A 144,179-nucleotide genomic window follows, 5' to 3' on the forward strand; every position below is an offset into this window, starting at 1 on the left:
TCTCACGAACCTTCACCACCTACTCGGTCGGCCAAGACAGATACCTCAAAGAAAATCTGCACAGCCAACACCATCTGCAGTTGGACCCTCTTCATCTACAGCACCTCCTCCCTTCAACACTAAAGCCTTATTCACCTATCTTGAGAGGCTTAGTGATGATGTATATTTTGTGGATAGGAAGCTTGAATCTGGTCTTGATACCCTTAAGGATCGTCATGATCAACTCTTTGATCTTGTTATGGAAACCAGATATAAGCAGAAAGAGTTAAAAGAGATGATGAAGCAGCTCATGGCTTTTCTGGGTATGCCACCTCCACCTCCATCACCTCCTCCAGAACCACCCCTTCAGCAACAGCCAGCTCCATCCAGTCCTCTAGCAGCACCTTTAGACAAGGGCAAATCATAGAATTAGATTAGTTTTTATTTTGCTTTTGTTCAACTTCTAGGAGTTTTTCTTTTTAGATGTGTTGAAAAAATTTTAGTTTGTTTTAAATTCTATTTTCTTGAAGTTCAATTCTATTTTCTTGAAGTTCAATTGGATGGCTATTCCATTAGTTTTTCATTGCTTCTCATTGCCTTTGCTGCCCTTTTGTGCGTACTTGTCAATACACTGTATATATTTACATACCTCTGCTGGTGTTTGCAAGTTTTTTCTTGACATATCATTATGCTGCAGCTTTTCAATATACTGCACGGGCTGTGAAACTCCTTATGCAAATGTTCGCATAACCTGTACAGTCCCTTATGCAACTCATGCCATACTGCACAGCTTATGCACTCTCCTTATGCACCTGTTCTGCAAAGCATTTATTCTACATAACTTGTGCAGCTTTCTTATGCATCACCATTATCTCTTGAATTCACATTTTAGATGCTAAAACACTGCTCTATACCAGGTAACTCTTTCTTTTTGCTCTTAAATTTAACTATTCCTGGTTTTTCCTCTTTGATTTGAATTTTCATGCTGCATTGCCTTAGACGTTGAGGACAATGTCCAATTTTGAGTTTGGGGGTGTGCATTTTGATTTTTGCTACATTTTTATCATTTTAAGTGTAGGAACATCTCATCCCATTCCATTTATATATATATTGTAAATATTTTACATACACATCCATACATACATATACATAACACATTCACATACACATTATACATCACTTAGAAGTTGTACACATTACACACAAATAGATTTTCTCCATTTAGTTAATGCATTGCTCATTTTTAAGAATCATGCATCATGAAATAAAATCTTTTGCCAAATCTCTTGAGTATTGAAAAGTTGCCTATGAGAGTGATTTGACTTACCTTAAGTTGGGTTTGTGGATTGAAAGTTTCCTAAGAGGTGCAAAGTTTTAAAGTGTTTATCCCTTGCCTATATCTTCTTAGCCAAAAAGCCACCCAACTAGTCCTTTAGAGATTGGAGTGTTTAGAGGGAGTTATTGGATATAAGATAGTCAAGTAATGTCTCACCAATCCTAGAATAAATTTTCTAAACCTTTTAAGGTGAAATACCAGCTTGTACTTGAAAAGAGAGATGATTAGGCATTCTTTGATTTAAACCTTTGGCCTTTTTCCTAATTAAAATTAACCCTTGCAAACCCCTTTGAGCCTTTATATTCCTAATTTTTCTTGAAACCCTTATCGTTACCTAGCCAATGAACCAAACACTCCAATCCTTTTCATGAGAATAATTATTTATAATATTAGGTACACTTTATACTCATTAAAACAAAAAAGAAAAAAGAAAAAAAGAAAAAAAAATATATATATAATAATGAAAGGGAGAAGAAATGCTTGTCATCTTGTAAAAGTGCTAGTATACATGCTTTTCACTATTGTCATTCAAATTGAAAGAAATCCACCCAAAGTAATTAAAAGAAATGAGTTTGGGGGTGGCATTTTTAGGGACAATTATCAAGAGAAAATACAAGATACAAGTTTAAAGTATCAAGGTATCCCTCCATTTTATGTATTTTGTAAAATATGCTAGCACTTAAAAATTATCATTGTATATTTCTCTCCTCTTTATATATATATAAAAAAAAGAGAAAAAATAATAAGAAGTGTATCCTATGTTTTCAAGATTGAGAATATTCTCATGCTTTGAATCCTTTTTACCCTTATTCTTCTTAACCTCATTTTGAACTCCATGGCTCCATTACATCCCTAAAAAGACCTTTGATCTCTTGATAGTACTTGCTACATTAGTGGAGATAGGAGTAGGGAATTTGCCTGTGGGATTGGAAAATTATCCATTCACTCATTAAATTTCATCAATCTATATAGAGACACTTTGGCTATTGATTGTTCTAGAATTCCTTTTAAGCATGACTTTCTCTTTTGATTGGTTGGTTTGGGAATTTTATATGATAATTGACTTGATGGCTAAGCGGTGAAAGCTTGGATAAGCATTAAATTCTTTGCATCTTGAAGGATGGGTATATGGATTGTTGTTATGGCTAAAGGTATGTTAAGTTACTTTAATAAGTGATTTTCATAGCTCTTTGGACAAGGTACCCCTAAAAATTGCATTATGTTTTAAAGTTTGCTTGAGGACAAGCAAAGACTTAAGTTTGGGGGTATTTGATACATGCATTTTGCATAGTCATTTAGGTTTAATTTCATGGCCATTTTTTTTTATTGTTAGTCACTTTTAGCTAATTTTATTAGTTATTTAGATAGTTTTTCATGATTGCTAATTTTTGGATTAATTTATAATTTTACTTTGTTTTGTAGGAAAAATGGTGTTTTTAAGGGACTAAAAAGAAATTATGCCAGTGAGGAGTGATTTCTACAGCCAAAGATATCAAAAACAAGTTTGAAAGTTGAATTATGCAGTGGCCAAATTGCGCATAACTTGCCGCATAAGTTGTACAGTTCTGCACAGGGAGAAGAAGCAATTTTTCCATTCCTGCCAAAATCTGCATAAGTCACCGCATGACTTATGCAGACTTACTCCTTGCTTATTCAGCTTCACACAGAGGGCCCAGAAAACTGCATAAGGGACTGCATAACTTATACAGTCCACTTATGCAGTTTTATAGAGTCTTCATAATGAGCTGGCAGAAGATTCTCACATGAAAACACACCTCAAACACACCATTTTAGGACTATTTGTTAGAAAAAGATATAAATAGGCCCTTATCTCATTTTAGAAGGGGGGAGGAAACATAAAAGGAAGCAGCAGCAGGGGAAGAGTCAAAAAGAGGGAGCAAAACGTCACCTCTCCATTTCTAGACCAGATTTGGAGTTTTCTTTCATTTCTTGCATATTTCCTACCTTTCTTGTTTTGGGTTTCTTAGTTCTTAGCTTAGATTAAAGATTTATTTCCATATTAACTCAGAATTTCTTGTAAATATTATGGATAGTGAGTAGTTTTCATTAGATTCTGGAGTTAGGATGTGATATTTGAGATATTTTGTGGATTTTGATTGAGTAATCCATATTTTATGATTTTAATGAGTTTTATTCATTTTTTGTGTGCTCAATGACATGCTTAGTGTAGGATCCCATTAAGTGTTGTTCTTAATCCATGGTTGAAATACCGAAAGGAGAAAACCTTGTGATAGATAATCAAGAGATTGGACTTAATTAACCTAGATCTAAAAATAGACTAAGGATTAAGAGAATTTACAGATTAATTAAGGAACTTAATAGGTCTTGATTAATTTTAACTCCACGAAAGTAGGATTAGATTGATTAAGGCACTATTTGTCTCACTCGAAAGGGTATTCAAAAGATTTAAGAATTAATCTCCTTAAAACCCGTAAATTCCATAAGATTGGGTAACCAAATTAAAAATCCCAAAATAGCTTGAATATGAACTCCCAAACTCTGGAATCGCCTCTTTTATCATTGTTAATTTCTAATCGAATTTAATTACATGCCATTTTAAATCTTGCCATATTTCAATTTGCTTATTTTAATTTGATGCAAATTTAGTTAAATCATTACATTGTTTAATAGATTATTAAATTTTACACATATAGATTTCACACTTCAATATCTATCAATTTATTGCTTTAATTTCAAAAATAGTTCAAATTAGTCAATTTTCATATAAAAAATTTGATCATTAACACAACTACTCGTGAGAAAGATATCTTTTATATATTACTTGTACGATCCATGCACTTACAGTTGGGCCACATCAGTAGGATGCAGCATTTAGTTTCTTTTAATTTGGTGTTTCTTTGTTTTTATTGGGCCCCTTATTTAAATTTTTCTTTTCTTTGCTCTCAACTCTCCATGTAGAGTTCATACATTTTTTTTCCTTATAATAAAATTCTTCTTTCCTCATAGAAAAAAAAAAAAAAAAGAAAAGAAAGACTTCTCTTTGCCCAAGTCTATGCCGTGTGGACCCAGACGGTGAAAAATTAATCATATTCTCTTTCATCTCTACATCTATATTCTTAACATAATAGTTGATAAAAAAAAAAAATCTAAATGTCTCTTAAGAAAGATTTTTAAATTCGTCCCAGTTAATGAATCACTGAACACAGAAGATTAAGAATTTAAAATTTAATTAGAATTGAATTAAAATTTAATTGATATAATACTAAATATATTATAAATTATTAATTTATTTCGAGATCTGGTAATATAGATTTATAATGATTTTAAATTTGTATAGCGTCTAATTTTTGCTATTAGAATTTAATAAAATTATTTTTTAATAGTAATTTTACTTGTATTTATTCATTATTGTAAACTTGTGATTATGGCTTTTATATACTACTATTATGTTCATTAATTATTTTTCATTTTACTTGTCATTAGCCTATTTATCTTTCCATTATAAATCAATTTTATATTATGACTTTATTTCATGAGAATATGTCAAATGACACACTTAAACTTTTAATATATATTATTTTCATATTTTAGTTATTTTTTTTATCATTAATAATAATTAATATGTATATATTAAATAAAATTCATTAACATTATTATTAACATTAATTAATATATGTCTTTTAATTTTCTAATACATATAACATAACATGTTAATAATAGATTTTTTTAAACTATATTCTTATCATTAATAATAATTAATATGTATCTTAAATAAAATTGATTGGTTTTAATATTATCACTTACTAATATATCTCATTTTTTTCTTTTATATGTGACTTTTTGATTTCCTAATATTGAACATAACAGATTAATAAAAATTAAAAAAAAAAGTGCTAAATGTCTCTAATGTGCATGCCCATCTGTTACGTAAATGCCCATTCATTTAATTTGTGCATCTTCTGGACAAGCATTGATAATGAAAATTATATAAAAAAAATTTAATATCAAATTAAATTGTTATTCATTATTTAGATCATTTTTTCAAACCACGGTTAATACTAACCAATGCTTTTTTTTTTTTTCATTTTTTTCATATGTTAATAATCATAAAAAATAAAGTAATATTTCATATTTTATATAATCATATTATGAAAATTTAAAAACTAGCACAATATGTAAGCAAATGATATATAATATAAAAAGGAAATCAAACAAATAATAATAATAATAAATCAATTTAAAAAAATAAAAGAGTTAATTAGGGATAATGACAATCATTTAATTAAAAGATAAATAGCAAAGATTTAGATAATATATATTAACTAAATATGACTTTTATTAATGACAAGAAGATATGGTTTTGATTTGTTTGATTAAAGGTTGGAAGCAATTATATGAATGACTCATCCAAAGTATATTAGTGGGTGACTTTGATAGTGGAAGACACTTAAGTGTCTTTTGTAAAAGGTAGAAGGACATTCATATTTCGATATGCCAACACTTTACTCATAATGGACTCTCTTTTTAATAAACAAGTTTCATTTATTTAATCAAAATGTTATACTTTTTTTCCCCTCTTTTTGTTAAAGCAACTTGATGTTAATGAATATATAGGTTTATTAGGCCTTAAATTATTTGTTTAATTTATTAAAGTTAGTGGGTGATTTCTAATTAACTTAAGGCCGGAGTAAATAAGATAAATTAATCTAAAATAACTAAAAGTTTATCTAATATAAAATTAAATATAGCTAGGCTATCATAGATACGGTTGAAAAAAATAATTCAAGACTAAAAAAATAATTAAAATAAAATATTTTTTAACTTAAAAATTATTAAATATGTTAATCACTATTTTATTCAATTTGGATTTGTAAATTAAATTTATGTTCTTTAATTTCAATCATTTTTGTAGGACATACCGACCATCAAATATTGTCTAATTGAGAAACACTAATTTTTTCTATATATTTTGGGCCTTATTTCATTAGGCATGGTAAAATCCGTGTCGTTGTGAAATACAGTATATTGCCTATATTGAGCTATTTTTGAATTTTTCCTCTGGATTTGGAGAAAACACCAATGGGCAAGCCAATTTCTCCTGTGCTTAAGTCATGGATATTGAGCAATTATATAATTGACTAGAGATAATAGTATACCTGATTATGGAGGTTTGAGCTTCTCATATAAATATTGGGTAAGATTTAATATTAAGATGCTTATCCTTAATAGATAATATTTGTATCTTAAAGTTATACTGTATCAGTTATTATTCTTCAAGTTTTAACAACTCTTTTCTTTTATGAGTGTTTTCAATAAATTTTAAGATAGGATGATAATTTAAAAATAATTTATAGATATTAAATTTACTTAACTCAACTCAACTAAACTAAGCCTTTATCTCAAAAATTTGGGGTCGGCTATATAAATTCTCTTTCTCCACTCTAAATGATTTTGGGTTAAATTCTCGAAAATGTGTAATACTTCTAAGTCATGTTGTTCTACTCTCCTCCAAGTCAGTTTAGGTCTACCCCTTTTCTTTCTATCCTCTAACCTAATGTGTTCTACTTGTCTAACTGGAGCCTACGTATGTCTACGCTTCACATGACCAAACCACCTCAATCTCCCTTCTCTCAACTTATCCTCAATTGGCACCACTCTTACCTTTTCTCTAATATTCTCATTATGAACTTTATCTAATCTAGTATGGTCACTCATTCACCTTAACATTCTCGTCTCTACAACTCTTTGCTTAGACACATACAACTCCTTCAGTGCCCAACACTCACTATCATATAACATGGCCGGTTGTATGGCAGTAAGATAAAATTTTCCTTTCAACTTATTGGGAATCTTACGATCACATAAAACTACCGCGACATATCTCCACTTCAACCATCCGGCTTTAATTCTATGACTAACATCCTCCTCACATTCTCCATCTACATGAAGGACTGAGTCAAGATATTTAAAGTGATTACTTTGGGACAGTACCACTCCATCCAAACTAACTCATTCTCTATCACCAGTTTGACCTTCACTGAACTTGCAATGTATGCGTTCTGTTTTCATTTTACTTAACTTAAATCACAAATTAAATTTACTATAAAAGCAAAAAATTAATTAAATAATATTAAATCTTAACTATATATAAAGAGATTTAAAACTCATAAAAACATTAAAAATGAAAACAAGACAAGTGAATTTTGTTGTTATATTAGAAAATAATTATTTATTTTCTTGTTATTTTATATTCTATTAATTTATTATTATTATTATTCTGAATGTAAATTAATGCATTAAATTTTATTATGAAATAATTTTTTTTGAGCTAAGTCAATAGTGACTCCAGTGAATGTGAGAAGCTCAAATAATTATGGGCTTAGAAGCCCAAGTGTACAATGAATTCATATAATAATGAATTTAGTGGGTATATTTTCGTTTTAAATGTAAGTGATTCAATCTAGTACTAAAATCTCCTTTCAATTCATGTTCTATATCATCAAAATTTCCTCTTTTGATGAGATTTGTAGGTAATTAATAATAAAAGGTTTTTCTTTTTTCTAATAAAAATTTTTATTTGATTGGTGTAAAAAAAGAGTCCTCATGAAATTATGGTTGACAATGACTTGCCAATTTGATGCCTAAAAGCTTTGTCTTTTGGCCAAAAAGTAAGAGTATTTGATAATTGAGTCTTCTTTTGATAAAGAAGATTTCAGATGCAATAATTCCAGGATTTGATGTACCCAACTTCTTGATTTATTATTATTTACATAAAGTAGTGGATGATCCACCATTTTAAGATTACATTTATCACACACATATGTACTAGTTTTTGCCAATGTATATATATTCATAAATTTTTTAAAAATATTAAATGTATGAAATAAAATAATTCGACAAAATATAAAAATTATTAAAATAAATTAAGTAAAATTTCAATTTTTTTTCTTAAATTTGAAAAAGTTATTAGGTGGTTAATTACCATCCTTTTGATTTGGAGTCACCAATCAATTTTTTTATTCTCAATCTAAACCTTTTTTATAAAATATGTTGATCATTAAACAATAGTGAGAGGAGATTAGTAATATATCTTAATCATGAAGAAAGAGAGTCTTCATTCGTCTAAATTTAATATATATATATATATATATATATATATATATATATATATATATATATATATATATATATATGAAATAACAATATATATGTAAACAGTTTTCTTTTCATTCTCCATTTAACATCTCCCTCCTTTTCTGTTACTAATCCGTAAAATACCCTTCACTCTTCTCTTTGCCCTCAGTCTTGAGTGTCAAATCCACATTGACTACCTTTGTTCTGCGTGCTGTGTTTTTAAAGTAGACAAATAGCTTTGTGCTGTTGCCAATTAAGATTCATCTGGCCTTCTCATTTGTTCCTTTTATTTTGCACTTTGTTGTTTCCAGTTTTCTTTCTGTTTGCATCTGTTACCTCCAAACAAAGGAAATGGCTTTGGAAACCATTCTTGCCATTGTGCCAACCGTTATTGAGTGCACTTTTGGCCCTGTCAAACGACACCTCAGTTATGCTTTCAACTACAAAAGCAAAGTGGAAAAGCTCAAGAATCAGATCAAAAAGTTGACGAGTCAAAGAGATGGTTTGCAGCAGTCTGTTGATCAAGCGACAAGGCAAGGGGACAGGATCAATGACAATGTTCAAGAGTGGCTGACTAGCGTGAACAAAGCCATCGAAGAAGCTGAGGAAGCCGTCATCGGTGAAGAACAGGCAAAGGAGAGGTGTTTTTTCGGAGTGATTCCTAATTTGAAGAAGCGCTACCAGCTTAGCAAAAAAGCAGAGAAGGAAGCTTTAGCAGTTGTTGAGCTCCAGGGGGAAGGCAGATTTGATCGGATTTCCTACCGTCCCCTTCTAGAGCCAATAGTGACTCCATCTGTCTATGATAACGAGGCCTTGCATTCAAGAGTATCTATTTTGAAGAAAGTAATGGATGCGCTGATGGATCCTGATGTCAACATGATAGGGGTGTATGGAATGGGTGGTATCGGAAAAACCACTCTAGCGAACGAAATCCACAGGAAAGCAATAGAAGACAAGTTATTTGATGTTGTAGTTATGGCTACAGTGTCTGAGACACCAGAGCTTAGAAAAATTCAAGGGACTATTGCTGATATGCTGGGCATGAAATTAGAAGAGGAGACTGAAGAAGGAAGGGCATGTCGACTGCGTCAACGGTTAATAAATGAGAAGAAGATCCTTATAATTTTGGATGACATTTGGGAACAACTTGAACCAGAGAAAGTAGGAATTCCTTTCGGAAGTGATCACAAAGGATGTAAATTATTGCTGACGTCAAGAAGAGAAGATTTGTTGTCTCGAGAGATGGGTACCCAAGCGAGTTTTGAGCTTCGAGTTCTGTCAGTAGCAGAGGCATGGAGTTTATTTGAGACAATGGTGGGTGACATTGCAAATCAGGCCTTGCGTTCTATAGCTGCTGAAGTTAGCAAAAAAATGTGCTGGCTTGCCCGTTTTAATTGTTACAGTTGCAAGAGCTTTGAAGAATAAGGACTTACACGAATGGAAGGATGCCTTGAAGGAACTATCTAGGGTTGATAATGAAGGAATTCAGGCAAAAGTGTACTCAGCGCTGGAGTTGAGCTACAATCATCTAGCCAGTGATGAAGTCAAGTCATTTTTCCTGCTTTGTGCTCTATTTGCTCAGAGTGATATTCGAGTCAGAGACTTGTTGTTGTACGGTATCGGTTTGGATTTGCTTAGAAGCAAAAATACAGTGGAGGACGCAAGAAACAGAGTAGATAAATTGATAAGTGGCCTCAAAGCCTCTTGCTTGCTACTAGACGGTGAAAAGAATGGGTCGGTGAAAATGCATGACGTTGTTAGAGATGCTGCTCTCTCAATCGCATCTAAATCTCAACTTCTGTTTACATTCAGAGATATAATTGAATTGAAGGAATGGCCAACCAGGGATCTCAGAAACTGCTCCAAAATTTCTTTACCTTACTGTGAAATACATGAGCTTCCTGAACAGTTGGAGTGCCCAGAATTAGAGTTGCTTGTCCTCGGCAAGGGATATATTCATTCGAAAGGCCCTGATTTGAAAATCTCTGATTTATTTTTTGAGAGGATTACAAAGCTCAAAGTACTGCATTTCACCGGGATGTGTTTATGGTCCCTGCCTCCATCTCTTGGTTACTTAACAAACATTCTTACCTTGTGTTTAGAACAATGCGCATTGCGGGATGCATCTGTCATAGGTGACCTGAAGAGATTAGAGATCCTTAGCTTTCGTGGATCTAAGATAGAACAGCTACCGAGAGAAATAGCGCATTTGACTAGGCTAAAATTGTTAGATTTGAGCTGCTGTGGCAACCTCAAAATCATTCCAGCAAATGTCATATCAAGGTTATCCTTGTTAGAGGAATTGTACATGCAATCTAGTTTTTGTCAATGGGAGCTTGAAGGTCTCAGCAATTCAAGCAACGCAAGCCTTGCTGAGTTGAAATACCTGTCTCACTTGACAACATTGGAAATAGATATTCCAGATGCCAAGATGTTACCGAAAGACTTGTTCTCCAATAAGTTGGAAAGGTATAGGATTGTCATCGGAAAAGAGTGGTATTGTGGTGATAAGTATGAATCCTCTAGGATGCTAAAGCTTAAGCTAAATACAAGCATTCACTTGAAGCATGGAGTTAATACGTTTTTGAAGGAAACAGACGATCTATCGTTGGATGAAGTGAAGGGGATCAAGAGCATTTTGTATGACCTGAATTGGGAAGGTTTTCCACAATTGAAATATCTCCAGATCCGGAAAGGTTACGACATTCAGTATGTTGTTAACTCAACAAAGCGGGTCCCTTGTAATGCCTTTCCCATCTTAGAGTCTTTGTCTTTGTGGAATTTGGCGAGCTTGGAGAAGATTTGTCATTGCCAGCTCACAACAGGGTCTTTCACCAGATTAAGAATCTTAAAAGTCAGAGAATGCAATAGATTGAAGAATCTCTTCTCAATCTCCATGGTTAGAAACCTTTCTCAACTTCAAGAAATGGAAGTAAGTTATTGCGAGAACATGGAAGAAATTGTGGTTGATGAGAGTGAAGTTGGTGATGACAAAATTGAAGTGGCTGAGTTCACTCAATTACGCTCCTTGGAACTACGCCGTCTTCCGGTACTTAAAAGCTTTTGCTTCAAAGTGAAGGAACTGCCCATATTGCAAACGCAGTCGACAAGTGATGGAGGATTCAAAGGAATTGCGTTGCAGGATGAGATCCATACTCCATTGCCACTTTTTGACAAAATGGTATTTTCATGTGCCCTCGGACTTTACTTTTTTATTTGTTTAGTTATTTATTTATTATATTGTTCTATTTAAAAAAATAAATCAATGGAATAACATTCTCAATTACCAAATCCTTTGCCTTTTTTTTTTTTTAACTTTTATCTTGCTGTTGTTTTCCTTCTATCTTCTTGTCTGTATTGGGTATAAATTTACAGTAACTGAGCTTTAAGGATAATATAGTACAATCACTAAATTTTGAATTTTTTTTTTCTTTTAAAAAGTAATTGAATGTCAATTTGGTAAATAAAAAATCACTCCTTAATTTTTCTTTCTTTAAAATCAGTAAAAGTAATTTTGTTATTCACCAAATTGGATTGAAATTCAATTATTTTTAAGAAAAAAAATCAAAATTAAGTGATTATATTATAATTACCTGTAAAGTTCAGCGATTATGAGTAAAATTTATCTCATAAACTTGTTATCATGTTTTCACACGTGACTTTTATTAATAGTTGGTAAAAAATTAATAAGAGATTATTAAGTGCACCTGATGCATTTGCATACTCTATTTGAATACAGAAGTTCTCATTTTCTAAGATCATTGAAAAGGCGACTTTTTGTCAAGGAATTACTATTTTTTAACATTTTCGATAAATTAACATGCTAAAATTCTTTGAAATTTTACTTTTTTTTAATGTCAGTAATATTAAATTAGAGTTATTATTATTTTTGATTATGTTGTGAATTTTATGAATGGGAATGAATGCCCGTATTTTTTTATTTTTTCTTGTCATTATGCTGTTTTTTTACAAATGTTTCTTAAAACATTTTTTAAGTACTCTCTTAAAATATTTTAAATATATTAAATATAAATATGGGAAACACTAATCAAATTTTCATTCAATTAAATAATATTTTTGGTAATGATTATACAAAAATCTAGTATTTATGTAAATATAATAAAGTTGAACTCTAAAATAGGTTAATATATTGTTGACAAGTGTTCTCTTTATTTTTTTGTCAAGTGGCATTTTACAGATAAGGTTTTTCTACCCATTTGTGTTCTAAGCCCCACCACCTTCTCTCCATCATTCCTCTCATTCAATTCTTACTGTGAAATCCGACTTTTGCTTTGTCTCCCCTATTTTTTGGCTTCAGTATCAATGATTTTTTTGTCTCCCCTTAATAATCCTTCATGTATAAAACCCCATCCCTTTTGCTGCTAGCATCATCAAAGTGCAAATCATCGTGATGCTTACAGTAGAAGGTGGCATTTCTCAAGTGTATAAAAAAAGATTTGAACCTGAAGAAATGCCTTGATAAAGGTTATAAAGTCACTCACTATGTCTTTGGTAAGCTATCTAATATTTGTGTTATTTTTGCTTTTTTTGTCTTCCAGATTATGCATCTCATCTTGTATCAATAATGTTATATATTTTAATTGTATGGTGTCTAATATAAACTTTGCATTTTTTTGTTTGATTGGGCTAAGGAAACATTGTATTACATTGTGTCTTATTTTTTTTTTTTTTCTTAAAAAAAAATTGAAGTATTCTATGTAATTTCACTGCACAACGCGTGGTGATTGGCTAGTTGTGCATATTGCTGAGCTTTCTTGTTGGTGCGTCTAGAGCAGGTAGTTTTCAGAACCATTTACTGGTTGGTTTTACACGATTGTTACATAGCAATTCTCAATTTTGTCTATGTTGAATATAGTCCATGTAATGTAATGTAATGATTGCATTGGAGTTAGCCAGCAGATTTCTTGTAATTCTTACAATTAATTTCATGTTAAATACGATGAACTCAATTTGGAATGAAACATTTTATCTGCAGGTTTCCTTCCCCAACTTGGAGAAGTTGGGTGTATACTCAGTAGGCTGTGAAAACAAGCAGCATGATGAACTCTTTGGAGTTTCTTCAAACCCAATGAGGTCATCTGTCTTGGCCTGCCCGGATTTGAAGTTTTTATTTACAACTTCGTTTGTCAAAAGCCTTTTGAAACTCCAGAAACTTTACATACAAGACTGTGAGTTCATGGAAGGGATAGTACTTACAGAAGAATTTGTAGAAGAAAGGATGAATAAGATACTCTTCCCTAATCTAGATAAGCTGAATCTCAAGAATCTTTCAAATCTCACAAGATTCTGTGATGGGTATTTAATTGACTTTTGCTCTTTGACCGATCTATCAATAGATAAGTGCCCTGCATTTAGGACTTTTGTCTCCAATCCTCTTTGTGCAGACATTAAGGTCAGCAAAAAACCCAAAGAAGTGGACTTGGAGAGAAACCAAGACACCACATTTCCGCCTCTTTTTGATGAAAAGGTGAATCCCTCATTTTTCTTTTCTTATAAAACAATCTACGTCATTGTTAGTATTCAATTATCCTCTTGATCAGATGGAAAAGAGTAGAAGGAAAGATTCCACCTGCCTAAATGCTGAAGTTTCCCCAATAAACGTAATATGTTCTATATTTTTTACCCGTAACTACTCATTATTAACAATTTGAATAGCATTGCAGGTTTCATTTCCTAGCTTGAAGCTAATGTGCATTATTAGCATGAGTAACTTGGAAAGGACATGGCACAGCCAACTCGCTGAAGGTTCCTTTTACAAACTAAATTCAATTTATATTCGGGATTGTAAAAACATAGAGACTCTTTTTCCATCAAATGACTTGGGAAGATTCCGAAAATTGGAGGGGTTGCAGTTAGTTGATTGTCATTCACTGCAAGAGATATATCAACTGGAAGGGTTCAATGCTGAAGAAACAAGTTCAGTCATGTCATTTGATTTGAATCATCTTTGTATATCTGGCCTCGAAGGATTGAAACACATATGGAGTAAAGATCCACAAGGAATTTTCACCTTCCAAAATCTGAATTACATAGAGGTTCTAAACTGTAAGATTCTTAACAATTTGTTTCCCTCCTCCATAGCTAAAGATCTTTTGCAACTTAAAAAGCTTGAATTGGTCAATTGTGGGATAGAAGAGATTGTTACAAAGGCAGAAGGTGTAGAAGAAGTCCCATCTTTTGTGTTCCGTCAGCTAGTCTCCTTGAGACTTGATGGCCTACCGAAAATTAGGAATTTTTATCCAGGTACATGTAGTTTGGAATTCCCAAAATTAAAATATTTGACAGTGCATCGATGTGGAAAAGGAAAAGAATTTGCTTCGGAATTCTTTAATCTCCAAGAAAAATATGGAGAGAAGCAATGCAACAACCCGATTCAACAACCCATGTCCTTGGTGGAAAAGGTATACAAGTCCTTATGTTCTTTGAAACTTTGCAATTTGAATCTTTCATCCTAACTAGTTTTTTTTTTTATTAAATTGCGTAATTAGACTTCAACCTGAAATTATCAGAGGTATATATATATATATACACACACACATGTTTTTTCTATGGTGGCAACACATAATACTGGTATAAAATTATGGATATATGTCAAGTGTGTATTAAAATTCCTTTTTTTTATTTTTTTATTTTTTTATTTCTATCTATCTATACGGGGTATGCATATTTTTTTAGGGTGATTAACGCATGGCACACTCTCTATGACAAGATTGTTACATAGGATTATGAACATATGTCAATTGTGTATTAAATTTTTTTTCTTTTTCTCTTTTATTTTAAATAGATTGTCACATAAAAGTATTTAATAATTACTCTCTTAATAATATAATAAGTAGTCATTTTTTAATAAGTTACAATATCTTAACATATTTTTATTATTTATAAAAAAATATATTTATTCTATGTATCTATAATTTTATATTACATACATATAGTTTTTTTTTTCTTTTTACACTATTTTATTTTTCATATTATTAATGTTATTTTTAGAATATCATTAAAATTACTAAATAAAAATAATATTTGAATATATTACATTTCTTTAATATATTTAAAGGATATAAAAAATTTTAACATTAAAAAATGATGAAAATATCCTATGATTTAACCAAACTAAAATTATTTCATATCTTTAATCAAAATTTCTATTATATTACTATATTTTTATTATGAACTTTTTATTAAAAAATTAAGAGATACAAAAGTTTAATTTACGCAAAAAGTAATAAAAATAAAATATGGAGTAACTAATAGCAAATTTAAAATATTATTTTATTTTTATAAAATTGAAAAATACATAAATTAAATTTATTTTTAGCAATTACCTTAGAAATGTATATTATTTTGCTTATAAAGATTTTTTTTAATGTTTTCTAGGTTTTCTTCAGTTTGGAGAGGTTGTCTCTAGACGGTAAGATGATTGAGACGATATTGCAATGCCAATTGCCAAAAGGTTTCCTTTCCAAAGTAAAATCTGTTCGCCTGTACCACATTCATGAGAAATCAACTGTTTCTCTTTTTGGATTCCTGCAAAGATTACCCGATCTGGAAAGTCTATTTGTGCAAGAATCTTCCCTCAAAGAGTTATTACGAAATGGACTTGATGATGGTGAAAAAGAAGATGATGGCACCACACTACCACTGATAAGAAACTTAAATCTTTATCACCTTCAAAATCTGGAGCATATCTGGAAGCCACACCCTCGGCTGGACATTGTTCTTGAATATGTAGAAACTATGACAGTACGGGGTTGCGCTAATTTGATCAATATAACACCATCCTCTACATCTTTCCGAAATCTAACAACTTTAGAAGTTGGTTTTTGCAAAGCATTGAAACATCTGGTAACATCAGCTACAGCCAAAAGTATGGTGCAACTCATGAAGATGAAGATTCTAACTTGCAAGATATTGACAGAAATAGTAACAGATGAAAGAGATGGAAGAACAGAAGAGATTGTATTCAGCAGATTGAAAATTTTGGAACTCATTCATTTAAAAAGCCTTGAAGGATTCTGCTTGGGTAGTTTAACCTTCAAATTCCCATGTTTGGAAGTAGTAACCGTGAGTGGATGCCCCAATATGAGGACCTTTTCTGATGGAGTCTTAAGCACACCAAAGCTGCAGTGCGTACATCTGCAAGAAATTCATTTTCAGAGTTGGCGTTGGGAGGGCAACCTTAATGCCACCGCACAGAAGTCCTATTTGGAAATGGTATGTATCCATGAAATTTTCTTAACAATTCACTTGGTGATGCTTGTTTGGGTAATGTTATTTCTTCTTTAACTAATGCAACGTTTCGTTTTTTGTAGGAAGGATTTTACGAAATTTGGAATATGAAACTCTCTAAATTTCCCCATCTAAAGGAAAAATGGCAGAGTCAACTTCCGTTAAATTTTTTAGTGAATATTAGCAAATTGACAGTGGACAAGTGTGAATTTTTGTCAAAAGCCTTGTCATCAAATCAAATGCCGTTCTTGAAAAGGTTGAAGGTGCTGATTGTAGAACAATGTGATTCAATAGAAGAAATATTTGATTTGGGTGGTATGAATGCAGATGAAGGGCATGTTGGGCTGATGCCATGGTTACAGGAATTGCATTTAATTGATCTACCTCAGTTGAGGCATATATGGAACAAGGATCCTCAAGGAATTTTGAGTTTTGAAAACCTAAAACTACTGAAGGTTTATAACTGTAGCAGCTTGACAAATATATTAACTCTTCCCATGGCTTTGGGGCTTGTGCGACTAGAGCGTATGGAAGTAAAGAGATGCAGTTTGTTGGAGCAGATTATCAACGAAGAAGGGGAAAAGGAAGATGAAGGAGAGTGGGATAAGACCATATTCCCTTCATTACACACCATCAATCTTGAGAGTTTGCCTAGTTTAACAAGTTTTTATTCTGGAAGTGACGTTTTGAGATGTCGATCCTTGAATAAAGTTGATATAGTTGACTGCCCCAAGATGTTGAATCCGTTTCCACAGTTTCGGTGAAATATGACTGGAGCATGATTGTTAAGGGACACAAAGAAGCTCCTTTCAAGGTCAGTTTAAGAAGTTATATATTAATCTTTATGCTCTTGTGATCATCCTTGTTTCTTAAAATTAACAAGGTGCTTCTTTCCTAACATTCTCACTTTCACCAACAATGTATTCTTCCTGACAGCGCAAATGACAAGAGTGACAATTGATGAAGAAAATTGAAGTCATCCTTCATTTGCATATATGAACAAAGCTGGAATAAGGCAGATGTTCATTGTAATTTGTGGCACATGTCAAACACAGGTCCAAGGTGTTCACTCGTGGCAGGTGTGGCTTTGTTGAATGTATCTACTTTGTAACCTTCTGAAATGGCGATCATTGCATTCTTAGTGTTAATTTTCTGGGGCTGATCACCTCTATTTTGAATTTCTGTCACAGCAATATCATGTGTATTACCTTTTCTTTTTAATGACATGAGATGAGAGAATCAGAGAATGAAATTATGGTGATTGTACTTACAGTAACTTCAATTCAGTGACGAGCTTTAATTTTATGCTTCTTTTATAGAATTTTGGGTTAATGGTGGATTACATCCACCATGAACAGAAAATTTAATGCTTGCTTGGGCCAAAGCCCAAAGGATCCAAAGTTAGAGTCCAGTTCAATAGCCCACTTGCCACGCCCTACCACATTTACAAAATGCCGGCTTTGCTCTTTCTAGTCAAAAGAGCTCACCAAGACGCCTATGGCCACCGGTATCAAACGCAATTTTTCCGGTTTATCGTCCCTGATTTCCCCTTTTCGTCTCGAGTTCTTTCCTCTCTCTTTGAACCGGGTTAGTTTGCCCAAAATCATCTTTGAAAGTGAAGTTTTTATCTCATAATTTTTAAGTTATGCGCTTGTTATCCACGCATGTTATGTTTTCTTTCCAATTTTTCTAAGTATGTTTGTATTTTATTATGAACTGTGAACAGAGTGGTTTTAGTTGCTCTTGGATTTTATTGGGTTTTTATTTGTTTGTAGATATAAAATTGTGAAGCAGTGTATTGATGATCTTTGAATAGGATAAGCGAAACCCTAGGATTTTGATCCTTTACTTGTGTTATTTGCTTACGCTCACGTAAGTGAAATATTCTTTTTTTTTTTTTTTCTCACTGTAAGTTAATGTTCAGAAAGCCTAATTCAATACTACTTTGCTTAGCTTACATTTTTTTTTTTTTTTTTCTAAACAAGGGAAAGGTAGAAAATTGAAATGATTTATTTTGAAACAGGGATCTTGAAATTTTGATTTGAAATTCAAATGTGTGAAAATTTGTTGATACTATTAATAATCTTTCTGTGATTCATAATATTTGTATGAATCATGGAAATGAATTTGTCGTGTGTCAATGCTATTAATAATTGTTATGCTAACTAGTGCCCATTATGTTACCCATAACTGTTATTAGTTATGTTTATTTATGGCATGGGAAGATAGTCAAAAGGTTCCTTGTTGAATTTTCATGTGATTTTTGCTTTATTTTTTTACTTTTCCTTTCATTTTCATGGTCTAAGTTCATGTTGCTCATGTTGGTGCTTTTGCATATAACTTGATCAGTGATGAATATAGTTATCCTTGTTGAAAGCAGATGCATTACTGTTCAATTTTCTTTCAGACTGATGTGATGAAGTTGTTCTTTCTCCTAATTTTTAAATGCAAGAGGGCTAATTTGATGTTTGTTTTGTATTACCAGGCTTTGAAGGATTTATGAGCCATGGATGATGCTGTTGATTTGACTGGGGATGGAGGTGTCATCAAGACAATCATAAGGCAGGCAAAAGCTGGTGCACTTGCACCATCGGAGGATCTTCCTCTTGTTGATGGTATACTCTTCTTGGTATATCAAGTGAATAGTCTTAAGGGCCTATTTGACATTATTGTTATAATTGTTGTTAAGAAAAACATCATTTTGAATATGTTAACTAAAGGCAATTAAATTTTGTTTTTAATATAGAATTGATATTTTCTATACTTCTAGTCATAAAAATTTCAAAGCGACTAAACAACAACTTCATACTGTTTTGTTCTTATTAATGAATATGAATAATTTTCAACTTGCAACTCGTATTGCATGAATGTGAATAATTTTCTGTTTTCTTCTTATTGATGGAACTATGCTTATTAGTAAAAAGTACTGTTTTCAGAAGCCTCTATTTGAAAAAGTTAGTTTTATTTTGATTTTTTTTTTCTTTATGTGGTTAGTCCTTTATTGTCAAGTATAATGATCAGCACTCATCATAAGAACCCTGTCATTAATACATGATGCTTGTGTTTGAGCAATTCATTATGAGGGCACACTTGCTGAAAATGGTGAAGTTTTTGATACTACACATGACGATAATACTGTGTTCTCATTTGAGCTTGGAAAGGGTTCGGTAATCCAAGCTTGGGACATTTCTCTGAGAACCATGAAGGTCAAATTACACTTCTTGATGCAAGAAGCTCTTTAATCTTTTCATCGCATGTTTGTAATATTTGTTGGTTGGTTGTACCAGGTTGGGGAGGTTGCAAAAATTACTTGCAAGCCAAAATATGCCTATGGCAGTACTGGGTCCCCACCAGATATCCCACCTGAGTAATGCCATTATGAATTTTAATTTCAATTTTTTTTTTATTCAGAAACAAATGCTAGAATCTGGTAATAGCCAAGAAAGATAAAAATTAAGATCAGCAATCAAGAATGAATGCAATTTAGAGATGCACTGGCACAGCTAGACTGACCTTATTGATCATAGAATCTAAATAAACCTGATGCTTTGGGCTGAAGACTTTGAATTTTCAGAAGGAGAAACTGTGCAAGGTTGGATGGATAATTACATAGGTCATTTGTGCATTGAAGCCAATGGCCTTTTTTTTTCTCTTCTTTTTCTCTTTTAATTGGAGAACGTAGCATTATTGGCCATTTTCTTAGTGCTTTAAAATTTTAGCAGAGTATGATAGCTTTAAAATTCTTAGTGCTTTAAAATTGCCTGGGTTTATCATTAGAAATGGATAGTCTGGATGCTTCTGTTGATCATTATGTTTATTTGATGCAGTGCAACCCTTATTTTTGAGGTGGAGTTAGTAGCCTGCAAGCCCCGGAAAGGCTCTAGCATGAGTAGTGTTTCAGAGGAGAGGGCTAGGCTAGAGTACGTAAGACATACCATATCTCTTTTTTATTCTTGAAATCTGAAGTAGTGTTATCAACTCTATTCTCTCTCTCTCTCTCTCTCTCTCTCTCTCTCTCTCTCTCTCTCTCTCTCTCAAGTTCACCTATTTTGAATACAATATAATTGTTTATGATGCTAAAAATTGTTATCAGGGAGCTGAAGAAGCAAAGGGAGCTTGCTGTTGCTGCAAAAGAGGAAGAGAAGAAGAGGAGAGAAGAAGCCAAAGCTGCTGCAGCTGCCCGCATGCAAGCCAAGTTAGAATCAAAGAAAGGAAAGGGAAAGGGAAAATCCAAATAAGTTTATATCACAGTTATGTTTATGGTAATATTAGATCTTATAAAGGAGTAAGATACATGAAACTCACATGCTATCATGTGAAATTAACATGTATATTGTGGTGATTGCACCAATTTTAGATTGAAGGGATAAGTAAAAACCCAAACATTTGTACCATACAATTAGTGCCAACTTACCCCAAGTTGTACGGGGCATTTTAAGAACTCATGGCATGATAATGGCAATTTCGTGGGCATCTCATTCTCAGATTGTTCTCAATTTCACAAGATTGTTGCTGGCCTTCCATTGCTGGCAGCAGCCTTCCCCAGCTGCTCTTACCTCATTTTCAATATCAGATATTAGTGCTTTCCTCTAAAATTTGGAGGCTCTTACCTCTGAAGACAATTTCTTGGTCTCGAGTTTTTATTGGGCTTTTTGATCTCTTTTGATGCGTCTCCTCCCTTCAGCATTCTCTGCTCTCTTAATGGAGTTTATCTGTTCTCGTTGGATTAATGATTCTTACATTAGCGACTAGTGATCAACTTTCTTCACTGTCTTGGCTATGATGAATGTGTGCGGGAGACATGGTATCCACAGTTGAAATTTTCGTGTTTTTTATGCTTGAGATTTCTAATAATATTTTCTTATGCGAACGAGATATACCCACACGTTAAAACACATTTCAATTAGCATAATTTTCTTGGCAAGCTTGTAGACTGCAACTAACTTGTATTGATGTCGTAATTATTTTTTCTCTATTTTTTCTTCTTTGATATTTGATCATACGGCAACTGCTTTTTTTCTCTTTGTAGGCTAGTGCCTGTTGTTGATCCATGTAAGAAACATCAACACCATCTTGTACTTTTTTTATTTTTTTTCACGCCACCCAGATCCTGCCCTGAAATTGCAAACAGTGCAAATTCCTTGTTGCCGCAGCCGTGGGTCAATGCAATTAGCATGGAACTGCAAAAGATTTTCCATGAGCTCACAAATATTGCACTGATAATACATAAAGCCATTCAAGATAATCATCTTGCATAAACATAAGCTTTATTGGTTTCATTAATGGAGGATTATTTCACTTTTAACTAAATTTAACTAGTTTCTTCTCATCGCGGGCTTTAAAAACAACAGAGAGCCTGCTGGGCAAAAAAATGCAGCCTAAGTTTATGCCCTTTTCTGTTCAATTAATAAACTAATTTGTGTTCTCAAATAGGATCTACCATCCAATATCAATACTTCATATGTTGTTGTTTTGGTTGATGATGGTCTATATGGTTGACACCATTAGAACTGAACTTGTTCATGTATTTCAGCAGATGTAATGCCATTAACTTCAAAATTTTACCACACTATGCATAACTGGTCTCTAGATGGTTAGTAACTGAACATTCCCATCACTAGTCATTTAAATTCTTATTTAGTAGTTCCTGCTCCAAACCTCTGATGTTCTAAATTTTGAAGGATGGAGACGTCTCTCAAGCTGATATCCAGGAAAGCAATGGAAAGCCAACTCTGTCAAGACCTTGCATTCACCATGCAGATAGACTCTCACAGTTACAGGCAAACATAATCGAAGATGCCTGTTGAGCAAGAAAGACTATTTGGAGGCTAATCCTTAATCCTCAGGATCAAGAACAGTATTAATTATTCTTTTTTCTGATTTCTATCGACAAATAATCCACTAAAGTAAGAAGCTTTGGCACAAATGGACATGTTCATAGTCCTAGACCTAACATGGATTCAACCTAAATTATAATGCACCGGCAGCGTTGCTCTTGGTTTCTGTTCGACATTTGTCAGGTCTTTCGTTTGGGTCTTGTACCATTTTAGCCTGAGGTTCTTGATTGTTGGCTTTGAGCCTTAGTTCGTATTCATTAACAATTTTTAAGATTAATGACAATTAGTAAAATATTTAATAAAACTAGAACAATTAATGTTTTTGAATATGACTTTAATGGGCAGAGACTTTAACTAGATTTTTTTTTTTTTATAATTGGGTCATGGGGTTTATACATGATATGGTTATTAATGGAATTTATCTTTCAATAAATAAATAAATAAATAAACCTCAATCATCAACATCAGTTGCCTTCTTGAAACTCTCTCATTAGGGAAAAAAAATCCAACAAGTTGAAAATTTAAAATTTATCCATTGAGGATTTTGGTGAGATTTATCAATCTATGGGTATTAATGTATTGTCCATCAAACAGAGCATCTGCAGACTGCTGCTGGTAACCTTTTATCCATGCAAATAGCATGGGCTGGTCTCCCATCTTACCTACCCTAAATATTAAACCAAAAAAGGAGACCATATTTCCATTCTCTGGCCTCAACTTCACCAACTCCAGCAGAGATTCAAACTACCAACTCGAAAATTATTTTCATTTTCATAAAAAAAAAAAGCAACCATTTATGCTAGAAATAAACATTCAAATCAAAGCTATTTATTTAATGACACAAGTTAATTTATAAGATAATTCCAAACTTATTTTAATTTTATTAAACGAATTAAATTATTGATTTTAATAAAAAAAAAGTCATATTATATGTCAGCTTTCATGCGACAGTCTCTATTGTGACAATGGCTTAGAACAAATTCAAATTTCAATATCAAAATACCTAGACCATTAATATTTTTAACTAGAAAAATTGTCCATGAGTCTCATCTCACGTATGTACAATTGTCCCCATCATTTTTTTTTTTTTATTTACTTGTACAAGCCAAGCTTTTGACCAGCAACATCACACCTAATCTCAGCAAGTCCAATCCTAGATTTTTCAAGATCAAACTCCATCCACACATCTTGTTGATGATGATTTCCAATCACAAATGCCTCAATTCCCAACAAGTCTGAGTTCCCAAATGTAAAGCACCACACTGAATCCTTCCCTCTTATCTCTCCTGGTGCTCGATACAACAACCTCTCTCCCGATACGCTCATCTCCGCACCCTGAAATATCAAGCTTACAACCGGCAATACTGGCAATCTCGGCCGAGACGATTCTATTAAATAACACAAGTCCATTGCCCCTTGGAATACGAAATTTGGATCATTTAAAACTCTCAAAATCCCTCTGGTTTGTGCTGAAAATTCATTTTTTAAAGCTGTGTAAACCGGACCCAGTAAGAATGTGAACTGGGTGCCTGAGTCAACCATGGTTTGTCCTGCTCCGGTGTGGTCTGGTACAAAAACGGATTTCGGCAGCGATAGAATTTTGTTGTTAACCTTTATGCCTTCGAGTTGGACTGAGTAAGCGACCCGATCGAAGTACGGTAATGGGGTTGAGATTTGAACTAAAGGAGTGTAGCTTAGCGGTTTAAGCCAGGGCAAACTTGCATCTCCGAGAAGCAAAACACCGGACGAGTCGAGACCCGATATGCAATATGAAAATTTTCGATATCCCATTTGGTTAATGAATGATAATGACCCACGGTTCATGCCCATTAACCCGGTTGTTTTGGCGTCTTCCTCTGCATTTGAACTGAAACCCGTGTCCATGCACCCGAAGATTGTGGCGGGCCGACTGGAAGACCCGATTCTGAATGTTTCAAACGCGAGATTGCCTTCAGTGGATGAAGCATCGGCGTAGGAGATGATAACATGGCAGAGCTTAGCAGCGTCACAAGACACGGGAATGGTAAGATCACGGGTTCGGGTCCTGCAGGTAGGAGCAGAGCAGGGGACTTTAACATAAGTTTTAGAGGCGAAAGGGCTGAAGATGGAGTTCAAGCCTTGCGCTTTCTTGCAGTGAAGCCAAGAGAGCTCGCTGCCTGTGTCAAGGACCATGGTAACATTCTGCGGAGGAGAACCAACCGTGAGAGAAACAGTGAGGGAGACATTATGATGGAACAAGAGCTTGTTGGTGGAGGAGGAGGCGGTGGCGAAGCGTCTTGCAATGGGGAAATGAGGATGTTTCTGGGTTTTGAGAGGCAATATTAAAGATTCTTGCTTTGAAGAAAAACAACGATTGGCTTGCAAGATAAAGAAAAAGAGAAGTACTTTAACAAGAAAATGATGGAGAGAGGCCATGAAGGCTTACTGGGTGTTCCCACCTGTGAGAGAGGAGGAAGAAGACGTATATTGATATTATTTGATTGAGTAGAGTGATTAGGTTTGCTTAAATACAAGGCTGAAGATGATTAAGGAATGCATTGAAATTAAGGGTTTCTAATTTTTGAGACAATTAGAAAATCTCATTGGTAATTAACAAAGGATAATTAATTTGGTGTGAGACAGTGATTTAGGGGTTGTTTCTTGGCTGGAGAAATGTTGCTCTCTTCGCATAAAAATGACAAATTCATATATGTTAAATTCAATCACGGCACTCATGAGATTAATTAAGATAATGATGGCTATGATCAATCCACATTATTGACAGCCTAGTTATGATAAGTTTGTGTCTGGTCAATTAGTTAGACAATTAGATTTTGGAGGGTAGCTATTACTAGATTAAAAAAAAAAATCCTTTGAATCCAAAGAAACAGTTTAAACAAAAAAATTCACAAAATGATCATTTTTACTTTTAATTATATTAATTTCAAAAAGTTCAAAAAAAATATTTATTTTTTATTATATAAATGGATATATAAATAATCTATCATATACTCGATAGAGAATATTACGCCTTTTATACTCACATAAATTGAAAGTAACCTTGTCAAATTTATGTCGATGCTAATGTTTAGAATACTTCTGTTGATAAGATTTTTTTTTTATATAAATAAAATATATATGTATATACGGAGTTAATGATAAAAATAAATTATTGTTAAAATCATAATAATTTTAATTAAACTTAGATATACCGTCACATCAAAAAGCTAATATCGGAGTTTTAATATAAGATATCATAGGTTGGATAAATATTTTTTTACCACTTCAACCAACCCACCAAGAGTAAAAAACGCTTTACATTGAATGTATGGCACTAAATTAATAGAAAAATACTAAATATATTAAGCATTTAATATTAATTTAATACAATATACCTTTAAATTTCTCATAAAAATATGAAAAATTGAGAATTTTATATTTAAATTTCTCATTTATTAATATGATAAGAGTTTTTATATTTATGAAGTTACTAGAAAAACTTGACTCTTTTATTGTTCTTATAAAAATAAAAGAAATTAAACTTTCAATTATTTACTAATCATGTTCTACTACAAAGATATTCCATGACATGTAGTTAGCATATTCAATTTTATCCCAAGTCCCCTTCCTAATACAAGGTCAATTTCTTGTTCCCCCTTCAAGTTAGCTCTTCGTTGATGCTTACATTTGCTTGGATTAATGTCCACTATTTGTTCATAGTGTTTTGTGTATGATTGTGACGTTTGCTTGTATAGAGAATCTATGTGCTCGTGAAAGTAAAAGTACTTTCAAGGAATTTCTTTATGGATAAAACATGACAACCCAAGAAGAAGAAGCAGAAATAACTTTTGCAAGTTCAACTTGGCAAGTAAATTTTCTATTCCCCTTGGAAAACGTAAGAACTTTCCATCATGTGGAGGCGTCGCTGAAGGACAAACCCCAACTGGGTTTTCAAAGATTTGCCCTTCCAAGCGGGTAATTTTTATAATTCTCTCTAAACTTTTTCTCGTCTCTTACCACTAATTTATTATTAAAAATTTTTTAAATCTTAATTTTATTTTCTAAAAATTCAGGTAACCTACGATAGCAAGTTTTTCTATAAAAAATTTTATTTAAATAAATTTATTTAAATTATAGTGTGTTATTTATAAATATAATTTTAATATTTTTTAATTAAAGATAATTTAGATAATAATTAAAATTATTAATATTTTTTTAGTGTAAGATAAAATAAAGTATAAAATGTAATTTTATTTCTTTTAACTTGAATATATTAGAGAATTTTTTATAAAATTAAATTAAAGTTTAAAATTTTTTTAATAATAAATTAAAATTAATGGATATAAATAAAATATAAGACAAAGAGACAAGGTGTAAAAATTATCCTCTTCCAAGCACTTTCTTCTTGGTAAACGGAGACCTATATTATACACGTGGTCTTGTAATTACCAACAAGACCCTTTAAATTTCAGCCTGAATTTTTTTTCCATGTCCAAACAAATTCATTTTTAAGTTTTTTTTTTTTTTATCTTAAGTAATCTAATTTTTTGATAAAAAAAATAAAAATAATTATTATTTTAATTAATTTTATATTATTAATAATAATTTTTAATGACAAATAAATAATATTTTAATATTAAAAAATATTATTTTATTTACTTTTGCAAAACAAATTGAACGTATTTAAACTTAAAAAAAATTAAGTTAATTATAACAAAATTTTAAAATAAATTTATTTGACACATGAAAAAAAAAATTCAAAAGAAACCTTTCCTCCACCCTTTAAAGGTGCCTCCATAGAAGCTGCAACTGGGGACAAAAAGTGGACAACTCTATCAAAACCAGGAAAAGAACCCAACAACTACCAGAAACTCATTTGCTTGGATATGGGAAATTCTTAATTTAAAACTTGACTCTAGCAATTATAAATAGCTAATTAATTATTTATTAGCCAAATTAATTGCCTGTTATATTGGTGTTGTTATGTCAAAGGAAAGAAATTATCGATGATTGTGACACATAATTAAATAAAAGTTTGAAACTTTAGGTATAGATAGGATAATTAATTGAGACTTTGGTCTTCGGAGGCAGCCAAGCCAACTCTAATGTTCCAATCAATCAATTTTTATCCCAATTTCAAGCATTTTTTAATTTTAGGCTTGATTTAATCGATAATATATTCTATCATGCATTACAAGTTTGAAATAACAACTGTATATTGACCGTTTGGCATTGAAGGTAAGGGTCAAAATTATTTTTTACAAAGAAAATATTATTTTAAATGTTGTTAAAAAAATAATTTATTAATTTATTTTTTTTAATTAAAACTTATAATTTTAATTTTAAATTATTTTTTAAGATTATATAAGTAGTATATTTTAAAAAATGCTTTTGTTAATAGCAGTTGTAACATTAACATCACACACAGGTCTTAAGTTATTTAATTAATTACAAATATCTACCCATAAAAAAATTTTACTATTTACGATTTTCAAATAGTATTTTTATTTTCAATTAAATGTCAAAAAGTTAATGCCCAACCTTGATTTATTATTTTTATTATCTATTTTGTTTCATACATAAATAATTTTTAAAATGAAAAAAGTTATCTTAATTAAAACCATTTACTTACCTTATGTATTGTTTATGATAGATAATGGACTACTAAATTATTATTATTATTTTTTATTTTTAAAGTTAAAAATATAATTTAATCTTTATCTTAAAATTAAATATATATATATATGTATATATATAATTATTTTAAAATAGAGAAAACTTTAACAATTTCTTATTATATAGTTTGATAATAGGGAATGATTGATTTTAAATTGAACTCTAAATTGGTGTATCAAAGAGTTTAATATAACTTATACATAGAATTTTCTAAATATTATAATGCAATATTAGTTGCATTATAATTATAAATTCATAACAAAAATATATAAATCAATCACATGAAATTTAATTAGCATCTTATTAATTAATCTCACACAAAATGCCACCCAATATTTTATCACCGTTAAATATTTTATCCCGCACATTACTTATAAAACAAGCGCATGTGAGATTTATATAAAGATAAAAATTCTATTAAAATTATCATAATTTTAACAATAATATAATCCCATCACTAAATTTTGTATGCGTATATTTTATTTTTTTAATAAAAAAATAAAAGATTAATTCAATAGGTAAAAATTCAATTAACACTCCTATTAAATTAAGAATTTGAGTCTTGTTTATAAATATTCTTTTATAAATTATCTGTAAATTCTATTATAATTTCTCATTCCCCTTCACTTAAACTTTTAATTAAAAAATAATTCCTAGTGTTTATAAATCTCTACCAACTATTCTATATATGCATTAATTATCTTCTTTAATAATTTTTTTTTGTTGAATTATTGAAGATAATATTGCTTAATTAAAACAATAGACTAATAATATGCTATGGAAGCTGAGTCACGTACCTTTCATTCTCAATCACAAATCAAGTAATTACGACTAGTGGCTTTTCTCTAATTTATTTAACACGTAGGACATTCAATTTGACGGCAAAAGCATATAATATGTTCAAATATCCTTTGAAATTTTTAGAATCTTACAATACATAATTAATTTCAATATTGTCCATTGCTTGCATCATTTGTTCTTGTATATGTTAAGCACACGTGTCTTCTTTCAATCCATTGACTCATTAGCTCTAATTGTCTATTGCTGTAGATTACGATAGAGACTGGCTGAATTTTCATAACCAAGTAAATAATTCCATATTTCGACTCTCAACTTTTAATTTTTTTATATATTTAAATAATGAATTGTTATTAGAATTTAAATTTAAAATTTTATGGTTTTAAAAATAATTTTAATATTATTAAATTAAAATTTTATTAAAAGTAAATAATTAAATTTTTATGGATAAAAAGTATTAATTTTAGTGTTCTTGTATATTATAAATTTATATTGAATTCGAGGTTGTGCAACTGAATATTAAGGTATTGATTACCATGGCCTAATTAACTTAAATTAAATTCAACTCTCTGGTTTCCACAAAGGCTGCCATGATAGCAAGCTTCCATTCCAAACAATTATGGCTAATTATGGTCCCCAAGGCATTATTTCCTCAAAGTGACCAATCTTTCAACCTTCCAGCAAAGAAATGTTTTTAATTGCATGCTTTCGCTTTTACAGTTCCTCATTAGGACATGAAGGAAAAGAACCCTTTTGAAGCTATGAGACAATCACACCTCTCGCCCCATATCACTTTCAAGGGTATATACATACTTGGAAGATTTTCTTAGGCAATTATTTAAAAGAAACCAAAGAAAATATTGAATTCTATGGGGACCATCTAATTTTCTTGCTTTATATCAATCCTCTAGCCCCTTCTCAATAATGCCTTCTAATAAGATTGAATATTTATTTTAAAATTTATTATATTTATATTGAGAAATTAAAAAACCTACCTGTCATTATATGTTCTGCTAATTTTAAAAAGGATTTACATTCAAACCCATTGATACTTTGGTTTATCAATAAAGGCTCTCAAGGGTCTTTTATTTATTCTTTTAAGTATATATGCATGATTAAAGGTATTTTCAGATTAGTTTCTTCATATCAAGATCAATTTTTTTTTGGACAATTTTAAGGATTCTCTCTATATTCACCTCATACATTTAGAATAAATAATTTTAAAGTGTTTCTTAACAAAGTCTAATAATTTTAGTTAGTAAAGAATGAATGAAAACTTTCATTTTTTACCGATTAGATTAACCCTATTGAGTTAAAAAAATCTTTTATTTAAAACGTGGGATTTTGCCTTTTGCTAAACTCTCCTGTATACAACATAAGAGGAAGCATCAAATTAGGCAAATGCAAGTGGTTGGTTCGGCCCATGCATAAGTTGTCCATGCAGAGGAATAAAAAACAGGAAAAAAAAAATTCAAGACATGCTCATAGCTAACATTATCCATATTTATCCATCTATAATTTATATTAGATTCTATATTATCCTTCACTCAATCCTTTATAAAAAAAACAAAAAAGACAAAAAAAAATTGGGTATTCGTCTAATCAACATGATCTTTTTAATTAAACAAATAAAATAGGGAAAAATAAAGAAGTCAAACAGAAGGAAACAATGAAATTTGGTGAGATTTCACCATCTAAGACACCAATGAATATGAATGAGGACAACTGGTGTCATGATTCATGAGGTCCATGCAAAGTTTGATGGGAACTTGTTTCTCATTTACCCACTTCCATACATTAGATTTTGGGGAGGCTAATAATGCCTTCTTTTCTTTGTTTTTCTTTTTGGTTGATTGATCTAATCAATATCAAGACTTCCCCAAATCTGTCCAAACTTGGTACCTATTTATTGTTGACCTTGGGCAACATATATGCTCCAAGTTTGGTGTACCACTTATAGCACAAATTTTTATTTTCCTTTAACATAATTTGGCCTGACTGAAATTTAAACCAACAATTTCATAACCTTAAAGATTACTTCAATATTACTGAATTGAAACTCATTAGTAGTACAAATTTTTATTTTTCTGTTGGTATAATTGGATCTAATTAGAATTTCAAGTAGAGGCATCACAATCCTATAGATTATTTTAATGTTATTAAATTAAAATTTATTAGTATTATGAATTTTTATTTTCTTTTGATATAATTGGGTTTAATTAGAATTTTAATTAGAGGCATCACAATCCTGTAGATTATTTCAATGTTACTGAATTAAAATTTATTGGAAACACTAATTTTTATTTTAATCTCATTAAAACTTTCTTTAATTTTTGCTTTTTGGTATGATAATTCAAAAATCCCCTTCATACAGCAATACCTAGAAGCTTAATTTGGTGGTATGTGAATCTCAAGTTGAAGCTCTTCTTTTCAAACTAAGAATATATATATATATATATATATATTAACTTTTAAATTATTAAGAAAAATTACATTGCATTCATGATCTTTTATTTTGACATGTTACATTTAAGAGTTTTATTTTTACCTATTACAATATTTGATTTTTTTATTTTATAATGGATGAATGTAATTTGTTGGTAAAAATAATTAAATATATTTCTCGATTTAGTTATTTATTTTCAAATTGAGTAAGTTATGTTCATCGATTATAAAAATAAATATTTAAGAATGTAAATATAACACCATAAGTCTTACTAATTTCAATAATTTTCAAGCTAGAAGCACTTGAATGAAAATGATTAATCCAAGTTATTTTTTTTTAAGAAATTAATCTAAGTTATTTTTAAGAATCCCACGAATTTTATCCAAACATTAATATGGAATCTCATAATCAAGCCAACTTAAAACTAAGACATTTTCGTTACAATCTGTGTTTATATTACGCTTAGTATGCTAAGTCAAAATTGAGCTTTTGGTTATTGTGATTCACTGATGTCTCAAGTGGGATTCTCTCATCTCCAATTATGGATAGCTTTTTTTTAATAAATATATCAGCTTTCTAAAATTTTTTAAATCTAAGGTGATTCTAATATAGTTTGATGTATAGCCTATAAACGTAGGATATCATAACAAAAGTTTAAAAAAAGTACAAAAGAATAGGAATATAGTAATTTAGAATCAAAGATTATCGTATAATAGATATATATATTTTTTAATAACTTAAAAGATTAATGCAAGTATTAAGAAAGAAATCCCTCCCTACATGAGTAGGTTGTAAATGGATAAAAGGGCAAATTATAAATGGATCAAGTTAATCTCTTCGGTTTATTTAAAAAGTAGATGAAAAAATAATACATTTGTTAAACACATGTTGGACTTTCTATTTTGGCTTAAATAACCAAAAAATTAAAAAAAAAAAAAGAAAAAAAGAAAAGAGAAAGAAGTTGGCATGTCTTGCTCTTGATACTCGACTACCAGGGAAGGAAGGGGTTTGCTTAAATGTAGTTGGGCTTGGATATCATTTTTATTTTGTTGGATTAGGCTCAGATTGGTGAAACCAAAAGCCTCTTGAAAAAGCCCATACGACCGCAACAACGCCAAAACTGTTATAGTTTAAAAAAAAAAATGTTTGAGGATATTGCTTCTGCTTCGATCTGTTTATAGGATCAAGTCCTAAAGGTCTTCATTATCTCTGCTTCTGCTTAATTTGCTTTTGTGTTCAAAGTGTTTGATGAATGTTTCTGGCTTACATTGCTTGATGTCAAATATATGATTTCTTTATTCTTTATGCGTTTCATAATCTAACTGATTCAATGCAATTGGTAGTTTTCTGCGCAGGAATACATCCACTTTTAACTCTATTTTGTCTGCAGACATCCCTTTCAGCTGATGCTTCCAAGTTTATGGTTCAACTCCTGATGAAATTCCTCATTCTTGAAACCAAGGTAATAGACCACAATCTTGTCCTCACTTATCACAAGGACTGCCATTTTCAGTAACTTATCTCTATATAAAGTCTTGTACCAATTCAACTTCTCCACACCAAACCACAACAAAAAATTTGAAGCAAGAAATATGAAGAAGCAAATTTGTTCAAACATTATTCTCTTTTGCACTTTCTTTCTCGTCGTGAGTATTTTATCTGTTGGGGCTCAGACTTGCAAGCCCAGTGGCAAGATTAGAGGCAAAAATCCTCCTCCAGGAGGATGCAACTCAGAGAATGACTCTGATTGCTGCAAAGATGGCAAGGTTTACACAACTTACAAATGTTCACCCCATGTGACTAGACGAACAAAAGGAACACTAACACTCAATAGCTTTGAGAAAAATGGAGATGGTGGTGCCCCATCTGAATGTGATAATCAATACCATTCAGATAATGAACCTGTGGTAGCACTTTCAACAGGATGGTTCTCCAACAAAAGAAGATGCTTGAACTATATTACCATCCATGGAAATGAAAAGAGTGTGAAAGCCAAGGTAGTAGATGAGTGTGACTCTACCATGGGATGTGATGCTGACCATGATTACCAACCCCCTTGTGCTAACAATATAGTTGATGCCTCAAAAGCAGTCTGGAAAGCCTTAGGGGTGCCTGAAGATGACTGGGGTGAAATGGATATTGACTGGTCTGATGCTTGAGCTTCTCATATATCCACCATTATTATATCTCTATATGGTAATTTCTTGTAATACATAGTATTATGTTACATACTTGAAGTAACATGTGCTGTTTTATAAATGAGATATATTACTTTTAAAAAAATTTGGCATAAAGTTTAACTTGGTATCTAAGCATATAGTCCATATTAAATATGATCTAAATTAAATTTTCGATCTAATTTCATCATAAATATATATTTTTTTTGTTTAAGATAAAAATTAATATTTTGATTAATATTAGTTTAATTAATTAATATAATTCATTTCCCCTTTCATTCTTTTATTCACATGAGAAGCATAAAATCTGCTCAGCTAAATAATAATAAAAAAAAAACTTTTGATTAATTTTAATGAATATAAATTTTTACAAATTTTAATTTTGTTGTTTTATTTTTAATTTTTTTAAAAACTTTTTAAATACCTTTCGTTAAAAGTCAAAATATATGTTATTATTATTGTTTTATCTTAAATTAATTCAATTAAAAAAAAATAAATTTATGGTGTAATTAGATTGAAAAATTAAATTTAAATAATATTAAACACATATTCAATAAATAAAGAACAAATTATACAAATGATATCTCAACATTTTAATACGTAACAATAAAATATTTAAACTTTAATTTATAATAGTTGATTTCTAAATTTTTTATATTAACATTTTTAAATTATAAAATTATATTTTTAAGCATCGATAATTTGAAGTTAATAAATTTTGGTTATTAAAGTGTCAATTTAGATAATTCAAATAATCATATAATTTAAATAGTCAGAGTTATAAATAGAGAATAGAATAAATAATTTTCTCAATAAATATTAAATTATAAGAAAAATTATAATTATAAATTTAATAACTATTATATCAATAAAAATAATTTAAAAATTAATCATAAAAGATTACTGAAAGATTTTAAGTTATCTAAATTAAAAATTAAAATTTTATATTATAAATTAAAATTTAGATGTGTAATTTGTCCTGCAATAAACCCAATGGCTATAGAATAATTTATATGAAATGGTAAATTAATATATATAGATATATATAGATATAGCTGACCCTCCTCTAAAGATTTAACTCAAAATCGTTCAGAGTGGAAAAAGCAATCCATATAGCCGATCCAAAATTTTTGGGATAAAGCCTTAGTTGAGTTGAGTTATATATATATATATATATATATATATATATATATATATATAAAATAATAATATTTAATAATTTCTTATAAATAATTTTAATAATTAATATTTTGTTTATTTATATTTTAGCAATAATTTCTCCACTGCCGGTGCTCTGTAACGACCGCATTCGAACGTCACCGAGGATAGGACTGATTAATTGCACGCAAACCAATACTCTGATACCTCCATAAAAACCAATCCGCGAAGGCGCGAACTCCTCCCTCAACTTCACTTCTCACTAGTTCACAACCCGACTAAGGCAACGATGGATCGACCCCCACCCGAAAGTCTCATCCTCGTTTCCCGCGATCCAAACGGCGTAGCAACCATCACAATCAATCGTCCTAAATCCCTCAACTCCTTGACCAAGGCAATGATGACCCGCATGGCCCACGAGATCAAGGCTCTAGGTCTGGATGATTCGGTCCACGTCATCATTCTGTGCGGAACTGGTCGGGCTTTCTGTTCCGGCGTCGACCTTACCGCGGCTGAGGACGTTTTTAAAGGGGATGTTAAGGACGTGGAGTCCGATCCGGTTGCGCAGATGGAGCGGTGCAAAAAACCCATTATCGGTGCGATCAACGGGTTTGCGGTGACCGCCGGATTTGAAATAGCGCTCGCTTGTGATATTCTGGTTGCTGCTAAAGGAGCCAAGTTTTTGGATACTCATGCTAGGTGTGTATTTGTTTCATAGCTAATTGAGTTCCCAATTGGATTCTTGGTGCAAATTAGTTTACTTTGGCTGAAAATTTTTTATCTGATTTGGAAATTTGGTTCCTTTTGCTCAATTTTTATGACTGAATTCGAGTTCTACTGATTTAGAATGAAACCATCTTATCTGCTTCTAAATGTTTCTATGAAGTTGAGAAGGCTTGGAATTGCATGAAAATAATGTCAATTTAAACTTTTGCTTGGAAATGCATTATCATAATCCAGTATCAATTCATAGTTTCATACGTGTTTGGAATATTTTGAGTCTTTTCCTGTTATATTTACGGCCGTGATCGTATATTCTTCATGCAGCTCTGCAGCTCATTGCTGGGATGTAAGGCGACTGGGGAGGGGTCACGCAACCGCCCCCCCGCCCCCACCCTGGCACGCACCAAAAAAAAACACTTTTAAAATTTTCAATTTTGCCTTTATATTTTTATACATTAAAAAATACATCTTATATTGTCCCCCTAAAATTTGTCATCTGCCCCCCAAAATTGTTAAACTTTTCTTTTTTACACATGTAAATTTTACCCATTTATGAATAAATTCTATATTAGCCCTCTAAAACTTCTATATATATATATATATATATATTCTCGTTTTTATGTATGCATTTTTTTTTTATCAAATTCATAATTTTTTTTCTAACTTCATCCCTTTTTAATAAAAATTTCATGATTATCATATAATTTCCAAGTTTTCAGCTTTTTCTTTTGAATATCTTCTATATTGAAATAATAGATTGCTAGAAGTTGTTTGAGGTGTTTAAGTGAAAATAATATTTTTTATTGCTTGTAATTTAATAGAAGTTTTAACACAATTCTGTCATTCTTAGCTTGCAATGTTCACGCTTATGTTTAAATCCTAGGTTGGTTACTGCTTGCAGGTTTTATTCCTTTGTGTGATAATGATTTTTATGCCAATTGATGCTTGCAGATTTGGGATATTTCCTTCTTGGGGCCTTTCACAGAAGCTTCCACGCATTATAGGACCTGGCAGGGCTCGTGAAGCTTCTTTAACTGCCATGCCTATAACAGCTGAGCAGGCTGAGAAATGGGGCTTGGTTAACCATGTTGTTGAGGAGAGTGAACTATTAAAGAAAGCACGAGCAATTGCAGAGGCCATGATAAAAAATAATCAAGATTTGGTGTTGAGATACAAATCTGTCATAAATGATGGCCTGAAGCTGGACTTGGGTCGTGCACTCTCTTTAGAGAAGGTTGGTTTTTTTTTTATTTCTTTTTAATTTATTTTTATATGCTTATATTCCCTGGAAATTGGCATAAATATATTAGAAAAGAACAATTTTCATTGCATTACAAAGCACATGAGTTTTAGCTCTGAAGTTGTTTCCAGGGGGCCATGTCAAAGCCAAAAAAAAAAAAGCACAAGAATGGGCATCATGAAGACAAAATCACCCCCAGTTTTCTTGGAAGGAATAAAAAGGCAGTAGTTTGGACACTAAAAATTAGAGCTATTCCTACCAATCAGTAGCCTTGTTGGCTTTCCTACTAGCTAGTCTAATGGAGGCTGAAAAGGGGGTAGTCCATGTCGTCCATTCCTTGAGAGTTTTAGCTTCTGTTCTATCGACCTTGCTAATTTCATAGATTTAATGGGAGCAAGAATTCACGAACAGTTTTGATGATTTTGTTTTTCATACTTGTTTTACAGGTATTACGTTGTTGATGAATGTTGAGAGGGTGTATTCTAAGATTTAACAATAGAGTTTTGAATTGATTGTCTGATTAATTTAATTTTATGTGTATGCATTTTTTTGGCATTCCAGGAGAGGGCACACGAGTATTACAATGGAATGACCAAGGATCAGTTCAGGAAGATGCAGGAGTTCATAGCTGGTCGAAGTGCAAAGAAACCTTCTTCCAAGTTGTAGATTATATAGATTAGTACACCTTTTAAGGTGGAAATAAACAATAAACATTTATGTTATTCCTGAATTGTAGAAAAATGAAATGAATAATTTTCGTACGCTGCTTGTGAAGTAGAAATACCAATTGCATGTTGTTTGTTGTCCCTGGAAAGCTGAATCGAGTTGCAGATGATTACTGAATTTTGGAGTAGTTTGGAGTTAGTACCATTGGAAAACCCAGCATCAGGCCTACGTTTAGAACAATCAACATGACTACAGTATGGTTCAATTCTGGTTGCCTTATTTGTATATTTTGCTTATGGGTAAGCACTAAAATCACTTCTGAAATGAGTTTGGTGCCGCTTGTCTCTATTCCTTATATCTCTCGTCTGCCTCGCCAAGTCTAGCGCAGAAGTGCTCTCTTATCTCCGTTTCTTCCATCAATAACCTCTCTTACAAATCACAATGCCAGTTGATTCCCTCGTAGCCTCTTTTTTCCCTTCTGAGTCAATTCCTAAAGAGCCCGTCTCATCAGGCCAATCGGCACAATCACAGTAAGAGTCGACTCTTTGATACAATTCCAATTTTCTGGGATGTTGGATGCATAATCTGCCACAACCATCGTTTCTTGCAAAGCTAGTCAGCCACCATAAGCACCTTGCCTCTAGTCCTCTCGCCACTATCCTTTGCGGCCTCTGCTCTTCTCTTATTCTTTAGTCCTTTCAATCCTTTGTCTTCAAGTTTCGTCTAACTTTTCCCCTACTAAATTGCTTGGTATATCATTGTTGTTTCTATACAAATCGATTTGTTTTCATGAGTGATACTACCAGTAAAATTCATGATGCTGAGAAAAAGCAATATAGATTTTGATAAATTGAATTGAATCAAATCAAATCAATATGGTCTAATATGGAACAAATTCAAAAAGGAATGAATCTCTTGCTAAGCTCATAAAACACTAACATAAAGTTTTTATACTGCCAACAGAACTTGGCTCCTAAAAGCAACCTAAATGAATGGAATAAAATCCTATCCCTTGCAGATAATTTTGGCTTCCCACTGACAAAAACCATTTGTAAAGGGTTGGCAAATGAGAATGTATAAGAGAATGGGCATGTCATGCATACATTTGGAACAACTTTCTTTACCCTTACACTTCTGTCTCTTCATGAGAATGTATAAGAGAATGGGCATGTCATGCATGCATTTGGAACAACTTTCTTTACCCTGACACTTCAGTCTCTTCTAACAATTCCTTACCAGCAAATAAGGCATTTTAAAAAAGCATGATAGTTCAGGACATCCCTTGTCTGGTCCGTTGCCTTAAGAGGCCCATCAATTTGTGGGGAATCCACATTTGTAAAGCTTTTCCGATGTATTTCAGTCATCGATCAATTCCATGCCCCATTAAGATTTCCTTTCTTTTATCGTCCATCACAAATTCACAATAACAAGATTTTTAATGGGTGATGATCATGCAACCTTTCACTGAAAATACACTCTCTCTCAACCAAATATCTTTCGAAGTTAAATATAGCCTATCTTTAATGAATTGATTCTTACATTAGAAAGGCAAATAATCGTACAGTTGATCCAATGAGAGGAATTTCTCCAAAAAGATTTGGTTGCACGTTTTCAAAGAAAAAACCCACTGCCCAATTTAACGCTCTGAGGACTACTGAATACTGGATTTTTTTAGATTTCCGGAGAAAAGAATTGCAGAAAAGAAAAGAAGATGCTTCTTAACTATAAATTTTGCATAAATAAATTAACAAAAAGGGGGAAAAAAAAAAGAGAGAAAAAACATGAAACTAACAGAGGACTGGGAGCTTTCCCCGTGCCTCTATAACTCTCCAAATGCCATTCTTCTGCTGCTTCTCGCTTAATTCATTTTCTTCAAATTGCCCTTATTTCCAAATTCAACAAAAAAGGGATTTTCTTGTTTAATCTTCAGCTTTATCATATATTCATATTTACAAATAACTAAAAACCACCATGAAAGTCAAAGTTTTCAGCTTTCACCTTCTCGTTCTCCTCCTTGAAGAAGCCGTGTTATTAAAAAGCCAAAAAGACCTGCTCCTTCCCCTCCTAATTCTTGAATCTGAATTTGAGCCCTCTCCAGCAACTCCACCACTAAAACAAGTAAACCAATGCCTTAAAGCCCGACCCAAATCAAGCCAACCACCATGTCCTCCTCCTCCACCGCCACCTCCGTTCTCTCTCCCTCTGCTCCCTCCTCTTGCCCCCCATGATATCCTTCTAGGCAAACCCCCATTATTAAACCCACCGTCCATCTCTGTATAAACCACAGGCAGCTCTCTCATCCCACTCCTTGCTCCAGCAAGCCTCCCCACTGCATACCCACCTCCCGGCAACCTCCATATTGTCAATCCCACCGCCTCCTCCTCACTATTATTTTCCCCTCTTACCTGTCCGTTACCAGTTTCATCGTCCCCAGGCAACTCGTGGCGGCAAACTGGGCACGAATTTCGAAGTGACAGCCATGGAAGTATACAATCGGAATGATATATGTGCTTACACGGCATTTCTCGCGCCTCCGATTCCAATTCGAAGGGCTCTTTACAAACCGCACAGTGCGACTCCATAGAGGTGTGGCACTCGCTTATAATTACAGTCGGCATCGACTCAATCGCTGATTTCGATGCCGGCGGGTGCTCGAATCGACCAAGCCCATTAATCTCAATCTGCGATATCTGATCCAATAACCTTTCAAAACCAGATCCCAGTAAAAATTCCGACATGCTGGGCGGCAAAGGTCTCAACCCAGACCCACTTCCATCGTCATAATACAACTCGAATCCTCGTCCACTACCCTCGTTCTCACCACTGTCGGATTGTCCTGCCCCTCCTCCGCGAAGCACAATAACGGGGTTAATCGGGGAGCGGTTACCGGCGTTCCTGCGGGTTCTACGAAGAGGATTAGTTTGATCTGTAGACGGAAGGTTACCTATCATTAACATAGCAGCAGTGGCAGCCGCGGCAGCCGCAGAAGAAGACGGTGGAGGAAATCTCCGGTTCCCCATATCTTCTTGGATCTCAAGCTCTTCGACGAATCCGGTCTCGCAATATGGACAGGTGATTCTGTCCTCCGCCCCTAGCTGCCTCCATGCTCGAACGAAACGGCTGCACCTGTAGCACCAATACGAGGCTGCCGGCGATGACATGAAATCACAGAACCCTCTTCTCCTCTCGATCCCCCTCTGTGTCTGTGTGCTTGAGTTGAAAGGGAGAGAATTATTAGGATGTAAATCACAGAGGATTTTGCTTCTCAAAGAGACAGATTACATATATGGAAATAGAAGATAAACTGAAACGGGATGCTATTAACGGCAAAACCGCGTCGACGTTGTTAGCGTTGTTACTACGCTTTGATTTCCTGACACTTGGCATGCTCATTGGTTATTCACAAACGACGTTTACATAGCCGTTAAGAGAGTTTTTTCGGGTGTGTAACTGGTTTCGGGGAATATATTTTGCGGGGTAGGTTACTACTTTCGGGCTGCGTCAAGATTCGGCCTCTTCTATCATTGATTTTAAATTTTTAATTAATCTTAATAATATCAAATTTTAATTAAATTACTCATTTTTATAATAAATGCAATTTTAAAAATACATAAATTTATAAATAATCATTAAATTAAATAAATATATGCATAATATATATAAAATTTATTAAAATAATAATATAGAAATGTGTGTGTGAAAATAAAGATTATTATTATTAATTTAATATTTTTTAATTACATTTTTCAGTATATTTTTATTTATTTTAATAAAAGCCTGGAAAGTGTACACTTGCGAGCAGAATAAAACGTGGCACGCGATAAAAGCGCCGAGTCATGATACGATAGAAGGTGGACCACTCTATTCGCTGACACGTCACAATGTCCTTCCTTCCTTTCTTAAGGCAGCGTTTGGTTGGTTTTTGGGTATTGCCAAATTCCATAATTAATTAATTAATTAATTAAGGTTTTCAAAATCCACGGGCTCATGACAGGCAACATTTTTAATTTATATTTATTTCAAGAAAACCGACCGTTTCGGTCCTTTAAATTAATTAAAAAGACTTGATTCTTAATTTTTTTTAATTTAATTGATAAATTATGGTGGTTTAGCGACCTGGCTTGTATGATCACACATGGAGGATGTCATCAATTATGCTAATCTTTAACCATTAGGGTTGGATTAAGACATTTTAATATCAATGGTGACAAAAGGATTACATCATTGCCTTTCTAACTAAGTCTCCATAATTATCTTCTTAAATTTTGTGTTTAATTTTCAGAACTTGCAATTCACATGGATAATATTAAAAAAAAAAAGAATATATTTGAATTTGAATTATTGTTTTGCGGTAATTAAATTATGAAATTGGTAATTAAATGTAAATAGTCACATCCATAGAATGATGATAATAGTTAAAATTGGACCAACTTCCATTTGGGCTGCATCAAAGATTGTTTTTGGCTAATTGCAGCAAGATTTAATTAGTTAAAGAAGGCCATGTTCATATAATCAAATAGGTTAGTAGGGCTAATTGAACATTTCAGTATTCCAATTGGTTGAATCAGCTATCTATTATTAAGTTTGTCTTCCTTATCTATTATTATTATTTACTTTTAAATTTTAAAAATAAATTTATCTATTTATTTATAATATTTTTAAAATTTATAAACTAAAAAAAATTAGATCAAATTTTCACTTTGATACTTACTTATAAACTAGTTTAATTAGATATTTTATTACAAATATTATTTAATAAATTTTTAATTATTTTAATAATAAATATGTTTAAATTATTTTTTACAAAATATATTAAAATCTTATCAATCATTTATAAACTCCTTAACCAATATATAACTGTTTAAAAATTTAAATAGTTATTATATACTCAAATTAATTTAAATTAGTTTATAAATTAATTTTTATAATTTAAGTAAAATACCATTTAATTAGGATATAATTCAATTTAATAGCACTTTATAATTATTTGTTTCGAATGCATAAAAAGTGCACTTTTAAAATCGTTTAAGGAGAGGATAATTTTGATGCGTGAAAACTAATTAGAAAATATCTTAAATTTATAAATGAAAAAAGTAATTTAATTAATAATATAATTTTAAAAATTAATAAATTACAAAAAAGTTAAATTATTAATAAATTTTAATTTGATAATATCACATTATTTTTAAAATTATGAAATTTTAAATTTAATAAATTAAAATAAAATTCAAATTAGTTATCGAATTGGTTTTTGGTTTTAACTTAAAATAAACCGATTATTGCAATTTTGAGCATCTAATTTATTTTTATAGAAAATAGTTTAATAAAATTTTTTTAATTATTTAATAAAAAAATAAATAAAGAAAATAACGTAAAAACGAAATCTATCAGTTATAGATAATAGCAGTAACTTTTATAAAGTAACTATGCTTTGTTTATTGCATTCAACCTAAAGAAAAATAACAAAGAGGGAAAAAAAAAAATAAAAGAAAACAACTAAAAAGCACATTACTAAGAAAAAAAAAATAAAAATAAAAGCTCAAAAAGCACATTAAAAAATAAAGGTTGTGGCTTTTTTATTATAATTTTATATCTTAATAAATTTTTAGACACAGCCTGTTTTCAAAGATCAACTTATTCTTCCCATGCAACCTCATATGGATAGGTAAGAAGAGAAGGTGACGTGTAGGAAAGTGTCCAGAGGATTCTGGAAGCAACAAGAGTTGGCAATTGTGATAAGGAAAGGAACTTTGAGGTTTGCCATTTTTAAAGGAAATTTTCTAAAAGTTGAGACTTTAGTGGGTATTATTAGTAAGGGAAATGATATCATATACAAAATTTGTATTGATCATGGAAGCTTATAACATGTGTACGTTTTCTATGTATGCTTTCTCTTTGACATATTGGTTCTTTTTTGCATGTGTATGAATTTTTTTACTTAAATTTAATTTATTATAAATTTAAAATATAAAATATATATTAAAATTAATTTATTAAATATATGAGTTTTATATATTTATATTTTGAATTCATAATAAATCAAATATAAATAAAAATTTCTTATTGATTATATATATCTTTTTATATAGCAACATTAAAAATCAGATATTGTTTGTTATCAGGAAAATTTTGGAATTTTGATGGGTGTGAGTTTTTCAGCACTTGAATTTTGATGGCATGATTAGTGAGGGAAATTTTTCTTTATGAATTTGGGTTTTTGATTGGGAAATTATCTTTTAGTTTTGTTTGGTGTGGAGGGACATGAAGGGATGCCAAAGGGATAACAGAGCATAGAAAGGGACAAGTCAAGAAGGGGAAAAAAAAAAGAGAAAAAAAACTTCAGCAATGGAAATAGCTTCTGAAATGTGAGGGTTGAAGAATGCAAAAGAATTAATTAACAAGGAGAAATTGAAGAGAAGATAGCAACAATGGAAGTAAAAGTCAAATTGTGGTTGAAAGGTGCACATGTTTCTCTTAAATAAATGTAAACATAGATTTTTGAGTATGCCTCTCTTTATTTCATGTTTTTATGCCTCTCTTTATTTCATTTTCTTGACCATTGCACTTTGGAAATGTCCTTTGTAAACATCACCTTTTACTCAAGTGTGTGTTAATAAACATGTCTTTCTTTTATTAAAGCTTCTTTGTAAAATTATTATAGTTTATTGGATTAAAGTTTGGTATAAGTTTTTATTAAAGCTTCTTTGGATCTAATTCTAAAATTATTATAAATTAATATATTAATGTTTGAATATATAATTACGAGTCTAAACATTTTATCAAATCTATAATTAACTCCTTTTAATTAGAGACTTTTTGATATTTTACACGAGTAATAATATTTTATTAATGTAGTTTTAAAAACTTTATATATATATATATATATATATATATATATATATATATATATATATATTCATGAGAATTCATAATTTTAATAAAAATTTTTATTTTTATATCCAGGTTTTATTTATATATATTAATTTATTTAAGACTTTAAAATATTATTTCTATTTAATTTTTATCTTTAAATATATTTTTTATTTTTTAATTTAAAATTGTATAAATACTCATTTATATTTTGATTATGTACAAATTTTTTAATTTATCCAATGAAATTTTTTCTTCGTGGTGTTGTTTTTGTTTTATTTATCTTTAGACTTTAGATTAAAGTCTTGTTTATCTCAAAGTTTTAGATTATATTTAATTTATTTTTAAATAATTTAGTAATAAATTCATTCATGGATTAAAATATAATTAATAAGTTGAGATGGAAAGTAGGTGGGTTGGAAAATGATTTAGGTTTGAGTTATTTTAAATTATCAACTATTTAATTTTTATTTTTTTTTCAGATAAATTATAATCCATATCATTTAGATAAAAATATATAATTTATTTTATTAAATTAATTTAAATGTATCAATTTTAAATTAAATTATATATATTATTGAATTGACATCTCAATTGAATCCCATTTTTTTGAATTGGATTATGGATTGCTTTAAATTAAATTTACAGACCAAATTATAAACATAATTGACAATGACATCAAAGATAAGCACTTTTTGATTTGGGGTTTTATTTACTGAATTTCTTGAGAATGATTTACATAGTTAAAACAAAAAACTATAACTATCACATGTAACTATATTAATGTTGTTTGCAAGTTGCCAAGTTTCCATGTAGGACAGGTATAGGTAATGGCTTGAAAAGAACACATAAATTAATTGTTCATTAAATTCTCCTTGACTTTCTCTATAAAACCTTTCAAAAAAATCAACTTGATAGTCTAACTTATTAATTTTTTTTTAAATCAAGTTGATGGTCTAATTTAATTCATCTCCTCATTTTTCTTGGCTTGTAATTAGCCAAAACACTACATAATCCTATCATATATAATTAAAAAAATAGTATATATGAGATCCAACCATATAAAGGGTGTATACAAGTGTATCATTTGCTGGGATTTGGTAGCTGTACTTTTCTATATTAAAAAAAAAAAGAAATTCTAAAAGTTCATATCAATAATTTCAACTATTGCTTGGTCCAATCATGTGATCTTAGCTAGCTTCAATTCTGGCATTTTTAACTTATACCTATTTATTTAAATAAAATAAAATAAAATAAAATGGCATTACAAAAAATTTAAACTCTAACAATATAATTTATATGCTGTTATTATCAATAATTTCATAGCAACATATTAATTTACAATATTATTATGTATGATATTATATATATTATTTATTATTATGTGTTATCATAATATTTAAATATATTGTGTTGATTTTATTTATTATTTTTATAAAAATAATATTAAAAAATTATTACTAGAATTTAGATTTATTGTAGTGTGATTAAATGGATAGAATAACATTGACATTTAGATTTGTCAAATTTTAATATTTTCTATAAGGGTTTAACAACCAAATTGATGCTGTGAAAGGAAATAAAATTTTGTCAAAAGCTAACCTCACCAAACAAGAGAAAATAATGAAAATTAAAGTTGAATTTCTAAGTTCAATTTCTAACCCATCCACCAAAATGTGCCAAATTCCTATTGCATCACATCTCTCTATATGTATATATCCATGTCTAGATGGTCAATATAGGAACCAAGAACTGATTTTTTTTTTAGAAATAATGGCTTTAATTCATATGGTTGACAACCCAACTTTCCAAATGATGACATGTGACAACAAATAATATGGCAAATTTGTTTGGAATTATATGTGTGTGAGAAAGAGGAAAAAGTTACGTGTTCACGATACTAACCAATCATACATCATCACAAGATTAATATATCATTTTCTACAAATTAAGGAGTAGAGATTCGAATACGACTCTGCTAGATATAAATGATATATTTTTAATTATTGAATTAAGTAAATTAAGTAAATAATTATATTTTTGTTTACTTTATAATTAGTTTTTAATATTAAAAATATAACTACAATTAGAATTAAGTATTGGATGCCCCTTTAATTAATTCTTCAGAAGAAATGGGAAATTGGAGGACAACAATAAAGAAGGCATTAAAAGTGTTGGGCTCTTGAAGCCTAAACCCATCATGGATCCTCGAAAAACATATCGACTGAGAACAGCCCAACACAAAGCTTACTGCCCATTACCCAGTCTATACATAAAAATTAAAAACAACGTTGGGCGAATGAAATAAATTTTGGATCTTCTTACTTCTATTTTTAAAATTTTAGAATATAAAAATAAAGTATTTAATGAAATAAATACATTACATCAAATTAATCAGTGAATATCAAGTACGGATAAAATAATTATTTATTTATTATTTACTCTAACAAGGAATTTATAGACTTTGAGAAATAATCTCCTTCATTCTTGATGATGCTGCTGTGAGCTTTAAAGGTCTAGTCTCAATGCAACGTAAGTTTGCAACAAGGAAAAGGTGAGGTAGGTAGCTCTCTAGCAAGTTATTCCTACACTCAAGTCAGATGACTGTATATCAAAAAATGAAAAACAATAGTAATTGATTTGAGAATGATGAATATACGCATATTATTTCTCATCTTTTTTCAATGTTTATAGGCTGTTCTTAAATTAGACGTTGCTTGAATCATAATATAGCTTGGCCTGTTGGGAAAGCAAAAGTACTGTCCGGTTCAGATTATGTTCCGTGACAATTGATTTATATTAATGATCGACTTTGAATCTATGCTATTTTAGTTTGTGAATGAGCAGATCAATTATATTTTTTTTTTGGAAGCATTCTCAAGGAGGTATCCAGGTCTTTACACATTTTGCTCAGCCCAGACTAATCCCTCTGCGCCAGCTTGTGGGTGCCTCGAAGGGCAAGATGGCTGGCCTCAGGTTTTAAAGCGCTCCATACACAATGCCAGATCGAACCTGGGACGTTACTTAAGGGAGGATGAGCCCCAACCGCTCGACCACACCCCTGGGGTTGCAGATCAATTATATTTAAAACTAGAGAATTACTCTCGCTAACGTATATAGTTATTAATTATTTTAATTTATATATATTTTTAATTTTAATATATAAAAATAAGGTAATGTCTTAAATGTTTTTGATTATTTTATATTTTATTTTTATTATTTTTATTTCTCAAACTTTTTCTTAAAGATTTTATAAAAGAAATAATTAAAATATATATATATATATAAATAAATATAATTAATATGTATTAATATATTATAATTTACCTCATAATAATAATTACTTATTATAGTATTAAGAGAGTAATTATTAAATAAATTATAATTTATATATATAATTAGAGAATTAATAATTTTATTATAAATAAAAAAAATTAATAAAAAAAATCACAATATAATAAAACATGCCACGTGACAATTTCATGAAATAAAATGTCGTGTCAGTCCCTGTCTGTATTCATGTGCGTGTGTGATGCTTTATAGTGCATATTATTTACAGATGGTATCACCTAATTGATAAAACAAATGTAATAATATGAAAATATAATAAATTAATAAAGAAAAAGTGAGAAGGAAAAGGGTAGAATTAACATTAGGCATCTCTTAGACATTATTCAACAATTCTAGAAATAAAATTTCCAAAAAATAAAATACAGAGACAGCCGCTTACAGAACAAAAACCATATATGTCTTAAAAAAAAAATAATTATAACAAGATACAGAAAGAAAAAAGTAATAATAATCTTATTCTCGTATCGTCTAAATATTAGTGAAAAAAGGGCTTGAAAGTGCTCACTGCCTTCTTCATCTGATCAAGAAAAGAAGTATATGATACAGTTCCATCATTCCCTGCAAGCACCCTGTACTTGTCCTTTCTTGTAAAGTTTGTACACTCAAATCCTAACGTAGCGGCTAACATTCTCTGCACATAATTTGCAACGTCATGTGGGCTCTTCCCAGACAAGCATGTAGCCTCCACTGGCAGCTGATTCAAGAATGTCACCTCGTAAACTGGTCTAGGGTTCATGAAGAAAAAGATAGGGTCCAAAGCTTTCCACCCTCTAGCTGTAGTTGCATGGAAAAATCCTACCCTGTAATTCATCGCCACTGGCACTATTCGGTCTGTTAATTCTGCGAAAAGTGCACTAAATCTCAATAGAAATGGTTCTCTGCATGTTGTTCCCTCTGGACATACCGCCAGATCTCCTTTGATTAATTCCCGTTTGATTTTCTCTGCATCCACTTCCCGGATTCTTGTTAATCGGACGGTGGGGATCGGAGATAAGATCTCTGATAATCGTGAAATGGAGTATGTTACTGCAGGAATTTTCCGTCTGAGCACTGTGGATAATACCACAGGATCCATTAGAGTTCTGTGAGTGCATACGAAAAGGAAACCACTACTGCCATAGGAAGCTGGCGGTGGTGGTTTGCCTTTGACGATGACTTTGCCTCCAAATAATCGCGACAAGTAGGGTTTAGCCCACATCGGTAACATTATTCCCACCACGATCCTCAGTAATGCAAGTATAATTCCCAATGGAATCCATAGGATGATGAGCAGAGCAGTGGATGGTGTTGGGCGCTTGACGAGCCTGCCATCATGAAAGATCACCGGAAGAGGCACGATGAGCTGGTGGGCATGTTCCTTCTGCTCCATGATGAATGGTGGGTGCATTTGTTCCTGTTAACAACACATAGCTTTCATGTTATGTTAGTTTTCAATTTTGTTAACGTGCGCATTGAAGTACAAGGAGAGTAGTAATTATCATTCAAGAAAGCCTGATTTAGCTTATTTAATAAGATCGCACATTGAAATTACTAATAATTTCACCATTCTTGATTTCTTCAAGAAAATATAGTACTGACCTTGCATAGAGACAAGAATGGAGAAGCTGAAGTAGTCCTTCCCAATCCTGAAGTGGGCTTTTCGTCTGTAAACAGCTTGGCAACTCGCCTAGAGATAAAAGAATCAATGTGCACACATTTAATAAAACCTGTGGCGAGTCCAAATCGGTTCACTGCGAGTTCACTTCCAACAACTTCATCAGCTCGCAAATGCTCCTTCACAAATCTCTCGATCATAATCCTAGGCATTTTAGTCACCACAACCCTTTTATCATAGGAGTTGAAAACTTTCCATGTCTCCATGTCAATATCATCCATAAAAAACTTGGGCAGAACAGCTCTTGCTACCGATTCAATCTCCGATTCACGAACACCAGCAGTGGCAACAAAGATCATTAGCTTTAGGCCAGAGTCTCCCACCCCTAATACGTCTAATAAGCAAATGACAGGCCATAAAATCAACAACAAAGCAAAACGAAGCAAACCCGATGCCTCGAATGCAACTAACATGAAGTAGGAGAAGGGGTCAGGGTCTTTGAGAAGACTTCCTTCAAGCTCTGAAACAACAGAATGCTCCATGGATCAGGATTTGGATTTTGTTTGGAGGTTGAAGGTGACAAATATGGGTTAAAAGGTAATGGGATTAGAATTTGGACTGACTGAATTAGGCAGTTTATCAGCGTACAAATACCACTTCATATACTTGTTTATTTCTCTTCCTGTATATTTCTTTAGCCTTTATAGGTGGATATATCTGCAAAAGAAAATAAAATTATTCGCCACGTTACCATACAAAGATTGATAACTTAACCCCAACAAACTTTGTCTAAATTTTACATACATTATGGTCTAACTACGTGTACACATGAATCTGTGTCTAAATCACACCCTTAATTAGGTTACTAACCTTAAACAATGCTAGCAATATGTGTTCTATATGTTAATTTATATATCTGATGTTATATTCAACTTTTTTTTTCTTTTTTTTTTATAATTTACTTCATTTGAATCTCCAACTTAACAGCTCATAATTGTGGAGAGGACTCCTGTAATATAATATTGAGTTAAACTCATTGATATATTCAATTGTTTATATATATATATATATATATATATATATATATATATATATATATATATATATATATAAAAGTGATGAAATTCTCTCTGTGGGAACGATCTGGCTGATTATTTGCTAAAATTTCTAGACCTCTCCCTGTGTTCTTCCTTATTTGTGCTGAACTTACAAAATGTGTCACTATATGGGGAATTCTTGTTTTTATTATTATAATTATAATATGTCATGGCGATGAAAATAGAGAATAATTAAGATATATTTAAAATTTATTTGTGCTAGTCTATGTCAGTCTCAGTGTACGCGTGCGAGCCTTGCATTGTACAATTGATGTTAGGCTGCTAAATTACTCATTCTCAGATTTGTCAGAATAGATACATTTCACAAAAGTACAGTAGAAAGATCATGAACCAGGAAGAAAAAAAGGGCAATGAACTCGAAGAAAACTAACAGAAATGATCTTTGTCATAAATCTTAGGTTCTATATATACTTAGAAAGTTGAAAGCAACTTGGCATAGTTGAAACTTAGGCATGCTAGCTAGGATCAAAATTTTAAATCAATCACTAAATGTTAATTTGTTAGAATATTTCATCTATGTTGTGATTGCCAAAAATTGTTAACACATAACGATAAATTAACAATTTCAAGCATCAACTTGTTAGAAATATTAAAATAATTAATATTTCGGCACTTGGCATTATAACCTTTCTAATCAAACGATTTCAATTTATAATAAAATTTCAACATACGGCTTGCTGGTATACATAATAAGATCATGGGGCTGAAAAAAGTTGGTTAATTAGGAAAATCTGATTGATTGTATTATCCCAAATTGAGCTGCAATTGGGTTGCCATGGTGATGCTTGCAAGAAAAAAAATTAAATTAGGTTAGAACAATTCTGCTTTGCTTTATCTGAGTATGGCTGCTCAACCTAACTATCGTTTAGCCAAGACACAACTTTACTATCCTTTTCATACAATTTTACAACAGGAAGTTTTCCCAATCTCTCTATGCTAAGTTAGGTAATGTTTGGTTTGAAAAATGGGAAATTTGTTAGGAATTATTGTCATTGCTAACATTGCAGCACAAATTAATTTGTGTTATGAATTTTTCTTATCTAGACCTAATTATCATGGATTTAGACATAAGATATATAGTGAGACCCACTTTAAATCTCACGTGTTTGTAATAGACTGAATACTTTAATCTCCCCCTTTTATGGCAGTCAGCTCCATCTGTTTTGATAAAAACATATTTTTGGAAATTTTGTTTTTGCATTTTTTGAGAGTTTCTAGCATTTGAAGCACTTAAAAAGTAAATCATCAGAAAATAATTTTTTAATTAAAAGTAATTAAATTATTTTTAAAGAAAATGACTTTTTCTATTCTAACTAAACTATTTCTAATTAGTTTTGTTGGTGGGGTAGTACAATTTTGTAACACCTTTAATTTTTAAATTTATTATTTTATGGGTAACTATTAATATTTTATTTTATTTAAAATTTGAAAAAATTATTTTAAATTTTTCAAATTTTTGAAATCGGGTTCGATTTTTCAAAAATATAAAACTTTGGTGATTTTTAAAAATTTATTTAAAGACCACGTGGCAAAACTAAAAATATATTTAGACTCTATGAATTTTTCTGAGTTTTTTGAAATTTTTTTAGAATTTTTGGGCCTCTTTTTTGGTCCCAGGGCAAAGTAAAAATTTAATTTCGGGTATCCTAAATCAGACCGGCCAAATCAAACCAGATCGAGTCGGACCGATCCTCTTCTTTTTGTTTTCCATTCCCCTGCGCGCCCTGACACTCTCTCTCTATCTCTCTCTTTCGTTTTCTCTCTCCTCCCTCCTTCCCACCACCGGCCAGCCACTCCTCTCCCTCCCCCACACGCCCGCGACCACCCTGGCAGCCTTCCCCTTGCCGGCCGCTGCCTGAAACCCCGGAAAAACGCTCTCAATGACCCTTACACGAGTAGCGCGCGGTTTCCTCTTTCCGGCTAAAATCCGGCCGATCTGGATACCGATTAGACCGGGTCTTATCCCAAAACACATCTACACCTCAAGAGCTTTCCATAGACACAAAAAACACAAAAATTCATTGAGCGATTTGTCCAATTTTTGCTCGAAAATTTTTAGCCCATTTTGACTTTTGGGCTAGATTTCTCGAAAACCGTAAACCCCACCAAAAATCCTAGAGTACCGAAGTGCTCTACTCGTCGAGAGCTTCGCGACAATACCCATTTCAAATTTTTCGACACCGTTTTTCGGTGGATCCCATGAAACTTCGCAGTATTTTTCTGAGCATTAAATGAGTTTAGAAAATTCCGTAAAAATTATATACTAACCCCCGTATTGTGGGCTTCGTGTAGGTATATTCAATTCGCAGAAATTCAACGGTTGCTCGGGTCTGCAATTTCGGGCCCGGCAAACAGACTATCAGGAAACCTTCAGAACCGAGTTGAGAGTATAGGCTACTCCATCTTTTTTAGACATCCCGGACACGTCTCCAGAAACAGAATTGGCATAGGTAAACCTGAACCCTCATTTTTCTTAATTATTTAGTGCCTGATTTCTATTAAATATCTATAAAATATTCGTGGTAGGTTAGAAAAATATAATTCATTTTGCATTAGTTTAATAATATTGCTAAGGACCACGGGCAAAGTTTTAGAATTTATAGATTTCAATTGGGTAGTTTTTGTAAAAAGGGGGTAATTATAGGGACTAAATTATAATTTTTTAAATTATGGTTGTTGACTATTTGGGTGAGCCCAGGAGGGGCCATGTGATGTGATTGAGTTATGGATGTGTGACTTGTGGATATAAAAGTGCATTTTGAATCTTTTTGCAAGTTGGGTAGGTCATAGATAGGGGAAGACTCTACCAGATTTTCGACATAACTTAGGGCATCTTTCATCTTTTCTAAACTTGTATTGAGTCAAATATATTAAATAATTGTAATAAAATTTGTCAAGTGAGCCGAGACAGCCTTCCTTCTCCGCCCAGCTACAGCAGTGACCTCGGTTTAAGTCTGTGAGTAAAATATTAATTTTAATTATAATTTCAATAGTATTATATATTCAAGCATGCCCATGCATCACTTATAAATATGTATCTATGTAGTTAAATACTAGGCACGTTCTATAATGCGTTCTTAATTGATGAAGTGCCATGGTTATTATTTATGATAATTTGGAGCAGTGTGCATGCGTGTGGTGTGTGGTATTGGATATGGATAAGACGAGTAGAAATGGCTTGAGAGACACTCGCTGGAACCCGGTCCTTTATGGATAAGTCGAGGTAAGCACGGCTTGAGAGACACTAGCTGGCTCCCGCACTTGGTTTATTAAGTGAAAGTTCGGCTTGAGAGACACTCGCTAGGAGAGGTTGGTTTAAGAGAGCTATATAGAGGATCAGCTCCCATATATGTACTGTTTGAACATGATTAGGTGTGTGAGTGCTCCAAATTGCCTTTTTACTATTGTGATGTGATTTGTATAAAAATTATGATGATGTTGCATTCCACTCCTTAGGATGCATTTGCTTTAGATAACTATAGAAGTTATGGTTAAAATTTGTATTTTACTCTCTGAGTCGAACGCTCACTCCTGTTCATCTTATTTTTCCAAGCTACAGGAGGATTACTTGTTGTGACTAACCTGCTCTTCTTCTTCGCAGGTCAATTAGTAATATCTAATGTATTTTGTACAATTTAGTCAAATTTTAGACTTTGCATGTGTTTGAAGTATTTTAATCAATTTGGGACTATAATATAATATTATGTTAAATTTGTAAGAATATTAAATGCATGCATTATTGGATTGGATGAGGAAGCTGAGCTCCTATTGGATTTTATGATATTATGAGTATGTGGAGGGTGAGCTGAGCTCCCCAAATGATTATTTATTGTATTCACAGGTCGGGCGAGTCAAAAACTCTCCGTTGTATAGTCCACATTATGGTAAGACTCTGTTCGGTTGAATTCTTGAAATTGGGCCCAAATGGGCCTTAGGATTGGGTTGAGGAATAGTTAGGCTTACTATAGGCCTCGAGGGCTTTTAGCTAGCCCAGGTCCTAGTGCCAGTCCTGCCCATTGGTTGGGTCGTGACAAATGTGGTATTAGAACTTAGGCTCCAGATTCATAGGGAGTATATGTCTAAAGTTTTGGGAAGAGTCTAATAAGAGTCACATGCGGAGAATAGGGTTCCCATTCGTCCTTGCATTGTCATATTTGCTTCTAGTTTCTGCTTTATATAATTGTATGTAAATATGAGTCTATAGAGCTGTGTAATATGCCATTTTGAATTTTTGTGGGCTAATGCTGTTGAATTTTAGGAAAATGCATAGAAGTAGAAGAGCTGCCACTGCACCAGAATAAGATGTGCCAGATGAGGTGTCGACACAGGATGAGGTCCTTGCCCCAAGGAGGCGAGGTAGGAGACCTAAAGCTGCTCAAGTAGAAGAGCAGTCGCCATCAGTTCAGGAATAGTCTTTTGTGACTCAGGGTCCCATGGACCCAATGGCAGCTACCCTAGCCGGATTGCAGAGAACCATCAATATGATGGCATAATATATTGTCCACCCTCCACAACAGCAGCAACGCACCGCACCAAGAGGTGAACCTTACAAATAAATAATTAATTTCAAGAAGTTGGTGCCTGGTACTTATGATGTGTCAAATGATGCCTATCGGTTTTTGGACTCCTGCAAACAGGCAGGGATGGAGTTACAATTGACTGATAAGAGACTTATAGAGTGTGTGCAGCATGTATTGGGGCTAGTGCTAAGGCAGTGGATGACAGACTACGTACTACCTCGTATTGAGGGATTATCTCGGACCCAGTTTGTGGAACTGTTCATCAACAGGTTTGTGCTAGAAAGATTTAGAGACCAAAAGCAGTGGGCCTTTGAGGCCTTAAGGCAGAATGGCAAATCCGTAGATAAATATGCTACAGAATTTTTGGAATTGAGTAGGTATGCCCCCACAGCAGTGGCTACAAAAAGTATTAAGGTAAAGAAGTTCCTAGAGGGGTTGGACAGGAGGTATGCAAACTTGGCCATGATGTCTGATCAGTCTTTCGATGTGTTAGTTGATCGAGCCCGACAGATTGAAATTAGCTATACAGGAGATGACAGCGAAAAGGCAAAGAAGAATAGAGCAGAGGATTCTTCAAGTGTTCCCCACATGAGTACCACAGATAGTGGAGGCCAAAGTCATTACAAAGGAAGAAGTAGAAACAATAAGAAGGGTGGTTTTAAACACAGATCTCAAGGATTCAGACTAGGGTATGGATCCAACATTGGTCCTGATTAGATTCTGGCGATTAGCCTGGTCTGCTTTGAGATCCTCCTTGGCACCTTGCACACAGTGTGGAAGAGGACATTCAGGACCTTGTATGATGGGTTCAGGAGTATGTTTCCAGTATGGCCAGTAGGGTCACTTTGCTAAAGAATGTGCCGTGTTCAGCAAGCCACAGATGGGGTCACAGGGTTCTGTTGCAAATATTCCTCGTCAATTGTATCCTAGTACTTCCAGCATGGCAGGCAGTCAGTTCAGTGGCCAATAGGGCCTAGGACAAGGAGGACATGGATTTGGAGGCAGGTCAAGAGGTAAAGTCAATTTCAGGGTTCTGCAATGCAGGGTAGGGGTCAAACTCGGGTTTTCACCTTGACCCACTAGGATGCTCAGGCTTCCAATACAGTTGTGGTAGGTATTCTTCTAGTCTGTTCCTATGAGGCTCGTGTTTTGATAGATCCGGGTGCTACGCACTCATTTGTCTCCCCTGTTTTTACCATGAGATTGGGTAGGAACCCTACAACTTTAGAATACCCCTTGTCTGTAGCTACCCCTCTTAGTGATAACATAGATGTGGATATGGTTTTTCTAGGTAGCCTAGTGGTAGTGGATAGAAGGGTCCTCCCAGAAGACTTGGTTCCTCTACCAGTAATGGATTTCAATGTAATTTTGGGAATGGATTGGTTGGCAACTCATTATGCCACTTTAGACTGCAGGAATAAAAGGGTGTACTTTCATATACCTGGTGTGGAAAAGTTTTGCTTTGATGGTGACAGGAGCGTGGCTCCATATAACTTGGTGTCAGTAATTAGTGCTAGAAAAATATTAAGGTGTGGGTGTCAAGGGTATTTGGCATTAATGAGAGATACATCTGTAGAAGGTATTAATATTGAGAATGTTCCTGTTTTCTGAGAATTTATGGATGTTTTCCCTGAGGAGCTTCTAGGGTTACCACCAGGAAGGAAAATAGAGTTCTGCATTAACATTATGCCGGGTATAAACCCCATATCAATGCCGCCTTACAGGATGGCACCAGCAGAATTGAAGGAACTGAAGGAGCAACTACAAGAGCTTTTGGACAAGGGTTTTATCCGTCCAAGTATCTCCCCCTAGGGCGCTCCTGTTCTATTTGTGAGAAATAAAGATGGGTCTTTGAGGTTATGTATTGATTATAGATAGCTGAATAAGGTGACTGTGAAAAACAAGTATCCACTTCCTTGGATCGATGATCTGTTTGATCAGCTCCAAGGGGCTAGATTCTTTTCCAAAATAGACTTACGATCAGGCTACAATCAGTTAAGAATCAGGAATGAGGATGTGTCCAAGACAGCATTCAAGATAAGATATGGTCATTATGAGTTCCTGGTGATGTCTTTTGGACTCACTAATACACCAACGGCTTTCATGAACTTGATGAACAGGGTGTTCAGGCCATTCATGGACCATTTTGTCATCGTACTCATAGATGACATTTTGGTATACTCTCGGATCGAGAAAGAACATGTGTGGCATTTAAGGATGGTGTTGCAGACTTTGAGGGAGCACCAGTTATATGCCAAATTTTTAAAATGTGAATTTTGGCTAGAAAGTATCTCATTCTTGGGACACGTGGTTTCTAATGAAGGCATTCAAGTGGATCCCAAGAAAATTGAGGCTGTAACTAATTGGCTTAGGCCTACAAAAGTCACTGAGGTGCGAAGTTTTTTTGGTCTCGCTGGCTACTATAGGCGTTTTATGTAGAATTTCTCCAGGATAGTAGCTCCCCTAATTAAGTTAATTCAGAAGAATGTTCCATTCATTTGGATAGATGATTATGAGGAGAGCTTCCAGAAGCTTAAGGAATGTCTAACTATAGCCCCTATGTTGACATTACCGATGAGTGGTGAAGGATATATTGCGTACTGTGATGCTTCTAGAGTTGGTTTGGGATGTGTTTTGATGCAGCATGGGAAAGTAGTGGCTTATGCTTCAAGGCAACTAAATAGGCATGAGCAGAACTACCATACCCATGATTTGGAAATGGTGGCTATAGTCTTTGCACTAAAGATCTGGAGACACTACTTGTATGGTGAAGTGTGCGAGATATACACCGACCATAAGAGTTTGAAGTACGTCTTCCAACATAGGGATTTAAACTTAAGACAGAGGAGATGGATGGAGCTTCTGAAGGACTATGATTGTACCATCCAATACCACCTTGGGAAGGCCAATGTAGTAGCAGATGCTTTGAGCAGAAAATCTACTTGCAGCTTAGTGCACATATCAATGAAGAAGAGACCATTGATTCAGGAAGTACATGAGTTGGTGGATCAAGGTCTGATCTTAGATATTTCAGATGAGGGGGTATTATTGTCCCATTTTTCAGTGAGACCAGACCTGCGAGATAGAATTAGAGTTTCCCAGCACAGAGACCCGCAATTGATGAAGATTATAGAAAGAGTACAGCAGGGTGAAAGTGGTGAGTTTGGAGTTGCCAATGATGGCACTCTTATGCAAGGTTCGAGGATGTGTATGCCTAACGTGGAAAATCTCAGGAATGAAATTATGCAAGAGGCATACTATACACTGTACAATGTCCACCCAGGCTCCACCAAGATGTACCATGATGTGAAAGATAGCTACTGGTGGAATGGCATAAAGAGAGACATAGCAGACTTTGTGTCCAAGTGCTTGACTTGTCAAAAGGTGAAGTTTGAACACCAGAGGCCGTCAGGGAAGCTACAAGAGCTCCCTATCCCAAAATGAAAGTGGGAAATGATCACTATGGATTTTGTAATTGGAGTACCTCATACCATGCGAGGATATGATTCGATATGGGTAATTGTAGATCGTCTGACTAAATCAGCTCATTTCTTGCCTGTGAGAACCACCTATTCTCTTGCACAATACGCCAGGCTCTATGTTCGAGAAATAGTTAGATTGCATGGAGTTCCTGCTTCCATAATATCTGACAGAGGGCTCCAGTTTACTTTTAGGTTTTGGAGAAAGCCGCAAGAGGCACTTGGCATGTAGTTAAACTTTAGTACCACCTTCCACCCTAAGACAGACGGGCAGTCCGAAAGGACAATTCAAACACTGGAAGACATGCTTCGTATGTGTGTTTTGGATTTTGAAGATCAATGGGATGATCAGCTACCCTTTGTGGAGTTTGCCTACAACAACAGTTATCATTCCAGTATCGGGATGGCACCCTATGAGGCGTTATATGGCAGAAAGTGTAGGTCTCCTCTGTGTTGGACGGAAATGGGAGAAGCGAAGGTGCATGATGTAGACCTAGTGCAGTACACTTCAGAGATGGTTCATTTAATCAGGGAACGATTGAAAACAGCTTTCAGTAGGCAGAAGAGTTATGCATATCCCAGATGAAGGGATGTAGAGTTTGCAGTAGGCGATTACGTATTCCTGAAGGTTTCTTTATTGAAGGGAGTTATGAGATTTGGAAAGAAGGGCAAGTTGGCACCTCGGTATATTGGACCTTATGAGGTTACTGATATAGTTACAGCAGTTGCCTATCGGTTGGAGTTACCGCCCAACCTTTCTCATGTTCATCCTGTATTTCACATCTCCATGCTCAGAAAATACATACCAGATCCCTCTCATGTGCTACAACTGGATACAGTAGAACTGAAAGAAGACTTGACGTTTAAGGAGCAGCCAGTAACCATAGTGGACTACCAAGTGAGGCAACTAAGGTCGAAACAGATCCCTATGATTAAGGTATTGTGGAGGAGCCAATCAGTAGAAGAATGCATCTAGGAGTCAGAGCAGGACATGCATAGCAAGTATCCTTATTTGTTCAATGTGTAATTCTATTCCTTCATTCTGCCTTGTGTAAAAATTCGAGGATGAATTTTCTGTAAAGGATTAATTTTTAAATTTATTATTTTATGGGTAACTATTAATATTTTATTTTATTTAAATTTTGGCAAAATTATTTGAAATTTTTCGAATTTTTGAAATCGGGTTCAATTTTTCGAAAATATAAAACTTTGATATTTTTAAAATTTTTATTTAAAGACCACATGGTAAAACTAAAAATATATTTAGACTCTACGAATTTTTATGAGTTTTCTGAAATTTTTTCAGAATTTTTGGATCTCGTTTTTTGTCTCAGGGCAAAGTAAAAATTTAATTTCGAGTATCCTAAATCAGACCGGCCAAATAAAACTAGATCGGCTCGGATCGGTCGAATCGGACCAATCCTCTTCTTTTTATTTTCCATTCCCCCGTGCGCCCCGACACACTCTCTCTCTCTTCCGTTTTCTCTCTCCTCCCTCCTTCCCACCATCGACCAGCCACTCCTCTTCCTCCCCCACACACCGGCGACCACCCTGGCAGCCTCCCCCTCACCGGCCGTCGCCTGAAACGCCGGAAAAATGCGCCTAAAGACCTTTACGTAGGCAGCATGTTGTTTCGTCTTCTCGGCCAAAATTCGGCCTATCTGGTCACCGATTGGACTGGGTCTTATCTCAAAACACATCTACACCTCGAAAGCTTTCTATAGACACAAAAAATACAAAAATTCATTGAGCGATTTGTCCAATTTTTGCTCAGGAAGTTTTAGCCCATTTTGACTTTTTGGCTAGATTTCTCGAAAACCATAAACCCCACCGAAAATCCGAGAGTATCGAAGTGCTTCACTCGTCGAAAGCTTCGCGACAATACCCATTTCAAATTTTTTGACACCGTTTTTCGGTGGATCCCATGAAACTTCGCAGTATTTTTCTGAGCATTAAATGAGTTTAGAAAATTTCATAAAAATTATATACTAACCTCCGTGTTGTAAGCTTCACCTAGGTATATTCAATTCGCAGAAATTCAACGGTTGCTCGGGTCTGCAATTTCGGGCCCGGCAAACAGACTATCAGGAAACCTTCAGAACTGGGTTAAGAGTATAGGCTACTTCATCTTTTTCAGACATCCCGGACACGTCTCCAGGATCAGAATTGGCATAGGTAAACTCGAACCCTCATTTTTCTTAATTATTTACTGCCTAATTTCGATTAAATGTCTATAAAATATTCGTGGTAGGTTAGAAAAATATAATTCATTTTGCATTAGCTTAATAATATTGCTAAGGACCACAGGGCAAAGTTTTAGAATTTTTAGAGCTCAGTTGGGTAGTTTTTGCAAAAAAGGGTAATTATATGGACTAAATTATAATTTTTTAAATTATGGTTGTTGACTGTTTGGGTGGGCCCAGGAGGGGCCATATGATGTGATTGAGTTATGAATGTGTGACTTGTGGATATAGAAGTGTATTTTGAACCCTTTTGCAGGTTGGGTAGGTCCTAGGTATAGGGGAGACTCTGCCAGATTTTCGACACAACTTAAGGTGTCTTTGGTCTTTTCTAAACTTGTATTGAGTCAAATATATTAAATAATTGTAATAAAATTTGTCAGGTGAGCCGAGACAGCCTTCCTCCTCCGCCCAGCTACAGCAGTGACCTCGGTTTAAATCTGTGAGTAAAATATTAATTTTAATTATAATTTAAATATTATTATATGTTCAAGCAAGCCCGTGCATCACTTATAAATATGTATCTATGTAGTTAAACACTAGGCACGTTTTATAATGCGTTCTTAATTAATGAAGTGCCATGGTTATTATTTATGGTAATTTGGAGCAGTGTGCATGCGTGTAGTGTGTGGTATTGGATATGGATAAGACGGGTAGACACGGCTTGAGAGACACTCACTGGAACCCGGTCCTTTATGGATAAGTCGAGATAGGCATGGCTTGAGAGACACTAGCTGGCCCCCGCACTTGGTTTATTAAGTGAAAGTCCGACTTGAGAGACACTCGTTAGCAGAGGTTGGTTTAAGAGAGCTGTATAGGGGATCAGCTCCCATATATGTACTGTTTGAACATTATTGGGTGTGCGAGTGCTCCAAATTGCCTTTTTATTATTATGATGTGATTTGTATAAAAATTATGATGATGTTGCATTCCACTCCTTAGGATGCATTTGCTTTAGATGGCTATAGAAGTTATGGTTAGAATTGATATTTTACTCTCTGAGTCGAACACTCACTCCTGTTCATCTTATTTTTCCAGGCTACAGGAGGATTACTTATTGTGACTAACCTGCTCTTCTTCTTCGCAGGTCAATTAGTAATATCAAATGTATTTTGTACAATTTAGTCAAATTTTAGACTTCGCATGTGTTTGGAGTATTTTAATCAATTTGAGACTGTAATATAATATTGTGTTGAATTTGTAAGAATATTAAATGCATGCATGACTGGATTGGATGAAGGAGCTGAGCTCCCATTAGATTTTATGATATTATGAATATGTGGAGGGTGAGCTGAGATCCCGAAATGATTATATATTGTGTTCATAGGTCGGGCCAGTCAAAAACTCCCCGTTGTATGGTCCACATTATGGCAAGACTCTGTCCGATTGAATTCTTGAAATTGGGCCCAAATGGGCCTTAAGATTGGGTTGAGGAATAGTTAGGCTTACTACGGGCCTTGAGGGCTTTAGGCTGGCCCAGGTCCTAATGCCGGTCCTGCCCATAGGTTGGGTCGTGACAAATGTGGTATCAGAACTTAGGCTCCAGTTTCATAGGGCGTATATATCTAAAGTTTTGGGAAGAGTCTAATAGGAGTCACATGCGGAGAATAGGGTCCCCATTCGTCCTTGCATTGTCATCTTTGCTTCTAGTTTCTACTTTATATAATTGTGTGTAAATATGAGTCTATAGAGCTGTATAATATGCCATTTTGAATTTTTGTGGGCTAATGCTGTTGAATTTTAGGAAAATGCATAGAAGTAGAAGAGCTGCCACTGCACCAGAACAGGATGTGCCAGACGAGGTGTCGGCATAGGATGAGGTCCCTGCCCTGAGGAGGCGAGGCAGGAGACCTATAAATGTTTATGTAAAAATTTATAAATGTTATTATAAAAATATATATTTTATATATAATTAAATATTTATGTAAACGGATTCGGGTAACGAATATCCAACATGCAAAATTTGAACCCATCATGGGTATTATTTTTCAAACCTGAGCCCGTCCTGAACCCGATTATATAATACCCAAAGCCGTCTTATTGGGGTTCGATCTGATCAGGTACCCGCAAAAATCCGACCCGTTGTCATCCATAATTTTTATAAATCAAAACACAAGATTCTCAAGTAAACGTGAATGAGTTTTAGCTCAAACATATTTGAATCATTTTTATATTTATAAGATTTTAAATTTAAATTATATCAAAATAAAATTAATAAAAAAGCAAAAACTTTTTTTTTTAAATTTCCATAAAATTTAATCTAAAGTATTTTCAATTTTATCTTTTTTAATAATTTAGGTGTGATAAATTAAGTATAGTAATATCTCCTCCCAACACATCTCATTATGTCCTTAGTACTATTTAGGAAAGTTATTAGTTGACTACAAGAATAACAGGTATAATTAGCCATTAACGTAGTGAGTTTTTATCTCGCTATTCCTTATAAGAATTCCCTACCTACCTAATATAATAACAACTAATCTAATCATAGCAATTATGATACATGATAATGAGCTATTTAACACTTTACATTTTATTGATCAATATTTAGCGCTTAATTTCTCAACAATATTGTAATTTGATAAATCTTGAAGCTGGAATTCTAAAAAAAAAAGAATATACGTTTGGTTTTTAGGAAAGTGAAAGGGAAACATAAAAAAATATGTAACTTTCAAAACACTTGGTGCAACGGAACCTTTGAGCCCAAAGAAGGAAAACCACATGTCCGTCATGAACCCATAATTACGTGCCCGTTCAAATGGAATCGGCGATCAGGTGATCACCGATTGGTCTAACTTGTCTTTTTACTTTAATCATATTTGGTTCTCTCACAAGACAATCGAGAGTTCTTGTTTTATTTGTTCTCCTTTTATTAGGATAACAAAAGTTTTTGAATTTAATTTGCCATAAAAATTTTTGAATTCAATTCAATTTGCTATTAATTTTTCTCAGCGTATTTCAATCTTAATGTTAGGCATACAAGATTCTCTTCTCGACTTAAATAATATATTATTATTTTTTATTAAAATATTTTTTATATATTTATATATTTAAATATTATAATTAAAAAAAATAAATATATTATTAAAATTATTTTTAAAACTTATATTTTTAATTTATATTTTATTTTTTTAATATATATGTGAATTTATATTATATTATAATAAAAAATAAAAAAAAGTCTCCGTTCCCACCTCACTGACTTTTTCTGATGGGAAGTTCTCGCCCGACCCTGAATATCAATGGAACAAAAATGGAAGCGAGTGATCCCTACCCTTCCCGTTGTGATTTCTACCTTTTACAGAATTCGCCAAACCGGTCTATTCCACTTCATTGCTTAACAGGATGACCGGTGAAAGCCGAACTAATTATGGCAGAAACCAAACCGGCTGTTAAGCCCTAACTGGTCAGTCTGGTCCACATATCCTTCGGTTTATAAGTCAACCTCTTTCACTCGGTCCCGTTACCGATTCTTTTACAAAGGAAAAAACACTAGGAAACCCAAGCGCAAGAACAAGTTCGTTCTATTACCCTTCTGTCTTTTTCTTTCTTTGTCACATGTATTTGATTCTTGGTGTTTTGATGTTAAAACCTTTGGATTAAGGAAAACAAAAGGGAGTCGTTACTAATTCTTGATACTTAAAAAGATTGTAGCCAAGATCAAGCATCAGGGATTGCTTGATTATTATCATCATTATTAGTAAGGCTTGCTTTAGATGGATTCTAATTTGGAACCAATACCTATAACATCGCAAAAACATGACCCGGCATGGAAGCATTGCCAAATGTTCAAGAATGGGGAGAGCAGCTCAAGTGTGTGTACTGTAGCAAAATTTTTAAGGAGAACTCTGAGGGTCAAAAGGGTAATGCGTCTATTTGTTTACGAGTTCCTCCTGATGTTAGGCTTAGATGCAACAAAGTTTGAATGGAGTTGTAGTTAAAAAGAGGAAAAAGGAAAAGATTGCAAAGGAGATTACAAATTTGAACCCTGTTAACAATGAGATTGAAGTTTTTGGTAATGATCAAATTGACCTTAATAATGGTATAGAGTTGTTTGAAGTTTCAAACTTGATAGAGTCAAGTTGGAGTTTTTTAGTTGGTCAATGTTGAGAATGTTCGGGTATTATAGCTTTAGGGTTTTGGATTAGCATCAAGCCTATCAAGTTTATGGAGTGGCATTCTTTGGACTCCTAGTAGGCCTAATAGAACAGGAAGACATTCTTCTGGAGAAAAGCATCGGTGACGGTGAAAGAAAGACATATAAGTGGAAAGAACTTGTACATCCATTACCTTAAGGTTTTAGCGATAGCGATGAGAAAGATCATGTTTATATGGCGATAGGAATTTTTTATATGATATTGGAGCACCTTCGGATGCTGTGAATTAAGTTTATTTCCAGCCGATGGTTGATGCGATTACTTTAGGAGAATTAGAGGTTGGGGTGCCTTTGTATCATGACATTGGTGGTTCGATATTGAAAAATTCGGTTGAAGAAGTGAAGACTGATTTTGATAAGCAAAGGGCAAGTTAGGCAAGGACTGGTTGCTCTGTTTTGGTGGATCAATGGAACACATTAATGGTGGATTTCGGTTTGCTGTTCTGAAGGAGTGGTGTTTCTGAATCTGTCGATGCATCTGATATTATAAATTCATCTGATGCTCTATATGAATTGCCTAAGCAAGTGGCGCAAGAAGTTGGATCAACACACATTTTGCAAGTGAGAACTCGTACGCAGGAGCAATTTATTGTTGTGGGTAGAAGGTTATCTGATATTTTTCCTACTCTATATTGGGCTCCTTGTGCAGCTCATTGTCTAGATTTGATCCTCGAAGATTTTGCAAAAATTGAATAGATAAATACAGTAATTGAACAAGCTAAGTCTATAACAAGATTTGTATACAATGACAACGTGGCATTGAATATGGTGGAAAGATATACTTTTGGCAATGATATTGTAGAACCAGGACCTACTCGTTTTGCCACGAACTTTGCAACATTGAAATGAATGGTTGATCTCAAGCATCCTTTGCAGGCCATGGCTACTTCACAGGAGTGGATAGATTCTCCGTATGCAAAGGAACCAGGGGGACTAGAGATGTTAGACTTACTAAGTAATCGATCATTTTGGTCCTCTTGTATCCTAATAGCCCATTTAACAAATCCTCTTTTGAGACTTTTGAGAATAGTTAGTGGCAATAAGAGGCTTGCAATGGGGGATGTGAATGTACAGAGCAAAAGAAGCAATTAAGAAGGAACTTATAAAGAGGAAGGATTATATGGTCTACCGGAATATTATAGTTTTAATTTTTTTTTCTTCTGTTAATTGAATTGCTATTCAGCTTCCATGTTAGAATTAGCTTCTTGCTTGCAAGATAATATACTTGCGTTTTCACTACTATCAGGTGTCTGGGTGGGGAGTTAATGAGTGAAGATAAGATGCTTAGTTGGAACAGAAACCTTGCTGTATTTGTATTTACTTAATTGACCCTTACCTGGTGGAGATGATTAATTAATTCTATATTAGGTATGACAAGAACCCTTTCCTGACTCTTTTCCTTTAAACATGTCTCTAGGCAGGAACATTATCATGTAAACCCCCAAAAAACTCCCCAAATCTTGAATATCTGGTGGGAGACCATGTGATCTATTCTGGCCAATCTGCTATCCATCATGCAATGGATCAAATACCTTCTTTGTATGTCTTGCAATTATATCAAAAGCTGAAATTGCATTTACCTAACTATACTGGATCAAATGTAATACTTTGCCCTTAGATTATTATATTTCTTAGTGTTATCTTTTTCTTGTAGCTGAATGGTAGTCAGCATACGGAGGAAGTTGCCCAAATTTGGTGCGGTTAGCTATCAGTATTCTCAGCCAAACCTGTATTTTAATTGGGCGTAAGCAAAATCAGTTTCCTGTTGAACAAATACATGACATAAAAAATTGTGTGGAGCGCCAAGTGACGTTCTCTTTGTTCAGTATAATAGGCGATTGAAACAAATGTAAGTTTTACGGATGGGACTGAATATGCTTATAGATAGCATTTGAGGCGTGGATAAAACAAGGTCTCATTCTTTTACAGGGTTGGTAAAGAATGAAGAACAGGATTCTATTCATCCTACATCATTTGATAGAATTAGTGCTTTGGAGGACTGGATCAGGAAAAGGACTTGATCTCAGAAGACTATGCAAACTCAGATTGGATGGCACTTGATCCACCTTGTGCTAACACAAGGCTCCTAGGACCTTCCCATGATGAAGTTGAAGAGTTGGGTGCAGGTATGTATGATATGAGTTACTAAACAAGCATGACTTTCTGGTAAGCTAAGCAATATTGCTTAAAGATAAAGAAGCATTCTTGCTAATTGAAGTTAGTATGTGCAGGGTTTGATGATTATGAAATTTTGAATAGAGTGAAAGACACTGTGGAAAACAACGTGGAAGATAATTAGTAGAACAGCTTTCATCTACACATTTTAAGTACTCACACGGATGAGTGGTTGCTTTTGCACTGTAATCCGCTATAGAGTAGTAGTAATTTATGATTAACATTAGAGACCATTATCTGATGTAAATGGTTTAGGATTCCGGTAATTGTAGAGATGATCACTAGGAAAACTAAACTAGATTATGGTGAACAACATTTGATAATGACACAACTGTTGCTCAGTGTCCATTGGTTGCAGTGTTTTCAGTACCTTTTCAAAGAAGCGTCTACGTACTAGTTAGGTGGTTTTGATGTTCGGAAAAATTGTGTTGTAACTGCAAATTAGTGAAATAAGTCTGTATGCTAAGCATATTTCTGTATATTTCATATGATATTTGAATAGAATTTTTAAGTATTTTAAGCATTTTGAATCAAGAGAATTTTGAATAAAGAATTTTAAGCATTTTGAATTCCTGCTAACGCACATGATGAGATCTATGTAGTTACCTATTTGAATGGAGTCTTGGTAGAATAACTCATTTAACAGAACTAAGCGTGTCTAAGAAGGAAGAGCATGCCTTATAAAAATGTATTGGAGCTTTTTCTTTCTCTGTTTGGAGGCTTGACCTTCTTGAATTGGAGAATTTCACGTAAATTAAGACTTAGATACAAGTAATGATGCGTGAGCCATGAGGATATGATGATTTCTTGTTTGATTCAAATGTTGAAGTTTCATGGCATGATTGACTTTAAAGCAGAGTATAATACTGATTTTACTTGTGCTTTCAAAAAGAATTCTGATCAGTCAGATTTGAGACCATGAAGGGGAAAGAAAGAAAGAAAAGAAATCCTCCACTAGACGGTGATATTAATATTCATTTGATGAGGCAGTTCGATCCTTGTCCACTACTGTTCCACAAAAGGACTTTTTTGGCTGGACTTTGACTTCTGAACCTTTATGAGGTCATAGTGGCATCAAAATGTGAATTGGATTCCGCAGTGTACCCACTAACAGACAATGCCTCTGTTTTTCCAGAATTATCTCTCATTTGACTTGCTTTCTCCAATATTGTTTCCCTAGTGATTTTCTTGAACTTCAGGACCAGAAACCTTGACGTATAAACATGATTTATTGACCTGCAAATTCCATCTGCAGTCCACCTTCTTTTTGCTTGTTTAAGTTGTCTTTGGTACTCTTAGTGTTTGCTCAACCATTCTGCATTGAGTCTTACAAAAAGTAGATCAACTTATTGAGTAATGTGATAGGTTCATAAGTCGAAGATGGTTTATGTTTAATTTTGTCAATAAACGACTTCACATGACATTTCTTGATGTTACAAGATCTCACAAAAACAAATCCAAAGTAATTTTCCTAAACTGGAAAATTATGAGGCAAAACAAGAGAATAGGTAAAGTGAGGCCTTTATATTTAACACATAGAAGTTCCTAGACATTTAATAGTTAACAGAAAAAAGAAAATGGCGTGTTTAAAATGAGTTAACTATCTAAAGGCAATTTGTTTCATGTCATAGACTGTTTGGTTCTTTTGCAGAAGTTATGGATAATTCACTGAAGTCCCTATCAAGTCTGATCAGCATACACTAAGGTGTCTTGCAAATTGTAATCACTTAGCGGATAGAAGAAAATGATGGGTATGGACCTTACCCTCATTTGGTGATGCAGATGCACTGCCAAAAACTGTGGTCTGCTGCAATTTTTGGTAGAATCCAGGGACAAACACAATTTACTACGGTGCACCTATAAAACTGAAGTCAACTTCCCTTGATCATCTTTATGTCGAGGCATGTTTGGGGGATTGGCTTGCCTGGAGTATCAAACTTTATCAGGATACCTCAGGAATATCATAATCTTTCTGTAATGGCAATTTTTATCAGACTTCCTGGTAGGCTAATGAATTTGATTTTTTTGTTTCCTTTTTTCTTTCGACAATTAGGACAATGTTTCCTTCCTTGCTCCTTTGGTCTTTGAAGTGTTTGTGTGTCATGAGAACAGGACATATATGGCCAATGAGAGACTAAATTATAGGATAAAGATGCTATGGTGGTTGGCTGAATTGCCATAAAACTTTTATTAAAAAAGAAATGAAAACCTGCAAGTTGTAAGCTTATGTAATTTATACAGGAATATGTCCTGTTCTGTCTTGATTTTCAGAATCTTCAGTCCAGTAGTTGGCATCCAAATATTTCAAATCAAAAAGTACGAAGTCTCATTAATATATTAGCATTAATCTTTTGAAAAATTATTACAAATGCGCATATCATGAAATGTTGTGGAAGACAGATTCAAAGATGTCAAATTTCCCACAGTGAATGTATAAAAAAACAATATCTACTTGGAAAATTTACAGCCCATGAATGGGATATCAAGCAAGTAATTTACATTAAAAAAAAAGGGGGAGAGAGAATCAAAATGAATATGTATACAGACAACCAATCTCATGACTAAAAAAATTATAAAAGGTGAAAATTTAGCTCTACACTATGGTTATCTGCCTTCATTTCTATCAGAATGTGAAAGAAAAGAAGTTGAACCAGCTTCAATATCAACATCCCCATGATCACCCCCACATGACCATGTACTGAGCTTCTCAAAATTTGATGAGAGTGGAAATGAATGCACATAATCTTCAAACTCCCCACCGCTACCACCATCACCCTTTTTCCCATCATATGCATCTGGGGCTGCAACCACCTCAGGCAATGACACTTCTCCCTCTAGATACCTCACAACCTGCCTCATTGAAGGCCTCATGTTGGGTGTGTTGTTGGAACACATTAGCCCCAATTTCAACACAACAACAGCCTCAAGCTCATCAAACTCATCATTCAATCTTGGATCCACGACGTCGAGAATTGCACCACTTTTCCATTTCTCCCACACCCAGTCCACCAAAATGAGCTCCTCAGGCAACGCTTTAGGTTCGATAGGTCTCCTTCCACACACCACTTCAAGCAGTAGTGCACCAAATGCAAACACATCTGTGCTAGTAGTAGGCTTGCCTGTTCTTGTTAGCTCGGGTGCTAAGTAACCCAAAGTGCCAACCACCCTAGTGGTGCTAGGATTACTGCCTCGCTCATATAATTTGGCAAGGCCAAAGTCACCAAGTCTTCCATTTAGCTCAGAATCTAACAGCACATTGCCTGCCTTTATGTCTCTATGAATCACAGTCTGTTCCCATCCTTCATGCAAATACAGAAGGCCAGAAGCAACATCTTTAATAATATTGAACCTTTGTTCCCACTTGAGAATGGCTTGAGGCTCATCAAACAAGTACTTGTCTAAGCTCCCATTAGGCATGAAATCATAGACAAGTAGTAAGTCACCTCGCCGGCGACACCAACCCAGCAACTGAACCAAATTTCTGTGTCTAAGACGACCAATACTAGCAATCTCAGACATAAATTCCCTCACACCTTGTTTAGATTCATGAGAGATTCGCTTGACTGCAACTTGAGTACTAGAATTTGGTAGAGTTCCTTTATAAACTTTGCCAAATCCACCAAACCCAAGAAGCTCTTTGTCTCTGAAGGCCCTTGTTGCTTTCTTGAGTTCTTGATAAGAAAACCTATGAGGACCAACATCGAACTCCCATTCCTCTATCACATCTGCATTCTTGATCTTTCTAATGAGGTAAAAAGACATAGCAACGACCAAGATTATGAACAAAACAGCTGAAAATGTGACAGCTGCAATCAACACTTTGTGACTCTTTTTAGGCCCAGGAAGAGAAGGAAGAGAAGATAGAGATAAAGATTGAGCCATTCCATTCATAGTAAAACTCCATCCAAGAATATAGTGAGTGCTTGCCAGCAAACCGGTTGATGAAGAGAACCCAACATACATATAATCTTGGAGGAAAGGAGAAAGATCTACTTCGAAAGACAAGATGGGAGATCTTGGTTTTATGGAAGAAGGTGAAAGCCTAACCTCTATTAGATTCTGGGTTGAGTTATAATCAACCCAAGCTTGAAAGGCCCTACCACTCTGGAGAGTCAAATTCACCATGGTAGAATTATCAAGAAAATAAGCAGCAGGAACAGATCTATTTGATATCATGCTATTTATATCAATACCAACATGGTTATCATTAATATCACCAAACTCAAAATCTTTAACTGTATCAAATTCAACTGCGAAGATGTGATTGGAGAAATTACCAATATCGCTTGCATTGAGTAGGCCTAGGTACTGGCTTGGAAGAGACCCTGGGAGCTCCTTTGAGGGAGAGATGGTGAAAGCAAAACCATGGCCGCCGAGCTTTGGGTATTCAGGAACTATGGCGAAAGCAAAGGCGGTGGAGAAGGAGAGAGCTCTGCCAGTGCTAGAGTTCTTGAATTGGATTTTATTGGAGTAAAAAGCATGGCCTTTCAAGCGGAGAGTGTCGTTTGTTAAGCGAAGTATGCCATTATCTTCAATCTCAGCACCATCATATATGCTCATGTTGCTCTTGGCATGATCAAAACCATGGGAGAAGAGCTCATCTAGCTGGGAAAAAACTGGGTTCGAAAGAAAAAAGAGAAAAAACAAGAAAAAAGACAGTTTCTGGGACATTATAGAAAGAAAGATTGAGATTTCTGAAACAGGGGATGTTCTGTTTTCTGCAAGATTGAAAAAGTTCTGAAACTTTGGTTCCTGTCACATTTTCAGCATGTGTTTAAACTTGGTTTAGAAAAGAAGAGGAGGAAGAACAAGAAGAAGAGGAAAGAGATTTGTGGGTGCTTCTTGGATGGTGAAGGGGAGATCTAAGATTTTATCTTACATGGGTCTGTAATTGAAGTCTTGTGGATAGTGACTATAGGCAACTCAGCATAAGAGTCCATTTTTGCCTCACCCACCAGTTTGGAAACCATGGAATAAAGCCATATATTGTTGGCTGCTGTTGGCTCTCTAGCAAATTATCGTCCTCTGTGGTAGTTTTGAATTGATTTCACAAGTTTATCTTCTCTAAAGCTTACTCCTTTTTTATGTTTAGTGTTGACTATCTCTGCATATCAAGTCATATGACATTTGATGAAATTAGTACTCATTGAATATCTGCTCTGTTTTATTCAGTGATTGAAGACATAAATTATTTGACAGATTCAATTTTAAATTTTTATACTTTTAATTTTTTATTAAAAATAAAAAATTATATATTCAAATTATTTTTTCAAAAAGTTTAATAAATTATTTATCTTCCAGTATTTTTTTTTTAAATATAAAAATGTATAATTTAAGTATTTCTTATTATTTTTAAATATAAAAATGTATAATTTAAATATTTAAGTATTTCTTATAATATAAGTATTTCTTAGCAGAATTTCATCCTAAATTAATAATGACCCCACTAAAAAATTAATAACAAAAAACAATGATTCACTCAATTCTTTTCTTTTTTGAAAAATAATTATATAAAAATTAAAGTACAATCAAATAAAAAAAGACAAACTAAAAAAAATTTTCCAAATATTTTTAGAATTTTAATTCAAAGGATAGCAAAAATGAAAAAAAAAAATCTTTTTAATATTATAATTCAAGGAAGTTTTAAACCTATTGTAACTACAAGCATTCAAAGAGTTACTTTTGCAATTAAAATCTTGTAAGACTTAGAATACTGAATTGAATGGAAGATTAATTATTTAATAATTCTTTAATTACATATACTAAAAAAAATTGTATTTGATAATATTGATAATGAAGTGATTATGTAATGCTTTTAAAAAATTAAAATTAGTAAAAACAATTGCAGACATTTAAAATTATTAACAAAATTTATTATTTTATGAAATTATTTTCCTTTAATTTTTTACTTTATTCTTGTTATATAAAGAAAATTTACATGCATTACGATTTTTCTCATTAAATAGATTATTATTATTATACATTATTTTAACATTTTTCACCAAAACAAACCTAATAATAATATTATAGAAATCTCTATCAACGTCTAAGGCAGTCCTCATTGACAAAGACAACACTTTTCTTTTGTAGATATGTTTTTCTTTTAATATAAATTTAGATGCATCTAATTATAAAAGAAGAATCTAAAGCTTATCAATCTAGAAGCATCTTATAAAATAAAAAGATATTTTTATTTAAATTTAATCAATTATAAATTTAAAATATAAATACATGTAACTTATATATTAAATCAAAAAATTTATAAAATAATAACATAAAATAAAATCTATATTCATATTTTTTAATTGATCTCAATAATTTTTTTTATTAAAACCTAATTTATATGAATTTAAAATATAAAATATATGATAAAATTTACTTATTAAATATATAAATTTTACGTATTTTTATCTCAAAAAATTCTCTTTATTTCTTAAAAAAAAACTAGTTCAATCCTTTAATTTTCCTTAAATAACTAAATGAAAATATGAAGAAATTATAGCAATTATATAATCCACATGTGCAATAATATACCACATTATATCGAGGTCAAAAGATTCGAATAATATTTACTTAATTTAGTTATATTTAATTTGTAAATTAATTATAATGAATTTAATAATTTTTTTGAAAAATTATAATTATATCTGTAATAATTAATTATTAATTTATTACTTTATATTAAATGTCGACGTAAAATTACGACTTTACCCAATAATTTCTCCTACAGAAGGAATGTTAATCCGATGGGACCCTTTAGATGGAAGGTGCGGGATATCGTCCATGCATTGAACGACAACACGTTTTAACAAGTGTATAAAATCGCGTTGGCATTGTCTAGATTTTTGTGGGGCTCCACCCCACCGCCACCGCCACCATGTGGCTGTAAAAAGTCCTGTCTCTCTTTTTATCTTTCTCACCAGGAAGCAACCTCTCCTTTTCCTATGCTGTGAGCTGCTGCCAAAAATGGGTTCGCCTCAAAACCAAAACCAATGAATGTGTTTAAATCGGACTGTTCTATTACGATTGGTTTAAGATCGAGCTTTCATAAACGGAGGCTGAATATAAATATAAAAAGTAAAATTTTATACTATTATAATTTTATATAATAAAATTTAAGATAAATCACATATATAATATAATAGCATCTATAATTTATAATATTGATTATATATTAATAAAGTATTTAATTTTATCATTTAGTGATAAGTAAGCTATATTCGATATTAATCTATCATTATTTAATTTTACAATTTTCTTACGAGTTTAATTTAGAAGCCATCAAATTTTAATAGCTTTATGAAGAAAAAATATATACTTCATATTATATTATTCTACCCAATTAATAAATCAAAATATCTAATAACTTCATAATAAAAAAAATCTTAAATATAAAAAAACACAAAAGAAGTAACAACAAATCCTCATAAATGAGGATTACCAAATCTTCATATGAAAGAAAACAATAAATTCTCTTAGAAGATGAGATAAAATTTAAATTTATCAATAATAATAATAGATCTAAGGATAAATATAGATATGTTCAAAAAAGATACATATATAAAAATTATTAAAAAAATATAAAATAAACATAAAAAAAAAAGATATAATCACCAGTGAAAATATTTATTAGTGATCACATTAAAGAATTTATTGAGAAAAAGAAGAGAGAAAATTTAGAGGAAGAGGCAACTAAATTTGTTAGTTTGATTGGTTAAAATTAGCTAAACAAGATTGGACAAAATGTAGAAATTGGAACTTAATTACATATGGATGTAGATTAATAAAGGAGAAAGACAAAAGAAGTTGCTTGATGTAAAGTGCAAGGTTAAAAATGTAGGTTTGTGGCATTTAAGTTGACAAACACTTACGTAAGAGCTTATGTAATGGACATGCACATGCACACGTAAGCAATGATCGTATCCCAAGTGGTTTAATGCTTCAGACGAATTTGATTTCGAATATGTATCCTCTTTAAGAAATCTTCTTCTTGTCATGGAAGCTACGACTGAGATCCACACCAAAGCTTCGATCCATCTCTACACTGGTTAATTTTTCAGCCATTTTTATATAATTGACTGTATATTTAATCCGATTTTAAAAATTAATTATTTAATTCTTATATTTTAATTCTCTTAAATTAAAAAAGTTTCTTTATTTAATTTTCTATCGATTTCATTAATTGCCTAGGGAATGTGTAAAATATCATTAAATATAAAATTATTTTTTTTGTTTTCCAATTATGTCAAAATTAATCCATATATCTCTCAACTTTTTAAAGGTCAATAATTTAGTCTTTATATATTTTAACTCCATTAAATTGAAAAAGAAAATACTCTATTTTTGCAAATATGGATAAAAAAAAAAATTTTAATTTGATAAAGTCAAAATATAAAAATTAATCTATTGAAAATATATATTAATTTTGACATAACTTAATAATGAAAAAATATTTTATATTAAATTTTACTTTAATATATTGTCTCATATTAATTTTAGATAAGATATTTAAGCAATATATAAATCACGAACAAACTTTCTCTCATCTAGTTAACTTTTGAGATGGAGTTAAGCTTAATTTATTTTTTCTACATGATATTAGATATTTATATATAAAAGTGTATTATATTACATTAAGTGTTTGAGTTATATATAAGATTTAAATAAATATTTTCTACTTAAATTAGTTTTTATCCCCTTAAATTTATTTTTAAGATAAAATTAAAATTTAGCTTACTCAATTTAAATTGATTAATAACTCATTTTTAAAAAATAAAGTGACCTGATTTGATAAATCATAGGCAAATATTAGTTTTTTTTTTATGAACTGTTATTAAAGATATTATTGAATTAACTTATCGTGTATTGAAATTAAATTTTTTTAAATAATTTAAAAAAAGCATCGCTTTAGAATAAATAATTTTAAAATATTTTAAAATTTATTAAAATATTGACAGTTGTAATAATGGAGCGATACTAGTCTTTAATACTATCTTATCTGTAATATAAAAAATATTTTAAATAATAATAATAATAATTTTGTAAAATGCAAAGTCAAAATGGTGCCAAACACTAAGACGTGGCCATCACTACACTCGAAAATTAAATGATAAATAAAAAGTGGCTTTGTACTAAAATTTCTCATAAAAGTTGGTTGATGCTTAGAACAATACGACACCCAAAGCTTTTCTTTTTATTTAAACACAACTAGCCAGGTATTACCTAAATTAAAATTAAAAAGTTGTGCAAATATAAGGGACAAAGTAGCATCTTAGTTTTAATAAATTAAAAGATTATTAAATACCTTTAATGCATATAAAAATAGTATTATCTCTTATAAAAAAAAAATAAACTCTTATTATAATATATAGAATAAATTTTATATAATTATAAAAGATGATATATATACATCTTATAATCTCTCGGATAAATTAGGATACTCTCGTGTGGACATAGACTAAAAAGCTTATTGGAGATTGAGAATTAGATTTTTCTTATAGAAAAATAGTTTTAAAAATATTATAAAAAAATAATTTGATATTATTATTTTAATATTTTTAAATTTTATTTATTAAAATATATTAAATTTAAATTTAATTATATATTATAAATATATTTATAATAATATTTTTAAGAATAAGAAGGGAATCTTTTCCAGTTTCTTGACATTTAATACATCAACTAGGAATTAAAAATTAAATATCTAAATCCGATCCTTTGTGCAGGCACTTTGTGTCCTTGTACTCCTAATTTGGACTTAAACGAGGAGAACTTAGTTTAGCAATCCTTTAACGCAAAGTGGGTTGGTCTTAATTAAAGGCTCGTAATAAAAAGTATTAATATCTTTTCCACTTTCTTGACATTTCCACCACTTTTATGTAAATCCATCAAAATAAAATCCATTGAAGTGAAGTATGGAAGCTTTTCTCCTGATTTTTGAAAAAACAAAGTTAGTATAAATAATTAATTTAATAAAATTAAAAAATATTTAATTTGACTTATAAAAATTAATTTATAAATAATAAATATTTATAAGATATTTAAACTTATATATATTTAAAATTTTAAGTCATTACGTGTTAATTAAAGTGTTTTATATGTGAATGATAAATAATTAATATATTTTATAAAAAAATAATATTAAATAAGATATATAATAAAATTATAAAAATTAAATAAAAATAATATAATAAAATATTTAATTAAATTAAATAACTTATAAATATCATAACTAATCTCTTTTAACTTAATTTTTTTTTAATTTATAACTTATAAATTAAAAAAAATTATACACAAAGTAAATTTATTTATAAAATTTATAAATTGATTTAATTGATTTATAAATTAAAACAAACATCGACCAAATAAAACCTATTATAGTATTAATCTCCTTTTCAAGGTGATATGTGGGGTAAAATTTATCTATATGAAGTCAGCTACTCCAACGACTAAAGAATAAATGGTGGAGATTCTATTCTCTCTCTCTCTCTCTCTCTCTCTATATATATATATATATAGGTAGAGACGTATCAATTCCTAAATTCCACTTCTTCATCCACTCATTATTTAACATATCAAGATGATTTTAGTAAAGCGTAATGGTTAAAAAAAAAAATGAAAAATCTTTTGTTAAGTTTTCCAATTATATTTTATTTTTTAATTTTAGTAATTTTGTTTTGATTTTAAAGCTAATATAAAATTGTCAGCACTTGCATGATAGCTTATTAGACTAAATAAATTATAAAACTCATATAATTATAATTTATATTATTTTTTAAAAAATTGTAGTTTCATACATGAGTTCTACAATTAAAAAATTATATTTTTTTTACCATTTTTACAATTAATTTTCAAATTAAAATAAAATTATTAAAAATTTAATTTTTATCATTAAACCTTTTAGTAAATAAAAAGTAGACATTACAATTATTTAAAAAAAAAAAAGAAATTATTATTTAATCCTTTAATTATTAACTCAATTTCAATCAAATTAATGACGTTCTTGCTTATTTTTGTACATAGCATATAATATTTGAGTTTATTATGGTTAGTTGAAAACAATTGACTTATTGTAGATAGAAATCATATAATCAAAATCTCTCTCCACTGTTATCCCATAAATTGAGTCACATGGGCTGTGGTGAGCCCAATCCAAATATGAAACTTTGAACAACATGCCTTTACTTTTTAAATTAAGGAAAATATTTTCTTAAATTTGCTCTATTATAAATTTAAAATATAAATATATAAATTTATATATTTAATAATTAAATCTCATAATATATTTTATATTTTAAATTTATTATATATTTAATAAAATTTATAAAAAATCATGAAATTAAAAAGTAGAGTGTGTAGCTTACTTATCGATTAACTAATATGCTCTGTCAATATTATTAAATATTTCAAATTTTTAGTATTATTTTTTTTATAAGTTGTTAATTTCACTTAAATAAAAATATAATATTTTGATTTGTACTATTTTTTATTCTACTTCCAATTAAAAAAATATTTTTTTATAAAAAAAATTTCATTGACATTATGATTATTATAAGATTATATAGCTTGTTTTGCAAAATAAAATGACCTCAAAAAGATTTCTTTTTTTTTTTTTCGGAGAAAAAGAAGTGGTAATAACAAGAGACTAACTGAAGTTGGTGGTAGGAAACAAAGCACTCTTTTAAGATTGAATATTGTAATAATCACACAAAATTAGAGGATAACAATCCATTTAAGACAAAAGGAAATTATTTCCACATCAGTTGGAAAGTGCTTATCCTTCCACAGGACAACATAAAAAAAATTCAAATAAAAAGGACTACAACTAATAAAGGCAGCTTCCATCATCACTCCTAGCAGTTGGGTCAAAGTTTGCAGCAACCGGATCAGTGCAACCTTCAGGAACTGGTATATGTACTTGCTGGGCAGCTTGACCTGCAAGAATAAGAAGAAGGAAAAAGCTTAAGGAGACTCTTGGGTGATCCAGATATAGAATGATCTTGTAGGACTGTGGACACAAACCACCCATCAAGGCCTTTAATAGGATGAAGGGAGCTAACCGTGGAAAGTTCCTCTATCAATGGAATCCTGGTTGGCGTCACCAAGAGCAGCCTCATTCAAGTACTTGTCAGCCAATTGGACTCTCTTAACATTCTCTTGCTCTTGGACAAGCATCTGTCCGTACTCAAGGAGCTTGTCCAGGGTCATCTTTGGCTGTTCGAATTTTGGGGGTCCTTCTCTTGAGTTCACAAGTTTCTTCCCAATGGTCTGCACTCCTACGCCTGAAATCCACTTCCTCACTTCATCATCGTAAACTCTTGCCCTCACAGCACCGAAGAAATCTGCAAAATGTACACACCATATTTACACACTCATCATTCCAGCAAGTTAAACGTAGAATCACAATGAAACTTGAGATTTTGCAGTCCTGAAGATAGAACTTACCAATGGATTGTCCCGGGAAGGCGTCAACAAGCTTGACAATGTCTTCTAGAGCAACACCATCAGTTCTGAAAATTCCAGTGCAGACACCAATTCTATCTTCCCTGGTAGGTGCCCAGTAGAATTTCTCCATACGACCGTCACGGATAAGAGGAGCGTACAATGTAGAGAAATCGTTACCGGTGACAATGATAGGGACACGGGGATTCTCCTCCTTGTTGTACATACCAGGAAGTTGCACGTTTGTTGGGTTATCAGCAATGTTCATGAGGGTAGCATTCACCATTTGGTTGTTGACAGTGTATTGTGTAGTTCCTCCAAGCCTCCCAGCTCCAGCATCAAGATCGTTGATGAAGAGGCAGCACATTTTTCCCTTCTTCTTGATTATATCAGCTGCCTCACGGTACCTTTGCCTGATGAGCTTGGCGGGTTCACCGGCGTTTCCACTTTCCAATTCTCCGGCACTCATCATGATTGGGCTGAAATGTGTATCATATGAAGAAACAGTCAAAACAGGTTCCTGTATTTTATTCTATTATTACTAAACAACAAGGCATGAACTCACTTAATTCCCATCTTGGCAAAGACAAGCTCGCATTGGAAGGATTTTCCTTGACCCTTGCCTCCCCAGATACCCAAAATGAGAGGAACCTGAGACAAAGAAAGAGATTTTGTTCAATATATACTTAAATATTGCAGAGGGTTCAATTAAACTTATGACTATATAAGAAAAGAGAAGGAATAGGGTATTAAATTATACCTTGATGTTTGGCAGGGTCATGAAGTTCTTGGTAATGTGAACAACAAGCTTGTCCATGAAAGCAGGAGCAATGTAGAAACCATCCATGTTGTTGTCCAAGTTGTACCTACAACGCACAGCCACTAACTTCAATTAGAAAGGTTCACGTTTCTATATATAAGATTTTTTTTTTTCTAATTTGGCTTCGGCTTGAGTTCAAATTGAAGATAATTCCAATAACATTGAGCTAAAGCTAAGAGATTATTTAAGGTGCGAAAGAAATGTAAAAATCACTTACTGACGAAGCCCAGTGCTGATGTATTCATAAGAACTCATAACAGGGTGGTGGGTTCCAGTTCCCATGGGGGCTTGGAAGAGAGGGTCCACCATACCCTTTCCTCTGGTGATATCTTGTTGGTCATCAGATTGGTCAGTAACAAGGCCTCCCCATCTGTCCTTGTCCGTCTGCTTCTGCTCATCATACTCTGCAACAACCTTGAAGCTCCCTGATGGAACCTTGGAGTTTGTGAACCTTGAGCTCACTTTCTTCAAACTGCTGCCCAAGAAAGCAGAAGTTGGGACTGATGACCCAGCATTAGAGCCATTCAAGGCCAGCTACATCACATATTCAACTCTTTAGACTCAATCACAAACACACACACATATATATACGCCCAATAACAAGTTCTAACATTTTTTCTATTCAAGTGTAGCACACGCTAGTATTCTTCTTAATGAATAATTAAAACCCATTCAGTAGCTGAACTATATTAAGCTTTCAACTTCAGGTGCTAATAATCCAAGTCTAATTTTCAATCTATAGCCAAAGTTACACACAAGCATATATTTAAACTAAATTCAACTAAATAAGCGTCGATTTAAATCTAATTAAAATCGGCTAAACAGATGATATTCCTTCTTTTTGTTCAGTTGGTAAAAAAAATTCAAGCATCCCTACTCTTTATATGCATACATACAAAAGCATATGAAGTAACTCTTCTCTTATACGATACCCAGAAGTGAAAAGAGGCAAATAACATCATAAAGAATATTAAAGTAGGAGCTACATTGGATATTATCAAGACCATAAAAGCTACAAGATTGAAGAATTCTAAAGTAGGTGGAGATGACGATTAAAGAGCATAGAAAAGCCGGGAAGATAAAGAATACCGGTGCCCGGCTGACAGCTCCAACGGTGGAGATAGTGGCAGCCATGGTAAAATGGCGGTGATTAATTAAGCAAGAAAAGGTGCAGAATGATCTTTCAGCAGAGAAGAGAGGACTGAATATGAGACTTATAGCAGTTTTTTTGAGTGAACAGAAATTATTTTCTTTGAGGATTAGCTTTCAAATTCCTAACGGCCACACAATCAAGATTGCCTCAATGCCACGTGGAGCAAGGACAGTAGCTTAGAGCTTGAGTCCTCAACAGCGTTCTGAGGTCAGCAATTAAGGTGGTCTGTTTCCCACTAAAATCTTGCTAGTTTTGTTACCACAAAAAGCTTAGAAATAAAACACCATTCTGTTCCTTTGTGTTTTTGAATTATTTTTCCTTTTTTTTTAATTAATGACAAAGACGAGGGAATTGAAGACAGGGTGAATGAATAGTTTGTGATATCCAATTTTTTGCCAGTTTTGTCTGTTTTCAGGATTATTAGAGGTAGGGTTTCATTGTGAATACGATATCAATTTCTTGCTTTTTTCAGAAGAAACTTCGAAAGAAAGAAAATTATGGTTAACATAAGAAGGGTATTTGGGCCAATTCTCCCTCAAATTCTTGTTCTGTGGTTTTCAGTTTTCATCAACTTCTTAGCTTTGATACCCATATCCAAGTTTCCATGAAGGGAGAAGTAAATACCTAAGGGATCTTTATGAAAAATCTTAGATAATATAATACTTCCATGTACAACCTTTGTATTACAATAATTAATCTTAGATATCACATAGCTCCCATGTAATTAATAGTCAGTGTATTTATTATATCAGAAATTTTTTTTAAGATCTAATTCATTATAAAATCAAAATATAAATATGTGAAATTTATATATTTAACGTGTGAATGTTATCATATATCTTCTATTTTAAATTCAACGTAAATTGAGTTTATGTAAGAAAAAATCTGATTATATATACAATAATTGTATTAAATAAATTTTCATTATTTATATAAGATATGCAATTGGTTCGATTTTGAACTAAATAGTTTGAACTTACTCGAAATAATTAAAAAATTAAATTAAAAATAATATTAATTTGAATTGAATTAAAGTAGAGATTAAATTAAATTGAATCAAAAAATTCGATTTATAAATTTAGATCTATTTTGTTAGGCTTTTTTAATTTTAATATTCCTATTTTTTAGACTTATTATAAATTTTATAAATTATACATTTTATTTCATAAAATTAACAAAATTTGATTATAAATTAGATAAATCGGTCCGTTCAATTTTTTTTTTTATTTTTAATAAAATAACTGAATAAAATCAAAAACTAAACTTTAAAAAAAATATATTAACCGAATTATATAAAAAAATAAATAAATAAAACAGCTTGGTTCAATTTTTCCATTATAATCAATTTTGCTTATCTCTACTTGTTTATTAGTTCAAAAGATATATATATATATATATATATATATATATATATATATATATATATATATTTTATGAAGTAATAATTTTTTTTATTATTTAGTTATAATATTGAAAAATGAATCTAAAATTACATCCAGAATTTGAAATACATAGACAAATATTAAATTTTTTGATATATAAGAACTTCAATTTTGTTGCTTTATTGTTGGCTAATAAAATAAAATAGACAGAAAAAAGGGGGGGTAAATTGTGGTTGTCACTAGCTAATCGGTTCGTTATTGAAAATGATTAATGGTAGTTTGTAGATTAATATATGTTTTTAATTTCTTTTGTAACATTTTTTTAACTCATTTTTTTTAACTAAAAAAGAATTGCGCACAACAGTTTTCCTGAACACGATAAATAATGTTTAAAAAATTAGAAAAAATTTTCTAGAATAAGATTTTTTATGAAACAAATGGAGCTGTAATCTATATAATATTTATAATAGCACGTACCACAAACAATAAAATTTATATGATATTAACGAATTATTATTATTATGTTTTTTTTTCTTACTTATTCAAAATAAGAACTGTTTTAAGATAATTTTAGTATTATTAAATTAAAATTAATTGATTATTATATTTATAATTATTTAATATATAATTAATGAGTAAATATTATATTTAGTCACTCAACTTTATAAATATTTTCATAAAAATTATTGAATTTGAATTTAATTTCATAAAATTTATTAAATTTTAATTTAATTTCATAAAAATCACCGTAATTAAAAATTAAAGGTATTCAAATTAACATAATGATTTATCAATTATTTTATAAATAAAATTATTTTATTTTATTATTTAAAAAAAAAAGATGAATCTATATAATATTTATAATAGCACGTACCACAAACAATAAAATTTATATGATATTAATGAATTATTATTATTATGTTTTTTTTTCTTACTTATTCAAAACAAGAACTGTTTTAAGATAATTTTAGTATTATTAAATTAAAATTAATTGATTATTATATTTATAATTATTTAATATATAATTAATGAGTAAATATTATATTTAGTCACTCAACTTTATAAATATTTTCATAAAAATGTTTAGCCCAATACATAAACTAATTGAAAAGTTCCCACATTGATCTTGAAAACTCTCACAATGATTTTTCAAAATGTTACTCTAAAATTTTAGTACTTGATAATATATGTTTGTCTGAGTGGAAACAGTTAATAATAAGCAGGTGGAGTATAATGTTATTCACACAAGGATCATAATACAATAACTCATCAACCCTACAGAGAAAACTGAAGCAGATATTGACTCAAAATGCAGTACAGATCAAGAAAATAATTTCAATCAAGAAAATAATTTCAATTCTTACTTGAAAATAATTTCAATCAAGAAAATAATTTCAATTCTTACTTCATTATAATGTAGTTTCCTAATGGAAAAAAAAATGTTTAATGTGAAATAAGATTTTGACTCTCTTGTATGATTGCGGAGTTGATAACAGCTCAAATTATTGAGAAACTAACAGGAAAGGAATTGCAGTTTTTGCCTATAGCCTATAAGCCTTAAATTTTATTCATTTGGAATCTGCTGCAATAGGTTCCTGGACATGCAGATAGGCATATAAGGTAAGAGCTAGCGTGCAAATGGATAAAATTGATCATTTTTCCATGATAGAGAAAGACACTTTCATCGTTAAACTCAAAAGCCGAACAGTTCCCCTCCACCATCACAGAACACTCTCCCTTGTCATTCATAAATTTGATTCAAAACAAAAAAACTAGAGAGTTTTGAAAAGACAAAAAGTAAGAATCAATGTCATTGAAAATGGCATTATGTCTCCCATCCATCTTCCTCTTCTCTCTCATTTGCCCATGCCTGGTTTCTTTCTAGAGCCTTGAAGCATTAGAGGAGATAAAAAGTTTGAGCACTTGCAAGTTGCAACTGTTGCTGATAAGCATGTGAGTTTCTCTCCTGGCTTTAGGAGCAATTAGATGAATCCTGTTTAAGCCTTCAGCCACCAATCCATTACTAGTAAGTGGCCAACAGCAAACCTGATAATGTGTAGCAATAAAATATGCATCATAATGGAGAGTTAACACATAATGCAGGATTAGAAGCTGCATAATTAAGGGAATTACTACATCCAGACAACAAGCTGTCACGACTCATGGGCTCTGTCCAATGCCTAAGCTATGAAATCTGCATATAAAACAATATAAATTTGTTCTCTTCAGATGAAAAGAACATGTTTAAAAGCCGCAATGCACCAACTCCTACAGCTTGATTATGACTGAAAGGATAAAATATTTTCAAACAATATATCGTGATTTCTTCATGCAACTACCGGCATCCCTATCTGCTAAACTGCCTTTTCTTCATGAAAGTCTCATAAACCTTGTTAGAGCAATCAATAGAATAACATTAACAAAAGAACCCAGCAAGAAGCTCAACAATGCCAAAAAATTATTTTGGTCAACTTTTTGTTATTAAGGAGAGTCGCAGTTAAATTCAATCCCTCATTATAGGCACAGTATGTAAATGTTCTGCAGCACCTGTGCAAGAAGTACAATAAAGCTTAAAAGGCAAAGTCAGCTTGTAAACCTATGCTATTAAAACTTTATGAATGTTCACATTCCAAACTCAAAGACCCTTCTTTACTGTTTCTCATCATCATGCTCTTTAGACACGAAAGCTTTTATCATAATTCCAAATAAAGGGGCAAAAAAACTGTTTTACTAGCCTAGCAAAGAGCAATGATATCGTTAACAGAAAATTCTATTTAAAGCAATTTTATCTCATTTTTAGAGCCCAACTAATGATGATGATTAGGTCTATATTAATGAAAAAAAGCATGCATAAATTAGGAAAGCTTACCCAGTTTGAGAATGACAACTGTAGCCCATAAGGGAGACCCAAAAGAAACCTACTTTTAAGAAAAGTGAGGAATGTCTCTTGGCCACAACAAAAAGGGCTTATGACACTTGTAAGTGATGATTATAAAGAGAAAATCTCAACACTAGTTCCTACACAAACCAGCCCTAGTACAAGCAAAATCAACTTGACACAGATAATTGAAAAAGCATAGGACAATGACAGGGCCGGGCTCTTCATGTGGAGCATGCAAGTTCCTCAGAAGAAAGTGCACGAGTGAATGTGTCTTTGCACCTTACTTCAGTTATGACCAGGCTGCAACCCACTTCCTAGCAGTGCACAAGGTGTTTGGTGCAAGCAATGTTTCAAAGCTATTATTACACCTGCCAGTACAGAGTCGAAGTGATGCTGCTATCACCATATCTTATGAAGCACTGGCTCGGATGCGGGATCCCATATACGGCTGTGTTGCTCATATTTTTGCACTCCAACAACAGGTTTCTATGTTCTTTCTCCAACAGCCTCAACATCTGTACAATTGACCTAGAATTTAAGTCGGTTTAACTCAACACAAATTTATACATCCTTTCAACTTGTCTTGCAGATAGCCAGCTTACAAGAGGAGATAGAAATTCTCGGGCATCAAATGGCTAATCTCACAGTTGGTATTGCTAGTCATGGAAGCTCACAAACAACCTCAAATCCAAACTGTGAGAAACAGATTTGCTCGTTTCAAGATGCCATCAACATGCAATATTATCAGAATCTACCAGTTGAGCAAGTGAACAATTCAGGATATGCAACTGGAAACCAATCTTTTAATAGCCAAGTGAATGTGCAACTGCCTTCTTTATATGAATGGGAAGACCAGAACCCTTTCTGTGAATCCCACCCAAATCCTTTAGACAGACTCCTTGAAGGAGTGGACTTCCCATATTGTTCATGGCTGGACAGTGGAAACAATGCAAACTGAATCCAATTTGGGACCAAGAAAAGCATTTTAAGCGAGTTACAGCTTGTGCAACAAATTACCATGATTTTCAAGATAAGGATGTAGACTTAGTCCAGTTTGAACCTCTGAATCAGCTTTTGTTGTCTCCAAAAATATCTTGTCACCCCTGCACTATCTGTAATTATACTAATGTAGATACCATGATTCTCAAGATGAGGATGTAAACTTAGTCCAGTTTGAACCTCTGAATAAGCTTTTGTTGTCTTCAAAAAAATCTTGTGACCTCTTCACCACAATCAGAGATCAAGCACACCAGGAATACTAAGCTCTAGCAAAGGCAAAATCTGAATAACTGAATGGCCAAAAAAGTCACATTGAATTGACTTTCTAAAGTGTTCTATAGAAATTAGATCCTGGAAGGTTAACAAAAATAGAAAAATAGCAGCCATTTTTTGCAACTAGAAAGAGATAACTAGCAGAAACCATCCAGACCAACATTTAGATTCATAAATTAAAAAACAAACATAACAAATACACAACAGGTTGAAGGTACCTCGGGCAGAAATTTGTCATATGATTCATGGCCATAGAAATAACACACATGGATCATGGGACGAGGTGGTTTAACAATATATCCAAGAACAAATTTATCTTTCATTGCAATGAAAGGAGTCCAAGAAAATTTTGACAGAAGATATGTTCACAGAAAAAAGTACTGCGCTAAGTATGAACATTTATGTCCGCATCTTAGCATCATCACATCAATGAAGATATCCTTCCAGAGGAATTAGGATCTATATCTATCTAAGTATTTAACAGCAACAGGCATTCAATTGATGCAATTAAGGTCACTGTCTCAGTTCGCTTTCTGTTGTATCTTCTTACAAGCGTATAGTCCTTTCATTGCCCTCCAGTTAGGATATCACAATTTGCTCACAATGCCATTCAACAAAATTATTGACTTGTCCTCAATTGATCCTGCAAATATGAAAATTAAAGCTAGGGCAAAAAATCATTGGATCAAAAAGGCACATGGCTACATGTAAAGATTTCAACCATTTGGCAGTTACTCATCCAGAACATCTTCAGTTTCCAAAGCCAATGCCTAAATTCCAAGAACATCATGGTTAATGCATTGTAATTAAGCAGACCACTCATGTTGGGATTCAGAAACTAGTTAGTCGAGTTTAATTAAACAGAACAACATCAAAGATTGAAGCTAAAAAGATATCATACCCAAAACTTTTGGAAGAATGATTGCCAATCTACTTCTGCAAGGCTGACTGCTGCTTTCAGATCACAGCATAAAATCACATGCCTAGTGTGATTGATTATGAGAGGCAAGTTCTGATTTTAATACGTTGCTCTGGAATTAAATCCTTGTAGCCAACCGGAATCTGCATATTTAACTGTCACAGAGTTCATTGCCCCCCATCTTACAATGCATGAACAGAAATTTTTCAGACTCCTGGGTCGCATTGGACCAAGAGATCATTGCACATTGCCATGGTTAGATAACAATAGCAACAAAATTAACAGTAGTCCAAGCTGGGGACTGGAAAAGGCTTCCATGGAAAATTAGGGCTTTTTCAACATGAGAACTTGTTCAGTCCCATCCAGAAATGAATTGTGTACTTAACATTTCGTGATTTAAATACGAAACTGAATTTAAAGATGGAGCCACTGGGCCTACTTTAGTTTCAGCATTAAAATAATCATTTATCTAAAACATATGTCCTCATATACAGCACTTCTTTCTCTCAAATCAAGTATATCCAGACAAAGTTTGAAGCAAAGGCAAACATCTCATTAGTAGGGCAATACAGGAGTCATGTGGATTGCGGAATTTGATATATTAAATATCTTGGCAGTTACAAGATTTGTAGTGATTTAAGGTAGTTCTACATTGATTCCATAGAAATATCCAATATCAGTTTATCTTTGATATCAACACAAAACCTAACAAGACAGCCATTTTAAGTGACTATAAAGAGTTGAGAGGATTGGAGATTACAGTCAATGAGAAACAGAGTGATAAATAGCACAGACCAGATGGATCACCTAAAGTGCATATATGATATTAACTATCTACACACAGATGTACAATATACATATGGGCATATGCACAATATCATCCATTCGTATCCCATATCCTTACAAAATTCATAAGAAAGAAGCTAAAGATAGCTTAGGCAAAACCTTTCGCTATAAGCCACAACCACAAAAACCACATAGGTCAACAATTTGCAGGAGCAAAAAGAGTATACAATAAGACAACTAGGGTTCAGGAATAAATTCTATGCTCATTTTAGGGATGCCTGATAACTGAGGCACTTTGAAAGATTTTGAACACATTTATATGGTTAACTGGAATGACTCTTACCTGCTTAGGCATATAAACATATTTGATAAAATGGAAGGAGAACTTTTGTAGTTCTGAATATATTATATATTTCATTATATAGCCCATAAATTTAGATTATCTGACTCCCTACCATCCTGTTATCACCAATTATAATCGCCAGTGTAGACGATGACACAGATCTCTCATAAAGATCTCACAAAAATATTCTCCACAGTTAGACAGGCATGGTGAGCTGCAACCAGAATAATGTGTGCTAAACATGGAAAAACATAAAACTATCGTGAAAGCTTTTACAAGATTATCCTCACCAGTTCACTGAAGATGAATATTCATTCAATAGTCAGTTGCAAGATGGATAATTTCCTTGACTACTCCAACTTGGCTTTTTATAACATGAATTGCATACATGGAACAGTTTATGCCATGCTTATTAAACAGAAAACATCTTCAAGAAACTGGCTAGTTCTTCATGCTACCCAACCATCAAAAAGAACAGCAGAAGGAATCTATTTATAACAACTAAAATTTTGTATTATTCATGTAGTTCAATACAAATGAAAGAGAAACCATAAACATATTGAAGGGAACAACATGAAACTCAAAACTTTCAACACCTGTGTCCATTGAAACCTTGGTGTGTATTTTTGGCACAGAAAAATAAGCTTAATTTGATGCTGGAGGAACTATGGATAATGATTTGTGATCCAAAACACCTCTTGACTTCAAAAAATTCTACATCCCTTCAAAATGATGATCCATATCTCTCCAACAATTTGACAAACTGCAAATTGGAATCAGAGAAGCAGAATATCAGTAAGCAATTAAGGTGGAAACTGTAGTATAATAATAATAATAATAATAATAATAATAATAATAATACAATACAACACACACCTGTCTCATAAGCACCATTCTCTGGCATTTTGGAACATCTTTAACCATGGGCTAGGACCTTTTTTGTCCACATTCCAGTTCAAGGGGTACCATGGGAATTGCCACATCAAGAAGCAACGTTCTGGATGAGGCATCATGGCAAGATGCCTCCCATCAGGAGAACAAATTGCTGCTACTCCTAAGGGAGAGCCATTCACATTGAAAGGGTAAGCTTCTGTAGGATTCCCATCATCATCGCAGTATCTAACTGGGGCCAAGTTTGAATGAATCACACGATCAAGAACACCATCATCAGGGAAATATGCTCTTCCCTCGCCATGGGCAGCCCACACCCCTAATGTACTACCTTCCATCCCTTTGAACATTATAGCAGGCGAATCCTTTATTGTCACACTTGTAAAGCGGCATTCAAATCGACCAGATTCATTGTGAATGAACCTTGGTTGTGATGGGTCACCTCCAGCACCAAGCACACCCCCAACCTGGGGGCCTGGGACCCAACCCAGTAGAGCCATGAGCTGACAGCCATTGCAAACACCAAGACTGAAAGTGTCAGGCCGCTTGTAGAACTCCTGAAATTGATTTAGAAGGGGTTGATTGAATCGTATGGAAGCAGACCAACCTTTTGCAGAATCAAGGACATCAGCATAACTAAAACCCCCCACAAACACAATCCCATGGAATTCATGAAGAGAGATAGCTCCATTCAAGAGGTCTGACATTGTAACATCCCAGGGTTCAAAACCAGCAGCATAAAGTGCTGCAGCCATCTCTCTGTCTCCATTGCTGCCTTCCTCTCGAATCACAGCCACTTTTGGTTTCAAAGTTGCAGTCATATATTTCTCATCAGTAAAGGAAGGAATAAAAGATAGCTTCCAGTAAGGTTCATGCCTAGACTTCAAACCTTCGTTCTCCATGTCCACACAAGAAGCCAGTCTTTGGAACTTTTCCAGATGAAAACTAGTTTCTTCCCACACATCTCTAAGGAGAGAAGTCTTCTCATTCAAATGAGTTACCGAATCAACTTTCAGTTCTATCACTGGTGAGGCAGTCACTTGTCCAATAATATGAGCAGAAACTCCTACACTAGTGAGCTTTTGCATTACAGTATCCAAGTTCTTTGTGCTAATCTCAACAACAAGACCAAGCTCTTCAGCAAAGAGTATCTGGAAGAGACCATTCCCTTGTGAAGTTAAGTCCAAAGCAATACCACAATTCCCAGCAAATGCCATCTCCATGGCACAGACAAGTAGTCCACCATCACTAATATCATGTCCAGAAGAGATGAGTTCATCTGCAATAAGATCCTGGATACACTCAAAAACTCTTTTGAGGTAAGGAACATCCTCAAGATCAGGACAGTCATCCCCAACTTGGTCAAAAGCTTGAGCAAGAGCAGAGGCACCTAACCGCCGCTTTCCTTTTGCCATATCAATGTGAAGCAACAAACCATCATCTCCCAATTTCAAATCTGGAGTAACTGTTTTTGTGATGTCAGGACAAGTGACATACACACTTATAACAAGATTACCCGGAGCCTTAACAACCTCACCAGCTGCATGGGCTGCCATTGACAGACTATCCTTTCCCCCATCAATTGCAATACCAAGTTCAATCATAGCTTCAGATAGAGCTTTTGCAGCATCATACATGTCTGCCCCCTCCCCATCAAGCTTGGCAGCATACATCCAATTCCCACTTGCTTTAACATCAGAAAGAGAAGTAACCTTAGCCCAAACTAGATTTGTGAGTGCTTCTCCAACAGCTAATCTAGCCATTGCCTTTGGATTAACCAGACCTTTGATTGGCTGCTCTCCAATTGCACATGCACCTCCAGTAAAGTCAGTGTAAGTCTGAGCAATGACAGCAACATCAGCAAGAGTAATCTGCAAAGGACCAACAGTTTGCTGCTGTGCCACAAGACCTGTAACACATCTATCCACTTTTGTTGTCAAGAAGCGTTTTGAACACACAGAAGGAAGTCTTAATACCCTCTTCAAAGCCTCCATCACAGTGATCCCTGGGGCAATATCAAGTGGCTCTCGTGCATGAACCACGTGGTGAAACTCAAAGGTCTTCTGAGGCATGTCCCCGAGTACTTGCTCCAGCTCAAGATCCACAGCAGGAGGAGGAGTAGGGTGTCCACTTGAATGGCACTTCTCATTAGCTAAGCTATCAACCAAAACAACACGTCCCTCACCATTGATCGTCCCAATAACAGCCATTGACACCCTTTCTCTTTCACAGATTGATTGTAAAAGATCGCGGCTCTCAGGCTTTACCAAGATTGCATCTTGTTCCTGATATTCTGCGCCCCATATCTCCAAAACAGACATCGTATGATCACCAACAACAATTGCCCGGATGTCAATCACAGCGCCCTTTGGATATATAATCTCCTTGACAACATTACAGTTACCACCTGCTCCCTGATCATGGATGCTGATAATTGGATTATTCTCCCCCATTTCAATGCAGGCACGAACAACTCGATAGAGTTTTTGAGCCATCTCAGCATCTCCACGTTGTACAGCATTAAAATCAAGCTCTGCATCATTCTGGCCACTCACCATACTTGATGCGGCCCCACCTCCCATTCCAATACGATATGCAGGACCTCCAATCTTCACAACCAACATACCAAGGTCAGGCTCTCCTTTTGTTATATGCATATGATCAATCTGCCCAATTCCCCCACTGAACATTATGGGCTTCAACCATTCTCGCCTTTCTCCACTTGGAAGTCTCATTCCAAAAGTTCTAGTATACCCCTGAATTAAGGGCTCCCCGAATTTGTTTCCATAGTCTGATGCCCCATTACTGGCATCAATAAGAATCTGCAAAGGAGATGCCAAGTTTGATGGATATGAGAAAGAATGATCCTCCCATGGAGCATAAGAACCCTCTATATTCAGATTCCCAACGCAGTAACCAGCTGTAGCTGCAATAACAAATGAACCCCTACCTGTTGCGTGGGTATCCCTAATTCTACCGCCAGCACCAGTCTCTGCCCCAGGATAAGGAGCCACAGCGCAAGGGAAATTATGGGTTTCAGCTGTAAATAAAATATCAAGGTCACGAGTAGTTGCATTCAGTGGACATGTCAAACCAGGCTGAACTGGTCGCAACTGCTTTACAGGGAAACCCTTGATTGCACTAGAATTATCCTTGAAGCCAATTACAGAATTGTTTGGATTAGCCTGCAAGGTGCTCTTCACAATCTGCATAAGAGTTCTATCCATGGGCTGTCCATCAATAACAATCTTCCCAGTAAAAAACCAGTGCCTACTATGCTCACTGTTGGATTGAGCAATGTCAAACAATTCCACTGTTGTTGGATTCCGTTTGATATCATCCTTGAACAGCCTAGTGTAATACTGCAAATCTTGCTCATCAAAAGCTAATCCCATCTCCTGATTAATCTCTTCCAAAGCTTTCCTACCCTTCTCTATAACAGGCACGTATCGTACTTCCTCAGGAACCACATTAGTCTCAAAAGATGTCAGCCTCTGAGTATAAACACATTCAGTCATCCGATCATGAACCAAGGCAGCAAACTCATTAAGTTGATCTTCTTGCAACACTCCCTTACTATAGAGCAAGTACCTCCTCGACCGTTCCATTCGAGTCACTTCTGTTAACCCACAAGCACAACAAATTGACACGGCATTTGCAGACCAAGCTGTTGTAAAAGACAACCTAGGCCCAACCTCAACTACAACAGTATTCAATCCTTCTTTCCTCTTCTTCTCAAGAAAGCTCTCAGTCCCCAAATTCTCTGGCTCATACGTTTCCTGAAGCAGCCACCTAAGTACTCCAAGCTTCTCATCCGAAATCTCAGATTGAAGACCAATATTAAAACACTGCTCAGTTTGTAGCCCAACAATCTCATTCGAAACTTTTGTTTGAACCAACTTGAGCAATTCAAGAGTTGCACTCTCTTGAATTAATGGCAAGCGATAAAAAGGGACAATTTCTTGTGCAGGCTTCTCAATCAAACTAGATTGTTCATCAACAGAGCTTGTCACACCACTAGAAACAACAGCTGTAGGCTTTGATTGAGCACAGCACCTCAATGATACACATCTTCCGTTAGATACACCCAGAGGAGGCTTACGATTACGAAGTGTGCCACATAGCAGCTGCTTTCGCCGATTAATAGGCAAATCTCTCAGTAAAAACAGAGTTTGCCTAGAGGTACCCTGTAAAGAAAATCCAAATAACAGCCGACATATGAAACAAATTATTACTCAAGCCCAGAAAAAACAACAGGAAAAAAGCTAAAAAAAATGTAGATTTCCAGCTAAATGACAGGGAAATCAAATACCAGAAGGACAGGAATTTCACTATCCATTAATATAAAAACCTACCTGCAAAAATTGAGATGCAGTGGTGATTTCTCGGGCACCAGCCATTACATGAACCTGTGTAAATGAAGCACAAATCAGAAACTAAAAGTTAAAAAAAATAAAATGATTATAAACAAGCAAAGAAAAAACAATTTTAAGAAGCAGAATTAAGTATCGAAAAACAGAGGAAGATACCCTCTTAGGGTTAGCTAGAATCGAAGGCGCGTATAATATGGTTAGAGAGATAGAGAGAGCGTGGACTAGGGTTTTGGCATTGCACTAGTAAACCCTACTTTCCTGCTGAAGTAAAGTTTTCTTCTTCAGAATCTAGCTATTTTTTGTTATTATTATTATTGGTGGAAAAGAAATGGCACCCCAGTCTTCCTACGAACAGTCTTTGGCGTTTCCTCCATCGACTATTTATCTTTTTCTAATTCCTTTGATTTTTTTTTAATTACTGTTCAATTACCCTTTTAGGAATTTTTTTTTTAATTCTTTTTGGATTTTTTTTTTAACTTCTTTTAGGAATTAGGACTCGTGAAAATTGATATACAATGGAAAAATAAATTGAAGATTAAATGAACCATTTTAATTCAAGAGGAATTTATTATTTAATTTTTATATTTTAATAAAAATTAATTAATTATTTATATATTTTAAAATATATTATTTAATCTGTATTTTATTTCTATTAAAAATTTTTAATTAGTTATAAGATTTTAATATTATTGAAAATACTATTTAATAATTAATTAATTCATATATTTAAGAAAAAACATATTTTTAACCCTAATAATTTAATTTCATTAACTCTTTAATTCCCTTTTATTATTTCTTTTATATCAAATTGTCTTGACATTAGCTTTATCATTTCTCTCTATTCATATTTTTTTCTTATGCATCCATTCTTCTCTTCTCCTCATTCTTTCTATGTTTTTGTATGTATATTCTATGATTTCCTAATTTAAAACAAAGTAATATAAAAAATAAAGTAATTTAACAAAATTTTAAAATTTATCTTATTAAATTTTTTATAAAATGATACTATTTTTTGTAAAGTAGTAAATTATAGAAAATTTTATTAACTTAACGAAATGTTAAAAAATATTATATATATTCTTTTATATGAAGAAATTTTATTTTTTTTTAAATTAATAAAATTTTCATTTGACTACTTTATGAAAAAAATATTATTTAAAAAAAATAAATGAGATTATTTAATGAAATCACCTTATTTTCTATAATAAAAAAGTAATATTTATTTTGCTTTATACCAAATAATAACAATACACATTATGTAAAGAGGTTAATCAATTTTCTTAGAAATCTAAATAATCAAAACAATAATCTAAGAAAATTATTTTGTAAAAAAAAAACATAAAAATAATATCATGGAATTGAATAAAATACATGAACAATTTAAAAAATATATAAATTCAAATTTAGTCTCTATATAGTAAAATATTAATTTTTATTTAGAAATGTATTTTTTAAAATATTATATTTTTAATATATAAAAATTAACTAATTAATTTTACATGAATAGATAACTAAATAGTAATTTTTTTAAAATATATAAATTAATTAATTAATTTTACTAAAATAAATATACTAAATATTAATTTAAATATTAATTTAAAAATATTGACAACTATAAAATTTGACAGAATAATTAAATAGTTTAAGCAAAGTAAAATATATATATTAAATAATAAATTTGTTTGAAATATAAAAATTAAATATTTAATTTTATTAAAATATAATAATTAAATAATATATTTTCATTCAATTCAAATTTTTACTTTAATTTATTAATATTTTTTTAAATTTAGTTTTTATTCCAGTTTGGTTATTTTAATAAAAAAAATAATAAAAAAAACTAAAAAATTTTTTTTTTTATTTAACGATGCAACCATTTTGTAGCTCTGTCCAGCCCAGGCCCTAGACCCATATTCATTTGTCCAGCCCAGCTTAATTATAAAATCCTCCCTATGTAAATTGACAAAGCAAATTGAATTAAATTTTTTTAATTTGATTTGGTTTTATCATAACTTCCATTCAGTTCTTTCAACTTTCATTATTTAATAATTCATCACCTTACTTGAATTATGTGAATAATCCTACAACAAATAGATGAAAAAACTCGAATTTGATATTTTTCCATTTTATACACCTTACATAGAAAGAAATTAATTATGTTACCCTTAATTACTTTGATTTGATTAGGGATGAGCGGTAATTTGATTTAGTTTTTAAGATAATTCAGTTTGGTTAGTTATTTCAGTTTAGTTTGATTTTAGAGAAAAAATTGATTGAACCAAATCAAATCGAATTACTTTATTAATTTTTAAATTGATTTATTTTTATAGAAAATTTAAAAATTATATGTAATTATATATATATATATAAATTATTTTATTTTATTAATTAATGATTATTATGTTCAATCGTAGTCAAAATCAGACTAAATAACTTAAAAATAACTCTAAATTAAAAAAAATATCAAAACTCAAAACTTAAAATCAAACCGAACCGAAATAAAACTGTTCAATTCGATTCGATTTTACATTCATTTCAATTCAATTAGATTTCTAAAATATAGTAATTCGATTAATTCATATTTTATTGATCTGATTTAATTTGAACCGAATGCTCAACCCTATATTTATTATTTTCAATATATACTAAAATGGATTTTTTTTTTAAAATTTCTGTTATTAAATAAATATTATCTGCATATAAATACAAAGACATCCATAACCAAAAATTAGAAAATAAAAAACAATTTCAGATTAACAAGTTTGTACATATGCATGAAATTGCATGTACATTAACATCACTAATAATTAATATTATTTGTATATAAAAATGCCATTAGGCAAAATCAAGTTATTGGTTATAAGAAAATATGTCAAAATTAATATGGTGGAGCATGTCTTTCAAAGAAAAACAGTAAATAAAACTGAAATTTAAAATAATTTAATTAGTAATAATTTATTTAATTTTTAAATCAAATCAACTAATATTAATCTTTTAGTGAAACATAAAAGGTAAAAAAACAATTTCTCAAATTATATATAGAAAAAAAATAAATTATCAATCCAACAGTTTATCCATATAAGGTAATATAGCGCAAAAAAAATTAAGTATTTTATTTTGAGACAATGAATGTTAATGATTATTGAATTATTGAAAGAATTAATCACGGATTTTTTTGTTTTAATGGGATGAAATATGAATATAAGATTTAATACTTTACTATCAATTAATTTTTTAAAATTCAGGTTAAATTTTTGAACCGATTAAGGTTAAAAAAAATGAAATTTTAAAAAGTTAATAAGAATCAAATCAAAGTTTATTTAATGTATTATTAAATAAATATTGAAAATTACATAAATTTGATAATTTCTTATAAAAAATCTTAAGAGAATGTAAATATATTCAAATAAGTAAATTTATATTAAAATAGAAGTAAATTATTAAAAAATTTCAATTATATCTTAAAATAATTTCATTTAAATAATTTAAAAATTTTCATTATAATTTGACAAGAAATAATTAATAATAAAAATAATAAAATTAAAAATATTAATTATAATAAAATTATTTATCAATATCAAAATTAGACCAGTATTTATATATTTTATAATTGTTAATTTAAAAATATGATTTTTAAATTTATAATAATAAATAATGTAGAGATAAATTAAGATTATTTAGCATAAATTGATAATTTTATTTTGAAGGAATTACAGCTTTATTGTGTGTTGGCCAAATGGAGATCTCCATCTCATGCATAATTTTTAAGGATTTATTTGGATGAGGCGAAGGAAATGTAAATAATGAAAATATAAGGAAGAGCAAAGAAGAGGAAGGATAAGAAATGATATAATAAAAAAAAAATCTCATATTTGGGAATTGGTGAATTAATAAAAAAATAAGAAAAAATAATATATATTTTTTATATTTGAGAATAGGTGAAAAAAGAGTAAATTTAAAAAGTATACAAATAAAAATATTCATAATTCTCAATTTCTCTCTCTTTACCTCTCTTTGGGTTGTAAGAAAATGTAACAATCCAATTTTTTTAATAAATATATTTTATTTTTCTTTTATTGACCTGATAATCTATTGATATTTTATTTATAAATTTAAATTAATATTTTCACAATAGTAATTTTTGTTAAATGGGTATCATTTTGTTTTTCACATTATTATTATTATTATTATTATTATTATTATTATTATTATTATTATTTTTCTTTTATTGACCTGATAATCTATTGATATTTTATTTATGAATTTAAATTAATATTTTCACAATAGTAATTTTTGTTAAATGGGTATCATTTTGTTTTTCACATTATTATTATTATTATTATTATTATTATTATTATTATTATTCTTTTATTGACCTGATAATCTATTGATATTTTATTCATGAATTTAAATTAATATTTTCACAATAGTAATTTTTGTTAAATGGGTATCATTTTATTATTATTATTATTATTATTATTATTATTATTATAAATTGAAAGCTAAAATTTCAAAGAATTAAAAATTTGGACTTAAGTGAATAACTCATGAAACTTTAGAGACTAGCTATGTAATTAAAAGATAAAAGAAAAAAAACAAAACAAAAAAATAAAAAACGCAGCAGCAGTAAACCCCCCCCCCCCCCCGGCCCCCTTTTTCCATGCATCCTTTCCTGATTTCCCCCTCCTCATTCTTTTCTTTCCCTTCTCCTCCGGCAAGGGCCCAAGCCGGTCGGCAAGATAACCACCCAGTGGCCACCGGAGCTGCTCCAGACGGCGAGAGGTGGCGGCAGCGCAGGTCGACGAGAAAGAAAGAGAGAGAGAGAGAGAGAGAGAGAGAGAGAGAGAGCGCTTGAGTGAGTTGGAGGCCAACTCCGGCCACTGCGCCGTCGGACAGAGGTGGAAGATGTCAGCAAACCTTCCTAGACGGTAAGGACCCCAGTTGCTAGCCAAGCACGCCGGAATCCATGGAGTTTTTCGGCAAGATCAGGAGAGAGAAAATGTTGGACAGCGGCTTTCCGACCACTTTTCTAGCGATTATATTGTTGGATCGAAAATACGAGGCCACCGATGGACTCAGGACAACAAGATCTTCGAGATAGGACTGGTCCCGCTCCGATTGGACAACGTTTGAAAAAGACGATAATTGGACGGTCCACATCGCTTGGTGAGATTTTCGAACTTTTTCGATTCCAAAAATTTAAAAATAATTTTATGATAATTATTAACAAAATTTAGACTTAATTTAGGTGGGATCGGATCAAGGATAGCTTACCCGCGTTGGGACCGCATTTTCATCCAGATTCGGCTGCCCCACGGCCGGTCTCAGAATGTGATCGATATTATAGTCAATCTTAGCATTTTCAGACGTTTTGGACACGTTACAGGTGTCAGAATTGACATTGGTAAACCTTAACTCCAAGTTGCTCATTTTCGGCTAATACTGATTTAGAATAAAATTTATAAAATATTCGTGGATGATCAAAAAATTATAATTTCTTTTGCAATAGTTTTATAATATTATTAAGAACCGCGGGGCAAAATTTTAGAATTTGTAGAGCTCGTTTGGATAGTTTTTGCAAATAGGCTAGTTATAGAAGCTAAATTGTAATTTTTCAAATTGTGATTGTTGACTGTTTGGGTGGGCCTAGGAGGGGCCTTGTGATGTGATTGAGTTGTGATTGTGTGATTGGAAGATATAGCAGTGTATTTTGAAGCCTTTTGCAGGTTGGGTAAGTCCTAAGTATAGGAGAGATTCTGCCGAATTTTCGGCACAAATTAGGATGTGTTTGCCTCTTTAAAATTTATTTTTATTTTAATTAGCACTAATAAATTCACAATAAAATTATGTAGGTAATCAAGATCAACTATCTTCTTTCACCCAACCTCTACAGTCGTCTCTGGTGTACTGTGAGTAAAATATTAATTTTAATTATAATTTCGATATTATTATATGTTCAAGCATGCCCATGCATCACTTATAAATATGTATCTATGTAGTTAAATACTAGGCACATTTTATATTGCATTCATAATTGATGAAATGCCATGGATGTTGTTTGTGGTAATTTGGAGCAGTATGCGTGCATTAGCATGCGTGTGGTATGGTATTGGATATGGATAGGACCGATAGACACGGCTTGAGAGACACTCGCTGGGACCCGGTCCTTTATGGATAAGTCGGAATAGACACGGCTTGAGAGACACTCGCTGGGACCCCGCATTTGGTTTATTAAGCGAAAGTCCGGCTTAAGAGACACTCGCTGGCAGAGGTTAGATTAAGAGCTCTGTATAGGGGATCAGCTCCCATATATGTACTGTTTGAACAGTGTTGGGTGGGTGAGTGCTCCAAATTACCTTTTTACTATTATGATGTGATTTGTATGAAATTTATAATGATGTTGCATTCCATTCCTTATGATGCATTAGCTTTAGATAGTTATAAAAATTGTGATTAGAATTAATATTTTACTTTCTGAGTCGAATGCTCACTCCTGTTCACCCTATTTTTCCAGGCTACAGGAGGAGACATTTTTCGGAATAACCTGCTTCTTTCCTCGCAGGTTATGAAAAAATTATTTAACTGTATTATTATTATTATCTAAATTTGAAATTTAGAACTACGCATGTGTTAGCAATAGTATAGACTATATTAGGAATTGTGCTAATTTAAATTCTTGAGGTTAATAAATAGAGATTTGTATGATACTTAAACAATTTATAAATGATGTAACCGGATTGAGCTGGACTCCCCTAATTTGAGTTTCTGATAATTATTGGGTTAAGTTTGCCCAGAATAAAATTATAATATTTTAATATAAATTATTTTTATATGCATATTGGGCCTAAATTATGGGTCTGATCATGGGTTTGGGAACAGTAAGGCTTATTACGGGCCTTGGGGGCTTTATGCTGGTCCAAGTCCTAGTGCTAATCCGGCCCATAGGTTAGGTCGTGACAAAGTTGGTATCAGTGCTTAGGCTTTAGATTCATGGGAAATAATGTAATTGAGAGTGTAAAAAGGAGTCTTGTTAGGAGGTCACATGGAGAGTATAGGATTCTATTTTTTCTTTTTTTGTAATTCTTTATTTCTAGATTCTGCGTTATATCTCGAGAAATATAAGAGTGCCTCAGTTAGTGTCTTGATTTTCGTGGAGTACATAGAAATGTGAAATAGAGTTAGCAGACATGTTGAGGTCTGCCATGGAAATACGTTCTTCAAGAAACACTATATTTTTATCAGTATGGGTCCAAGTGTTGTGCCTATCTGGTGCTAGGCACGAGTACATAAAGGTGAGTTTTGATAGTATAATGGCACTAAATAAGGGTGAGGATACCATTGCTGGCAGTCGTTAGTGGATGACCCAATCAGAGTAAGTTTATGATAATAGTAGATTCAAGAGAGATAAGAGATTTGGAGACCTAGTCTGTCAGGACGTATCGTAGTAACTATACAATGTTCTCAATGTCTGCTTTGTAAGTTACAGATTACAATACCGATATGAGATTATTGTGTAGAGCTGCGTGCATCCCCGTGGTGCTTCATAATGAGGGTGTTTGCAGATGGCCTCTGTTTTGGTACAATTATGCCAGAACAGAGTTCTATATCTACAGAGGAGTTGGGAACTCCTGGTTAGGGGTCCAGAATTAGATTATTGAAAGGTCACAGTTGGGTGATAACTAGAGTCAGTGACTTGATTACCCTAGCATGAGCTAGAGTTACATTAAGAGTTGCCATCATACCAGAGGTTGCAGATTAGTTGCAAAGTAAAGGTGACATCTATAGAGTGAGACCATTTGATCTTTGGTATGGAATTTTGAATGGTTTTTGCAGTACGACAAACGTTTTGCTTAGAGCTTAATGAGAATAGTATACCTTATGTATATCAGCAATGTGTAAAGTACAACCCTACTACCTAGAGAAGGTCAGAACTATGAATTGATGACTTACAGAGCTATGATATGATAAGAGAGTCATTAATTTGACATGGTGTTTGGCAAGGTGGTAAATGTAGTACCTTTGTTGCAGTAAGTTAGGGTATAGTCCTATCTTTTTAAAAGAGATAGAATGTTATTACTGATAATGATGACTTATGGAATCGTGTCCCAGATGGGACTGTTGCGTGGATAGAGAGTTGTTAACTCATGTGTTCTGGAGAGGGTATAAGTTCCATGTAGGAATTATAAGATGTAAGATCAAGATGTATGTAAGCCTTTAAATTAAATGACGGGTTTGGATACCTAGTATTTTAAATTTCAGCTAATTAAATGGATATGAAAAATTAGAGTTGCTACAGATCCCCTCCCTAAGGTAGTAGGAGGTAGTATGTAGTCTAAAAGGGTAAGAACAGAGATCACGCAGGAGAAATATGACTACTATTCCCTAAGTTCATCCTTAACTCCTTAATGCTTAAGACAAAAGTATACTCCAAATAAAGTAAAAGAAAAAGGACAAAAGTTAGCATCGATAAATCAAAGAATATATATATATATATATATGGAGTGCGGTTCAAATGCAGTCGGAGAGATAGCCTGAATGCCAGTAGAAGTTTAGCTAGGGTAGTTAGAGGATCAATTCTGAGTAACATTGAGGTATAGATGAAGTGGTAGGGATAGTGTACAGGTATAAGTTTCTAACATGACAATCAAGTTCAAAAATAAAATAGAGCTAAATAATGGAATAATGAAAATTCAGATTTGGGTAAAATAAAAAGAGTTGGCTAAAAAATAAACTCGAAAAACAGATTAGGAAGAATAGAGTCAAGATACTGAGGAGGTGAATGTGGTTCTAGGAAGGGTAAACAAGATAAACAAAAAAAAAAAAAGTAAGGATAAAGAGCGTAGAAAAGGATGACATTAGGAAGGACATTGTCAAGTTATGAAACCCAGAAGTACAGGACTTAAAGCAAGTCGTAATTGATGTAGTGTTAGGAGCCTGAACCTAGAGCTTAGAGTTACTGGATGTGGATTGGACCTTATCTATTTTCTACCCCCAAGGTAGGATAATAGGGCAATGACATAAGAACCCTTTTGGTTGTTGACAGTATAATGGAAATTAGGTGAGGTGTGCGATCAAAGTAGGTAGTAGCTGTTGAGCATGCTGTAGTAACTTGAATTGCATTGACAGATAAAGAAGCAAGATCAGTAGGAGTAAGCTGGATAAAAGTCAACATAAGGGATTTAAATATGCAAGATGAGGGATAATATCACAGAGGCTTGATGTTAAACTTTAGAATGGTGAGACCTATAGTCTAAAAATTGGAGTTAGACAGATATTTTCAGTGTGATCGATAGGATAATTATGTAAAAAAAAAAGGAGTAATAATAAAAAAATAAATAAATAAATAATAGTATGATAATGTGTAGCAGAACGCTAGTAAAGGTCAGAATAGGACAAGATAGGTATAGGTATAATTAGAAGATATTGAGAAGTACATGGATTAGAAAAGTGATTGTTGATAATATTGGAGTAGATCTGAAAGAATTTGTGAGTGCTTTTATCTTTTAGAATATAACCAAGTATAAGGAGTATTGGATAAATAATTATAAGTATGGAAGATAAATAGAGAGTAAAAAGGAAATAGTAAATTCTAAGATGATATGTCAGGCAGGACAACAGTATAACAAATGGTAGATACAACTGATATCTTGTAATAAAGCACAATAATTACAAAAAAATAATGAAACTAAAAAGGAAGACTAAGGAGTATGAGTTAAATCTTGTTTATTAAACAATGGTATACCATAAATGGTAGGAGAACATTTCTCCTTCTTTCCAAATTAGCTCGTGTTTCGATTATAGGAGATTATGTTAAGAAGAGAGGTCGTGTCAAAGTGACTCAATTAATTAAAAATTTAATGGGCGTCAGTATATATCCAATCTTTTGAGGCGAAAATGACGATAATGGTGTACCTAATGTTAAGTATGGAAGAATGATCAGAGAGGTAACATGAGTTAAATTGAACTAGTTACCAGGGCTTATAACCCTTTTGAACTATAAGCTGGAGGAAGTGCTATTTGCAATGAGTTATAGTGAATGAAATTATTGCTAATGGGAAAAGTTGAGGCTGGAGTTTGGAAAGCTATGGTCAGTATATGTGATTATATTAAGGAGAATGAACATGTGAAGTATCTTGTTCAGAATTAAGGCATGGAACTTATTCTGATAATTAAGTTGAGTTAGTTCAGATGGAACTTATAATTTCTGGGGCTCCTATCCATCCAAGATGAGCAATTTCTTACTAAGGCTGGCAGGGAATGATAATGTTCTGATAATTAAGTTGAAAAAGGAGATACAAAAAAAAATTTCAATGGTTAATTACAAGTGTTACATAAGGTGAAGAATGTGCTGGTAGGAGTCAATCGTAAGGTTAGAATTCTCGAAATAATGGAACTAGTAATCAAGATAAGACTTAAAAAAAAAAAAGAAAGAAAGTTAAAGTTGATGATGGGATGGACATCCTTAAAGGAAAAGGTGTAAGGGTGAGACAGGACTAAGATTAAGAAATAAGTACAGCAGGTTGAAAATATATCAACAATAGTAGAAATAGGAAAAGGAAGTGGATAAGATCCAAAGGACAATAAGAAAGCTAGGTAGAGTTAGTTATAATGATGAGGATAAAAAGGAATAGGTATGCTAGGAACACACTGAGCGATATTTGCAACAAGTTATTATGAGATGATAGATTAAAGGAGTAGTGGAGCCTCGATCTAAGTACCAATGTGTCAGAAGTAGGCCACATACTAAGAAGCTTTGGGAAAAAGTCTAGATATTTTCATTCCAAAGAAAGAGTGGGAAACGATAAAGTTGCATTAACTGGGTTATCAGGAAATACAAATACATTTATCCTATAAGGGAAGAGACCCAGTTCACTTTCCAATGTTGATAAATGGTACACTTGGCCCTTTGAGGAAACTCTACCTAACTAGTTACATAAGATGGATAGAGGTCGATCTAAGTACCTTAGTATGACTCAAAGTAGATTGGGAATTTGGAGTGTTATAAGGGATGCATTGGTGTTGACCACTGAGGTCATAAGATGAGTGAAGATCTCGAACAAGATGCCTAGATTAGGTGCTACAGGAAAACTACTCATAGGATGCCTTAGGATAAGGAACATAAGTCATGTCCTTTGGAAACATAAATTGTTGAAAAGGAGGAATAAGGACAAAAATCACTAAGAGACGTGTTAGGGCGCAAGCTAACCACCAAATGGATTGAAGTAAAGAGACATCAAGTCAAGTACAGAGAGGTATAGCGAATAGTTGAAATGTCAGAAAAATGGCCACTGAATAGTTACAAGATAAGTGCCCTCTAGAAAGAGATGATGACAGATAGAACACTATAGTAGAATCAGAGAGCAATAGAATGTCATCTATAATATAAGAAGAATTTGAAGAATATAATATTTTACCAATCTCTGCATAGCTAGATGAGTAATGATCACACTTGTTATAATAATCTTCTTTTCTTTATCCTCAGTTTGTTCGAAAATTCGAGGATAAATTTTTCTTAAGGGGGGACGAATGTAACAACCTAATTTTTCTAATAAATATATATATATATTTTTTTTTTATTGACCTAATAATCTATTGATATTTTATTCATGAATTTAAATTAATATTTTCACAATGATAATTTTTGTTAAATGGGTATCATTTTGTTTTTCATATATTATTATTATTATTATTATTATTATTATTATTGTTGTTGTTGTTGTTGTTGTTGTTGTTGTTTTAAATTGAAAGCTAAAATTTCAAAGAATTAAAAATTTGGACTTAAGTGAATAACTCATGAAACTTTAGGGACTAGCTATGTAATTAAAAGATTAAAAAAAAAAACTAGAAAATCAAAAACGCAGCAGCAGCCCCCCCCCCCCTTCCACGCATCCTTTCTTGATTTCCCCCTCCCCATTCTTTTCTTTCCCTTCTCCTCTGGCAAGGGCCCAAGCCGGTCGGCAGGACAACCACCCAGTGGCTACCGGAGCTGCTCCAGACAGCGAGAGGTGGCGGCAGCACAGGTCGACAAGAGAGAGAGAGAGAGAGAGAGAGCGCTTGAGTGAGTTGGAGGCCAACTCCAGCCATTGCGCCGTCAGACGAAGGTGGAAGACATCGGCGAACCTTCCTGGACGGTAAGGACCCCAGTTCGCGGCCAAGCACGCCGGAATCCATGGAGTTTTCCGGTAAGATTAGGAGGAGAGAGAAAATGTTGGGCATTGGCTTTCCGACCACTTTTCTGGCAATCTGACCACGTTGGATCGAAAATCTGAGGCCACCGATGGACTCAGAACGACGAGATCTTCGAGATAGGACTAGTCCCGCTCCGATCAGACACCGTTTGAAAAAGGCGATAATCGGACGGTTCAGATCGCTTGATGAGATTTTTCAACTTTTTCGATTCTCAAAATTTAAAAATAATTTTATGATAATTATTAACAAAATTTGAACTTAATTTAGGTGAGATCGGATCGAGGATAGCTCACCGGCGTTGAGACCGCATTTTCAACCAGATCCGACGGCCCGTCTCAGAATGTGGTCTATACTATAGTCAATCATAGCATTTTCAAACGTTCTAGATGTGTTTCAGGTGTCCGAATTGGCATAGTTAAACCCGAACTTCAAGTTGCTCATTTTCGGCTAATACCGATTTAGAATAAAATTCATAAAATATTTGTGAATAATCAAAAAATTATAATTCCTTTTGCAATAGTCTTATAATATTATTAAGGACCGTGGGGCGAAATTTTAAAATTTTTAATGTTCGTTTGGGTAGTTTTTACAAAAAGGCTAGTTATAGAGGCTAAATTGTAATTTTTCAAATTGTGGTTATTGACTGTTTGGGTGGGCCCAGGAGGGGCCTTGTGATATTGAGTTGTGATTATGTCATTGGCGAATATAGAAGTGTATTTTGAAACCTTTTGCAGGTTGGATAGGTCCTAGGTATAAGGAAGATTCGGTCGAATTTTCGGTACAAATTAGGATGTGTTTGCCTCTTTAAAATTTATTTTTATTTGAATTGCACTAATAATAAATTCACAATAAAATTATATAGGTAATCAGGGTCAACTATCTTTCTTCACCCAACCTCTACAATCGTCTCTGGCATACTATAAGTAAAATATTAATTTTAATTACAATTTCGATATTATTATATGTTCAAGCATGCCCATGCATCACTTATAAATATGTATCTATGTAGTTAAACACTAGACATATTTTATATTGCATTCATAATTGATGAAGTGCTATGGATGTTGTTTGTGGTAATTTGGAGCAATATGCGTGCGTTTGCATGCGTGTGGTTTGGTATTAGATATGGACAGGACGGGTAGACACGGCTTGAGAGACACTCGCTGGGACCCGATCCTTTATTAATAAGTCGGGGTAGACATGGCTTGAGAGACACTCGCTGGGACCCCGCATTTGGTTTATTAAGCGAAAGTCCGGCTTGAGAGACACTCGCTGGCAGAGGTTGGATGAAGAGAGTTGTATAGGGGATCAGCTCCCACATATGTACTGTTTGAATAGTATTGGGTGGGTGAGTGCTCCAAATTGCCTTTTTACTATTATGATGTGATTTGTATGAAATTTATGATGATGTTGCATTCCATTCCTTAGGATGCATTAGCTTTAGATAGCTATAGAAATTATAGTTAGAATTAATATTTTACTCTCTGAGTCGAACGCTCACTCCTATTCACTCTATTTTTTCAGGCTACAGGAGGAAACCTTTTTCGAAATAATCTACTTTTTTCCTTGCAGGTTATGAAAAAATTACTTAACTGTATTATTATTATCTAAATTTGAAATTTAGAACTTCGCATGTATTAGCAATAATATAGACCCTATTAAGAATTGTGTTAATTTAAATTCATGAGGTTAATAAATAGAGATTTGTATAATACTTAAACAGTTTGAAAATGATGTGATTGGGTTGAGTTGGACTCCCCTAATTTGAGTTTCTAATAATTATTAGGTTAAGTTAGCCCAAAATAAAATTATAATATTTTAATTTAAATTATTTTTATATGCATGTTGGGCCTAAATTATGGGTTTGAAAACAGTAATACTTACTACGGGTCTTGGGGGCTTTATGTTGGTCCAGGTCCTAGTGCCGATCCGGCCCATATGTTGGATCGTGACAGAAAATTGAGATTTGAGGCAAGAAAAATGTAAATAATAAAAAGGTAAGGAAGGGTAAAAAAGAGAAAAGGTAAGGAGGATTATAATAAAAAAAATCTCATATTTGGGAATGGGTAAATTAATAAAAATATAAGAAAAGTAATGTACAATCTTTATATTTAAGAATAGGTGAAAGAGGAGTAAATTTAAAAAATGTACAAATAAAAATATTTATAATTCTCAATTTCTCTTTCTTGGGAGAGTCGTAAGAAAAATTGAGATTTGAGGCAAGGAAAATGTAAATAATAAAAAGGTAAGGAAGGATAAAAAAAAGGAAAGGTAAGGAAGGTTATAATAATAAAAAAAAAAATCTCATACTTGGGAATGGATAAATTAATAAAGGATAAGAAAAGTAATGTATAATATTTATATTTGAGAATAGGTGAAAGAAGAATATATTTAAGGAGTGTACAAATAAAAATATTCATAATTATCAATTTCTCTCTCTTTATCTCTCCTTGAATTGTAAGAAAAATTGAGATTTGAGACAAGGAAAATATAAATAATAAAAAGGTCGGGAAGGGTAAAGAAGATAAAGGGTAAGGAGGATTATAATTAAAAAAAAAATCTCATATTTGAAAATGGATAAATTAATAGAAAGGTAAGAAAAGTAATATATATTCTTTATATTTAAAAATAGGTAAAATAGAAATAAATTTAAAGAATGTACAAATAAAATTATTCATAATTGAGTCTCTCTCTTTACTTCTCTTTAGATTGTAAAAAAAATTGAGGTTTGAGACAAATAAAATGTAAATAATAAAAAGGTGAGGAAGGGTAAAGAAGAGGAAGGATAAGGAGGATTATGATAAAAAAAAAATTAAAATAATTTTCATATTTAAAAATGAGTAAATTAATAAAAAGGTGAGGAAGGGTAAAGAAGAGGAAGGATAAGGAGGATTATGATAAAAAAAAATTAAAATAATTTTCATATTTAAAAATGAGTAAATTAATAAAAAGGTAAAAAAAGTAGTATATATTCTTTATATTTGAGAATAAGGTAAAAGAGGAGAAAATTTAAAGAATATATAAATAAAAATATTCATAATTCTCAATCTCTCTTTACCCCTTATCGAGGTGTGTAAGAAAAATTAAGATTTAAAAAGTAAAAAATAATTCAACTTACCCTCACTCTACATTAACTCACTTATCTCTAAATAGAAATAAAATAATTATTTACTCATTTTTTCCTTTATTTATCTCTTCCTCACCTTCATCAAACATTCAAACAGACTCAATCCTTCACACCTTCGAGATTTTATAAATTTTTATGACAGTGATGTGGCAAAATATCATGTTGTAACGTTAACTTTTATAAATCACCCTTAATTCATTTAACTATAATTTAATTTTTAATTAATTTTTTAAAAAATAATTAACTATACTAACACATTACGAACATCCACATCAATAAATCAAACTTATTAAAAAAAATGAAAAATTAACTTTTTATTTTAATATTTTACAAACACTAAAATTATTTTAATAAACATTTTATTATATTATTCTTAATTTTTAAAAATTTTATTACATATCTTGTTTAATATTATTTTTAATCATTTTATGTATGACAATTTCTTAAATAATTACTAAAAATTTTCACAAACTAAGCTAAACATCCTCTAAATTTCAATATACATACACAAAAAACTCTTTAAAATAAATCATTTGACATTACTTAGGTTACTGAGATTTTACAAAATTTCAATCTTATTTTTAACTCCATAATTAATGTAATTAATACAACTTACTAATATAGTTTTATAGGATATAAAGTTAACAAACATTAGTCACAGTATGGCTATGAAAATTCTTCAATATTAACTTCATCAAAATTAATGTTATTTTTAAAAATTAAATATTACAACCATAGCAAGTGATAACTTTGTAACCATGAGTGTACCATCCCTAATTAAGCAGCTTATAAACCCAAAAATTCCTTAAACTCCAACCCCAATATACCCAAATAAATAAACTCATTCAATAACTAACCAAATTAAACAATTTAACAAAAGTAATGATAATTTACAGTACACCATAAATTCAATACATAATGTATCCCTCTATATATGTTATATCTTGCATTTATAATAAATTAAATCAAATTTAGATCGAATCAAGTTTACACAAGAAAAATATGATAATTCACGCAATACACTAATATATATACACTAAAAAGAATGCAAGAGAAATCAACGAATTAGGCAATGCCAAGGGAATTGTACTATCAGGAAGAAGAAACATATATAAACATACCTACAAAATCAGAATTTATCTTTTTTTTTTTTTTTAAATCCCAAGCTTTATTAGAAACATTTCGCTCAATCAAAAGATAATGCACATCCCGCACTTCTCCAAACTAAATCAATTAATTACTTGATAATGTCACTTTCTATTCTTCAACGACACTTACATCAACACTGAAAATTGTTCAGTTTGACAATCTTACCAACCCATGTGCCAATTTCAATACCTGATCTTCACTTGGCTTCTCCAGTTCTAGAAATTATTGGATAGACGAGTATATAAATTCCTGTCACTTGTCACCACTAGATGGAGATCAATGGTCATGTCACACAGACACAAAGGACTTAAGTTGCAATTATTATCTTCAATACCTATCTAGCTACTATCTTGAAAATAATAATCATCTTTGACAAAAGCACAGTGAAATAGACAAAAATAAGACTCAAAGTCCTCATTATATTGGTGACTCACCCACCTACTATACACAACAAATATATAGCCCTTATCTATACTCCTCAGCATAAATTTAAGATAAAACATATAAAATTTATATATTTAATAAATAATTTTTATTAAATATTTTATATTTTAATATATAATAAATTAAATATAAATAATAATAAACTAAATATAAAAAAGAAAAATTTATATATCTCATAACAACTATTGGCGATCTTTAACCTTACAAGAGACAAATTTTCAAGGTGGCTCACTTTCCCATCATATTATTATGCTAATAAAATTTCATGAGTTAGGAGTAATGATAATAACAATGTGGACTAATTAATAGTTGTATAAAATAATTGCCAAAAAATTGAATGAGAACTACTGAAGTTCCAACTCTTATGACATCATATACCCTAATCTGTGTGAGGAAGAACTAAATTAACAAGACTAAACAGTCAGAAAAGTGAATTAAAAACCCAACATCAATCATAAACTACAAGAAATTGAAACAATTTCCCTTTAATATTTCGCTGGTAGAAAGTGAAAACATAAACAGTTGAGATTCATTTTGACATGCATTACCACATTCACATAGACTATATATTTAGGACAAAAATTGAGAACAGAAGTCATCAAAATGAACCCAGTTGCTTGAATTGAGAAAGGAACACATTAATCTAGTCATAGTCACTTGGAAGACCTTTTTGAACCATATTCAATGCTTGTTACCACCGAGTGAACATCGCCAGCCAGCCCGCGGAATATGCATATATATCCATATAGCAACAGAGTACTACTCTCTCTCTCTCTCTCTCTCTCTCTCTCTCTCTCTATTAGCAATAGGTTACCTTGGAACGTATATGATAAAAATTACCACATTTTTGTGAAATTTAAAAAGTTTCTTGCTGTTTGACACAATAACAAAGACATATATTTGCATTGAGATAATCCCAAAGAAATGAAAATGAAAGCTCAACTTGATAGCCCTTATACTTTTTTTTGGAACTGAGAGAATAATATCATTATTGTGATAATAAAATATTAATCCAAAGGACCACCAAAGAACTTGGCAGCCTTTATTGAACACTTCCTTGTTCAATTTTGACATACTCCACACACTAATCAACTTGCAACGCATAAGGACATAGGTGCCAGGCTATCGAAACCCTGGAAATTTATACTCGGGCAAGATATAACTTAAAAGATGACTAATGGTACTTAAATAGTTTTAAATGGTACTATAAAGTGCCAGGCGTCATTCTGGACATGCTAACTCAGAATGGCCAAATGGCCCCAAGTGTCAAATATAGAAAACCCCAAACAGCAGGTGGAAAGCATTTAACTCATCTTGCAGCAAAACAATACCACTTGGGTGTGAACCAATAATGTAAAGTTCACACCTTTCAAAAGTTCGACCAAGTTGGAGTCTTTGAAACCACCCAATTTAGCGAAAGGGGTAAAAATCAACCCCACTTTCCATAGTTATCTAAACATTGCATCGAGGACATATACATTCTCTAAGCATGCTTCACAGATCGTAACCATTCCATGAAAGAAAGGAAGCACGATAGGATAAGCTTTGACATGCTTACCATAAAAAAAGAAAAAGAAGAGTTTCCCTAGCTGATTATTCCGGCCATAAATTTGGATTAGCTAGCACCAACTTGAGTTCTTGAATATGCTTCTTTCCCTGCAGCATAAAAAATACAACATTCTTCCAAGGAAAAAAGACGGTTGATTAGAGAAAATAACAGGTACATACGCAAGTTTTAACACATATATAGCAAAACCTAAGCATCAAAGGCAGCTAATTTTCACAAGAAACTAAACCAAAAAGTCCTACCTCTTCCTTGTTATATGATGCTTACATGAAAATTTCCAGTACATTTTTGCACATATCGGTTGGCTAATCCAAAGCTAACAACTCTAGCCCCTCCCCCTTTCTCACAGACACATCAGTAAGAGGGAGGTGGATGACGAGGAGGACACCAAAACACCTCGTGTGGCATTTGCCCATTGGGTAGCAAATTAGGAGGCAAATTGTAGACAGGCATCGAACCATGCTCGCCCATGTGCTGAGAAGATTGAGAACCTGAATTATCATTATTACCACTGCCGCCACCCCCACCTACAGCAGTATTGCTATTATTATTAGTCCCTGAATTCACTTGCTCCTGCAATTGCGAGCCTTCCTGCTCTTGTTCCTCCGGCGGTAATCTCTCAAAAATTGCGTTACTAAATGTTGCCGCTATCACCATCACTGGTCCTGCTGCCACCAGCGCCCCCACCACCAACCCTCCAACCACCTGCCCTTGCCCACCAGCCAAATACACAGTCAGCCCCGTTGCTCCCGTAGGTGACGGAGCAGGAAGAAATGAACCCGACAATGATAAAATCTCGAATCTTCCGTGAAGAGTGATTACCCCACCAGGTGCAGCAGGTTGCCTAAGAGTAACATTAGTCACTACTCCACTTCCACTTAAGATTGAAACCCCTCGGTGGCGGCGTTGAGAAAAAGTTGCAATGCTCTCTGCGATGTCGCTGCCAGAGCTGATTTCCAGGACATGACTACGAAGAGAATTAGGACTTTCCTTGGTGATCACTATGGGCGGTTTTGGTTTGTTTTTTGAACCCGGAGGCCGGCCTCTAGGCCTTCGGGATGAGCTGCCGCTACCTGGTTCGATGGTTTCGAGAGCTGTATTAAGATCTTCAGATTCTTGGTTGTTGTCTCTGCTGTCTTCTGGTTCTTCCTGGTTTTGGTTTTGGTTTAGAGTAGGGGTGGTGGTGGAGGTGGACAAGGTCTTAGCGCTATTAGTGCTATTGGTTGTGTTTGTGTCGATAAAATCTTGTTCTCTTCTAGGACCCAGCCGGTTCAAACCGGCAATATCTTCCTCTGTGTTTCTCAGGTGAAGAGACGGAACTGGGGATGTTGGGTCGACACCTCTCATGGCAACATTTCCAGCCCACCAGCGATTTGCCATGTTTGATTCTTGGCAGAAGAACTCTGGGGCCCTTTCAACTTTGAAAGAAAAAAAGAAAGAAAGAAAATTCAAGAATGCCAAAAAAGTCTTCTATATCGTCACAATTTGTTGTTCGTCTCACTCCGTCTGAGCCTTGTTTGAATCAGAAACTGAGAAAACACAAAAATGGAAGAAGGACGAGTGTATAGCTTATTATTACTCTTTTGTCTGTTTGTTGATGTAGAAGGAAAGATCGCTAATAAAGAACCCCAAAATCCAAATACAAAGATATGCACAAATCCAAAACCTTATCCTTATTCCGTATCAAAGATTCAACCTCAGCTAGCTACTAACTATATCCATCTTGCATGATTCAGACAGTAGACATATGGGTTTCTTTTGTTTGCATGAAAAATCAAAACCCTAACCATTAGCTTCCAAATTTAAAAAGAAAATATATCAGATCCAACAACCTAGACAACCAAAAACCCAATTCCCTAAACATGCAAATCCCAAATCCAAATCCCCTCAAAGAGATCTAACCCCATCAGCAGCAAATCAAACCAAACATGCAAAACTCTGTCACCTGCTCATTTCAGGACTTGGAAAGATAACATCAATGAAACTCACCTGCTACGTGAATACGAGAGTACTATACTGCAAGCTTTTGGTCAAAGAAGAAGGTAAAGAACCTATCTTTCAATATCTCTCTCTCAACGCCTGCAACTCTGAACACACTCAGCTATTTAGTACGGCAAGACAAGAGTAGCTTCTGTTGTAGATAGTGGTCCTCCAGATTTTTCAGTTGCCAAACTTTGCCAGTTGTGGGCGTACGTTAAAAATCAGCTAGGCGTACGATAAATATTCGTGTTATGCGTATCTATGTATATGCCACAGCGGTTTTGCAGAGGGTGGTTTTAGCTTGTCTCGTCGGTGCGAAAGGCTTTGTGCTCTACAAGTTTCAAGCTCCTGGTAGAATGAGCCTTTGTTCTCTGCCCCCAACAACCACATGCCATAAAAGGTTTAATCAATAAGCTACCACCGCACCACTCAATTGTTATTATTACCCTTCTATATTATCAATTTTCCATATATGCCAATCTTCTTAATAAAAATTATTATATTTTTTCCTTTTTGTCTGACAAATATTAATTTTAGGCTTTTATTAGATTTGGATCGATTATTATTTTTAGTGTTAGATAAATATTCTTGCCTTATTATACTTCGAGTTAATAATATATATATAAATTATTTAGTGCATTAAATATATATATATTGATAAATTTGTATAAATAATTTCATATAATTAATTTATTTGCTGTCTTTTATAATAAATTGAGTATTTATTTTATTATAAATTTTTATTTCAAAACTTATTTTTAAAAAATCCCATCATTAATACAAATTCACTTGCTATCAAAATAAAAAATGAATTTATTAAAGTAAATTTTCAATATTTATAAATTTATCAAATTATTTTAATTTATTTAAAAATAAATAATGCTTTTATTTTATACTAATTAATATTTGTTTTTTGCAAAATTCTTTATAATAATTATTTTATTTATTTTTAAAAATAAATAAAAGCACTTAATTTGTATTAATTGACACCACATCATGAACTTTATTATATGATATTTAACATTGATAAATGATATATCATGTATATTGTATTAAATTCTTATTTTTTAAATATATTACATAGATATACTCACGTACATTCCATATATAGAAATTCACATATTCGAAATTACGGTTATGTGTGGAAGAACATAGAAGAAAAAGCCAGCAGATTCACTTTCCCATGGCTCCTAGCGATTTCATTTCATTTTTTAGAGGACTTTCTCTTCCTCTGTGGGGGGTCCTGTGTGTTTAAAAGTGCACAAGCAAAGCAAGCGAGAGGGGCAATTGGTGGCCACTGGGAACACGTCACTGCTGTCTGTAGGTCCAGACAAAGGATCGAAAGCCAAGGTCTCTCTAGGGTTCATACACAGGAGCAGCTGACACGACCACCGAACTCATCTCCTCAAGACCCTTCTCTTCCTTCGGATCTCTGTATACATATATTTTCACTGGCGATTTAACCCAGTTGCGGTGCACATCTATCGAATATCTGTCTGTGTCAAAACTTTTTCAACAATTTTTTCTTGGGGTTGTCAAAGCCAGCTGATGATTTTAGTTTTTGGCTATATTCAATGAGCTGCTACAGCTATATCCCTCCCGCAGCCCCTTGTATGTGAGCAGTGAACCCAACACCACCTTTACACTTGCTGTGTTTCCTCCTATCCTAATGTTAAAAGTAGAAAGGTGCTCAAGAAACTATTGATGTGATAGAAATTGAAATAATTGATGTGCTAGTTTACTGTACAAAATAGACTTTTTAAAATTTAAAAATTATTTTTTTAATTGCACATTCTATCGCATTTACGTTTAGCGAACAACATTACACCAAGCAAGATCAAGGTATGAAGCTCGATACAAATCCATCACTACCACAGATCCATCACCTAACTAAACAACCCTAGCTGAAACTCTCGAGTAAAGACTCAAAAGCCTCTTGTAGCACTGCGTTACCTAGAATCCAACAAAAGCAAGCCGCTAAAGTGGGGAAACCTTCCACAAAAGACCAGACAATGCTAAGAAGATATCCCACAGTTAAAAAAGAGCAAGCCAAACCACGACATCTGAATCTCATTTAGTCATCAGACTTCGACAAACCACTTTGTAAAACTTTGCTGTACAAGTCGCCAAGTTAGAACCATATATGCAAATCTAGCCGACAAAAACCAAAATTATACACGTCTTTTTGGGGAGGGGATGACAGCCTAAACCTAGCTAGTAACGACACTTTCCCCTGTCCCAAAGGATAAGAGAGAGCCACTAGCAAAACAATGCATGGCTTTTTTTGAGAGACTAGAAAGAAGAAAAATGTAACTTACTAAATTTCATGTAAGTAAATTATTTTTTTTTTAAATAAAAATAAAATATCATACTAAAAAAAATTAATTTAATAATACAAAATAAGTAAGACCTTTTTTGAAGAAGCTTAATTTTAATTTAAAATTGAATAGAAATAAAATAATTTAAATTATTTTATTTTCATTTTGAATTAAAATAATTCAATTTCTGATATAAATTAATGATAAAACTTCAAAGCAGTGGGTGTATTTTTGGTGAATTGTTGAAGATATCAATTAAAATTTTTATGGGTCAATGGTAGGTTTTAGTCAATTGTTCTCTCCATTGCTTCTAGTGACACACTTCAATTCTTGCAATGCAATTCTTAAGGAATATACTTTAATTTGATCTAGAAACTTTTATTTGTTTATTTATTTACAAACTTTTAATAATTCAATTACATTCTTTATTTTCTTTTTTTATTAAATTAAGTTCATTCCTAATACATAAAATTAAGCAATCATTATAATATAAATACAAGTGCTATAAATTAAACTGAGGTAACATTTTTTTTTTCCTTAGGCCACAGCAAAATCCCTCTCTCTCTCTATATATAAAAGCCAAAATCTATATATCTTAACCATATAAAATCTATAAATCTAGAACTAGTTGATCAACGGTCACACACTTCTAAAATTGAACCATTAACATGTAGATGAGAGGGAAATTTATATTTTAATCCTTGAATTTTGTTCTAAATTACACTTCAATTCTTAGATTTTGAGAAATTATATTACACTTTAATTTTTAGATTTTGAGAAATTAATTATTTAATTTTTGAGTTTTGCATATATTATATTTTAGTCTCTATATTTTTAAAAATTAATTATTTAGTCCCTAAATTTTATACTATATCATATTTTAATTATTGTAATGTTAATATATATAACAATTTAATCATTTTATCAATGAATGAAATTGTTGTAAATATTAAAATTATAAAGACTAAATTATTTTATATATTAAAATTAAAAAGGATCAAATAATTTATTTATTAAAATTTATAGATTAAAATGTAATATGATGCAAGACTTGAAGATTAAATATTTAATTTTTCAAAATTTATGGACTAAAATGTAATCCAAACACCAAATTGTAAATTTCCCGTATAGTGTTGTTGGACAAATGGTATTGGGCAGGTCCAGCTTATTCACGAGTCTTCAACTCTCCAACTCTCTTTGGGCCTACAATAGTTATATATATATATAAAATAAAATATATATCATTATATATATATATATATATATATATATATATATATATATATATATATAAAATAAAATATATATCATTTAGTCAATAAAATAATCCTGAATATTTATAATAAAAAAAATTAATATAAAAAATTTTAATCTAATACGATAGAATAAGATGAATTTCTAAAAACACTATATAAAATTCAATTTGCTCGATTCTTGAATTATCTTAATATTTAAATATATTTTTTAATAGAGTTTTTTTTAATTACAATATTGTAATTTTTAAAGATCATATTTATTTAATAAATTGTTAATAATAATTCAAAATTAATAGAGATATTCTCATAAAAAATAAAGTTAAGAATAATTTAATTATTTTTATTATAATTAATAGTAAAATAAAAAAAATTAAATGAAGGAATGAATATGTTAATATAATAAAATGAGATGTTAAATTATATAATTTTAAAAATATAAATACTAAATTATAAGTTTGCCAAAGTTAATTTATTCAAAATTTAAATACAAGTAGAAGATTCATAAAAATTAAATAAGTTGAAAATAATATAAAAAAAGCCTTAAAAATTAAAAGGGTTTTATATTATATTTTAGTTTTTAAATTTTGAAAAAATAATTATTTAGTTTCTGAATTTTATATTATATTATATTATATTTTTTAAATTTTTAAAAATTAATTATTTAATCTATTTAATTTTAAAATATAAAATAATTTAATCAATATAATTTTAATATTTATAATAATTTTATCCATTCAAATATTAAATTGTTATATATTTTAAAAGTGTAATATACTATAAAATTAAAAGATTAAATAATTAATTTTTAAAAATTTAGAGATTAAAATTAATATAATATAAATTTAGAGAACTAAATACTATTCCTATCTTATGTCCAACATTAAATAATTAATTTTTAAAAGTTAGATACTAAAATATAATATAGGATAAAATATAGGGACTAAATTATAAATTCTCCAAATTAAAAAGATGAAAGCACCCACGTGAATTAGCAATGATAAATTATTAGGTGCACTATGTACATATATATCATCTCTCACAATTATATGAGATCCACTTTATATTATAAAAATAACTTATTTTTTATAAGAAAGAAAACAATAATTTTTAATGCTCTCAGTGCATCTTATAATTAATTACTAATAAAAAAAATTATTAAATACGTTTGAGATATATATATATATATCATTTCTCAAGGTCATACAGGATTTACTTTATATATATATCATTTCTCAAGGTCATACAGGATTTTACTTTCCATACTATAAAAAATAATTTATTTTTTTTATGAGTTTTTAGTGCTCCATGCACCTTAAAACCAAATGTCATCAAGTACACGAATGATTTTGTCCAAGTTGTCACCCCATAAACAAATCCTCACAATCCCATTAGATTGATCTCGTTATCCGTTAATTCCATATCATCAGCTGCAAACCGAGCAGCTTTGCTCTTGCAATGGCTCTACCCCTCGTCTTTTTGTGTACCAACATCCCACCAAAACTCCCTCTCTGTCTCTCCTTTTGCACTGCCAAGCCTCTCTTCCTTTCTTTCTCTCGCTCTTCTATCCAATCCCAAGTAATGCAGCCCATCCATGCTCTGTTCTTTTTCTTTCTTTAATCAAATTCACTCATAACATTCTCATCTTTTTAACAGGTTGTTCTAAGCAAGCAACTGGTAGAAGATTTAGCTAAAACAAGTTTTCTCGCTGTCCTCTCTGCTTCCCTCTTCTTTATTGATCCCGCACTCGCATTTAAGGTAGAATTTAAGTGGGTTGAGTGGTTTTTTAATCTTCGTTTCATTTTTTTTTTGTTATTGATTAGAAACAGCTAAAAATAAGAGAATTGCATTGCTTCATTTTCTGGCTGACTGATTTATCAATGTGGGTTTCTGTTTCTTTGAAGGGAGGAGGCCCGTACGTTTCTGAGGTGACGAGGGGCCAAGATCTCACCGGCAGGGATTTTAGCGGAAAGACTTTAATTAAACAAGGTTTTAGAACGGTACGATTTAATTGGGATCTGGTTTTTTTATTTCTTTCATTATTTTTTTATTGTTTAATGAATCATTCTCATTCCTTACCTTCTGTGTAATGGAGCCATTAAGTTTTGTTCTCTCTCTTTGTTTCAGTCCATATTACGGCAAACCAAAGGGGCAAAGTTGTTGGGAGCTAGTTTCTTTGATGCTGATTTAACAGGTTTTTTTCTTCTTCCCCTGTCCTTGTATATTTTGGAGGGTTTACCGGTATAAGGCAGCGTGCATATAGGCACAAGAGTTATTTGATTTAGGATGGTCTATTTCCTTGATACCTTTATGTTTCAAATGCAAGAGACCTTTTGCTTATAGCAACATAGGCTTGAAATTCTCACATTTGAAGCAAGTTATAGAAGTTATTTAACTTCCCAAGCAAAATCAATGGAGCTATGAAGATTAATGAAGTTGTTTTGGCAACTTAAAGTTAGTGGGGTTGCCAGATTTCGGGAAAAGGGGTTTTGGGTTTGGGGTTAAAAGGGCTAGTTTTTGAATAGGAAAACAAGTGGACTTGCATTTTGCAGGCTACAAAATGAATTTGATTTACTAGAAAAACATGTCTCCATTGCCCAGACAAATGGCAGTTTTACTAATACTGTTCTAGTTGTCGATTGATGAAGTTTTACTCCAAAGCTTGAACCCCATGTTTTGTTCACTGAAATCCCCCAATTATTCAAGATCAATGCAGGATAAAGAAAAAGGGGGTTGGTTATGTTTTGGTTGTTGTTAGCTGGTATGAACTGGTGCTCCTTATATTATTTTTTGCCCCTGTTTCGGTACAGTTTATTGGTAATATTCTTGATGTTTCCTTTTGGAACTCAACTTCCTCCCCAAACTCAATTAATTTGCATTTGTGCCTTTACCCATTGTCAAGCTTTTACTTTTATAGATATAATCCAAGTGGATTCTTTAATACATGGACCTTGTTGAACTGAAGAATTAGCATAAGAATCAATGCAATAGAATAACCACTTAATTTATATAGAATTGATAGAGGAGTGACTACTTTGAATATGGAAACAGATGATATTTGTCATTGAGGGGCTAGAGTTGATCACTGTTGTATTGTGGGGCAGAGTTTTTGATAAAAATGGAACGTTAGACTTTGGTAGCTCGATCAGACAGTTGGGTATATTTGCACCCCTTGATTGTTGATGCATATATGTTGGTTGGAGGGGAGTTCTGCATCTATTTTTATCCTAATTTTTAATTTTCTTGCAATACAAGTGATACTGTGCAACCTTTTCTTTGTAAGTTGACATGCTAAATTAGTGGTGGCTCTATATGCCACTGAAACAAGATGTTTGACAAGGGGGTTTGATATAATTTTTCATTTTTCTAAGCTTTGTTTTTTTGCGAGTTGTTAAATTAACTAGTATCATGATAGAGCAGGTGGTTAATGCCTTTTCTTCTCTTGCCCTTTTTGCATTCTTTGGGTTGTAATACAGGTTCTGATCTTTCAGATGCTGACCTTAGATGTGCAGATTTTTCATTGGCAAATGTGACAAAGGTGATCTTAGTTCTTACACAAAGGTGATCTTAGTTCTTACACCTTCTCAGAGAGCTAGTGTCCTCTATGCCTATTAATAGGATTGGAAGTAGTTCATCTGAATGCACAAAGACAATGAACTAAAGAAACGGTTGAAAAGGCTATTTTCCAGTTTGGGTCTTGGGATTGAATACTTTGAAATGACAACGAGCTAGCACTTTTCTACATGTGCCTTCAAACTTGGCTGCACCATTTGTTGCATGCATATGTAATTTATGGTGCCAATCTGTCATTGCGTCAAAACATGGCTTGGACAAGCTTAGATCATTAGCATCTCATGTAGTTTTAATCTTATAAATCCAGTATCTCAGGATACAGCTCCAGGTGATGTCCTAATGCACGACTTTGCAGGCTAATTTGAGCAATGCTAACTTGGAAGGTGCACTTGCTACTGGAAACACATCTTTCAGGGTTCAAATATAACTGGTGCAGGTATGTGGAAATGATACTTTTTGGTTTTAAATACCAAGAATTTCAACCATTTGAAAAGACAAGCATATTTGCTGTACCAGTAGAGTGAAATCAATGTGCCCTTGTACATAACTTCAAAGCCAATTTGTTAATCGTTGATGGAAAATATTATAGTTCATCTCACATAGTTTTTTGCCATTTGATGTTCGTATTTAATGATTCCAATTTACTTTCATAGTTGATTGACATTTTATCTGATCAGATTTCACAGATGTGCCCTTGCGAGATGACCAACGAGAATACCTTCGCAAAGTTGCGGACGGGTACGTGTGATATATATATATATATATATATATATATATATATATATATATATATATATATATATATATTTAATATTTGTAATATAACCAAAAAAATAAAAAATAAAAAATAAAAAAACTGTTTCTTTTCAGTGTGAATTCCACAACTGGAAATGCTACACGGGATACATTGCTTTGCAGCTGGTTCTTCTTCTATATCTTTGTATTCAACTCTAGGGAAGAGGCATCTACCTCGCACTGCTTATATAACAGCTGCAAATTTTCCATATGAGCTCCAGTTTGTAAAAGTTGCCGTGTTGTAAGTAAATATATAGTTGTAATGAGTCAAAAAATCTATTGTGTGTTGCTGCTTCATCGGTATCATGGCCAATCCATAATCTATAATTATTTGCCAATCATCAAGGGTTGTTTTAAAGACTCTCTCTCTCTCTCTCTCATGCACCCACACTGCCACACATGCATACACACTTGCCTATAAGAGTACTCAATACTTTTCTGTTGAAAGAACCCAACAAAACTGGTTTCTTTTGCTTGTTTTAGTCTCAAATGTAATGTAATAGGATGGTGTAGCGTGAAAACATCTGCTTCATCTGCTTTATATGTGATATAAAGCAGCATCAGATTAACTATAGCAAAGATTAATTTATCATGGGCAATGATTCTGCCATATTTTCTGGCATGATATGTGTGCCAAATAATTCAGTCCCGTAATCCATCTTTCAACAGTTTAAATGTGATAGAAAAGTTTGATTAGAGAGAAAAGATTTCTATGATATAGAAAATAGACTTGATTGTCAATTTAACTCTTGAGGTATACCATGAAGATTCTTCACGGAAAGCGACTTGAGAAGTTAGAATCACCAATTGGACAATAAGAGTAAGATATTTGACCAAAACACTCGATTTCAAAATCTACAGTAAGAGGTGTCACAAAGAGGAGGCACTTGTACCACATTAGAAAGGAACGGGTTCTGGACTCCTTATAAGCTGGTGTGCTGCACACCCTATTAGGTGTATCTTTTGGGGAGAGGGTAATAACTCGTGATAATAGTGGTATCAGAGCTGATTAGGCCTCTTCCAACTCACGCCAAATACCTCAACAAATTGGGATAGGTAGGGTGGCTAGTGGCAACGAGAGCGTTGTCGGAATCAGGTAGGGGGAGAGTATTACAAGATGAGACACTTGTCCTACATCAGGAAGTAACATGGATCCCAACTCACGCCAAATACCTCAACAGATTAAGATAGGTAGGGTGGCTGGCGGCAATGAGAGCGTTGTCGGAATTAGGTGGGGGGAGAGTGTCACAAGATGAGACACTTATCCTACATCGGGAAGTAACATGGATCCTGAGCTCTTTATAGGCGGATGTGCTATACACCCCATCAAGTGCATCTTCTTGGAGAGAATAATGACTCCACGAGAAAGAACATTGTCCTCATCTAACCTTACCAAATATCTAACTACTATCAAAACTCTGATATAAAACTCTGATGTCCCAGAGCATATACATAAAGACTTATACTTTGTGGACATAATTAGACATAGAAGAGTGATATGCACGGTTGAACATCATGAACCACTAAAATTGAGTCACGTGAGGGATAAATTATCTAAGTAAAACACACCCTTGAAAATCAACTTGTAAGGGGAGAATGTCTAAAAACTTGTTAAACTCTCACTGTACCGTAGTGATATGGGATCCTAACAAAGAAAAGGATTCTAATTCCAAAAAACTATCGTAGAAATAAACGAGCAATTAGAAGAATAGGTGCTATTTAGGGGGATTGTAACAGTTGGACCAATCACAAGTGGAATCCAAAGATGAATCCACCAAAAAAGAGCCGCTTTACCTAGAGAAGGATTGAATCACACAACCCAACTACAAGCACTATGGCGTTTCTATCTTCCAATAAAGATTCAACGAGTAAAATGGTCCACTGAGTTGAACAACCCTCAAAATTGTATAGTGGCGCACCTAGCAAACTCTGACAGAGTCACAGTACTCATAATTTCAAATTTCACCTCATTTAATGGGGCTAATTCAGCTATTTATCATTACAAATCAATTAAATGCCCTTTCTTCACCTTTTCAATATCCCATTTTCCTAACTGTCAATACGATTTTGGATGGTTGATATATTCAATTATGTTTTAAAGTGCTGTAAAGCTTGAATTTACCCTTTTCTGCCTCATCTAGGGTGATTCAACTACAGCCATCCACACTAAAACCTTAGGCACATTTCCACTGCAAAATTGGTTTTAGTGGACCACCACTTTTACGAATATAGGTGCTCTATAAATCATTGTTCTCTTTGTTGGCGTGGAAATCTTGCACTTTACCACTATATGTTGTACTATGGAGGTACTGTCACTCTTAGGCTTTTATTTTTTATTTTAAGCAGCCCATTAATTAAGTACATTACCTGCAGAATTGCAAACACAAGTCCTGTTATTTCTATTCTGTTCTCTCTCTCCATCCTTTTTTTGGGTCACAAGTCATAACAAAATAAACAAGAGAGAGTGGGGGGCTACACTAATTTGAAAGAGCACATGATAGGCAATCATAATTGATAATAAAAATATGCAATTTCCTTTCCTATGTCATTATTGTAATAATGACTATTTACATTAGAAATGTTAAAGAGCTGACCTACCTCTCAGTAGTAGTAGTTTCCCAAGGCCTGCATTTTCTAATCCTAATCTGCATATTGCTTTTCTTTATGCCTCTAAGATCACAGCACTGTCTTCGCCTCTCGTGATTCTACAATCATATCAAAATTTATCCCATAATTAGCATATGAAGTCAAAGATGCAAATGAAAGTTTCAAGCCAAATCTCCTTCACTTAAATATACTAGTAACATTTATATAGGGATTTTCATGCAACCCTATGATCAACTATAATGCTAAGCATGTGTGCTTGAACACTGGTGCACGCAAACAAGAATATGTGCGTCAACAATGTGTGTGAGCTAAAATTTAGAGATACAGAAACATATAGAAACTGACCTTAGTCCAGAATTCCGGGTCTAATTTCAGTGCTGATACAACAATTCTCTGCAATGACATTGCTTCTGCATAATCTGTTCTGTTACACTTCTTCCCTGGCCAAGGCTCAAGCCTCTTGTACCTAGTCAGGGACCCACTCTGGCCCACTTCCTCAGCCTGCTCCAGCATAAAAACAACAGGAAGTTCACATGGGTTGGACTTCATGGGTTGGGTATTGAATGTGAATGGTCCAGCACTCCAACTCCTCCATGTTTTGAATGTCAGCAATGGAGTTTGCAGGTCCTTGGCTGGCAGTAGCAAGGGGTAAAGCTGAACAGTGAAGCCCCATGCTATTGATACTGACCATTTGCGATTCTTGTCATGGCAGAAGGTTTGTTGAAGGATACGGGGTGGGTCTAACTGGTATGCACGATTAAGAGACTTGAGGGAGTCCATTTGGTTCTTGTATGGGAACAATGAATCCACATAATCAAGGTGGTGGAGGGATACCAATGGGGCTATTGGGTGTGCTGCCAGAAGACCATATGCACTCCCTCTAATATCGAACTGTAAGATTTAAAACACCAGGAAGAAAAAGTCAAAACACTTTCAGAAAATTTAGCACACTGCTTTGGCAAGAGTGCTTAATTAGTCATATCATCGTTTGATTTACTTGAACACAAAACCTTATATCTTAAATGCATTTTCCCTGAATTATCATTAAGCCAAAAGAGAACTGCTACAAAGTCCAATGCTAACAATACAACAAAAATGAGAAGAACATTAGATGTTAAAAGACATGCTGTTTAGTGAATAAACTACTTTATTTTTTAATCATTTCCTGACACCTAGAAGTTATTAGATACCATCAATGAAATGTTGAAAGTGCATGAGATTAACCTTGGAGCAATAAAGAAAACCTCAAACTTGTATTCAAGCATATAGCACTTAACCAAGGTATGAGATTTCTCGACTTCCAAAAGATTATCTTTTCCCAAGTTTTGAAAGTCTAATAATTTCTTTGACTATTATTAATTTTAAATATAAGGAATTGTTCAAATAAAAAATAAAAAAAAGTGTATAACGACAGTAATACCCATGTGTCGGCATCAGGGCATAATCATGTGATGCAATCTTGAAAGGAAATAGATTTTGTCATACTGTAATAATCAGTACCTACTAATTCTTTTCTCTTTTCCCATCATAAATGGAAAAGCAATGATACAGATTCGACGTGGCTACCATAGATGCAAAGAATATGAGAGGCGGATGAATAACACAAAGGCACATTACGTTTCCTTTTGAAAAAAGAGCCACACGGTATCCTATTCTAAAGATGAGTGGAAAACAGAAAATCATTGATTCACAAATTGCTTGGATTGGATGACACAGTAACAGAAACAGTAACATCTCCAACAAAAGTAATCAGCTTAAGTTTACTGAAAAGGTGTTATTCACCTACAAGTATATCTGATAGTTAATAGGTATTTAAATAGATAAATTTAAATATTTGATAAATTTTAAAATATAAAATTAATAGATAATAGATAATTGATCCATTAATTACAATTTATATCAATTCTACTTTTAGATAATTAATTTGATTTTATTTTTATTTTGATAATATTATCTTTTTTTATTTAATTTAAAAATTAATATTATTATTATTTTTATCTTTTTTATTTATAATTTTAACATATTGATTGTTGCATTTCAATTTTACTAAAATAATTTTTATTAATAACATAAATATTTATTTACATCTACAAACTTAAAATTAATTATAAATTTTTTTATCAATAATAATAATATTACTTTATTATTATATATATATATATTTAAAATTATTTAATTATTTTTTTAAAAAAATTAATTATTTTCTTATTTGAATAATAAAATCAATAATATAATATAATACATTAATAATTATATATTTATTTTAATAATATATAACAAATCATATAATATATTAATTTAATAATTATATATTTAATTTAATAATAATAAATAATATAATAAATTTATAATTTTATTTTTATTTCAATAATAAAATAAATTATATAATATATACTCTTATTAATCATTTCACTTATCAATTATAATAATTAAATATAATTTTATTAAATATTTAATATAAATAAATTATTATTAATTACTACCCATTAATAAATAATAATAATTATCGACTAATAATTTTTGATTATATTCAACCGTTAAATAAGATAGATGCTAAATCTTCAAATTTGCAATGCACAGTTTCAAGTGCGTATCCATCAGATAAGTTAAGCGCAGTGCTATATATCATAATCAAATTAAAATTATTGACTACAGTATGAAAAATTGAAATCATATCAATGCCTTGTCGCCACTCGCCACGTACCTACCCGTTCCCTTTCTCCAAGTACATGTGACGATGATTACATTGTATTAATTAATTAATTTTATTTATATTTTTTATTAGGATAAGTTTATACGTGGCGAAACTCAGAGAATCGTCAAACACGGTCAGGTGAGACGCAGAAATCTTTTGAATTAACAAAAACGTACCTGGTGGAATCCTTGTTCTCTTGTAAGCGGCACACCGATCTCACTGATACACGCCCATATCCTCTGATCAGAGCCGTAGAAATAATAGTACCGATCGAGACAACCGTCCAGTATTTTAACCAATTTCTCCGCCAACGGATAGCTGATGGCGAATCCTCCACCACCAAATGCCATACCATATGTGTGCATCACATCCTGCTCCACGCTCTCAGAATTCCCTCCAATGTACCACATCTGATGGTGATCATATTTCGCTAACACCGAAACTAAGTTGTCTGTGAAATACACCGTATCATCGTCTCCCATCACGAACCACCTCACGTCAGGCAAATTCAATTTAAAGCTATCGCTTATAATCCTTGCGATTCTCACCGCCGATCTTGAGCTCGAGAATTTGAACCGAGTCCATTCCGGAGACGAAAGCCGATACGGCGGTGCCGATATTCTGAAGCTGTTGTTTTTGTCACCAGGAATTTCGTCCAGCCAGACGAAACCTCGGGTTTTTTTGGCATCCCACCAGAGAGAGCTATATCGGCTGCGATCGTTCCATGTCGCGGCTGATCCGCCAATGCCGAAGAGGATATGGGAAATGTTAGTGGGTCCGAATTCGTGTTCAGGCTTGGGTTCTGGTGCGGTCCGTTTTGGAGCGGGGAAATGTAGCGAGTGGGTTTGGGGAAAGAAAGTGGTGTAGAAGATGAGCGAGATTGAGGAGACGAGGCAGAAGAGGATGAAAATTCTCGCGAGAATCGCGAAGATCTCGCACGGTTTATCGGGAAGAGGGATTGATTTTAGCTTTTTGACCGGATTGTGACTCGGTTGCAAACGCGTCAAACTCATTTCCATATTGTGTTGAAAAAAAGGAGCTGCCGTGGAGTTCTTAATTAAGAAAACAGCCTCTGATCACCAGATAACTTTTCATATACACCCTGATCAGAAAAATTTTGTAGAACACCTGAAAGATTCTAGTTTATGAACAGGCCATTAAAGGCAGTGAAAACTCTTCGATTACGCCCGGAGTTTGGGCTCAGAAGCATCCTCTATGAAACCCAGAAACGAAAGGGGAACAAGAAACCCTTTGGAAATGCTAATTTCTGAAACTACCAATGGTTGCCGGGAAAGAGTTCATTCAAGTTCAGAGATAAAGCTCAAAGCTCCTTCTATGATGTTGATGAACCAAAAGGGGAAGAAAAAAAAAAAAAAAACACCTTGAAAGCTCTGATTTATGAAGTACCCGTGATTGCAGAAAACCTTTTCAGTTGAGACCAAACTCCTCAGAGCTCTAAGGCGGCGAAGGTTTTCCGGCTATGATCAACCCACAAAATCGGAGAACTGGCAGGTGAATTTGAATTGATGAAGTTGTCCACAAAAACCCAGTAGTGGCCTATCTGTGGGTGGCAAAATTTTGGGTGGTTAGTGTAATTTTGCGTGGCTTATCTGCTGTATGGGAAGAGCAGGAGCTCTTGTATCATCAATTTCACTATGGTTGCAACTCCACTCCAATTTTTATCATAAAAATATCTGAATTTCACCTCGAGTATCATTAATCATTTATGGTAACTTCTATTATATATTTTACCTCTATTATATATATTTTGAAGTTAACTTATAATTAAATTTTATTTATCCTCTTTCAATTTAAATAAACAAATTAGACATTTTCAACTTTAATTTATTAAAAAATATTTAAATTTTAATTTATAAATAATTTTAATATAAAATTTATTAAATAATAATTAAGATTATATTTATTATTTTATTAATTTAAAAAATAAAAACGAAAACTACATACAATGCCAACTTATATAAAAAATAAAATCATTCATACTTAATAAAGATTTAAACATTTTCTAAATAAAGTAAAATAGTTATATATTATTAATTTTTTTTCTTACATTAAAGATAAACTAAAGAAATTAAGATAAATTAAATATAAATTTTTTAGATATTGACCTAAGATAGAATTAAAAAATAATACATGTAAAAATAATTTTTCATATAGTAAATTAAATAATTAATTAATTATAAATATTTATAAAAATATTATGATATTTATAAAAATATGATTTTTATTTTAAATAAATTGAAAATAAATAAAAATTTAAATTAAATATAAAATTAAAGGGCAATTATAATATTCGTATTTAATGAATAATGAGTAAAGTTTAACTAACAGTTAACTTGTAAACCTATAATAGTATGTTATAGAAACTAGTAATACTCAAATTTTATGATATAAATTAAAATTAAGAAATGATATTACTATAATTATTTAAATTGAGGGACTATAAATAAAATTAATTCCTTTAACAGAGAGAGAGAGAGAGAGAGAGAGAGAGAGAGAGAACAAATGAGAAATGATGGAGAGAGGGTAGAGTTATTGTGAAGAAAATGAGAAGCTTAAAGAAGCTCTTCAGATGTGACTATCATTGCTCCCTAGACCAGGGTCTACGATTAAACGATTTCATTAGATTAACCCCCCACAAAGGAGACCTACAACTGAGCCATAGTGGGTTTCCAAAGATTCGCAAGCATAGACTACTTGCAGTCGATTCACTTGTCCACTCTTAACAAAGATAATATTTAGTCTTAATGCAAGTATAAAGAGTCAAATTAGACTCGAACACCTTCAACTCTTAAGATTTATCACAGATTTTCAAATCATTAAATTGATAATTTGAGATGATTTTAAATTTTTATATTTCTATTTCATACGATAATTATTTATATTTTTTAAATAATAAAAAATATTTTAATAATTTTCATATTTATTTGACTATATCATATAACCTAATTAAATAAAAAAAAAGTCATTAAATCATTTTATATCATATTATTTTTTTAAACATATTTATATTATATAAATAAATTATACTTCACTGGGTGTTAATTTCTTTTGGATTGGTTGTAGAATAATAGAATTACTCTAATTTTTCAATATTCCACCTAAATGGATTGAGTTCAGGTTGATAAATTCACTTCTCACTGGTAACCTATTTCTAAGAGTTGGGCTTCTCCTTTAGTTCACCCCACAAGTTTAGTTGGGCCTAACTCACTACGACTCGGCCCATCATGATTGTAAGTTATTAATGCATGGCGTGATTAATTACTCCTATCATTCAATAAATATTAAAATTATTTTTTGAATGATATATATTAGAAAAAAATATTAATGTCAATCATAATTATTTTATACTAAAAAAAATACAAAAATAATTTATATTTTTTTTTTTCAATTTCATGCGAGAATGAATCTTCAATAAATATTCATATTGACTTGATTTTAACTTATTTAATTAATTTATATCTTTATTACTAAAATAAATGATCGATATTCAACAATAATTTATATATTGCAATTCTTTTATCCATGTTAAAATCGGATTTAGAAAAATAATATAAAAAAAGATATGTGCTGCTAAAGATAATAACTCCATAACATGGCTTACTAAAAACTTAATATAAGCTAACCAGTGGATTTTCCCATTCCTTTGAAGCTGTTGACTTTCTGAGCAATGCATTTGAGCCTATTTCCACTTGCCAACTGTCATTTTACACTAATTATTCAACATGTACCTAACAAGGTATGAATTAAAAGTTCACCACATGGCTTATAGAACCAAAATTAACAAAGGCAATAAAGGAAATAAATATTAGTAGAATAAAAATTTAATTACCTTAAAAACCTTACTGAATTGATTAATTTTTAATTTTTTCTATGAGATCTGTAAGTTTTTGCTCTATCTTCAACCATCTTCACAAACCGTATAGGTTTTCTTATTCTAAACACCAAATATCCCATTGTGACACTAAATACGAAACCACATACATACCCAGTCAAAACAGCTTTCCATCCAAATCCATTTTCAGACTCTGAAACATCTTTTAATGGAGTTATTGGTTGCCTTTCGCCATCATTACATGCTTTTTTCAATGGAAATCCACACAATTCCAAATTCCCTTCATATGAACTACTAACAAATGTATCAAGTTGTTTGCCTAGAGGTATGCGCCCTTCAAGTTGGTTATGTGAAACACGAAAGACTAAAAGAAATATCAAGTTTACCTGCTGTGTTGGAATCTTTACAGTAAGCATATTTGAAGAGAGATCTAATAATTCAAGATTTCTCAATTTTCCTAAAAGAGGTGGAATATTACCAGTGAGGTAATTATGAGAAAGATTTAGTTATATAACTTTTGTTAGTTTTTTATATAAATTTAAGAATGTTTAAGATATTAAAAATATAAATTTAAAAATACATGCATATATCATATATAGTTAAAAATACTATTCTAAGTCAACATTATTAATTTTTCTAAATTTTTTATATTGTTTTTTATATTAGTGAATAGTATTAATATGTTAATTTATACTTTCATTTTACATTTTATTTATTTTTTATTTCTACTAAAAAAATTAAAAATAACATTTTATATATTTTTTAATATTAATAAATTATTTTTTTTTACGTAAGAAACATTGCATAATGATCTCAAATATAAGAGGCATATGAAAGGCGGAAAGTGGAACACAATATTTTTATTAAAATTTTTTTTTTTTTACAGATATATATTAGTTTAATGATTAGGGCATTGCTATCTTGAGGGTACCGTAGAAGCCCCAACAAAGGATGTCAAAATCTTTTTATTCATTTTACTTAAATTTAGTTGAAATGGGATAAATTTAGATTAATTCATTTTAAGTTTACGTACTAATTTAAATTATTCATAAGTTTTAAATATAAAAAAATTATATCAAATTATTCAAATCATTTATGAAATGATAATTTATAATTCTACGTGAATTTTGGAGAAAGGGAAAAAAATTTTGCATATAATCAGTTGTTTGTTTGTAATATTTCCAAGTCGTGAAGGCCCAAAGAACTTGACTCCAATATTCATTCTACTGTCAATGATTCAACAACATTTTTGGTCCACAGAAGAGTTTGCCTTGTGTTACACGAGTTGTGTAGGAAGAGGATTTGGAATTGGAAAATCGTGTAGGGTTGGTGAATAGATTTATTATTTTGGTAAAGTGGTGTAAAAAGTCATTAGCAATTTCTATGTACTTTACTACTCAAATAAAAAACATTGTATATTACCTCTAATCAATCAACAGATACTGAAGCCTAACCTAATTTAGTACAATGGCTAATAGATTCAAATTCAAATCTTCATTTTCTCAATTCCCTACTCAAAATAAATAAATAAATACAAGAGCATGAAGTGAGCATTAGCTAAGCTAACTGTTAGCTGCTATTATTGCTCTTCCAAACATGATTGTCTTCTATTAGAAACTTTATTAGACAATAAATTTACAAATTTTTTACTTTATAGAGCATTGGTATTTATAGAGCAATAAAGTGAAACTAATGGGAAATTGCAGAAATTGGGATTAGTTAAAATTGATTTTTAGATTTCTAAACCTAATTAGAATACAATTCTTATTTTAGGGCTAATATTACTCAGTTATTAACTAATAATAATGATTAATTTTATACTTCCAAAAATTAGAAATTATATTTTATATTTATCTATCTATATAATAACATATTTAAAAGTCTAAAGATTTAATATTAGTTTACTCGACAACATCATTTACATAGGTTATTTTACGATTTATGAGTCATCTCAAATTAAGAGATTATTGCATCTAGTATATATATTCTCTCTCTAATTACATAGATTCCACCTCTCTAAAATCAATAATAATAATAATTATTATTATTATTATTATTATTTTTAAAAGAGTACTAATTTTTAATTTTTAATGTTCTCAATGCATATAATAATTCTCCTATCCAAATAAAAAGTGATTTTATTTTACAAGTGATTAAAATTAAATATAAATTTAAACAGTTTATGAGTCAATTTAGATTTAGTTGTTAGATCCAATCAAAAATCACCTATAAATTCATTTAATATAATTAATAATTAGCATTCAGGTACAATAAGATTCTGTAATTCAATCCAAGCGTGGGCGTGAAGGCCAAGGCAAGGGGTTATAGAACATTTGGGAGTATATATCACATTTCAAAGAGTCTATTGTTTCTATCAAGACATTTATGGCCGTGAAGACCAAGGCATGGACTATGATAGCTTCACCACTGTATTATATTTTTCCTTCTCCATTTTGCAGAGATAAAAGACATTGACTTGACTTGTCTTTTTCAATCAATTCATCTCCCTTCTTAATACATTGAAGACTTGCTAAATATTCCACATACATTTTTCTAAATGGTCCCTAAACACTAAAGAGCTTGATAGAGTAGAAATTAGGTTGTAAAATCACAAGATTATTCTGAACTAAAATTAGAATTTCAAATTTAAAAGAATTTCATAAAACTTCCTCTCTCCAAATAACTTCCAAAGAAATTTAGAGAGAGATGTTTTATTGTAGAAGGCCTCAATTTGATCGTACCAATTCAACTTGATTATAATTAGCAGAAGGAATAATTTGGAAGATGTATATTTATATAATGGTGAGCCAAAAATATATAATTTATAGGTTTTTGTGTATATGATTGTGAATGTAATATATAGCTGAGCCTTCTGATTTTAAATTGGATTTTAGGTTGGATGAACTAATATGTCTAGCAGCTTTAGTTCAGAACTTCAATTTGGGAGAAATAATGTCACGACCCAACCTATGGGCCGGACCGACACTAGGACCTAGGCCAGCCTAAAGCCCCCGAGACCCGTAGTAAGCCTAACTGTTCATTAACCCAACTCTAAGGCCCCTTTGGGCCCAATATCAAGAAATCAACCGGACAGAGTCCGGCCATAAAGTGGACCTTTCAACAGAGAGTTTTTGACTCACCCGACCTGTAAACAAAATATATCGTCAATTGGGGAGCTCAGCTCACCCTCCACATACTCAAATCAACATAAAGATAAATGGGAGCTCAGCTCCCTCATCCAGTCCATCAAACATGCATATAATAATTTCTGAGTCCACATGACAATTTATATTACAGACTCGAATCATTTAAATATTTCTAACACATGCGGAAATTCTAGGAGTAAATAAAATTACACAAATGTTGATAAAACAACCTGCGAAGGAGAAAAGCAGGTTAACCACAATAAAATCCTCTGTAGCTTTGAAAAAATTATTGAGCAGAGTGAGCGTTAGACTCAAAGAGTAAAATATCAATTTTAACCATAATCTCTATAACTATCTAAAACTAATGCACCCTGTAGAGTGAAATGCAACATCAACAACATTTTCACATCATAACATCAAAAAAGTAATTTGGAGCACTCACACACCCAGTAATATCAATCATACTATATGGGGTGATCCTATACTGACTCTCTTAAATCCAACTTGGTGTCGTGAAGAACTCAAGCGGACTTTAAGCTTAATAAACCAAATCGGGGTCCCAGTGAAGAACTCAAGCGTGACTACCCCAGAAGGATTGGGTCCCAATGAAGATCTCAAGCGTGACTACTCGTCCTATCCATAGTCCACACCACATCACACGCACGCGTCAACGCACGCTTTGCTCCAAATTACTACTGAGAACATACATGGCACTTTCACAGTTATGAATGCAATATAAATCGTGCCTAAAGTTTATCTACATAGATATATGCATATAAGTGATGCATGGGCATGCTTGAACATATAATAATAGTGAAATTACAATTAAAATTAATATTTTACTCACAGACTTGTGGTGGTCACCGTAGTGGGCGGAGGAAGAAGGCATCGGCTCACGACATTTTATTACAATCATTTAATAAATTTGACTCAATACAAACAAAGAAAAAGACCAATACGTCTAAGTCGTGCGAAAATCCAGTAGTCTCCCTATACCGGGACCTACCCAACCTGCAAAAGGGCTCAAAACACACTTCTATACTCAAAATCCATATATCCACAACTCAATCACATCACACAGCCTCTCCTGGGCCCATCAAATCAATCATCCATCACAATATGTAAAATTTCAATTTAGTTCTTATAATTGACCATTTTTGCAAAAACTACCCAAATAAGCTCTAAAAATTTTAAAACTTTGCCCCGCTGTCCTTAGCAATATTACTAAGTTATTGCAAAAAGAATTATAATTTTCTAAGCTACCACGAATATTTTATGGATTTTTAATCCTATTTAAGCACTAGAAAATTACAAAAAAGCAAGGTTCGGGTTTACCTTTGCCGATTCCGACTTCAGGGATGCGCTCGGGATGTCTGACAATGGTGGGGTAGCCAAAACCTCGATCCAATTCGGAGACTTTTCCTGTAACGGGTCTGTCTGGCCGAAAATTCACAGACCCGGACAACTGTCGAATTTCCACGAATTGAAGATACCTACACGAAGCCCATAACACGGGGGTTAGTACATAAATTTTTTCAGAATTTTCTAAGCTCATTTAATGCTCGGAAAAACACTGCGAAGTTCCGTGGGACCCACCGAAAAACGGTGTCGGAAAAATTCAAAATTTATGTTGCCGCGAAGCTCTCGACGAGTGGAGCGCTCTGATACTCTCGGTTTTCTCGTGGGATTTACGGTTTGTGAGAAATCTAGCCCAAAAGTCAAAATGGGCTAAAACTTCCCGGGCAAAAATTAGACAAACCGCTCGATGGATTTCGGTGTTCTTGGTGTCTATGGAAAGCTCTCGACTAGTAGATGAGTTTAGACACAAGACCCGATCCGATTGGTGGCCGGATCGGCCGAATTTTGGCCGGGAAGTCCATGCGTCGCGCGCGCGCTGCGTGTCCGTTCTGAGGCCGTTTTCCAGCGTTCCAGGAGGCGGCTGGCCGTGGGGAAGAGCCGAGGTGGGGCGCCGGCGAAGTGGGGACGCAGGGGAGGTGGTGGCGCGGCAAGGGGAGGAGGGAGGAGAGAGAAAAGTGAGAGAGAAGGTTAGGAGGTCGACGCGCGCGAGAGGAGGAAAAAGAAAGAGAAAAGGCCGGTCTGATTCGACCGGTCCGGTTCGATTCGGCCGGTCCGATTCAAGATACAAAATTTTAAATTTTTACTCTGCCTCAGGACCGAAAATGAGGTCCAAAAATTTCGAAAAAATTCCAGAAAACTCAGAAAAATTTGCAGACTCCAAATATATTTTTAGTTTTGCCACTTGATCTTTAAATTGATTTTTAAAAATCATCAAAGTTTATATTTTCGGAAAATCGAACCCGATTTTTAAAATCCGAAAAATCTCAAAAAAATTCCTAAAATTTAAATAAAATTAAAATACCAAAAATGCTCATAAAATTTAAAATTTTGGGGGTGTTACAAATAAGTAAAAGATAAACTTATTTTTAAACTTTAAATACGTTAATAATTTTTGCATCTAATCAATTTTTTTTTGTCAACGAAAATATATTTTCTTTAATGAATAAACGATAATTTTGAAGTTTAAAAATTTCAAAGAATATTTAGAAAAATTATTAAACATATTAATTACAATAGGGAAAGAGTTTGGATTTCTATTTTTGTTTTATTGATTTTCCTTTTTATTATTTTAAGTATTTAAATACCATAAAAATTAATTTTGTTTTAAAAAATTAAAATTATGTTTTATTGTTAAAGAATTATAAAAATATGTTATTTTTTTACTGAAAAATAAGGTCAAATTCATATTAAATTAAAGGTTGCGGACATATTTGGTTGAAAACTTAAAATTGGGTTAATTAAACTTTGCTTAAAGCTCAAGGGTAAATTTATTCTATTTTGCATTAACTGAAATCATCTCTAACTTAATTATATATATATATATTTCATTGTAAAATACCTTCGAATTTGGCCTTTAAATTTGCTGATAAGTTGTGATTAGTTAAATTTTTATTTTTAGATTCTTCTAATTTTATACTTCTAAATATTAGAAAACTAAATTCTATATTTATCTATCTATATAATAATATTATATTTAAAAGTAAAGATTTCAATATTAATTTACTTGACAATGTCATTTGTCAAGAATAATCATTTGCAAAATGCCATGTCAAAAAATTAATAATTTGATATAAAAAAAATTATATAAATGCTTTATCATTTTTTAACAAAGATAAATGAAATTTATTATTACACAAAATTTATAAATGCATAAAATTAATTATTACAAAATTAAAAAAAATTATTTACTTATTTTTCTTAAAAATAAATTTAAAAATATATAAAGCTTATATTAATAAATTTATCTTTCACTTTTGATAGTGAAAATAACATGAATCTTTATATTCTGTTAAGACAAATTGCTATCAGATTTTTATAGTTTGTGAAAATTAACTATTTAGTCCCTATTCTTTTAAAACTCAATTAAAACATCTTTATATTTTGAAAATTCAAACTCTTTAGTCCTTCTGTTAAATTTATGTTAAAAAAAATGTTAATCAACGTGTTTCAACCTTGATCAAAAGGGCTAAATAGTATATATAGTTAAAATTATAAGGATTAAATAGTATAAATAGTTAAAATTTTAGGAATTGAATAGTATATATATTCAAGTTTTGAACAATTTGACTAATATTTTCTTTGACCGAAGAACTAAAGAATTTGATTTTACAAAATATAAGGACATTTTAATTGAATTTTACAAAAATAGAGAGTAAATAATTAATGTTGACAAACTATGGGAACTTTGATAGTAATTTACCCCATTTCATTATTATTATTATTATTATTATTATTATTATTATTATTATTATTATTATTATTATTATTATTATTATTATTATTATTATTATAATTATAATATTTTAATTTTTTTTATTTTGTGTCCCTCTCTTTTCTTTATAATGAGCTTTTTTTTTCTATAGGCAATAAACTATTTTAAATTTTTTAGTATTATTTTAAATCACTATTGTATAAAATTTAACTAAAAATATATTTTGTAAAAAAAAAATTATTATCCATCATAACTATTGTATACTTAATAACATAAAATTATTTTATAATATTATTTTACACACTCTAATTATTAATCCTACCACTAGATTGTAGTTATTCCAAAATCCTACCAAAATTTTGACATCAATCTCTCTTTAAAACTAGACATTTCTCCATTTTATAAACAAGCCGATTATATATATATATATATATATATGTAACTCAGACCTCCAAGACATGCACCCTTTCCTCCACATTCAACTCAAATCAGACCCACTTCATAGTTCACAAATATAATTATTTCATTGGAAAAAATCTCAATTCAAAATTCAATTCCCATACCCACAAGAAAACATATAAATCCCTTCAAAATATAAATTTTAAATACCTTAAAATATTTCACAAAAAAAAAACTAAATGTACAAAGAACCTAAAGACTCTTATTATTTATAAGTTATTCTACTATACATTAGGCTAATTTTCATTCAATATTCTTTAACTTTGAAGATTATTTTAATTAGTTCCTCAATTTTAATTGATATCATAAACATTCTTAAATTTATATAAAAAACTAACAAAAGTTTTTTTTTTTTAAATAATAAAAGACGTGATTCATTCAAGATCAATCTTAAATCTTTCAATGATATATAAAAATTGCATTAAATAATAATAATATAAACTTATTATAATTTCTTATAATTTGTGCCATATAAACATAAAATAAAGAATAATATACAATTATTTGTGCTAATTTCTTATAAATCACGTTGTGTGGAATCATGATAATACTCTTTATCATTCTTAGTTAAAAAAAAAAATAATTATAAACCATTTAAAATGTTCTTTTATTTTTGTTCAGATCAAAGATGGTGGAAGACCTACATATAATTGATGTGTTACTTTATTTTTATTTTTTATTTTTGTTGAGATCAAAGTTGGTGGAAGACCAAGTTAATCCATTTTTCCAGTTGCGTTTTGATTGTGTTCGTGGAAATAGACTTTAGTCGTCCGTTCCATAACATCTAGAGGTTGCATTTTTTAGGTGGTACAAATTAATAAGAATGATATGAAACATGGGAAATAGAACAATAATATTTTAATTTCACGCATTTTTTAATGATACAAATTATAAGAACTTGGGCCAAGTGTATATATATGCTACAAATCATGAAAAATTAAAATAAATTTATGTTATTTCACGTGATTTTAGTGTATCATTAAAAAATTTAACTCCTGTATCCACAAACATTTTTGGTCCACATCCAAATCCTTCTATTTATTATTTTTTTTAATTTTAAGAGAGATAGCGAGATCTTCAACCAAACTACTTTTGATTTGCATATATGAAATTTTATTTATTTTATTTAAATGTAGTTAAGGCAGTAAATAGAATAAATTTAAATTAATTTATTTTTAAGTTAAATACTAATTTAAAATATCCATCTGTTTTAAATATATAAATAAAAAAATCAGTTTTGGAACATATATATATATATATATTTATCCTTAATAAATTCTTGTTAATATATTTAAGTTTATCGCATCATTCTGGAAGATTTTGTGTATTTTCTTCTGTGAGAATTTGATATTTTCTCTTTTGTAAGAATTTGATATTCTCCTTCTTCTACCTCCATTTCAAGAACATCTTCCATTCTTTTCAACTTGTTAACATATTTATATGTGATTATATACTAGCTTCACCAATTTATAAATATTTATTATGATGCATTATAAAAGTGAATTATTTTCAATTTATATATTTGCGTAAGAAGACTTGTAACCATCAATGAATATAAAATTAGAGAGTATTACTGTTATTTTTATGGCTTAAATTTTGGATATATATTTTTTTCATGGACCCGAATTGTGACCCAACCTGAAAGTTTCGCGTTGCGACCCGATTGGGATAAAAAGTGAGATCAGTGGTGGTAGAGGAGGGCACGGGCCGATACCCTTTGCGGTAGAGTTGTGAGATATTCGGGAAACACACTGGGGTTAGGGTTTGAGAGTTCTGATTAATTGTATCTTACTCTTTTCATCATAGTGGAACTTTTTCTCTTGTCTTGCCCTCGGACGTAGACCTTACGGTTGAACCACGTTAAATCCTATGTTATTCTTCTTCTATTTTCAATATTATGTGATTGTGCGATTTGTGTGTGTGCCTTAGAATTGCGTGCTTGTTATAACAAACTGGTATCGGAGCTTTGTGCCCAAAATCTAGGGTTTACAGATGGCGTCGTCTTCAACGAAGTATGAGATGGAGAAGTTTGTTGGTGAATCGAGTTTCAGTCTGTGGAAGATTAAAATTAAATCTTCCTTGATCCTACAAGGTCTATAGAAGGCAATCGATGATAACTTTCCAAAAGATATGAAAGAGGCGGAGAAGGCTAATCTAAAGGAGAGAGCCTGGAGTGCAATTTTTATGAGCATAACTGATAATGTCCTACACAAGATTGCTGGTGAAAGCTCAGCAGCTACGGCATGAAAGAAATTAGAGGAGTTATACTATGCCAAATCGCTGACCAACCGCCTGTATCTGAAGAAAAGACTTTATAATCTGAGAATGAGCGAAGGTACGCCCATTAAAGAACATCTAGATGAATTCAATTCAATCATTATGGATCTAAAGAATATTGATACTAAGATTGATAGTGACGATCATGCCCTTATTGTGTTATGTTCTTTGCCACCCTCCTATGAAACTTTTGTTAATAATCTATTGTATGGGAAAGACAGTATTTCACTAGACGATATTAGTAATTCTCTAAAATCGAAGGAGTTGAAAAAGAAATTTCTAGATAATAGAAAAAGATTTAAGGGAGAAGGTTTAGTGAGTAGGGGAAGAACACATTCAAGGGAGGGTTCTTCCAGCAGGAAGAAATCTAAGGCCAAATCTAAGTCAAGAATGAAAAAGGCCAACTGTTTTGAGTGCGGGGAGTAAGGTCACTACAGGAGAGACTGTCCCAAGTTGAAAAATAAAAAGGGAAAGCAACCAGAAAGTTCTGTCAATGTGGTTGATAGTTTTATTGATTCTGATGGTGATGATAGTGCTGGAGAAATTTTATCCGTGAGTTCAGATCATGGACAAAATTTCTGGATTCTTGATACTGGTGCTACTTATAACATGTGTCCACGTAGAAACTGGTTTGTCACTTACAAACAGATGAGTGGTAAGGTGTTTCTGGGCAATGATCGTGCATTATCTGTTGAAGGAATTGATAACATTAGATTGAGGATGTTTGATGGCATTGTCAGAACTATAGAGTGTTGGCATGTTTTAGGACTAAAGAGGAACCTGATTTCTCTTAGAACACTTGACTCTCATGGATTCAGATACCATGCAGAGAATGGAGTTCTCAAAGTGTGTAAGGGCTCTATGGTACTCATGAAAAGCGATTTGGTTTTGAGTTGTATTTTCTTGAGCGATGCTGATTTGAGGAAGGCTGCAGTAGCATCCAGAAGCAATAATCAGAATCAGACTCAATTGTGGCATATGCATCTTAGTCATCTGAGTGAAAGAGGATTATCTGTGTTAAGCAAGCGGGATTTATTAGACGGGCAGAAAACAGAATCCATGAACTTTTGTGAATACTGTGTGTTTGGCAAACAAACCAGGGTGAAGTTCAATAACAAGGCAGTGTGCAAGACCAGAGGAACGATGGATTATATCCACTCAGACTATGGGGTCCTAACAGAATTCCTTCCAAGAGTGGTGCCAAGTACTTCATGACCTTGATTGATGATTACTCTCGCATGGTGTGGGTGTATTTTCTGAAAACAAAGGATGAGGCATTTTCAACCTTTGTAAAGTGGAAGACGATGATTGAGAAGCAGACAGAAAAGAAGGTCAAGTGTCTTAGAACTGATAATAACGGCTTAGAATTTTGCAATCGTGAGTTCGATGCATTCTGCAGCAATGAAGGTATAGTGAGACATCGCACTTGTACAAGGACACCACAACAGAATGGTATTGCAGAACGCATGAAGAGAACGCTTTGTCACAAAGCACGAAGCATGCTCTCACATTCAGGATTGGGAAAGGATTTCTGGACTGTAGCTATTTCTACCGCCTGTTTCTTGGTTAATAGATCTCCATCTACAGCTATTAAGTGCAAAACTCCTTTTGAGATCTAGTCCGATTCACCTGCTAATTACTCTCAACTGAGAGTATTTGGTTGCCCTGCTTATGCTCATATAAAAGATGGTAAGCTTGAGCCGAGGGCAAGAAAATGCATATTTCTAGGGTATACATTTGGAGTGAAAGGCTACAGGTTGTGGTGCAATGATCTAAAGTCTCCAGGATTAATTATCAGTAGGAATGTGACATTTAATGAGTCTGCTTCATTGGATAGTCAGAGGGAGAAGTCAATAGCAGAATCAGATGATGGTGTTAGAGAACAGGTGGAGCTTGATATTGATACTTCAGTAGTTCAGTCCAGTGATTTAGAGGATGAAGTGCAAGATCTTGATCAACAAAAGGATGCACCTGAGCAACAGCAACAGGAACCATATAACATTGCAACTGGTAAAGAGAGAAGACAGATTAGACCATCGCAGAGATATGCATATGCAGATCTAGTTGCGTTTACCTTGTCAGTTGCTAAAACAGTTGATGTGCATGAACCCAGCAATTATAGAGAAGCTATTTCTTGTTCAGATGCAGATCAGTGGGTCAATGCTATGAGTGAAGAAATTGAATCTCTTCACAAGAATCAGACTTGGGAGCTTGTAACATTGCCTAAGGGACAAAAAGTGGTAGGTTGCAAATGGGTGTTCAAGAAAAAGGAAGGCACTCCAAAGGTTGAAGCACCTCGATATAAGGCACGGTTAGTAGCAAAAGGCTTTACTCAGAGGGAGGGGATTAACTTTAATGAAGTGTTTTCTCCAGTTGTGAAGCACAGTTCTATCAGAGTCTTACTTGCTATGGTTGCTCTTCATAATCTAGAGCATGAGCAACTAGATGTGAAGACAGTATTTTTGCATGGTGAGTTAGAGGAGCAAATTTATATGAGTCAGCCTGAGAGATTCGTCATTCCAGGTATGGAAAACCATGTTTGCTTGCTTAAGAAATCTTTATATGGTCTGAAACAGTCTCCTAGGCAGTGGTACAAAAGATTTGATACATTCATGGTTCGTAATGGCTTTAATTGTAGTTCATATGATGGTTGTGTGTATCATAAGAAGCTTTCAGATGATTCCTTTATTTATTTACTGTTGTATGTGGATGACATGCTTATTGCTGCTAAAAGCATGTCACAAATTAATATTCTGAAAAAGCAGTTGAGTGATGAGTTGGAGATGAAAGATTTGGGTGCTGCAAAGAAGAT

General features: G+C 32.3%; 13 protein-coding genes, 1 long non-coding RNA gene and 1 pseudogene across 19 annotated transcripts; 7 read left to right on the forward strand and 8 right to left on the reverse strand.

The window, feature by feature from the left end:
- Window positions 1-8,782: 8,782 nt before the first annotated feature.
- On the forward strand, window positions 8,783-17,611 carry LOC110646212 (uncharacterized). Its single transcript, XM_058134673.1, has 6 exons — window positions 8,783-9,728; window positions 9,835-11,612; window positions 13,428-13,919; window positions 14,116-14,853; window positions 15,830-16,666; window positions 16,765-17,611. Exons 1-6 carry the CDS (start codon window positions 8,783-8,785, stop codon window positions 17,443-17,445), a joined length of 5,472 nt encoding a protein of 1,823 aa, XP_057990656.1. The 3' UTR covers window positions 17,446-17,611.
- A 6-nt stretch (window positions 17,612-17,617) lies between these two features.
- LOC110658652 (peptidyl-prolyl cis-trans isomerase FKBP20-1-like) lies at window positions 17,618-21,226 on the forward strand. 2 transcript variants are annotated; one of them, XM_058133609.1, is made up of 7 exons: window positions 17,618-17,760; window positions 18,001-18,268; window positions 19,167-19,296; window positions 19,751-19,887; window positions 19,969-20,048; window positions 20,509-20,601; window positions 20,775-21,226. In XM_058133609.1, exons 3-7 carry the CDS (start codon window positions 19,188-19,190, stop codon window positions 20,917-20,919), a joined length of 564 nt encoding a protein of 187 aa, XP_057989592.1. In that variant the 5' UTR covers window positions 17,618-17,760; window positions 18,001-18,268; window positions 19,167-19,187; the 3' UTR covers window positions 20,920-21,226. The 2 variants fall into 2 exon arrangements, 1 of the variants encoding a protein (XP_057989592.1); XR_009143074.1 differs by lacking the exons at window positions 17,618-17,760; window positions 18,001-18,268; window positions 19,751-19,887; window positions 19,969-20,048 and having other exon boundaries at window positions 18,303-19,296; window positions 20,509-20,605; window positions 20,775-20,915.
- A 2,278-nt stretch (window positions 21,227-23,504) lies between these two features.
- Window positions 23,505-25,147, reverse strand: LOC110646210 (aspartic proteinase PCS1-like). Its single transcript, XM_021799593.2, has one exon. It carries the CDS (start codon window positions 24,931-24,933, stop codon window positions 23,611-23,613), a length of 1,323 nt encoding a protein of 440 aa, XP_021655285.2. The 5' UTR covers window positions 24,934-25,147; the 3' UTR covers window positions 23,505-23,610.
- Window positions 25,148-32,999: 7,852 nt separating this feature from the next.
- Window positions 33,000-33,576, forward strand: LOC110646207 (kiwellin-1-like). The gene has a single exon (XM_021799590.2). The coding sequence runs from the start codon at window positions 33,010-33,012 to the stop codon at window positions 33,574-33,576; it is 567 nt and encodes a 188-aa protein (XP_021655282.2). The 5' UTR covers window positions 33,000-33,009.
- A 1,285-nt stretch (window positions 33,577-34,861) lies between these two features.
- On the forward strand, window positions 34,862-37,476 carry LOC110646216 (probable enoyl-CoA hydratase 1, peroxisomal). The gene is made up of 3 exons (XM_021799597.2): window positions 34,862-35,451; window positions 36,427-36,709; window positions 37,277-37,476. The coding sequence occupies exons 1-3, from the start codon at window positions 35,042-35,044 to the stop codon at window positions 37,379-37,381; spliced, it is 798 nt and encodes a 265-aa protein (XP_021655289.2). The 5' UTR covers window positions 34,862-35,041; the 3' UTR covers window positions 37,382-37,476.
- A 1,597-nt stretch (window positions 37,477-39,073) lies between these two features.
- LOC110646214 (probable E3 ubiquitin-protein ligase RHC2A) lies at window positions 39,074-40,655 on the reverse strand. The gene has a single exon (XM_021799596.2). It carries the CDS (start codon window positions 40,540-40,542, stop codon window positions 39,376-39,378), a length of 1,167 nt encoding a protein of 388 aa, XP_021655288.2. The 5' UTR covers window positions 40,543-40,655; the 3' UTR covers window positions 39,074-39,375.
- A 7,240-nt stretch (window positions 40,656-47,895) lies between these two features.
- On the reverse strand, window positions 47,896-49,880 carry LOC110646211 (glycerol-3-phosphate acyltransferase 5-like). Its single transcript, XM_021799594.2, has 2 exons — window positions 49,181-49,880; window positions 47,896-48,995 (listed from the first exon to the last, which is right to left on the reverse strand). Exons 1-2 carry the CDS (start codon window positions 49,736-49,738, stop codon window positions 48,078-48,080), a joined length of 1,476 nt encoding a protein of 491 aa, XP_021655286.2. The 5' UTR covers window positions 49,739-49,880; the 3' UTR covers window positions 47,896-48,077.
- A 16,634-nt stretch (window positions 49,881-66,514) lies between these two features.
- On the forward strand, window positions 66,515-67,453 carry LOC110646218 (uncharacterized). Of its 2 annotated transcripts, XR_009143076.1 has the most exons (3): window positions 66,515-66,558; window positions 66,639-66,835; window positions 66,941-67,453. It is a non-coding gene; the product is annotated as an uncharacterized LOC110646218 (long non-coding RNA). The 2 variants fall into 2 exon arrangements; XR_009143075.1 differs by lacking the exon at window positions 66,515-66,558 and having other exon boundaries at window positions 66,565-66,835.
- Window positions 67,454-69,285: 1,832 nt separating this feature from the next.
- Window positions 69,286-71,921, reverse strand: LOC110646222 (L-type lectin-domain containing receptor kinase S.4-like). 2 transcript variants are annotated; one of them, XM_058133610.1, is made up of 2 exons: window positions 71,162-71,315; window positions 69,286-70,988 (listed from the first exon to the last, which is right to left on the reverse strand). In XM_058133610.1, the coding sequence occupies exons 1-2, from the start codon at window positions 71,174-71,176 to the stop codon at window positions 69,489-69,491; spliced, it is 1,515 nt and encodes a 504-aa protein (XP_057989593.1). In that variant the 5' UTR covers window positions 71,177-71,315; the 3' UTR covers window positions 69,286-69,488. The 2 variants fall into 2 exon arrangements, with proteins under 2 accessions (XP_057989593.1, XP_021655297.2); XM_021799605.2 differs by having other exon boundaries at window positions 69,286-71,921.
- Window positions 71,922-78,542: 6,621 nt separating this feature from the next.
- LOC110642608 (ribulose bisphosphate carboxylase/oxygenase activase, chloroplastic) lies at window positions 78,543-81,429 on the reverse strand. The gene is made up of 7 exons (XM_021794710.2): window positions 81,235-81,429; window positions 80,363-80,679; window positions 80,086-80,191; window positions 79,891-79,976; window positions 79,329-79,804; window positions 78,944-79,225; window positions 78,543-78,818 (listed from the first exon to the last, which is right to left on the reverse strand). Exons 1-7 carry the CDS (start codon window positions 81,277-81,279, stop codon window positions 78,709-78,711), a joined length of 1,422 nt encoding a protein of 473 aa, XP_021650402.2. The 5' UTR covers window positions 81,280-81,429; the 3' UTR covers window positions 78,543-78,708.
- Window positions 81,430-85,723: 4,294 nt separating this feature from the next.
- On the forward strand, window positions 85,724-86,519 carry LOC110667224 (LOB domain-containing protein 33-like). The gene is made up of 2 exons (XM_021828020.2): window positions 85,724-86,043; window positions 86,151-86,519. Exons 1-2 carry the CDS (start codon window positions 85,765-85,767, stop codon window positions 86,517-86,519), a joined length of 648 nt encoding a protein of 215 aa, XP_021683712.2. The 5' UTR covers window positions 85,724-85,764.
- Window positions 86,520-89,370: 2,851 nt separating this feature from the next.
- LOC110667223 (probable phosphoribosylformylglycinamidine synthase, chloroplastic/mitochondrial) lies at window positions 89,371-94,455 on the reverse strand. The gene is made up of 4 exons (XM_058133611.1): window positions 94,302-94,455; window positions 94,128-94,181; window positions 89,758-93,959; window positions 89,371-89,644 (listed from the first exon to the last, which is right to left on the reverse strand). The coding sequence occupies exons 2-3, from the start codon at window positions 94,170-94,172 to the stop codon at window positions 89,763-89,765; spliced, it is 4,242 nt and encodes a 1,413-aa protein (XP_057989594.1). The 5' UTR covers window positions 94,173-94,181; window positions 94,302-94,455; the 3' UTR covers window positions 89,371-89,644; window positions 89,758-89,762.
- An 18,008-nt stretch (window positions 94,456-112,463) lies between these two features.
- LOC110667225 (AT-hook motif nuclear-localized protein 15) lies at window positions 112,464-115,036 on the reverse strand. 3 transcript variants are annotated; one of them, XR_009143078.1, is made up of 3 exons: window positions 114,611-115,036; window positions 112,864-114,150; window positions 112,464-112,710 (listed from the first exon to the last, which is right to left on the reverse strand). XR_009143078.1 is itself a non-coding variant. In XM_021828021.2 (2 exons), exon 2 carries the CDS (start codon window positions 113,999-114,001, stop codon window positions 112,976-112,978), a length of 1,026 nt encoding a protein of 341 aa, XP_021683713.2. In that variant the 5' UTR covers window positions 114,002-114,150; window positions 114,611-115,036; the 3' UTR covers window positions 112,733-112,975. The 3 variants fall into 3 exon arrangements, 1 of the variants encoding a protein (XP_021683713.2); XR_009143077.1 differs by having other exon boundaries at window positions 112,464-112,734; XM_021828021.2 differs by lacking the exon at window positions 112,464-112,710 and having other exon boundaries at window positions 112,733-114,150.
- A 4,503-nt stretch (window positions 115,037-119,539) lies between these two features.
- Window positions 119,540-122,878, forward strand: LOC110634942 (thylakoid lumenal 15 kDa protein 1, chloroplastic-like; annotated as a pseudogene).
- A 380-nt stretch (window positions 122,879-123,258) lies between these two features.
- LOC110634968 (uncharacterized) lies at window positions 123,259-129,541 on the reverse strand. The gene is made up of 4 exons (XM_021784136.2): window positions 128,019-129,541; window positions 125,493-126,038; window positions 125,139-125,245; window positions 123,259-124,907 (listed from the first exon to the last, which is right to left on the reverse strand). Exons 1-4 carry the CDS (start codon window positions 128,859-128,861, stop codon window positions 124,904-124,906), a joined length of 1,500 nt encoding a protein of 499 aa, XP_021639828.2. The 5' UTR covers window positions 128,862-129,541; the 3' UTR covers window positions 123,259-124,903.
- Window positions 129,542-144,179: the final 14,638 nt, after the last annotated feature.

This window comes from Hevea brasiliensis, chromosome 14, assembly GCF_030052815.1.
Source record: "Hevea brasiliensis isolate MT/VB/25A 57/8 chromosome 14, ASM3005281v1, whole genome shotgun sequence".
Lineage (NCBI taxonomy): Eukaryota > Viridiplantae > Streptophyta > Magnoliopsida > Malpighiales > Euphorbiaceae > Hevea > Hevea brasiliensis.

Bases quoted from the DNA above. Each gene is read 5' to 3' on its own strand.
- LOC110646210 (XM_021799593.2), bottom strand. From the start codon at position 24,933: ATGGCCTCTCTCCATCATTTTCTTGTTAAAGTACTTCTCTTTTTCTTT.
- LOC110667223 (XM_058133611.1), bottom strand. From the start codon at position 94,172: ATGGCTGGTGCCCGAGAAATCACCACTGCATCTCAATTTTTGCAG. The intron at 93,960-94,127 runs GTAGGTTTTTAT...TTTTCTTTACAG, and splicing joins CTGCATCTCAATTTTTGCAG to GGTACCTCTAGGCAAACTCT.
- LOC110646211 (XM_021799594.2), bottom strand. From the start codon at position 49,738: ATGGAGCATTCTGTTGTTTCAGAGCTTGAAGGAAGTCTTCTCAAAGAC. The intron at 48,996-49,180 runs GTCAGTACTATA...TGTTGTTAACAG, and splicing joins CATTCTTGTCTCTATGCAAG to GAACAAATGCACCCACCATT.
- LOC110658652 (XM_058133609.1), top strand. From the start codon at position 19,188: ATGGATGATGCTGTTGATTTGACTGGGGATGGAGGTGTCATCAAGACA. The intron at 19,888-19,968 runs GTCAAATTACAC...TGGTTGTACCAG, and splicing joins TTTCTCTGAGAACCATGAAG to GTTGGGGAGGTTGCAAAAAT. The intron at 20,602-20,774 runs GTACGTAAGACA...AATTGTTATCAG, and splicing joins GAGGAGAGGGCTAGGCTAGA to GGAGCTGAAGAAGCAAAGGG.
- LOC110646207 (XM_021799590.2), top strand. From the start codon at position 33,010: ATGAAGAAGCAAATTTGTTCAAACATTATTCTCTTTTGCACTTTCTTT.
- LOC110642608 (XM_021794710.2), bottom strand. From the start codon at position 81,279: ATGGCTGCCACTATCTCCACCGTTGGAGCTGTCAGCCGGGCACCG. The intron at 79,226-79,328 runs GTAAGTTCTATC...TACATTTTGCAG, and splicing joins CTTCCCGGGACAATCCATTG to ATTTCTTCGGTGCTGTGAGG. The intron at 78,819-78,943 runs GTTAGCTCCCTT...TTATTCTTGCAG, and splicing joins TGATAGAGGAACTTTCCACG to GTCAAGCTGCCCAGCAAGTA.
- LOC110667224 (XM_021828020.2), top strand. From the start codon at position 85,765: ATGACAGGGCCGGGCTCTTCATGTGGAGCATGCAAGTTCCTCAGAAGA. The intron at 86,044-86,150 runs GTTTCTATGTTC...CTTGTCTTGCAG, and splicing joins TTTTTGCACTCCAACAACAG to ATAGCCAGCTTACAAGAGGA.
- LOC110646216 (XM_021799597.2), top strand. From the start codon at position 35,042: ATGGATCGACCCCCACCCGAAAGTCTCATCCTCGTTTCCCGCGATCCA. The intron at 35,452-36,426 runs GTGTGTATTTGT...TGATGCTTGCAG, and splicing joins TTTTTGGATACTCATGCTAG to ATTTGGGATATTTCCTTCTT. The intron at 36,710-37,276 runs GTTGGTTTTTTT...TTGGCATTCCAG, and splicing joins GTGCACTCTCTTTAGAGAAG to GAGAGGGCACACGAGTATTA.
- LOC110667225 (XM_021828021.2), bottom strand. From the start codon at position 114,001: ATGGCAAATCGCTGGTGGGCTGGAAATGTTGCCATGAGAGGTGTCGAC.
- LOC110646222 (XM_021799605.2), bottom strand. From the start codon at position 71,555: ATGTCCCAGAAACTGTCTTTTTTCTTGTTTTTTCTCTTTTTTCTTTCG.
- LOC110646212 (XM_058134673.1), top strand. From the start codon at position 8,783: ATGGCTTTGGAAACCATTCTTGCCATTGTGCCAACCGTTATTGAGTGC. The intron at 9,729-9,834 runs GTTTATTTGAGA...TAATTGTTACAG, and splicing joins GTCAGTAGCAGAGGCATGGA to TTGCAAGAGCTTTGAAGAAT. The intron at 11,613-13,427 runs GTATTTTCATGT...TTTTATCTGCAG, and splicing joins TGCCACTTTTTGACAAAATG to GTTTCCTTCCCCAACTTGGA.
- LOC110646214 (XM_021799596.2), bottom strand. From the start codon at position 40,542: ATGTCATCGCCGGCAGCCTCGTATTGGTGCTACAGGTGCAGCCGTTTC.
- LOC110634968 (XM_021784136.2), bottom strand. From the start codon at position 128,861: ATGGAAATGAGTTTGACGCGTTTGCAACCGAGTCACAATCCGGTCAAA. The intron at 126,039-128,018 runs GTACGTTTTTGT...TAAATCTTACAG, and splicing joins GAGAACAAGGATTCCACCAG to TTCGATATTAGAGGGAGTGC. The intron at 125,246-125,492 runs GTCAGTTTCTAT...ATATGATTGTAG, and splicing joins ACCCGGAATTCTGGACTAAG to AATCACGAGAGGCGAAGACA.